Here is a 144,179-nt window from a genome sequence, read left to right on the forward strand (position 1 = left end):
AAACACGCACTTCTCAAACTACAGCTCTGTGATATATAGAGGCTCACACACCCATCCGTCAAGGATTACTCTTTTTATTCTCCTCCTTATGACACATATAGCAGAATCGACTATATTCTGGTGCAGCATCTTGCTTTATCATGGCTTCCAGAGACTGACATAGGAACTATGTTATGGTCTGATCACTCTCCTGTGTTTTGTTCTCTTGCTGTGCCTTCACTTTCCAAGTCAGGATGGACATGGAAATTAATCCATTTCCCCCCCAAACTACACAGACCCATATCACAATACTCCCTAAATCTGGTAGGGACCCCCTCCTTTGCTCAAATTACAGGCCTATTTCTTTGCTGAATGTCGACTTAAAAATATACGCAAAAATATTGGCAAATAGACTCCAGCCCCTACTCTCTAACCATATTCATTTGGATCAAGTTGGGTTCCTGGTCGGTAGAAAGGCCCGTGATAACACAATAAAAACAATAAACATACCTCTTTTAATACTGTCACTCGACGCTGAAAAAGCGTTTGACAGAAAATCATGGTCAGCCATCTATTACGCCCTCAAAAACTCAATATAGTAGAACGCTTCGCTTTATAGCTAAAATAAAGGCCCTCTATTGTAAACCTTCAGCGAGATTAAAGATAAATGGAACCCTGTCCGCATCATTCACAATCTCTAATGGAACAAGACAGGGGTGCCCTCTCACCCCTCTCCTGTATATCCTCGTGATGGAATATTTACTATCCTCTATTCGCGTTAACCCTGATATTAAAGGTATCACTATAGGGCAAACAGAATATAAATGCTCCGCCTTTGCGGATGATATCCTTCTATACATTACAAGCCCACATACGTCAATTACATCTATCATGGCAGAAGTGGATCTTTTTGGCACATGGTCCAATTTCAAAATAAGCACTTTATAATCTCAGGCTCTCAATGTTAACTTGCCAATTACCACTCAGGCTATCATCCAATCAAATTTTCTTTTTTCTTGGCTATCACAGGGAATAAAATACTTAGGGATACGCATACAGTACAGACCAAAAGTTTGGACACACCTTCTCATTTAAAGATTTTTCTTTATTTTCATGACTATGAAAATTGTACATTCACACTGAAGGCATCAAAACTATGAATTAACACATGTGGAATTATATACTTAACAAAAAAGTGTGAAACAACTGAAAATATGTCTTATATTCTAGGTTCTTCAAAGCAGCCACCTTTTGCTTTGATGACTGCTTTGCACACTCTTGGCATTGAACTCCAGGAATCCGATGCCTACCATCTTACATCAGACTGATGTCACCCATCCTTTTCTCTGGTGCGTTTCTTCTCTGTCCGGATTATGCTCCGTGTTGGTTTGCGCCTGGCTGCACTATGTATGGTTTCCAATGGATTTTAGTAACTGCATAATTGTAATACTGATGGCCTAAAATGTTCCCTTCCTTCCTTTTTTTCCTATAACTTGATGTTTTATTGGGCGTTATACTTATATTCTATGATATATTGATGCTGATATTGTCCTGGTTATTCTTTTTTTTTTTGTATTTTTGTAATTGAAAATTATTTAACCTTTCAATAAAAATTGAATTTTGAAAAAATGGGCAAGGTACGTGGCAAGGGACGGGAGAGTGGACGTGATGGTGATGGTGCATGCAGAAGCCGAGGACGTGACCGTGGGCAAGCTGAAATTGTGCCACAACAAACACCCACATCTTGTCGTTTGTCCTTCCTGTCCCAATTATTAGGGGACTGCAGAACACCACTATTGAACACAGAGCAGTGTCAAAAGGTTATTGGTTGGATAGCAGATAATGCTTCCAGTCACTTAGCCACCACTACCACCACCCTGTCTTCCACACGGTCAAGTCTCAGTAGCCGTGAGTCTGGACCGCATATTCCTCACCTTGATCCTCCTTCCTCCCACCATGCCGAGTGCCTGGAGACAACTGATCACACACTTGGACACTCAGAAGAGCTGTTCACTTTTCCATTTGTAGATTTGGGCCTCTCACCCGGCCAGCTTCAAGCGAGTCAAGAGGAGAACTCTTGTAGCAATGCCCAAATATTGGAGCAGCCACAGTCACATGACAGCAACAGTGGGAAAGTGCAATAACTGTTGCAAGAGGTGGATGCTGATGATGATGATGATGATGAGACACAATTGCGAAAAAGTCAGGAGGAGGACCAGGGTGCGGAAGTGGAAGACGTGGTGGTGGATGATATAGTAACTGACCCAACCTGGCAGGGGGACATACAGAGCGAGGACAGCAGCACACAGTGGGAGGGAGGCGTAGCACCACAACAGGCAGGAAGAAGCAGCAGCATGGTGGCCGCAGACACAAGGCGGGAAAGCGTTCCTCAAAACCCTAAAAAGGCCATTTTCACCACCTGCCAGGCCAGCATCAGCAGGGGTAGCAAAACTAGCAACCTGACCACCACCAGCATGATCAGGCACATGGCAGCAAAGTACCCGACTAAGTGGGCCGATCCCCAGGGTCCAGCAATAGTGTATGTAAGTGACACCACTGCTCGTTCTGCTGTTGTGCGTGCACGCCAATCCCCTGTTCATGGCGCATGCCAAGATGCCTCCCACCCTTCACCTGTCGTTGCACCCTCTCAACTAGCACCATCAGCAAGCACGTCCACGTCCTTGTCCCAGCGCAGCGTTCAGTTTTCCCTACCCCTGTCCTTGGAACGCAAGCGCAAATACGCAGCCAATGCCTCACAGGCCACACTGCTAAATTCACAAATTTTGCGAATGCTTACGCTCGAAATGTTGCTTTTAGGCTCATGGAGATGGAAGCATTCCACAACCTGTTGGCGGCATCCGTCCCTCGGTACTCGGTCTCCAGCCACCACTATTTCTCCCGGTGTGCCGTCTCCACATTATACGAGCACGTGTCCCACAACATTAGGCGTGCCCTCGACAACGCAGTTACTGGGAAAGTCCACCTAACCATAGACACATGGACAAGTGCTTGTGGGCAGGGAGGGATGGTACATCTCGCTGACGGCACACTGGGTTAATATAGTGGAAGCGTTTGCAGCTTCCAGCTCACCGACTGATCTGCGATGTCCCCACGCGTTGGAACTCTACATTGCAGATGTTGGGAAGGATTTGTGAACAGAAGAGGGCAGTTGTTGACTACCAGCATCAATAAGGCCGTCGGTATTAAGGTCAGACTTCACACATAAAACTTCAGGAGTGGACATGGATGTCAGACATTTGTACCATCCTCCAAAACTTTGAGGAGTCCACCAAGATGGTGAGCGGCGATGACGGCATAATTAGCGTCACCATCCCGCTTCTCTGTCTTCTGAAATGCTCTCTGCTCACAATTAAAGAGGATGCATAGCAGGTGGAGCACGATGAGATGGAGCAAGGAACCATACAGGGTGATTACACATAGCCCAGCCTCATCTCACCCCAACGTGGATTGGGTGACAATGAGGAAGAGGAGGAGGAAGAACAGGAGCTAGTTTCCTGTGCTATAGATGGTACTACCTGCACAACTGTCATACTGTCTGTTCAGCGTGGATGGCATGAGGACAGGGAGGAGGATGAGGAGGAAAGCATGGTCAGTCGTCCTCTTGGTGAGGACACGGAAGTCTTACCTCTTTGCAGTCTGGCACACTTGGCTGAGTTTATGTTATGCTGCCTTTCCCGTGACCCTCGCGTTGTCCAAATTTTGGGTGACAGTCATTACTGGTTGGTGACACGTCTAGACCCACGCTACAAGGAGAACTTTCTTTCTCTTATTTCCTTGCAGGACAGGCCTAATAAAATGGGGCAGTACAAGACGGCCCTTGTTGCGGAATTATTTAAAAATTTCCCATCTGAAAACGCTGGCGGCAGAGGTCATAGTTCGTTGGACAACCATGGAGTACAGGCAAGAGAGACACAAATGCAATCCAGCAGAGGCAGGGGAACACTGTCAAAGTACTGGGACAGTTTTCTCAGACTCTCCCATCGCACAAGCCCTGAGCTGCGGGGTATTCTCCCAAGGAAGGAAAAGTTTCGGAAGATGCTGAGGGAGTACCTTGCCGACCGTACCAACGTCCTCCGTGATTCCTCTGTGCTTTATAATTGTTGGGTATCCAAGCTGGACACGTGGCATGAACTGGCTCTCTACGCCTTGGAGGTCATGGCCTGCCCTGCCGCTAGCGTTTTGTCAGAGCGGGTTTTTAGTGCTGCTGGTGTAATAGGCAGCCGATAGGCGCATCCGCCTGTCAACTGAAAATGCTGACAGGCTGACTCTTATAAAAATGAACAAGGGCTGGAATGGGCCAGACTTCTAAACACCACAGAATGATAGCAGCATAACATAAACTCAAATACAGTGTCTTTTTTTTGGGAGGTCTAACTCTATTCCCATGCACCTCTGTCTTCACACCCAGACATGGGTATACGCTTCCTGATTTTGTCTATTTGCTCTTGTCCTCCTCCTTCTCCTCATCCTCATCCTCCAACACCATATCACCGCCATATGTACCATATCAACATATCTACGTCTCTCGCAAGGGACATTGGAGTTCCTCCAAATTTTTGGCAGCTGTTGCTTCACTGCATAGGCAAACAGTATAGGAGACACACTTCCTAATAATGGGAACATTGTTTTCCGGAGGCCCTCCGACCTCTACGTCTCTTGCAAGGGGCATTGGAGTTTCTCCAAATTTTTGCCAGCTTTTGCATTCACTGCATAGGCAAACACTATGGGAGACCCACTTCCTAATAATGGGAACATTGTTTTTAGGAGGCTCTCCGACCTCTACGTCTCTTCCACGGGGCATTGGAGTTCCTCCAAATTTTTGGCAGTTTTTGCATTCACTGCATAGGCAAACACTATGGGAGACCCACTTCATAATAATGGGAACATTGTTTTTAGGAGGCTCTCTGACCTCTACGTCTCTTGCAAGGGGCATTGGAGTGCGTCCAAATTTTTGGCAGCCCTTGCAGTCACTGCATACACAATAACAGTACAGGAGACTCACTCGTTAATAATGGGAACAACAAAGCATAGCTGGCTGATGGCTCTCCAACAATAGCGAGGGCCGACTGCTGGCCCTTTAAGAATAGTAAGAATAGTAAGGGCCGCTTGATGGCAATATAAAAATAGGCTTTGTGTCCCTCCATCATAAATTAAACAGGATGTGTTGGATGATGTGTCACACACCACATGGCCAGATAAGGTTGTAAAATGTTAAAATGACATTTACCAGTCAATGTATTTGTCTTGGTTGAATGCAATGCAAAAGTGCAAAAACGCATCAAAAACGCTAAGTGTGAACATAGCCCAAGGTATGGAGGAACATTTTTGTTTTTGGTTATTTATTTTGCCTTATATACAAGTCATTACCCTGGAAAGGACGTTCCTTAACATATTTAAAATCCATTTTGGTTTCGTTTTTGTATGTTTAATTGTCCGTAAAAGTGGCATCATACCTCTGACAACATTGTTAGCAGTGACCTGGGAGTGAGAAATGCTTCCAGGGGTCTTCCCTAAGCTCTTCCCATGTAATTTGAGTGCTGTTCCCATCGATTTGGGCAATTTTTAGGCCCTCTGCAGACCGACGGGGGAGCCGCTGGAAAAATGCTCAATTTTCCCTTAGACTTTGTACATTGGGCCCGTTGCTCGGGTCGAGCACCCGAGCATTCCAATTTGCTCAACCCGAGCATTTGTGGCGCCCCTGCGGGTTCAGTCGCCACGGAGGTACTGCATCCGTGGTGCCTCACTCTCTGGTAAGGAAAGGGTACAGCCCGGGACCCCAACAACTGCATCCAACACTACACTGCTCCAGGTCGGCTGGAAGGGCAAGATGCACTGTGTTCTGCTGAGCCCTGTTCCTGGCTGGAGTGGGGGGAACCAGAGTGAGGGGGAAGCAAGTAGTGGGTGTGGGTGGAGGAAGGAGATTAGGGGAGCATTTGTTAGGAGTATAAATAGGGGATCCATCTTAGTTAGAGAGAGTGTAAAGTAATGAGTCTGAGAGGAGCAGGTGCTCTGCTCCAGAGCGGGCCTGGTGAATGAGGCCCAGCAGAGGAGAGAGGAGGAGGGGAGCAGAGGAGGAAGGCTTCGGTAACTGAAGTGGTCCCAGGGGTATGGAAGGAGGAGAAAACCACCCGTACGCTCTAATCTGTCAAGTGTCACAGGGACCAGGCCGCAAGAAGGGAACCGGTCCCTGGGCTAGTCGTGTCACTTCAAGCCTCGGCTAGGAAACCGGAGGCTTCTGACTTTTATGGTGCAGTTGCCATACTCGCATCCGAGTAGCCAAGAAAGGTAGCCGTGTAGGATCAGGGAACTCCAGGTGACCCTGAGGGATCCGAGGACACCATCTGGGACTCAGTTTGTGAGGCGCAGGGCAGGAGGGAGAGACCCAGCGTGCAAAGTCGGCTGAGGAAAGGAACATATAGAAAGGGGGTCCCAAAAAGTACTCTCGAATTGCCGGAGGGACTTCTGAACCCCTACTTGGTGAACGCAGCGCGACGAGGGAAGCGGTAACCTGTACGGTGTACCTGAGGAATCTAAAAATAACTGTGAGTAAAATCGGACGACTGCACTCCACTGTCTCTGTCGGTTATTGCCGCTGCGCCATCATCCCTCCTATGTTACAACGCCCTGCATCCCATCTATGAACTCTGCCCCGGGGGCCCGCTCCGCCTGTGGGGAGCAGAAACATCCCAGCTGCCATCCCATCACCCCCGGAGGTCTGCAGCAGCGCTGGTAACTATTACCAGAAACCACAGGTGGCGTCACGAGACAAACTGTTAACAAAAACACTAAAACCCCTTTTAAAGAGTGATCCAGAGGACGGGCCCGGGAGCCGACTGCCGCGACATCCCAAGGAGGTAAAGGCCCGGGTACCGAGTTTCCCCCATATATCCCCCCTGGGCGAGTCACATTGAGCACCCGAGCATTTTAGTGCTCGCCGATCACTACTTAGATGGCCTGGTTGCCTCAATAAGGTGGACAGCTCATCCCTACCAAACACTAATTACACCATGGCCTGCAATTTTAATTTAAAAACATTTAGGCTACCTTCAGAAATATGGCGTAAGTCCAAATAGTATAGTGTGGGCGCAACACCTTTTATATCCACATGCTGAAAAAAGAAACCCCAAATTAACAACATGAATTGTTAATCAAATGATTATCTCTAGGGATGAGTGGACTCGAACATCCACGTTTCCGCTCATCCCTCGTTATCTCTCCTCCATATACTCTCTAAGAACCGCAAACCTGAGCACCGAAGCCAAAGTAAATTTTACTAACAAAGTATTCTGGAAAAAAAGATCATCACCTCAAGTAAGTCTTCATTCAGACATCCATGTCGCACTTACATATTCTATCTATTTTTTTTCATGGATACAACACGTACTCATTATAATCCATGATACTATTCACATGTCAAACAACAGCCAAAAAGGATGAGAACAGAGAAATGGTCTGTGGTCACCACCTGCAGAACCACTCCTTTATAGGGGGTATCTTGCTAATTGCTGATCATTTCTACCAGTTGTCGGTTCCATTTGCACAACAGCAGGAGAAATTGATTCACAATCAGTTTTGCTTCATAACTGGATAGGTAGATTTCACAGAAGTGTTATTGACTTGGAGTTACATTGTGTTGTTTAAGTGTTCCCTTTATTTTTTTGAGCAGTGTATATCTGTAATGCTTCCAGTTCTGTTCCATTTCCATGGTTGCAGTGTTGTGATGATGTTGCCTGGACACCAATGGCTACTTGATTCTTGGCCTTGCACAATTAAAGAATAATAAGTCACTGTTTCTCTGCTATAGATTTTCTGAGAATTCCACTGAAGCTCGCTGAGTGGCACATAAATGATCCCCTACATCGTTGATACCTGGATTATTTATTTTAGCTTCTCCTTAGTTTATTTCTATATGGTAAGTACACTCACATATTATGGAACAGACATTCTTTCCTTTTGATTGTTCCTCTCAGCATTTCTCACTTTTATGACCTATAAGACTGATCTGAAGCTCAATTATTTATAATTTCTTTGCTGAAGCTAAACCTTTTTACAACAATGTTCTGGAACTCTGGAACAGACTTGCTATCAGGCTGTGTTCACATGTATTCTTTTTTAAAGCAGAGAACAAAATTGGCATCCAAACAAAAAAAATAAATAAAAAGCTAATCCCATAATCAGTTAGCAATAGCTCCAAAGGATAGGGGATAACTTGCAGTTTAATGGATGCCTGAGCGCTGGAGCCTGCACCGATCCCAAGAACAGGATTACAAAATGCCCCATCAGAACAGAGTGACCATACATGCGAGCCAGTGCTCTATTCTCTATGGGACTGGTGGAAAAGTTGATTGCTGTACTGAGAATGAAAGAATTATAAGTAGTGATGAGCGAGCACTAAAATGCTCGGGTGCTGATTCCAATGTGCTCGACTCGAGCATTTGAGCATCCGAGCATTTTAGTGCTCACTCATCACTACTTATACAACCCCTGGCAAAAATTATGCAATCACCGGGCTCGGAGGATGTTCATTCAGTTGTTTAATGTTGTTGAAAAAAAGCAGATCACAGACATGGCACAAAACTAAAGTCATTTCAAATGGCAACTTTAGGGCTTTAAGAAACACTAAAAGAAATCAAGATAAAAAATGTGGCACTCAGTAAGGGTAATTTTTTGCAGACCAAGCAAAGGGAAAAAATTATGGAATCACTCAATTCTGAGGAAAACATTATGGAATTAACCTGTAAATTTTCATTTCCAAAACTAAAACCTGCATCAAATTAGATCTGCTCGTTAGTCTGCATCTAAAAAGGAGTGATCACACCTTGGAGAGCTGTTGCACCAAGTGGACTGACATGAATCATGGCTCCAACACGAGAGATGTCAATTGAAACAAAGGAGAGGATTATCAAACTCTTAAAAGATGGTAAATCATCACACAATGTTGCAAAATATGTTGGTTGTTCACAGTCAGCTGGGTCTAAAATCTGGACCAAATACAAACAACATGGGAAGGTTGTTAAAGGCAAACATACTAGTAGACCAAGGAAGACATCAAAGCATCAAGACCGGAAACTTAAAGCAATATGTCTCCAAAATAGGAAATGCACAACAACACAAATGAGGAACGAATGGGAGGAAACTGGAGTCAATATCTGTGACCGAACTGTAAGAAACCGCCTAAAGGAAATGGGATTAACATACAGAAAAGCTAAACATAAGCCATCATTAACACCTAAACAGAAAAAACAAGGTTACAATGGACTAAGGAAAAGCAATCGTGGACTGTGGATGACTGGATGAAAGTCATATTCAGTGATGAATCGCGAATCTGCATTGGGCAACGTGATGATGCTGGAACTTTCGTTTCGTGCCGTTCCAATGAGATTTATAAAGATGACTGCATGAAGAGAACATTTCCACAGTCATTGATGATATGGGGCTGCATGTCAGGTAAAGGCACTGGGGAAATGGCTGTCATTACATCTTCAATAAATGTCAAAGTTTATATTGATATTTTGGACAGTTTTCTTATCCCATGAATTGAAAGGATGTTTGGGGATGATGACATCATTTTTCAAGATGATAATACATCATGCCATAGAGCAAAAACTGTGAAAACATTCCTTGAAAGAAGACACATAAGGTCAATGTCATGGCCTGCAAATAGTCCGGATCTCAATCCAATTGGAAATCTTTGGTGGAAGTTGAAGAAAATGGTCCATGACAAGGCTCCAACCTGCAAAGCTGATCTGGCAACAGCAATCAGAGAAAGTTGGAGCCAGATTGATGAAGAGTACTGTTTGTCACTCATTAAGTCCATGCCTCAGAGATTGCAAGCTGTTATTAAAGCCAGAGGTGGTGCAACAAAATACTAGTGATGTATTGGAGTGTTCTTTTGTGTGTTTGTTTTTCATGATTCTATAATTTTTTCCTCAGAACTGAGTGATTCCATAATTTTTTCCCTCTGCTTGGTCTGAAAAAAATTACCTTTACTGAGTACCACATATTTAATCTTGATTTCTTTTAGTGTTTCTTAAAGCCCTAAAGTTGCCATTTGAAATTACTTTAGTTTTGTGCCATGTCTGTGTTCTGCTTTTTTTCAACAACAATAAACAACTGAATGAACATCCTCCGAGCCCGGTGATTCCATCATTTTTGCCAGGGGTTGTTTATAGTGATGAACGAGCACTAAAATGCTCGTGTACTCGTTGCTCGGGTCTTAAAAGGCCAGCAGTTGGCCGTAGCTATTGTTAGAGAGCCATCAGCCGGCTATGCTTTGTTGTTCCCATTATTAACAAGTGGGTCTCCTATACTGTTATTGTGTGTCCAGTGACTACAAGGGCTGCCAAAAATTTGAACGCAACCCAATACCCCTTTGAAGAGACATAGAGGAGGGTTTCAGTAAAAAAAATGTTCCCATTATAAAGGAGTGGGTCTCCTATAGTGGTAATGCCCATGCTGTGACTGCAAGGGCTGCCAAAATTTGGGAAAAACCCCACTAAGAATTTAAAGACACAGTAACAAGTACGACATGTTCCCATTAGAAAGGAGAGGGTCTGCTATACAGTTATAGGGTATGCAGTGAGTCCAACGGCTGACAAATTTTAGGAAAAACCCCACTAAGAATTTAAAGTCACACAGAGCAGGGCCACAGTAACAAGTACGACATGTTCCCATTAGAAAGGAGAGGGTCTGCTATACAGTTATAGGGTATGCAGTGAGTCCAACAGCTGACCAATTTTAGGAAAAACCGCAATAAGAATTTAAAGACACATAGAGCAGGGCCACAGTAACAAGTACGACATGTTCCCATTAGAAAGGAGAGGGTCTGCTATACAGATATAGGGTATGCAGTGAGTCCAACGGCTGAACAATTTTAGGAAAAGCCCCACTAAGAATTTAAAGACACATAGAGCAGGGCCACAGTAATGACAAATTCCCATTAGAAAGGAGAGAGTCTCCCATAGTGTTGGCCTATGCAGTGAATGCAAGGGCTGCCAAAAATTTGGAGGCACTTCAATGCCCCTTGGAAGAGACGTGGAGGAGGGCCTCATAAAAAAATGTTCCCATTAGAAAGGAGCGGGCCTCCTATACTTGTAATGCCCATGCACTAAGTGTATGGGCGGACAAACATTTACCCCTGGGGGGTATACATGAACATACTGTATAAAAAAAAAATTTCACGTGCATCATAAACACCCTTTAAAAAAATTATGTGGGTGTTGCATCACGGACCACGGTCACCCTGGTGATATGGTGGAGGATGAGGAAAAGGAGGAGGACAAGAGCAAATAGACAAAATCAGGAAGCGTATACCCATGTGTGGGTGTGAAAAGGTGCATGGGAATACACCTCCCAAGAAAAGACACTGGATTTGAGTTTATGTTATGCTGCTATCATTCGGTGGTGTTGAGAAGTCTGGCCCAATCCAGCCCTTGTTCATTTTTATAAGAGTCAGCCTGTGAGCATTTTCAGTTGACAGGCGGATGCGCTTATCAGTTATAATTCCACCAGCGGCACTAAAAACCCGCCCTGATAAAACGCTGGCGGCAGGGCAGGCCAGGACCTCCAAGGCATAGAGAGCCGGTTCATTCCACGTATCCAGCTTGGATACCCAATAATTATAAGGCACAGAGGAATCACAGAGGACATTAGTATGGTCGGCAAGGTACTCCCTCAGCATCTTCCCAAACTTTGTACTGCTTGCGAGAGTACCCTGCGCCTCAGGGCCTGTGCGATGGGAGGGTCTGAGAAAACTCTCCCAGAACTTTGACAGTGTTCCCCTGCCTCTGCTGAATTGAAGTTGTGTCTCTCTCGCCTGTACTCCTTGGTTGTCCAAAGAAGTGTGCCCTCTGCCGCCAGGGAATTTTTTTAATAGTTCCGCAACAAGGGCCTTCTGGTACTGCCCCATTTTTGTAGACCTGTCCACCTCAGGAATAAGAGATAGAAAGTTCTCCTTGTAGCGTGGGTCTAGAAGTGTCACCAACCAGTAATGACTGTCACCCAACATTTTGAGAACGCGAGGGTCATGGGAACGGCAGCGTAACATAAACTCAGCCATGCATGCCAGACTAGTAATAGGCAAGACTTCCGTGTCCTCACCAAGAGGATGGCTGACCATGCTCTCCTCCTCCTCCTCCTCTCTGTCTTCTGGCCATCCACGCTGAACAGAAGGTATGACAGCTGTGCAGGTAGTACCTTCTATAGTGCATGAAACTAGCTCCTGTCCTTCTTCCTCCTCTTCCTCATTGTCATCCAATCCATGTTGGGATGAGATGAGGCTTGGCTGTGTCTAATCACCCTGTATGGTTCTTTGCTCCATCTCATCGTGCTCCGCCTGCAATGCATCCTCTTTGATTGTGAGCAGAGAGCGTTTCAGTAGACAGAGAAGGGGGATGGTGACGCTAATTATGGCGTTATTGCCGCTCACCATCTAGGTGGAGTCCTCAAAGTTTTGGAGGATGGTACATATGTCTGACATCCATGTCCACTCCTGAGGTCTTATGTGTGGAGTCTGAACTGAATACCAACGGCCTGGTTGATGCTGGTACTCAACAACTGCCCTCTTCTGCTCACAAATCCTTGCCAACATCTGCAGTGTAGAATTCCAATGCGTGGGGACATCACACACCAGTCTGTGAGCCGGAAGCTGCAAACGCTGCTAAAACACTGCAAGGGCGGCGGAAGCTGTAGCTGACTTTCTAAAATGGGCACACAGGCAGCGAACTTTAACAAGCAGATTCGGCAGCTCCGGGTAGGATTTGAGAAACCAATGAACCACAAGGTTAAGCACATGGGCCAGGCATGGTACGTGTGTGAGCTCGCGTTGCCTCAGAGCCGCCACCAGGTTCCGGCCATTGTCACACACGACCATGCCTGGCTGTAGGTTCAGCGGTGTGAGCCACAGATCTGTCTGCTCTTTCAGAGCTGTCCACAACTTTTTAGCATTGTGCGGTTTTTCACCTAAGCATATTAGCTTCAGCACAGCCTGTTGCCGCTTGGCCGAGGCAGTGCTGCAGTGCTTCCAGCTTGAGACTGATGTGGTCATTTCGGAGATGGAGGCTGAAGAGGAGGAGGAGGCTGAGCAGGATGAGGTGCAGGAGCTGTAGACCGTGGGGGCAACCCTGATTGACCTAGGGCCCGCAATCCTTGGCGTCGGAAGGACGTGTTCTGTCCCAAGGTCCAACTGGGTCCCGGCTTCCACTATGTTAACTCAGTTTGCCGTCAGCGAGATGTACCATCCCTGCCCACATGCACTTGTCCACGTGTCCGTGGTTCGGTGGACTTTACCGGTAACTGCGTTGTTGAGAGCACGGCTAATGTTTTGGGACACGTGCTTGTGTAATGCGGGGACGGCACACAAGGAGAAATAGTGGCGGCGGGGGACCGAGTAATGAGGGACAGCCGTCGCCATCAGGTTGCAGAATGCTTCCGTCTCCACGAGCCTAAAAGGCAACATCTCGAGTGCAAGCAGTCGTGAAATGTGAGAATTTAGTAGTGTGGCCTGTGGGGCGTTGGCTGCATATTTGCACTTGCGTTCCAAGGACTGGGGTATGGACAACTGAAAGCTGCGCTGGGACAAGGACATGGACGTGCTTCCTGATGTTGCTACTTGAGAGTGTGCAACGACAGGTGCAGGGCAGGAGGCGTCTTCGCATGCACCATGGACATTGGATTGGCTTGCATGCACAACAGCAGAAGAAGCAATGGTGCCACTCGCAGACACTGTTCCTGGACCCTGGGGTTCGGCCCACAAAGTCGGGTGCTTTTCTGTCATGTGCCTGATCATGCTGGTGGTGGTCAGGCTGGTTGTTTTGCCACCCCTGCTGATGCTGGCCTGGCAGGTGGTGCAAATGGCCTTTTTGGGGTTATCGGCTGAGTCTTTAAAAAATAACCAACCTCGGGAAGACCTAACAGTTGTACTGGCAACTTCCTTCGTGTTGGTGTTACGGGGAATGGTTGCCTGCCTTCTGTCTGCGGCCACCACACTGCTTCTTCCTGCCTGTTGGGGAGCTCTGCCTCCCTCCACCTATGTGCTGCTGTCCTCGCTCTGCATGTCCTCCTTCCAGGTTGGGTCAGTTACTATGTCATCCACCACCTCGTCTTCCAATTCCGCACCCTGGTCCTCCTCCTGACTTTCTGGCAATTGTGTCTCATCATCGTCCACCTCTTGTGACACTTTCCCACCGTCGCCTTCGTGTGACCGTGGCTGCTCAAATATTTGGGCATCGCTACATGCGATCTCCTCTTGCGCCGCTTCAAGTGGACCGAGCGAGAGGCCCGAATCTATAAATGGAAAAGTGAACAGCTCTTCAGAGTGTCCAAGCGTGGGATCAGTTGTCTCTGGGTACTCGGCATGGTGGGAGGAAGGAGGATCAGGGTGAGGAATATGCGGTCCAGACTCACGGCTACTGAGAGTTGACCGTGTGGAAGACTGGGTGGTGGTGGTGGCTAAGTGACTGGAAGCATTATCCGCTATCCAACCAACAACCTTTTGACACTTCTCTGGGTTCAATAGTGGTGTGCTGCGGTCCCCTAGAAATTGGGACAGGAAGTTCAGGTGAGAAGATGTGGGTGTTTGTTGTGGCACAATTTCGGCTTGCCCACGGCCTTGTCCTCCGCCTCTGCATGCACCATTACCATCACGTCCAGTTCCCCGTCCCTTGCCACGTGCCTTGCCCATTTTAAATGGAGGACAGTATCTTCCACGCTCACTACAAATGACTGAGTTTGGAGAGAACTTATATGTGATTCGTGTGATAGAGAAAACAGAGCTTTAAATACCTGGCCTGTAGGTAAGTAGTTTGAACAGCAAACTGCGGTGAATTGCTTCAATGACACACTATAGGAAATTTTTAATGGAGGCCAGAAATGGCAGTATTTTCTGACAACGTATATGTGATCCGTTTGACGGAGAAAACAGAGTTTTAAATACCTGGCCTGTAGGTAAGTGTAACGGGTCTGGGAGGCGGAACCTCTGAGCAACTATACAAGGGGGCGGTCCTTGTAAGGAAGCGGGTGGCTCCCAGGGAAGACGGGCAGGTAGTCACGGCAAGTGACAGGGACAGTCTCTGGGTAGAAGGGCAGGTAGTCACGGCAAGTGACAGGGACTGTCTCTGGGTAGAAAGGCAGGTAGTCACGGCAAGTGACAGGGACAGTCTCTGGGTAGAAGGACGGGTACTCACGGCAAGTGACAGGGACAGTCTCTGGGTAGAAGGACAGCAGGCAGGTGACTGGTGAGCGCTCCCAGGTGAGCGGGCGAGAGTCTTTGGACAGGCAGGTGGTCACGGCAAGTGACGGCAGAGCCTCCAGGTAGGCTAGCAGGCAGGTAGCAGGTGAGCGCTCCCAGGTGAGCAGGCAAGAGTCTCTGGACAGGCAGGTGGTCACGGCAAGTGACGGCGGAGCCTCCAGGTAGGCTAGCAGGCAGGTAGCAGATGAGCACTCCCAGGTGAGCAGACAAGAGTCTCTGGACAGGCAGGTGGTCACGGCAAGTGACGGCGGAGCCTCCAGGTAGGCTAGCAGGCAGGTAGCAGATGAGCGCTCCCAGGTGAGCGGGCAGGCTGGTCCATAGACAGACTGACAGGTGTCAGAAGGCAGACCGTCGGACCGCAGGCTTGCAAGCAGGTAAACGGATATCAGGCAGGTATCAAGCAGGAATCTGACAGGTGACTGGCAGGTAACTGGTAACGGGACCTGAGGGCTGAAGCAGAGTGAAGGCTTTGCAACAACATTGCTCGGGCACCTCCATTTTGGAGGAGGTGCCTTATATATGGTGAAGTCCTCCGGCCATTGGCCGGGGACTCCTTAGGACGGCACGCGCGGCCCCTTTAAGAGAGGGGGAGCGCGCGCGCGAGCGCCCTAAGCACCGTGGCCGGGAAGCAGCGCGCGCTGCCAGCAGAGCGGGAGGAAGACGCCGGGCACGGAGCGGAGAGGTGAGGGGAACAGCGTCCCTGCCTAGCAGGAGGCAGGGACACCGACGCTACAGTACCCCCCCCCCTTTAGGCCCCCCCTTTTTTAGGCCAGAGAGAAATTTATCAAGGATGAGAGGGGCATGGATGTTCTCCCGGGGCTCCCACGTTCTCTCCTCAGGACCAAACCCTTTCCAATCTACCAGAAAAAAGGTTTTTCCTCTTACCCTTTTGGTGGCCAGAATGTTCTCTACCTCAAACTCGTTCTCAGCGGAAACCGGAGGAGGAGGCGTACCTGTAGACTTGGAAAAAAAGTTAAGTACCACGGGTTTGAGGAGAGATACATGGAAGTAGTTAGGGATCCGTAAGTTGGCCGGGAGTTTTAATTTATAGGCCACCGGGTTGATCTGTTTGATAACTTCCAGTGGGCCGATGAACCGAGGCCCTAACTTGTAGGAAGGAATCTTGAGCCGGACATATTTGGACGAGAGCCAGACTTTATCTCCAGGACGGAATTGTGGAGGATCCAGGCGTTTTTTGTCAGCGTGTTTTTTCATCCGCTCGGACGACTGAAGGAGTGCGGATCGGGTACTCTCCCAAATGGAGGAGAATTCGCTAACGAGAGATTCCGCAGCCGGATTGTCCACCGAGGTGAAGACGGGAAATGGGATCCGAGGATGCTGACCGAAGACTACAAAAAACGGGGATTTGGAGGAAGATTCGCTCTCGTGATTATTGTAAGAGAACTCGGCCCATAGTAGGAGATCCAACCAGTCCGAATGGTGGGCATTAACGAAGTGCCGGAGGTAACTGGTCAAGTTCTGATTGAACCGCTCCACTTGACCATTGGACTGTGGATGGTAAGCGGAGGAGAAGTCCAGAGTGACGTCAAGCAACTTACATGTGGCTCTCCAGAAGCGTGAGGTGAACTGAACCCCACGATCTGACACGATGTGGAGGGGCAGGCCATGGAGACGGAAGATGTGGCGGATAAAGTCTTTAGCCAGTACGGGTGCAGGCGGGAGACCCGGCAGGGGAATGAAGTGCGCCATCTTGGAGAAGCGATCAGCGACCACCCAAATGACCGTACAACCGGCAGAGACAGGAAGATCCGTTATAAAGTCCATAGCAATATGCTGCCACGGGGCAGCAGGTACTGGAAGAGGAAGAAGGCGACCGGCTGGCAGGTGTCTCGGAACTTTGTTGCGGGCGCAGGACACACAGGCAGAAACAAAGTCTATTACATCCTTGTGCAGGGTAGGCCACCAGTAATGCCGGGTAATGACCTGGAGGGTCTTTTTCTGACCGGCGTGGCCAGCTAGCTTAGACGAGTGACCCCAGTGTAGGACCTTCTTCCGATCAGGTACTGTTACGAACGTTTTACCGGGAGGGAGACGATTTAGATTCACGGGAGCCACTTGCATTACTCTGGCGGGATCAATGATGTGCTTAGGTTCCTCCTCTAGATCAGATACCAGGAAGGATCGGGACAAGGCGTCAGCTTTGATGTTTTTGTCTGCCGGGCGAAAATGAAGAACAAAATCAAAGCGGGCAAAAAACAAGGACCACCGGGCTTGGCGCGGGTTAAGTCTCTGGGCGCTCTGAAGGTAAGCCAAGTTCTTGTGGTCCGTGTAAATTATTACCGGGTGAAGAGCCCCCTCGAGCAGGTAACGCCACTCCTCCAGTGCCAGCTTAATGGCTAACAATTCTCAGTCTCCAATAGAATAGTTGCGCTCAGAAGAGGAGAAGAGTTTGGAGAAAAAAACGCAGGTTACCATTCTTCCGGAAGATGACTTTTGGGTAAGTACCGCCCCGGCTCCGGAGGAGGAAGCGTCAACTTCTAGGAAGAATTGTTTGTTGCCGTCCGGACGATGCAGCACCGGGGCGGAGGAGAAGGCCTGTTTTAAGGAAAGAAAGGCCTCCTCAGCTTCGGACGGCCATCTTCTGGGATTAGTACCCTTACGGGTGAGCGCAGAGATAGGGGCAGTCCGGGAAGAGAAGTGCGGTATGAAGAGGCGGTAATAGTTGGAGAAGCCCAGGAACCGCTGAATAGCCTTCAACCCCTCTGGTCGGGGCCACTTCTGGATGGCAGACAGTTTCTCTGGATCCATTTGTAGGCCGGTCTGAGAGATTATGTAGCCCAGATATGGAAGAGAGGTCTGCTCAAAGATGCACTTCTCATATTTAGCGTAGAGGTGGTTCTGCCTGAGCCTGAGCAGGACCTGACGAACATCCCTCCGGTGAGTAGGAAGGTCCGGAGAGAAGACCAAGATGTCGTCCAGGTACACCACCACGCAGGAGTAGAGAAGGTCACGGAAGATGTCATTGACCAACTCTTGAAAGATGGCAGGAGCGTTACAGAGACCGAAGGGCATTACAAGGTACTCATAGTGGCCGTCCCGGGTGTTGAATGCCGTCTTCCACTCATCCCCCTGACAGATACGGACCAGGTTATACGCCCCACGGAGATCCAGTTTGGTGAAGATTCTAGCCCCCCTCAGGCGGTCAAATAATTCAGGAATGAGCGGGAGGGGGTATTTATTCTTCACTGTAATCTGGTTAAGGCCTCTATAATCTATACATGGACGGAGTGAGCCGTCCTTCTTTTTGACGAAGAAGAAGCCTGCTCCCGCCGGGGAGGTAGATTTCCGGATAAATCCCCGGGCCAGATTCTCCTCAATATATTCTGACATGGACCAGGTCTCCGCTGCGGACAAAGGGTAGATACGCCCACGGGGAGGAGTAGAGCCGGGTATCAGGTCGATTGGACAATCGTATGGTCTATGAGGGGGTAATGTCTCTGCTTCTTTTTTATTGAAGACATCCGCATAAGACCAATAGGGAACCGGTAGACCGGGTAGATTGACTGGGGTAGGAGAAGGACGAGCAGGATGAACGGGAACTAGACAAGTCCTATGGCAGTCCTGTCCCCAGCGAAGGACTTCTCCGGTCTGCCAGTCAAGCACGGGTGCATGTTTCTGGAGCCAAGGTAGGCCTAACAAGAGTGCGTGAGAGAGTCCAGGCAGAACATGAAAGGAGATGCTCTCAGAATGCAGCACTCCCACCTGCAGAGTTATGGATTCGGTGATGAGTTGGATGGGATGTGGTAAGAGGCCCCCATCCACGGCGGCGACAGATAAAGGTACGGCCAGAGGTTTGGTGGGAATGCGGTATTTCTCTACCAGAGACTGAGAAATGAGATTTCCAGCAGCTCCTGAGTCAAGTTGAGCCAGTTCGAAATAGCGGTTCTCTCCGCAGGTGATAGAGACTGACAGCATCAGAGATGGAGAGGGTTTACTTTTGTCTAGGGCGACCTCTCTGAGCGATCCTAGACACAGGCGTTTCCCGACCTCTCTGGGCAGGAACGGATCCGGTGCTCCTTACTGCCACAGTAGAAGCAGCTCCCCTCGGCACGGCGTAAGTCTTGACGGGTTTTGACCATCTTGGTCTGGTCGACCTGCATAGGCTCAGGTGAGTGTGCCTGGGGAGTAACGGAGTGAGTGACGGGTTTCTGGAAGGTGGGGGCTAGACGAGGAAACCTTCTCTCACGGGTGACCTCTTTGGCGCGCTCCTGGAATCGGATGTCAATCCGGGTGGCAAGTGTTATTAAGTCGTCGAGAGTGGTAGGATTGTCCCGACCGGCGAGTTCATCTTTAATACGGCCGGACAGACCCTCCCAGAAGACAGACACCAGAGCGTCGTTATCCCAGGCCAGCTCCGAAGCAAGGGTACGGAACCGTATGGCATATTGGCCCACGGTGAGATCTCCTTGACGGAGGTGTAGCAGAGACGATGCGGATGAGGTCTTCCGTCTGGGTTCGTCGAAGACTTTCCGGAAAGCCGTGAGAAAGGCTGGCAGGTCGGACACCAGGGGATCTCCTCTCTCCCACAGAGGATTTAGCCAAGCCAGAGCCTCCCCCGTGAGGTGGGACATGATAAAGGCTACTTTGGACCGGTCGGAGATAAACTGGTGGGACAAGAGTTCAAAGTGCAGGGTGCACTGGTTTATGAAGCCCCGAGCTTGAGCGGAGTCACCTCCGAAACGAGGAGGTGCAGGATACCATGGTATTGGTGGGCAGCGGCGCTGCCGCGTTGCGAGTCATGACACTAGCGGTGGTTGCTGGTGGAGCAGACAGAGTGTCCAGGTGAGAGTTGACACTCCGCAGGTGACTCAGGATGGACTCCTGTTGGGACCTTTGACGGGACAGTTCATGACATAGGTCCGAGAGCGAGGGAGCTTGGGTGCCACCGGATTCCATGGCCCGAGCAAACTGTAACGGGTCTGGGAGGCGGAACCTCTGAGCAACTATACAAGGGGGCGGTCCTTGTAAGGAAGTGGGTGGCTCCCAGGGAAGACGGGCAGGTAGTCACGGCAAGTGACAGGGACAGTCTCTGGGTAGAAGGGCAGGTAGTCACGGCAAGTGACAGGGACAGTCTCTGGGTAGAAGGACGGGTACTCACGGCAAGTGACAGGGACAGTCTCTGCGTAGAAGGACAGCAGGCAGGTGACTGGTGAGCGCTCCCAGGTGAGCGGGCGAGAGTCTTTGGACAGGCAGGTGGTCACGGCAAGTGACGGCAGAGCCTCCAGGTAGGCTAGCAGGCAGGTAGCAGGTAAGCGCTCCCAGGTGAGCAGGCAAGAGTCTCTGGACAGGCAGGTGGTCACGGCAAGTGACGGCGGAGCCTCCAGGTAGGCTAGCAGGCAGGTAGCAGATGAGCGCTCCCAGGTGAGCAGACAAGAGTCTCTGGACAGGCAGGTGGTCACGGCAAGTGACGGCGGAGCCTCCAGGTAGGCTAGCAGGCAGGTAGCAGATGAGCGCTCCCAGGTGAGCGGGCAGGCTGGTTCATAGACAGACTGACAGGTGTCGGAAGGCAGAGCGTCGGACCGCAGGCTTGCAAGCAGGTAAACGGATATCAGGCAGGTATCAAGCAGGAATCTGACAGGTGACTGGCAGGTAACTGGTAACGGGACCTGAGGGCTGAAGCAGAGTGAAGGCTTTGGAACAACATTGCTCGGGCACCTCCATTTTGGAGGAGGTGCCTTATATATGGTGAAGTCCTCCGGCCATTGGCCGGGGACTCCTTAGGACGGCGCGCGCGGCCCCTTTAAGAGAGGGGGAGCGCGCGCGCGCGTGCCCTAAGCACGGAGCGGAGAGGTGAGGGGAACAGCGTCCCTGCCTAGCAGGAGGCAGGGATGCCGACGCTACAGTAAGTAGTTTGAACAGCAAACTGTGGTGAATTGCTTCAATGACACACTAAAGGAATTTTTTAATGGAGGCCAGAAATGGCAGTATTTTCTGACAACATATATGTGATCCGTTTGACGGAGAAAACACAGTTTTCAATAGCTGGATTTCTAGCGCTGTAATATGGAAAGGACCTGGCTGTATTCTGCAGTGCCAACAAGCAAATGGCGCAGAAAAAATAGTGTTCTCTGGATTGCTTTTTAAGCAAATAATGAGGATTAAGATCCAAAAAAAAGTATTCCTGGCCCCTGAGACCTGGGCCTTTGTATAGAAATATCTAACAGCAGCAGAAGGCAGAATTGGAATGGAGCCTCTTGTGCTATATGCACTGCAGTCTGCTATATACACTGCCTGCCTATACACCCTGCCTGCCTGATATCTCTGCAGATAGATTAGTCCTCAGAAGGACTGTTTGTTAAGATGGATATGTGCAATGTACGGTTTTTCTCCCTACACTACCTAATACACGATCAAATCTCTCCCCGACAGAGCAGCAGCTCTCCCTACACTGTCTGATCCGGAGTGACTGTGACGAGCATGGCGGCGCCAGGTCTGATATAGACCTGATGACACTGTGCGGCCAGCCAATCACTGTAATGCTCACAACCAACATGGCTACGGCATTACAGTGCATGGCAGGCAATCCCTGCATGTTCATTGGCTCTCTAAAGAGCGCCAAACATGCAGGGAGGGGACCCGAGTTCCCACCTGAGCAACCTGGAAATACTCGGGAGTGCCGAGCATCTCGAGCAGTGAGATGCTCGGGCGAGCACCGAGCAGTAGCGAGCATGCTCGCTCATCACTAGTTGTATATACACTGCTCAAAAAATAAAGGGAACACTTAAACAACAGAATATAACTCCAAGTAAATCAAAATTCTATGAAATCAAACTGTCCACTTAGGAAGCAACACTGATTGACAATCAATTTCACATGCTGTTGTGCAAATGGAATAGATGGAAATTATCAAGACACACTCAATAAAGGAGTGGTTCTGCAGGTGGGGACCACAGACTACATCTCAGTACCAATGCTTTCTGGCTGATGTTTTGGTCACTTTTGAATGTTGGTTGTGCTTTCACACTCGCGGTAGCATGTGACGGTCTCTACAACCCACAGAAGTTGCTCAGGTAGTGCAGCTCATTCAGGATGGCACATCAATGCGAGCTGTGGCAAGAAGGTTTGCTGTGTCTGTCAGCATAGTGTCCAGAGGCTGGAGGTGCTACCAGAACACGAGGAGACGTGGAGGGGGCAGTAGGAGGGCAACAACCCAGCAGCAGGACCGCTACCTCAGCGTTTGTGCAAGGAGGAACAAGAGAAGCACTGCCAGAGCCCTGCAAAATGACATCCAGCAGGCCCCGAATGTACATATGTCTGCACAAACGGTTAGAAACCGACTCCATGAGGGTGGTATGAGGGCCCGAAGTCCACAGATGGGGGTTGTGCTCACAGCCCAATACCTTGCAGGACGCTTGGCATTTGCCACAGAACACCAGGATTGACAAAGTCGCCACTGGCGCCCTGTGCTCTTCACAGATGAAAGCAGGTTCACACTGAGCACATGTGACAGACGTGACAGAGTCTGGAGACGCCATGGAGAGCGATCTGCTGCCTGCAACATCCTTCAGCATGACCGGTTTGGCAGTGGGTCAGTAATGGTGTGGGGTGGCTTTTCTTTGGAGGGCCGCAAAGCCCTCCATGTGCTTGCCAGAGGTAGCTAGACTGCCATTAGGTACCGAGATGAGATCCTCAGACCTCTTGTGAGACCATATGCTGGTGCAGTTGGCCCTGGGTTCCTCCTAATGAAGGATAATGCCAGACCTCATGTGGCTGGAGTGTGTCAGCAGTTCCTGCAAGATGAAGGCATTGAAGCTATGGACTGGCCCACCCGTTCCCCAGACCTGAATCCGATTGAGCACATCTGGGACATCATGTCTCGCTCCATCCACTAACGTCACGTTGCACCACAGACTGTCCAGGAGTTGACGGATGCTTTAGTCCAGGTCTGGGAGGAGATCCCACAGGAGACCATCCGCAACCTCATCAGGAGCATGCCCAGACATTGTAGGGAGCTCATACAGGCACGTGGGTGGAGGCCACACACAATACTGAGCCTCATTTTGACTTGTTTTAAGGACATTACATCAAAGTTGGATCAGCCTGTAGTGTTATTTCACTTTAATTTTGGGGGTGACTCCAAATCCAGGCCTACATTGGTTAATACTTTGGATTTCCATGGATGATTTTTGTGTGATTTTGTTGTCAGCACATTCAACTTTGTACAGAACAAAGTATTCAATGAGAATATTTTATTCATTCAGATCTAGGATGTGTTATTTGAGTGTTCCCTTTATTTTTTTGAGCAGCGTATATATACAGTACAGACCAAAAGTTTGGACACACCTTCTCATTTAAAGATTTTTCTTTTTTTTCATGACTACGACAATTGTACATTCACACTGAAGGCATCAAAACTATGAATTAACACGTGGAATTATATACTTAACAAAAAAGTGTGAAACAACTGAAATTATGTCTTATATTCTAGGTTCTTTAAAGTAGCCACCTTTTGCTTTGCTGACTGCTTTGCTCACTCTTGGCATTCTCTTTCGGACTGACTGACCTTCATTTCTTAAAGTAATGATGGCCACTCGTTTTTCTTTACTCAGAATTTGTATTATGGCAAGAAAAAAGCAGCTAACAGTCTATTCAGTAGGACTATCAGCTGTGTATCCACCTGACTTCTGCACACCACAACTGATGGTCCCAACCCCATTTATAAGGCAAGAAATCCCACTTATTAAACCTGACAGGGCACACCGGTGAAGTGAAAACCATTTCCGGTGACTACCTCTTGAAGCTCATCAAGAGAATGCCAAGAGTGTGCAAAGCAGTCATCAAAGCAAAAGGTGGCTACTTTGAAGAACCTAGAATATAAGACATATTTTCAGTGGTTTCACACTTTTTTGTTAAGTCTATAATTCCACATGTGTTAATTCATAGTTTTGATGCCTTCAGTGTGAATGTACAATTTTCATAGTCATGAAAATACAGAAAAATCTTTAAATGAGAAGGTGTGTCCAAACTTTTGGTCTGTACTGTATATATATATATATCACTTCAGAATTAGGGTCCCCATATATATAGAATTTTAGAGTTAGGGGCACCATGTATATGTGGTTTGTGTGTGTGTATATATACAGTGTAGACAAAAGTTTAGACACACCTTCTCATTTAAAGATTTTTCTGTATTTTCATGACTACGAAAATTGTAAATTCACACTGAAGGCATCAAAACTATGAATTAACTCATGTGGAATTATATACTTAACAAAAAAGTGTGAAACAACTGAAAATATGCCTTATATTCTAGGTTCTTCCGTCTTGTTAAGCTACTGCGACCTCCATGTCTCTTCCAAGGGGCATTAAAACTGTCTTGTTAAGCTACTGCGACCTACATGTCTCTTCCAAGGGGCATTAAAACTATCTTGTTAAGCAACTGCAACCTCCAATTCTCTTCCAAGGGGCATTAAAACCATCTTGTTAAGCTACTGCGACCTCCACGTCTCTTCCAAGGGGCGTTATAACCGTCTTGTTAAGCTACTGCGACCTCCACCACTTTTCCAAGGGGCATTGATATTGTCTTTTTATTCCACTGCGACCTCCACCATTCTTCCAAGGGGCATTGAAACCGTCTTCTTAAGCTACTGCGACCTCCACGTCTCTTCCAAGGGGCATTAAAACCGTCTTGTTAAGCTACTGCGACCTCCACCATTCTTCCAAGGGGCATTAAAAGCATTTTGTTAAGCAACTGCAACCTCCACGTTTCTTCCAAGGAGCATTAAAACCGTCTTGTTAAGCTACTGTGACCTCCACGTCTCTTCCAAGGGGCATTAAAACAGTCTTGTTAAGCTACTGCGACCTCCACGTCTCTTCCAAGGGGCATTAAAACCGTCTTGTTAAGCAACTGCAACCTCCACCACTTTTCCAAGGGGCATTAAAACCGTCTTGTTAAGCTACTGCGACCTCCACATCTCCTCCAAGGGGCATTAAAACTATCTTGTTAAGCCACTGCGACCTCCACGTCTCTTCCAAGGGGCATTAAAACTGTCTTGTTAAGCTACTGCAACCTCCACCATTCTTCCAAGGGGCATTAAAACCGTCTTGTTAAGCTACTGCGACTTCCACGTCTCTTCCAAGGGGCATTAAAACCATCTTGTTAAGCTACTGAGACCTCCACCATTTTTCCAAGGGGCATTAAAGCCGTCTTGTTAAGCTACTGTGACCTCCACCACTTTTCCAAGGGGCATTAAAACTGTCTTGTTAAGCTACTGCGACCTCCACGTCTCTTCCAAGGGGCATTAAAACCGTCTTGTTAAGCTACTGCAACCTCCACATCTCTTCCAAGGGGCATTAAAACCGTCTTGTTAAACCACTCTGAACTCCACAGCTCTTACAAGGGGCATTGAAATGTTGTTTTTAATTAACTCTAACCTCCATGACTCTACCAACGGTCATTGCATTTCCACCTAATTTTAGTCATCTTTTGCTATTCAATGCATAGGCGAACACTATGGGAGACCCACTCCCCAATAATGGGTAGAAGGATTTTAGTACGCTGTAATCCACGTCTGTTTCAAGGGGCATTGCTGTTCCTCATAATTTTTGGAAAGCCTTCCATTCACTGCTTAGGCCAACAGTGCACAGGAGACCCAGTTGCTATAAATTGAAAAAACGGTTCTGTTAAGGCCCTCTGACCTCCATGTCACTTCCAAGGGGCATTGGAGTGCCTCGAAATTTTTGGTAGGCATTGCACTCACTGTATGCCCTATAACTGTGTAGCCAAACAGCTCCTTTTGGTACAGAAACATATCCTACAAGATACAGTTAGGTCCATATATATTTGGACAGAGACAACATTTTTCTAATTTTGGTTCTAGACATTACCACAATGAATTTTAAACAAAACAATTAAGATGCAGTTGAAGTTAAGACTTTCAGCTTTCATTTGAGGGTATCCACATTAAAATTGGATAAAGGGTTTAGGAGTTTCAGCTCCTTAACATGTGCCACCCTGTTTTTAAAGGGACCAAAAGTAATTGGACAATTGACTCCAAGGCTATTTTATGGACAGGTGTGGGCAATCCCTTCGTTATGGCATTCTCAATTAAGCAGATAAAAGGCCTGGAGTTGATTTGAGGTGTGGTGCTTGCATTTGGAAGGTTTCGCTGTGAAGTAAACATGCGGTCAAAGGAGCTCTCCATGCAAGTGAAACAAGCCATCCTTAAGCTGCAAAAACAGAAAAAACCCATCCGAGAAATTACTACAATATTAGGAGTGGCAAAATCTACAGTTTGGTACATCCTGAGAAAAAAGAAAGCACTGGTGAACTCATCAATGCAAAAAGACCTGGGCGCCCACGGAAGACAACAGTGGTGGATGATCGCAGAATAATCTCCATGGTGAAGAGAAACCCCTTCACAATAGCCAACCAAGTGAACAACACTCTCCAGGAGGTACGCGTATCAATATCCAAATCTACCATAAAGAGAAGACTGCATGAAAGTAAATACAGAGGGTTCACTGCACGGTGCAAGCCACTCATAAGCATCAAGAAGAAAAAGACTAGACTGGACTTTGCTAAAAAACATCTAAAAAAGCCAGCACAGTTCTGGAAGAACATTCTTTGGACAGATGAAACCAAGATAAACCTCTACCAGAATGATGGAAAGAGAAAAGTATGGCGAAGGCGTGGTACAGCTCATGATCCAAAGCATACCACATCATCTGTAAAACACAGCGGAGGCAGTGTGATGGCTTGGGCATGCATGGCTGCCAGTGGCACTGGGTCACTAGTGTTTATTGATGATGTGACACAGGACAGAAGCAGCTGAATGAATTCTGATGTATTCAGAGCCATACTGTGTGCTCAGATCCAGCCAAATGCAGCCAAACTGATTGGTCATCGTTTCATACTACAGAAGGACAATGACCCAAAACATAAAGCCAAAGCAACCCAGGAGTTTATTAAAGCAAAGAAGTGGAATATTCTTGAATGGCCAAGTCAGTCACCTGATCTCAACCCAATTGAGCATGCATTTCACTTGTTAAAGACTAAACTTCAGACAGAAAGGCCCACAAACAAACAGCAACTGAAAACCACCGCAGTGAAGGCCTGGCAGAGCATCAAAAAGGTGGAAACCCAGCGTCTGGTGATGTCCATGAGTTCAAGACTTCAGGCAGTCATTGCCAACAAAGGGTTTTCAACCAAGTACTAGAAATGAACATTTTATTTACAATTATTTAATCTGTCCAATTACTTTTGGTCCCTTTAAAAACAGGGTGGCACATGTTATGGAGCTGAAACTCCTAAACCCTTCATCCAATTTTAATGTGGATACCCTCAAATAAAAGCTGAAAGTCTGAACTTCAACTGCATCTGAATTGTTTTGTTTAAAATTCATTGTGGCAATGTCTAGAACCAAAATTAGAAAAATGTTGTCTCTGTCCAAATACATATGGACCTAACTGTATGTGTGGTTGACTGGCCTGATATTGAGGTGAATGGTCCCTGTTCCTCCTGCTCTTTCTCCTTTGCCACCACCTCATCCATCATTCATCACCTGAAGCTTTGTTTTAACGGGAGTCATAGAACTGGGATAGTAGCAAGAAAACATCCAGCAATCCTCGGAGGAGGTAGGATATGCGCTAAAACGCTGACCACCTCAGGCCTAGCCGCTACTACATACATGCGCTTGCATTCCAAGAAAACAAAGCGGATGCTAACCTCTATCATCATCATCATGCTCCTCACCTTGGCACTCTCAACTCTCCTGGTGGAGAAGCCAGGGCCCACCGGAGGAGTCTGGTTCTCTGGTGGGCTCATCCAATGCTGCCCTAAAGCAGGCCAGGCTAAGGAAAGTGTGGGGGAAGTTCACAGGAGAAATAGGGGCGGCTGGGGACGATTTATGGACACCCGGCCGCCCCCAGGTGGCTGGGGACCGTGTGTGGACACCCGGCCGCAGGGCGGCTGGGAACCGAGTATGGACACCCGGACGCCCCCTGGCGGCTGGGGACCGAGCGTGGACACCCGACCGCCGGGCGCCTAGGGGCTGAGTATGGATACCAGCCATGACATGGTGGCCGGCGTCTGCCTCCACATGCCTAAAAGGCCCAATTTCAAGTGCAAGCAAGCTAGCAGTATGGTATTGCAGCCTGGGGGTGGGTGGGTGGCAGGCTGCAGACTTGCGCTTGCATTGCAAGGAATGGGGGAGGTACAATTGAACACTGCCCTGGGACAAGGACTTGCACGGGGATAGTTGCAAGTCTGCATCTTCTGATACGGCAAGGATCACTTCTGATGGGCACACTTTTAGGCAGTGACCTGGGTGTCAAAGATGCTTCTAGGGGTCTTCCCCATGCTGTTCCCATATCTTTTCAGCACTGTATGCATGTGTCACACAGCACATGGCCAGATAAGATTGTAAAATGTTAAAATTACATTTCCCGGTGAATGCATTTGTCATGGTTGAAAGCAATACAAAAGTGCAAAAACGCTTAAAAAATGCTACTTGTGAACATAGCCCAAGGTGTGGAGGAGTATTTTTAATTTTGGTTATTTATTTTACCTTATACACAAGTCTTTACCCTTGAAAGGATGCTCCTTAACATATTTCACAGGACAACCGTTTCAGTTTCGTTTTTGAACGTTTTATTTTGAGCCCGTAAAAGTGGTTTAATACCTCTGACCATGTTGTTGACCGCAGTGACCTGGGGGGCAGAAATGCTTCCTGGGGCGATCCCCATGCTGTCGCCATGCCATTTGAACACTGTCACTATCGATCTGGCCACTTTTTAGGCTTTCTACAGACTGCCGGGGGTGCCGCCGCAAAAATGCTCGGGTCTCCCATAGACTAACATTGGGCTCGTTGCTCGGGTCGAGCACCCGAGTATCACGGTGAGCTCGGCCCGAGCTTTGAGCACCCGAGTATTTTAGTGCTCGCTCAACACTAGTGGCCATTATAGTGTATGGAGGACTATGTGGGGCCATTATCCTGTATAGAGGACTATGTAGTGCCCATTATTCTGCATGGAGGACTATGTGGGGCCCATTATACTGTATGGAGGACTATGTGGGGCCCATTATACTATATAGAGGACTATGTAGTGCCCATAATACTGTATGGAGGACTATGTGGGGTCCATTATTCTGTATGGAGGACTATGTGGTGCCTATTATACTGTATAGAGGACTATGTGGGGCCCACTATACTGTATGGAGGACTATGTAGTGCCCATATACTGTATGGAGGACTATGTGAGGTCCATTATTCTGTATGGAGGACTATGTGGGGCCCATTATACTGTATAGAGGACTATGTGGGGCCCACTATACTGTATGGAGGACTATGTAGTGCCCATATACTGTATGCAGGACTATGTGGGGTCCATTATTCTGTATGGAGGACTATGTGCGGCCCATTATACTGTATGGAGGACTATGCGGTGCCCATAATACTGCATGAAGGACTATGTGGGGCCCATTATACGGTATGGAGGACTATGTGGTGCCCATAATACTGTATGGAGGACTATGTGGTGCCCATAATACTGTATGGAGGACTATGTGGTGACCATAATACTGTATGGAGGACTATGTGGGGCCCATTATTCTGTATGGAGGACTATGTGGGGCCCATTATTCTGTATTGAGGACTATGTGAGGCCCATTATACTGTATTGAGGACTATGTGGGGCCCATTATATTGTATGGATGACTATATGGTGCTCATAATACTGTATGGAGGACTATGTGGGGGCCATTATACTGTATGGTGGACTATGTGGTGCCCATAATACTGTATGGAGGACTATGCGGTGACCATAATACTGTATGGAAGACTTTGTGGGGCCCATTATTCTGTATGGAGGACTATGTGGGGCCTATTATTCTGTATGGAGGACTATGTGGGGCCCATTATTCTGTATTGAGGTCTATGTGGGGCCATTATATTGTATTGAGGACTATGTGGGGCCCATTATACTGTATGGAGGACTATATGGTGGCCATAATACTGTATGGAGGACTATGTGGGGCCATTATTCTGTATGGAGGACTATGTGGGGCCCATTATACTGTATGGAGGACTATGTCGTGCCCATAATACTGTATGGAGGACTATGTGGTGACCATAATACTGTATGGAGGACTATGTGGGGCCCATTATTCTGTATGGAAGACTATGCGGTGCCCATTATTCTGTATGGAAGACTATGCGGTGCCCATTATTCTGTATGGAGGACTATGCGGGGCTCATTATTCTGTATTGAGGACTATGTGAGGCCCATTATACTGTATTGAAGACTTTGTAGAGCCCATTATACTGTATGGAGGACTATGTGGGGCCATTATTCTGTATGGAGGACTTTATGGGGCACATTATACTGTTTGGAAGACTATGTGGGGCCCCTTATTCTGTATGGAGGACTATGTGAGGCCATTATTCTGTATGGAGGACTATTTGGGGCCCATTATAGTGTATGGAGGACTGTGGGGCCCATTATACTGTATGGAGGACTATGTTGGGCCCATTATTCTGTACGGAGGACTATGTGTAGCCCATTATACTGTATGGAGGACTATGTGGGGCCATTATTCCGTATGGAGGACTTTATGGGGCACATTATACTATTTGGAAGACTATGTGGGGCCCCTTATTCTGTATGGAGGACTATGAGGAGCCCATTATACTGTATACTGGTTGGCCCACAACTTTGTCCAAGTTTTTCATTTTGTCCCTCTGTGTGTTTGAGTTTGACATCCATGCAATAGACCTTTTAATTAGACCCTTAGGGGTTTATTCCACCTGTTTAACATACTGCTGCATATGTTGTTGCAGAAACAGAAGCATTGTAAAGGGTGACATACGCAGCACATATCGCCATGCCCTGAATGAGATCTGTGGTGCTGGTGTAACACGCAGAGGATTTTCTGCATGCGGATCCACAGTGTATTCAGCATGTTGAGATGTATCCTACATAATACTCATATATCTGTATTATCGGTGCGGGTACTGTCTGTAGAAAACCGGACCTTAGACGGACAGCACTCGGACCAACGTTATTCAGTAGGGCTGTTCAGACTTTCCTTTCTGACTTTCCGTGTGAAACAAATGGCAGCATGCACTGTTCTATTCCGTATTTCAGATGAGATTCACCTATAGAAGTCTACGGGAGCACAAAGCGCATCCCACACAAATCAACCGTATAGCATCTTTACGGATATATTCTTAACATAGGAAACTGTACTTGTTCCTGTATGTTTTTTTCACTGCTGATGTGTAAAACCGGATTACATTGTTTATTCTGGATGCTAATCAGATGATGTGTTCTAGCTTGTGTGAACATAGGCTAATCGCCCAGAATCGCCACAAGATGTCACCCCAGTGGGCACCCTCAGGGGCACCTGTGAGGAATGTCGGCTGTCACCTGACGTCAGCTGTGATGATGGATGCCTCCTCCTCTGGCGGCGCCGGGCCAGCAGGCAGCACTGCCCCGTCCACGCCTGTGACAGCCGATCGTTCCAGGTACGGCATTGGTAGCCGGGCGGCGGGGATGCGTCCTCCTCCAGGTGAGGGATGCTGCGGGGGAGTGAGGCAGACATGACCGATGCCAGCAGAGGCAGATCACTGCTGCATTGGCTCGCTCCCCCGGTAACAGGGCCAGGGATGGAGGATCCGTGTGTGAATGGCAGCAGTAACTGCTCGCCTGGCTGGCTGGCCCCGCTGGGCTCTGCAGAGGGCATCCCTCGGTACCTGGGGCTGCTGCTGATGCTGCTGCTGGACGTAGTGGCCGTGGCTGGCAATGTGGCCGTGGCGGCGGTCATCCTGAAGACCCCGAGGCTCCGGAAATTCCTCTTCGTGGTGCACCTGTGTATTATAGACGCCCTGGCTGCCATCACTGTGATGCCGCTGGGCATGGTGGCCAGCTGGGTGGCATTCGGTGAGTCCCTGTGCCAAGCCTACATCTCCCTGGAGGTGTGCCTGAGCAGCGCTTCCATCCTCACCGTGTCTGCCATCCACATCGAGCGCTACTACTACATCGTCCACCCCATGAGGTATGAAGTGAAGATGACCTTGGGCTTGGCCATCTCAGTGCTGGTGTTCATCTGGTTCCAGGCATCTCTCACCTCAACGGTGCCCTTCCTGACCCACCATGTGGGCAGTGCCAGCCTGGTGAATGCCACTCGCTGCTCACTGCAGAGGAATGCAGGAGGGCACAAGAAAGTGTTTGTCATCTTCTTTGTGCTGGTCTACTTCGTGCTGCCCCTTGTTATTATACTGACAGTCTATTGCAATGTCTTTAAAGTAGCCAGAATAGCTGCCATGCAACATGGACCCATACCCTCCTGGGCAGCAAGTCCTCGCCAGAGGTCCAACTCCACTGGCAGCCAAACCAACATTGTGCCAGGGAACCGGTCGCATCGGGGATCGCCAGACAGGACCCTGGGAGGCGCCAAAGCAGCCTTTACTCTCATGATCATAGGCGGACAGTTTATTATGTGCTGGTTCCCTTACTTTGTCTACCATGTTCACAATGCCCTAGGAAATAGTTCCTACAAAGGTCCAGGCAGCAAGTGGGAGAACATAGTGAAATGGCTGGCCTACACCTCATTTACAGTCAACCCCTTCTTTTATGGCTGTCTGAACAGGCAAATCCGAACCGAGCTCGCCCGGATCCCAAAATGTTTCCTAAAGCAGTCACTGGATGAGCAGCTAGGCCTGTCCAGCCATGAGGGGTCTGTAGAGGAGAACTTCCTCCAGTTTCTCCAAAGAACTAGCTGCGTGGTCGAGAGAAGAAACAGTTTTCCCACATCTTCTACTTCTAAGCTGCTTGTTAATCAAAGTACTTTGAGTTTTAGGATCCCGGGACAAATTTTGGAAGAAACCCCAGAGTTGTTGGAACATGACCCAAGTGAAGGGTTTAAGAGTATGCAGATGTGTCCCAGGCAGGGGAACAATTTAGGGACGACTAAATGAACTTTCCTCCTGCTAACACAACCTACTGTTGGGTTGTTATATGGGCGTGGGCCCCCCATCTTGTAAAATATCTGATTGATCTTGTCTTTTTTTGTAACCTGTGTAGACTAAATAATGTTATTGAGATGATTACGGAGTCCGCAATGTTTACTCTGAAGGCACAAGCACTTTTTCTATGAAGTAGGGTCAGTTGGCAGCCTATGCCACTTTAAGTCATGGACACAGCCATAGGAATATCAGTGGTGGGATTTGTCAATGGAAAATTCAGTATAATTTCCTAACTCTGACATACAGTGTAATGACACCTTATATATTGCTAGGATATAAATTTCCAACTTTTGTGCCAATGTTTATGTCATGCCCATGGGCTGTGATGCTCCTCTGCAAGCTCTGAATAGATACTAAGCACAAAAAAGCAATAAAAATTGCAACACAATAAAATGTATACAGTGTGAAATGTTGATTGGTAAAAAAAACAAACAAAAACAATATGGCAGGCGGATGTATGGCAAGCCCAGGCTTCACATTAGCATTAGAGTAGTAGAGCGAAGGGGTTAATAAGTTATGTGCATTAGGAAAATGGTGTCTTATGAAGACGTCTGTGATATGATGTGCAAATAATTTATAGGTGCACTTTAAATCACTCCGAGAATATCTTAAAGGAGCTTTAATAGGAACACAGAGCACTGAATGTAATAGATCTCGGCTAAATCTTAAGACTTACTAATAGCACTGCTACTTTTAATCACCATTTGATATTTTACATTTCCTAAATATTAAATTAAGACAAATGTTTTTGCCGAATATAGAAACATCTGATTAACAATACACTACTATGTTAAATTGAACAACTGAAGCATTTGAGATGGACTGGTTGCTAGGGATTAGCTACCTGACAACCAATATTTCTATGCGGTATGTTCCTAGCAACCAGTCTTACTTCAGTTAACTCAGGGCTGTTCTATGTCAAATTAGCAGAGAAATTGTCCATATTCTTACAATATTTGTCGTTAAATATTACTGTTATAATAATTCTATGTATTTTTTATATATTATGGTAAAAGATAACTTTTGAAACTTTCACATCATCATCATAAGAAAACTGTATTTGCTACTTTGCTTACACTGCATACTTACATATTGAAAGCAATGTATTAAAAGGGAATCTGTCACCAGGTTTTTGCCACTTGATCTGAGAACAGCATCATGTAGAGACAAAGACCCTGATTCCAGCGATGTGTCACTTACTGGGCTGTTTTCTGTAGTTTTGATAAAATCACTGTTTTATCATCAGGAGATTATCACTAAAGGACTAGTAAACCTGCCACCCAGTAGTCCTCCATATTAATGAGCTCTGTATAAACACTCCCCCACTACTGAGTGGCAGCTTCCTGACTGTACACAGAAAGCTATCAATCAGTGGTCTGGACGGGGTTATACTGAGATCAGAGAACTGCAGTAGGTAAAAAAAGTGATTTTATCAAAACTGCACCAAGAAGCCCCGTAAGTGTCACATAACTGGAATCAGGGTCTCTGCCCTTAAATCATGTGGCTCTCACCTGTTGACAAATTCCCTTTAATGGGAACATGTCAGGTGATTCATGCTGCCTAAACCACTGGTAGAGTGAATCATGGACAGGTTCCTTCATTGCAGACATCTACAGTGGTGTGAAAAAGTGTTTGCCCCCTTCCTAATTTCTTATTCTTTTGCATGTTTGTCACACTTAAATGTTTCAGATCACAAAACAAATGAAAATATTAGACAAAGATAACACAAGTAAACACAAAATTATGTTTTTAAATGAAGGTCTTTATTATTATGAGAAAAAGAAATCCAAACCTACAGGGCCCTGTGTGAAAAAGTGATTGCCCCTTAAACCTAATAACCGGTTGGGCCACCCTTAGCAGTAACAACTGCAATCAATCGTTTGCCATAACTGGCAATGAGTCTTTTACAATGCTCTGGAGGAATTTTTGCAAAATAATAAATCAGCCACATTGGACGGTTTCCGAGCATGAACCGCATTTTTAAGGTCATAGCATCTCAATTGGGTTAAGGTCAGGACTTTGACTAGGCCATTCCAAAGTCTTAATTTTGTTTTTCTTAAGCTATTCAGAGGTGGTTTGCTGATGTGTTTTGCATCATTGTCCTGCTGTATAACCCTAGTGTGCTTCAGCTTGAGGTCATGAACAGATGGCCGTACACTCTCTTTCAGAATTTTTTAGTAGACAACAGAATTCATGATTTGATTTACCACAGCAAGTCTTCCAGGTCCTGAAGCAGCAAAACAGCCCCAGACCATCACACTATCACCACCATATTTTACTGTTGGTATGATGTTCCTTTTCTGAAATGCTGTGTTACTTCTACGCCAGATGTAATGGGACATACACCTTCCAAAAAGTTAAACTTTTGGCTTGTTAGTCCACATTCTTCTAAAAGTCTTGACAATCATCAAGATGTTTTCTGGCAAAACTGAGACGAGCCTTTATGTTCTTTTTGCTCAGCAGTGGTTTTCGCCTTGGAACTCTGCCATGCATGCCATTTTTGCCCAGTCTCTTTCTTAAGGTTGAGTCTTGAATACTTACCTTAACTGTGGCAAGTGAGGTCTGCAGTTGTTTGGATGTTGTTGTGGGGTCTTTTGTGACCTCTAGGATGAGTCATCGCTGTGCTCTTGGGGTAATTTTGGTCGGCCGGTCACTCCTGGGAAGGTTCACCACTATTTCATGTTTTCGCAATTTGTGGATAATGGTTCGCTGGAGTCCCAAAGCTTTAGAAATGGTTTTATAAACTTTTCCAGACTGATATATCTCAATTTGTTTCTCATTTGTTCCTGATTTTTTTTTTGGATCGCAGCATGAGATCTAGCTTTTGAAGATTTTTTAGTCTACTTCACTTTGTCAGGCAGGTCCTATTTAAGTGATTTCTTGATTGAAAACAGGTGTGGCAGTAATCAGGCGTGTGTGGCAAGGGGAATTGAACTCAGCTTCCCAAAGCTGGGATAAGCCACAGTTAATTTATGTGTTAAGGAGGGAGTAATCACTTTTTCACACAGGACCCTGTAGGTTTGGATTTCTTTTCCCCTTAATATTAAAGACCTTCATTTAAAACCTACATTTTGTGTTTTCTTGTGTTCTCTTTGTCTAATATTTAAATTTGTTTTGTGATCTGAAACATTTAAGTGTGACAAACATGCAAAAGAATAAGAAATCAGGAAGGGGGCAAAGGGGATAGCTGCTCACGTGATGACTTTCTTTGTTCTCAGCTTCCTTTAAACCTGTGGCCCCTATTCACCAAACAGTTTTCGCAGTTATGTAAAAATGTAGCAATTTTTGGTGTTTTATTCTAGTACTGGTAAGCTCTGCCACCATTTTGAAAGAGGGTGGAGCTTAGCCAGAGGGGCAGTGGTCTAGCGAGAAAGTCATCATCATTTACACCACAAAAGTGGCATAGATCCCGACAGAAATGCACCCCAGTCCTTTTGCCTGAATTTTGCACATCTTATGCCAGCACACTCTTCATCAAGAGGGCATCACAGAACAAAGCCCAAGTGCCTGAACTCTCCCCTGCTCATGGAATCACCCGACAAGCTTCCCATTATTCCAATACAAGCCAATATGAATGGGAAGGCTTTTTTTAAAAAATGTTAATAAACAAGTTGTATTTGACGCATCAATATAAATTGTGCGGTTTTAAATAAGTTTACAAGAATACAATACATTTTCTTAATAGGCAATAGTGTCTGAGAGCTATAGATAAAGGGCAAGGCAGCTTTCCATAATGTTTCTAATGAAGCTACTCAGTGTTCCTCTTAGGTCTCATTCACACGTCCAAGTTACATGTACGTGTTGTATCGGTGTTTTCACAGATACAACTGGTACCCTTTATAATCTATGGGGCTGTTCACATCTCTGTTATTTTTCATGGACTGTGTGTCCTTGCGAAACTCACTTTGGAGATGTCCATTTTATTCCAACATCACAGAAGAAAAGTATCAAAAAAGTCTATGTATCTGGGATAAATATTTACAGCGCACGGAGTTCTGAACAAGGTCAGGAATCAGTCCAGAACTACACCGGAGGACCTGGTCAATGACCTGAAGAGAGCTGGGACCAGATTCTCAAATATTACCGTTAGTAATATACTATGCTGTCATGGATTAAAATCCTGCAGGGCACGCAAGGTCCCCCTACTCACGCCAGCACATGTCCAGGCCCATTTGAAGTTCGCCAATGACCATCTGGATGATCCAGAGGTGGAATGGGAGAAGGTCATATGGTCAGATGAGACCAAAATAGAACTTTTCCTCGGACCCACAGTCCGGTCAGGACTTGCAACCGTAATGTGGGCACCCAAATATTCCCATATGCTTGTTTGAAACTAGCCTAAGGCTAGGTTCATATCTCTTTGCCCCCGTTGGCCAATAAAGCGCCCAGATGCCTTTTTGCTACCTTGTCCATTTTCTGTGATTTTGTTACAAGCTCTTCTCGTCCACAGCAGTTTCCCAAGATGAGAACCTAACTCTCCCAGAATACATGGCACAGGCATTTTAGCGTACGATCAATGGATAATTGAAACTAAGCATGCATCCAGCAAGCTGACAAGTATGTGCTCAGTAGGGGTGGCATTGAGTCTGCCTTCTTGTTTGTGACAACAGAGATAATGTTCTGAACTTTCAGCCATAAAAGATCTTGGTTGTAATGTATGAAACGTTATGGGACATAGAGGGTAGCCTCACAGCCAGGGTCATGTAACCTCCCATCACATAAGCTAAGTGGTACACTTTTGGCTACATTAGTAAATTGGAAATTTTGGGGGGGGGGATTTTGATAAGCCCTGTAATTATGTGAGCCGTATAAATCCCCTTGGCTGTTCCCCCTTGTTCAGTAATTTAGTCAGCATAAAATAATTCAATGTACCCCACTACACCCCAGAGATAACATGCAAAAAAAATCTCTCTATTCGGTTCAAAATTGATGCATTGAATGTTTATTAATTTGGTGTAGGCTAAAAACCACAGCAGAAAAGTGCTCAAAAATGTTGATAAATAAGTTGAGCTCCGTTTAAACCCCAGCCATTTCTTTCAGGGCTGGTTCACATGATCTTATTTCTGTCCGAATGCTGTCCGGGAAAAAACAGACAGCACTCAGACCAGTGTTTTTCAATGAGGCAGTAAAGATGAGCAATTTTTTTCGCTGACCAAATCTGTGTGTGAAAAAAAAATAAAAAAAATCGCAGCATGCACTAGTTTCTTCCGTAAATCGGAGGAGACTCACCCATTCAAGTCTTTGTGAAAAAAAAAAATGGGATGCCATACGGACCGACAGTACAGCGTCCGATTTTTACGGATATATTGCAATTCTGTAACTTGGGAAACTGTAAAAGGTCCTGTACATGATTAATAGCTGCTGCAAAAAATATATTACCTGTAAATGGAAGGTCTGCCTTAAATAACCCGTGAAACAGTAAATTGGGCTTAAAAAGGCATTATATCACCTAAAGGTTCATCTATTAGCAGTTCATCTGATGTTAGTGAACAAAGAGATATCCTTATTCTAAAAGAAACGTTAGTCCCCCCCCCCCCCCCACCCCCCCACCCCAAGCACTGGAAAGATTATAGCTTCCAAAAATACTAGGATAATTATAAAATCATTAAAAAAAACATATACATATACGAAGGCAAAATTTATTTTGTACATGGTGTCAGTGAATTTTCCAGGTAGTTTGCATATGGTTTCCTCATAACACAAGATCGCTTGAAATGTCTATTTAATACATTTAGGTTTCTCCCAGTTTGTATTACGCTCAGAGGCCATATTTCTTCTTTAGTGTTGCATAAGTATCTTTTGTGATCTTTGCTTTTTCTATAAAGGCAAATAAGGAGCGGACATCTGTAAAGAAAAAATAAGAGGTGAATCAAAGAATTATTCTCAAATAGAAAACAAATTCTGCTGTGTCCATGATTTTTTTTTCAAGCTGGAGGTGCTTTTAAAGGCTATTTTGAATGTAATTCTCATCATTTTACAGTTGACACTAAATGCTGATGATACCCTCATGTCAATATTCAATACTGCATCAGTTGTCCAGAGAAAAAAAAAAAAAAAAGGTTGTAAACAAATGTATGACACATGGATAGTACTGCATTCACAGCATCATGTCCAAGTGGTAGGATAGAGAAGGAGAGCTCCCTTTGTAAACTCACCCGCACCCCTGCGCACTTCAAGGAATGTATCTAGAGGTGTGGCGAGCACCTTGAACCCCCAGGTGCTTCACAGAATTTTAGAACGTTGAGCTGTGAAAATGAAAAAATATATTTTTCCAGCAAAAGTGTTGCGTTAGCAACAAAATTTTTCATTTTCACAAGGGTAACAGGAGAAAATGGACCATACAATTTCTCCTGAGTATGCCGATACATCATATGTGGGAGAAAACGACTATTTGGGCACAAGGAAGGGCTCGGAAGGGAAGAAGCGTCAATTGAGTTGTGGAGTACAATTTTGGCTGGAATAGATTGCGAATGTCATGTCACATTTTAAGAGCCCCTGACATGCCAAAACAGTATTAACCCCCACAAGGGACTCCATTTTGGAAACTGCACCTCTTGAGGAATTCAACTAGAGGCATAGTGATCACTCAGGCAATTCACAGAATTGTTTAACATTGGACTGAGTTAATGGAAAATTAACATTTTTACACTAAAATGTTGATTTGGCCCCAAGTTTTCAATTTTGAAAAGGGTTAATAGGAGAAAATAAAGGCACCGTGCAAAGCTCAGAAAAGAAGGGCCCATATTATAGTGCAGATTTTGCTGGAATAGTTTGAGGGTGCCATGTCACATTGGCAGAGCCCCTGAAATGCCAGAACAGAACCACCCTCCCCCTACCAACAAGTGACTTCATTTGACAAACTACACCTCTCATTGAATTCATTTAGGGGTGCAGTGATCATATTGACACCATGTGTGTCACAGAATTTTATACCATTGGGCGGTGAAGAAACAATAATTACATTTTTGCTACTAAAACGGTTTTAGCCCCAGATCTTACATTTTCTTACAGGAAATGGGTAAAAATGGCACCAAAATCTGACTCTTGGAGAACAAATTATTGTAGAATAGTTTTGCGGACTCCATATACAGAGCCCCTAAGTGTCAGCCGATATGAATGGGAAGGCTTTTTTTAAAAAAAAAAAATGTTAACAAACAAGTTGTATTTGATACAATATAAATTGTGCGACTTTAAATACACTGTTCAAAAAAATAAAGAGAACACTCAAATAACACATCCTAGATCTGAATGAATGAAATACTCTCATTTAATACTTTGTTCTGTACAAAGTTGAATGTACTGACAACAAAATCACACAAAAATCATCAATGGAAATCAAATTTATTAACCAATGGAGGCCTGGATTTGGAGTCATCCCCAAAATTAAAGTGGAAAAGCACACTACAGGCTGATCCAACTTTGATGTAATATCCTTAAAACAAGTCAAAATGAGCTCAGTATTGTATGTGGCCTCCACGTGCCTGTATGATGAGTGTTGCGGATGGTCTCCTGTGGGATCTCCTCCCAGACCTGGACTAAAGCATCTGCCAACTCCTGGACAGTCTGTGGTGCAACGTGACGCTGGTGGATGGAGCGAGACATGATGTCCCAGATGTGCTCAATCGGATTCAGGTCTGGGGAACGGGTGGGCCAGTCCATAGCTTCAATGCCTTCATCTTGCAGGAACCGCTGACACACTCCAGCCACATGAGGTCTGCCATTGTCCTTCATTAGGAGGAACCCAGTGCCAACCGCACCAGCATATGGTCTCACAAGGGGTCTGAGGATCTCATCTCGGTACTTAATGGCAGTCAGGCTACCTCTGGCCCTCCAAAGAAATGCCACCCCACACCATTACTGACCCACTGCCAAACCGGTCATGCTGAAGGATGTTGCAGGCAGCAGATCGCTCTCCACAGCGTCTCCAGACTCTGTCACGTCTGTCACATGTGCTCAGTGTGAACCTGCTTTCATCTGTGAAGAGCACAGGGCGCCAGTGGCGACTTTGCCAATCCTGGTGTTCTGTGGCAAATGCAAAGCGTCCTGCACGGTGTTGGGCTGTGAGCACAACCCCCATCTGTGGACATCGGGCCCTCATACCACCCTCATGGAGTCGGTTTCTAACCGTTTGTGCAGACACATGCACATTTGTGGCCTGCTGGAGGTCATTTTGCAGGGCTCTGGCAGTACTCCTCCTGTTCCTCCTTGCACAAAGACGGAGGTAGCGGTCCTGCAGCTGGGTTGTTGCCCTCCTATGGCCCCCTCCACGTCTCCTGGTGTACTGGCCTGTCCGTCTCATGCTATCACGAGTGTGAAAGCACAACCAACATTCAAAAGTGACCAAAACATAAGCCAGAAAGCATTGGTACTGAGATGTGGTCTGTGGTCCCCACCTGCAGAACCACTCCTTTATTGAGGGTGTCTTGATAATTGCCAATAATTTCCATCTATTGTCTATTCCATGCACAACAGCATGTGAAATTGATTGTCAATCAGTGTTGCTTCCTAAGTGGACAGTTTGATTTCACAGAAGTTTGATTTACTTGGAGTTATATTCTGTTGTTTAAGTGTTCCCTTTATTTTTTTTGAGCAGTGTAAGTTTACAAGAATACAATACATTTTCTTAATAGGCAATATTGTCTGAGAGCTATAGATAAAGGGCAAGGCAGCTTTCCACAATGTTACTAATGAAGCTACTCAGTGTTCCTCTTAGGTCTCATTGGGTTAACTAGTGTCGGGTCAATCTGGACGTGGCGATACCAAATATGTGTACTTTATTTTTTTATTTTTGTTTTTACATAAAAATATGTATCAATTGGATTAATATTTTTTTCATTTTTTTTGTTCTTTATTTTATGATTTTTCTTATTTTTATCTTGTCTCAGAATGAGACGTCAACTTTGCCTGCCCTGATCGCTGATCTAATACTCTGCAAAACGTAAAAAACATCGACCCTAAATTTACCACTAACAAAGTACAATGTGTCACGAAAAAAATCTTAGAATCAGTGGGATCTGTTGAAGTGTTCCAGAGTTATCCCATAAAGTGACACTGGTCAGAATTGTAAAATTTGGCCTGGTCAGGAAGGCAAAAAACAGGCTTGGGGGTGAAGAAGGTAATTAAAGATTTAAAAAAAAAAAAGTGTCATCACGGCCCAATACTGATGCGTCGTATATAATCATCATAACTGTAGAAGTGAACAACAAAGGTACTATGGTAAAATCTAATTTTATTTGTCAAGCATCTAGAGTGGCAAGATTCAAGCTCGGAGGAAAATTAGAAACCCCAGTTGTCTCACTCCTTTTCCCTCCATCACGACCTAAACAAAGCTTCCGTGATAGCCTTATTTAGGCTGGGTAAAAGCTTTCTTAGCTTTGATCCTGAGGTACCTCTAATAAAAAGTAATCTGCAAGCAAACCAGGAAGCAAGTGTGCTATTTTTTTAGTCTCTATAGCACCATCACAGGAGAAATGAAGCAATTCGGTTATCAATTCAATCAATAGACTGCCCATGTAGCACACAAATATGGACTCTTTATAGTCACTTTCTGAACTTGGGTTTACCAAACCAGACAAGCCTTTTGAAGGGAATATGTCAGCGGGTTTGTGCTATGTAACCTTACAGCATACGTTATAGGAATAGAGACCCTGATTCCAGCGAAGTAGTTGTTCCTATCTTCAAAAAGGGGAAGAAGGTGGACCCAGGGAACTATAGGCCGGTGAGTCTGACTTCTATACCAGGAAAGATCTTTGAACAAATTATTAAACAACATGTATGTAAGTACATGGATAAGAATGAAGTGATTAACCAGAGTCAGCATGGGTTTGTAACTAACAAGTCATGTCAGACTAACTTAATTTCCTTCTATGACAGAATCACTGACTGGGTGGATCAGGGAAATGCTGTAGATATAGTATATCTTGACTTCAGCAAAGCATTTGACAAAGTATCTCACACCATCCTTATTGAAAAAATGACCAAGTATGCAATGGACCAGGCAACTGTTAGGTGGATTCATAACTGGCTTAGTGATCGGACTCAAAGGGTGGTTGTAAATGGCTTCACATCCAGCTGGATGAATGTCTCAAGTGGGGTACCACAGGGCTCCGTCCTGGGACCTGTATTGTTCAACATCTTTATCAATGATTTAGATAAAGGAATTGAGGGTAAACTGATTAAATTTGCTGATGACACAAAGCTAGGAGGGATAGCTAATACTAGAGAAGAGAGAGAGAGGATTCAAAAAGACCTAAATAAACTGGAGCAGTGGGCAGCAACCAACAGAATGGTTTTTAACAGGGAAAAATGCAAAGTACTACATCTGGGCAATAAAAATGAAAAAAGCATATACAGAATGGGAGGAATAGAGCTAAGCAACAGTACATGTGAAAAAGACTTAGGTATACTAATAGATCATAGACTGAACATGAGTCAACAGTGTGATGCAGCAGCAAAAAAGGCAAATACAATTCTGGGATGTATTAACAGAAGCATACAGTCTAGATCACGTGAAGTCATTATCGGTCTTTACTCCTCTTTGGTCAGACCTCATCTGGAATACTGTGTACAGTTTTGGGCACCACATTTTAAAAAAGACATAGACAAACTGGAGCAAGTTCAGAGAAGAGCGACCAGAATGGTGACTGGTCTGCAAACCATGTCCTATGAGGAACGGTTGCAGGATTTGGGAATGTTTAGCTTGCAAAAAAGAAGACTGAGAGGAGACTTAATAGCTGTCTACAAATATGTCAAGGGCTGTCACATTGTAGAAGGATCATCTTTATTCTCATTTGCACAAGGAAAGACTAGAAGCAATGAGATGAAACTAAATGGGAGGAGACACAGATTAGATATTAGAAAAAACTTTTTGACAGTTAGGGTGATTAATGAGTGGAACAGGCTGCCACGAGAGGTGGTGAGTTCCCCTTCAATGGACGTCTTCAAACAGAGGCTGGACAGACATCTGTCTGAGATGATCTAGTGAATCCTGCTTTGAGCAGGGGGTTGGACCAGATGACCCAGGAGGTCCCTTCCAACTCTACCATTCTATGATTCTATGATTCTACTGGCTGCAGCAGTTGTGATAGAATCACTGCTTTCTCTGCTGAAGATCTAGCAGAGTTCAGAATGTTGAGCCTTGTATAACCCCACCCCCAGCACTGACTGACATCTTTCTGTGTACAACATATATTGACTGAAAGCTACTAATCAGTGGTGGAGGCGGGGTTGGATAAATAAGCAGGAGAAACCTAGTCCTTTAGTGATAATCTCCTGCTGATAAAACACTGATTTTATCGAAACCGCAAAATGCAGCCTATTAAGTGACACATCACTGAAATCAGAGTCTCTGACTCTACATTCTGCTGCTCTCAGATTACAAAGCATAGCAAAAACCTGCTTATAGATTCCCTTTAAGACTGCAAACTGAGGTGTAAGACGTGGGACCCAAGGCAAATCAGCGGCATATTTTCATTTAACACCCCATGTCTGAACCCATTCTAATACTTATTCAGACTATTAATAATAGCTAGAAATAATCACATATATGTCCAGTCTTAGGTGGTTACTCTTTAGGCTACATCCAGAGGAATTGGGACTGAACAGGATATCCCTCTAATATTGTGGGTTGGGTATATTAGGAATAAGGTCACTACAATGCATATCTTTTCCTACTGGAAAGCTAGTAATCAGGTTTATAGCAACACTTTTAATCACTATACATTAGAAATATTACTATATACTTTCATTTTATAACAAGCATATGCTCTAACTATATGACAGTACCTTCTTTTTCCAATTCTGACAAAAACATTACTGCCATATCAAACCTCCTAAGCTCAGAAAAGGTTTGTAAAATTTCCAACACAACGCCTGCGTCTTCATTTCTAGGAGAAAGAAGGTAAAAAAACAACAATATATTAATAAGGCATCATTCCCCATTGTCAATAAACTGGCTGTAGACCTTGGTGATGATTATTTACCATGCTGTATGTTGAAATACTGGGGTGTAGAAGAACTTTCATTGTAGCGTAGCTAAAGGGAATGTCATGCTAATTATTGGTATCTAGTCAAAGTTAATGGAAAATCCACTAGTTGGTATTGGTGTAAGCCTGACATGGAGACCGTGTGCTGCTATGCGGATCAATAACCATGAGAACTCCTGCACTGTACTGTGCATATCATCAGCCCAGCCAAACCTTGTCCTGCTGCTCTACCAATCCACTTGTACAGGACGTAGAGATCTCTTCTAGGGTATGCTCACTTGGAGGGCTAGTACAGGGAGGGGTTAATGGTGCATTAGGTTTCCTAAATTAAACAGTTTTAGTAATAAATAATTGTATAATAACTAATCATTTGCACCATCAGGTCCACAATTCACCCCCTTCACACAACAGCTAATTATGATCTTTGCGCTTTCCTTTTTTCCGAGAGCCATATCTTTTTTTACTTTTCTGTCAACAGGGAGGGTTTATTTTTTTTGCGGGCCGAGTTGTAGCTTTGAATGACACCATTTACTGTACATGTAATGGAATTTTTTTCTGTTTTTCAATACAAGTGCAATGAAATAGTGAAAAGAAAAAGAAAAAAGTTGTGTTTTTCAGCATTGTGCTGTGAAAATGCTAGGCAACATTATATTTCTGGTCAGTACGATTACAGCGATATCAAACTAGCATTTTTTTTAAAATGGTGAAAAAAAAATTGAAAATTTGACAAAAATCCAATTTATTTATTCTTATCTCCATAACATTTTTATTCTTCTATCGATGGCCAATGTTGGAATTGATAGAATTTTTGGAATACATACAATGTTTTAAATGCATTTTTTTTTTTAGCACTCGTGACTGAATAATGACAATTCTAGCATTTCAATTTTCAAACTCTTTATGGTGTTTACAGCATGGGTTCATTTTATATTTTAATACTTTGGACTTTCATGGATTCGGCGATACCAAATATGATTATTTTTACGTTTAATGGAGGAAAAGTGAGGGGGTGGGTAATTAATTTTTAAAAACTATATTGTTTAGTCCCCTTAGCGGACTTGAACCTGCGAACATTTGTTCACTTGCTCTATCTACTACAAATGCCCCAGTATTGGAGTATATAGAGAAAAAGAAGTCCTCTTACAAAGTCCAGCTACAGGCCATGCTTCACAGGTAGGCTAAGATGACAGAGATGGGGACATTCCTCAGACCCAGGCTGCCATGACAGCCTATCAGCAGTGATCGACACAGTTTTTAAATGGTTAAACACGCTCCAATGCTATGGTCTCAAGCAGATAGCAGCTTTGTAAGAGCCGGTAACTGCTGGATTTGATGTGTGTTCAGCTCTTGAGCCCACTCTATTTCCTACCTGTCATGTGTGAAATCCAATTGTTATATAGTAGGCTTAAAAGGAAATCTGTGAAGAAGGTGAACCTGCCTAAACTATTTATATGGGCACACAAGGTCAGAGAAAGATAAACACATTGGTACCTTAATGTCCATTATCAGAATCCGAAGAAATCCACAATTTTTGCCATATGCAAGTGAGGCGTTAAGTGCTTCGTCAAGCCCAGAGCACTTACCGAAACTCTTTCCTTGGGATATTTCCATCCTTGGCGCCTCGCTCTCTGAGTGATAACTCAATGCGTCTGACATCAGGAGCTGGCCAGGAAATCTAGTGCCTGTGTAGACAACCGCTTTCTTTACTTCTGCACACTAGGGTGCCCTACTAAGGGAAAATAGCTTCATTGTTCTTTAAAGGGGTTTGTCAACTTCCAGGAAAGTGGGTCTCAAAGTCTGTATAATTCCTAAAACAAATTCAGTGAGTACTCACGTTCACTGGGTCCAGAGCCTGCTCCTTGCGTGTTTTGGCTGTTTCGGTGACGTCACGTCAACAGTACGCATCACTACTCTAGCCAATCACTGAGCTAAAAGGGTTGTGCACTGAGCTCAGCGTTACGTGCCGTCAACCTCTGTGATGCAGCAGTGATGCGTGCTGTTGACTTGACATCATTGCTACAGCCAAAAACTGAAACCAGAGCAGAGGCGGGGGCCGCCGCTGGACCCAGGTAAGGCAAGTGCTTGCTAGGTTTGTTACTTTAGCTATTTTACAGAGTTAGTGTCAAGTTTCCTGAACGTGGACAGATCCCTTTAACGCATTTTTTGCTCATAGTGAAAATAGTGGATTTCTCGGTATTCCAGCAATGGATAGCAAATGTAAGAACACTAACGCGTCTATCTTTCACTGACCTAGATGCCCATATAAATGGTTTAAGGGGGGATTGATCTTGCTGAAAGATGCCTTTAAAATCGGCAACAATCAAATATGTATCTAAAATGACAAACAATCACTGACATAACTGTCTAAATGTAGGGAAAAAAACTTCTGAGCATAAACCAATGACTTGCCACTTACTCAATGTATTTAAGTCGAAGAATCTTTACAATTTCATTGAAGACATCTGGATCTAAAGCTTTTTGAAACAGCTTACGGTATAGGGAAGGCTCAATTTGCTAAAAATGAAGGAAAAAAAGAACAAAGTTTAATAACAGGATTACATATTAAAAAGTATGGTCTAACTAGAAATAGCGTCCATTTCAGAGTACGTAGAAACAAAATAATCCCTATTGTTTTAATTTTGTGTAAAGTAGTAAAAAAATAGGACATAAACTTTTTAATACATCTTATTGGGAGAAAGTGATGAATCCCTTACTGTCCAACAGTCAACAATCTGTTAGTAAATGTTTAGAAACCTCCGTAGCATCCCTCCTATTACCTTCCTAATTTTTCTAAATAATAATAAAAAATCTAGTTTTATTGATGCAGTAAATAGTAATTGTAATGCATCTTATCAGAGAAATCTGCTGCTTTCCCCACCAGGACTGATCAGTCATTCTCAATTTATGGATAAAATGTCAGATAGATGTTTTACATTAGGAAATGACCGTAGCTACTGAGAAGAATCTTTGTAGAATCTCCTCAGTAGCAGCTGCCATCTCCTATCTCAGTAATGTAACAATCGGTCTCACCTTGTGTGAGCCAGCTAGTCTGATTTCAGGTCAGTAGGCCAGAAAAAGACCGATAGACAGCAATCAGTAAGAATATTAATACACTTACACACTATTGCATAAATCACTAGGACACTAGGACGGATTAAGAAATAACAATTTTGATGAGACTTCTTTGAGGAGTAGAATAGCAAATATACATAGGTGTGCTTACTTTTAGGTATGTGTATAACATATCTGGGTACCCTTTCAGTCTTCTTAGATCTGATTCAAGTTGAAATGAGTTTGCAGGAACTCCAGGAATGTCACCATCTAGTGATGCAGATAACGCAGGCTGATCCTTTCCCATATTTGCTGGTCTGGTGGGAGTTGGAATGCTGTTTTTTGTGTTATCCCTATATTAATGCAAACATTTTACATTAAAGAAAGGAAACTGACAGCGTTTCTACATAGAACTTATTTTAACCTTTTCCTCCTCCTTTTCGTTTTTTCCACCTCTTCTTCAAAGAGCCATTTTTTTCCATCAATATACAGTAGCTACATGAGGGGTTGTTTTGCAAGATGAGATGTAGTCTTGTATGACATCATTCATTTTACCATATAATGTACTACAAAAATTAGAAAAACATCAAAGTGGGGTTTAGTGTCGAAACTGTTTTTTTCAGATTGTGTTTTAAAGGAGTTAATTGTGTGGTAAAAATGACCTGCCAACATTAATGTTTAGCTCTGCACGATTGCAGGAATTCATAACTTAGGTATTTAAAAAATAAATACATTTTACACACATGTAAATTATAATATATACACACATATACACATATATATATATATATATATATACACACACATACATACATACATACATCCATCTACACACACGTGCAATTAGAATATAATCAAAAAGTTAATTTATTTCAGCTCTTCAATACAAAAAGTGAAACTCATATTATATAGGGTCATTACAGAGTGATCTATTTCACGTGTTTATTTCTGTTAATGATGATTATGGCTTACAGCCAATGAAAATACAAAAGTCATTATCTCAGTAAATTACAATAATTAAACAAAAAAAACACCTGGAAAGGCTTCCTAAGCGTTTAAAAAGATCCCTTAGTCTGTTTCAGTAGGCTCCACAGTAATGGGGAAGACTGCTGACTTGACAGATGTCCAGAAGGCAGTCATTGACACAGTCCACAAGGTCCTAGAGTTCCAATTTTCATTTGGAAATCAAGATCCCAAAGTCTGGAGGAAGAGTGGAGAGGCCACAATCAAAGCTGCTTGAGGTCTAATGTGAAGTTTCCACAATCAGTGATGGTTTGGGGAGCCATGTCATCTGCTGGTTTAGGTCCCCTGTGTTTTATCAAGACCAAAAAGTCAGCGCAGCCGTCTTCATGGCATAATTAATAAAATGTATGTGGAGGGAGGTGGAGGGCTTAATCCAGCAAGGTCCCAGGACACTGGTTTACGAGTTTCAGGGCTATATGTGCCCCTTAATCATAACCTAGCTGTATGGCTGTGACCTCCAAAAAATGTTGGCCTGTGTTTTTATACCTAAGAACTTTTTGGAATAAAGCTTTGGAACATATTGCTTTGGTGCCGGATTTCTTCATATTTCTATTGGACTCTTTGGGATTGCAGCCAGGCACAAAGGGAAAGCTGAGCGGAAAAAAAAAACTTTTTTACTTATGATCCTAACAGTGTATGTTACACATACAGTGGGGAAAAAAAAAGTATTTAGTCAGCCACCAATTGTGCAAGTTCTCCCACTTAAAAAGATGAGAGGCCTGTAATTGACATCATAGGTCGACCTCAACTATGAGAGACAAAATGAGAAAACAAATCCTAAAAATCACATTGTCTGATTTGGAAAGAAATTTTTTTCAAATTTTGGTGGAAAGTAAGTATTTGGTCAATTCCAAACAAGCAAGATTTCTGGCTCTCACAGACCTGTAACTTCTTCTTTAAGAGGCTCCTCTGTCCTCCACTTATTACCTGTAGTACTGGAACCTGTTTGAACTTGTTAGCAGTATAAAAGACACCTGTCCGCAACCTCAAACAGTCACACTCCAAACTCCACTATGGTGAAGACCAAAGAGCTGTCGAAGGACACCAGAAACAAAATTGTAGCCCTGCACCAGGCTGGGAAGACAATCTGCAATAATCAAGCAGCTTGGTGTGAAGAATTCAACTGTGGGAGCAATAATTAGAAAATGGAAGACATACAAGACCATTGATCATATCCCTCGATCTGGGGCTCCACACAAGATCTCACCCCGTGGGGTCAAAATTATCTCAAGAACGGTGAGCTAAAATCCCAGAACCATATGGGGGGACCTAGTGAATGACCTGCAGAGAGCTGGGACCAAGGTTACACAGGCTACCATCAGTAACACACTACGCCGCCAGGGACTCAGATCCTGCAGTGCCAGACGTGTCCCCCTGCTTAAGCCATTACATGTCAGGGCCCATCTGAAGTTTGCTAGAGAGCATTTGGATGATCCAGTAGAGTATTGGGAGAATGTCATATGGTTATATGAAACCAAAGTAGTACTGTTTGGTAGAAACACAACTCGGCGTGTTTGGTGGAGAAAGAATGCCGAGTTGCATCCAAGGAACACCGTACCTACTGTGAAGCATGGGGGTGGCAACATCATGCTTTGGGACTGTTTCTCTGCCAAGGGACCAGGATGACTGATCAGTGTACATGAAAGAATGAATAGGGCCATGTATCGTGAGATTTTGAGTGCAAACCTCCTTCCATCAGCAAGGGCATTGAAGATGAAACGTGGCTGGGTCTTTCAGCATGACAATGACCCCATGCACACCGCCAGGGCAACGAAGGAGTGGCTTCGTAAGAAGCATTTCAAGGTCCTGGAGTGGCCTAGCCAGTCTCCAGATCTAAACCCTATAGAAAACCTTTGGAGGGAGTTGAAAGTCTGTGCTGCCCAGCGACAGCCCCAAAACATCACTGCTCTAGAAGAGATCTGCATGGAGGAATGGGCCAACATACCAGCAACAGTGTGTGCCAACCTTGTGAAGACTTACAGAAAACGTTTGACCTCTGTCATTGCCAACAAAGGATATATAACAAAGTATTGAGATGAACTTTTGTAACTGACCAAATACTTATTTTCCACCAAAATTTGAAAAAAAATTATTTTCAAATCAGACAATGTGATTTTCAGGATTTGTTTTCTCATTTTGCCTCTCCTAGTTGAGGTCTACCTATGATGTCAATTACAGGACTCTCATCTTTTTAAGTGGGAGAACTTGCACAATTGGTGGCTGACTAAGTACTTTTTTCCCCACTGTAGCTAGGATTTGGCAAGCTGCACTGGATGCCAAAAATTTACTTGGGGTTATAACTCTTAATAATCAGCATTATAATGGCATTATTCTGTCACTGTGGTGGAATTACAAAGTCATAGTGTGGTGGTATTATTCAATCTTATATTGAGGTATTCTTGATCTTGCAGTGAATCGTGATTTCCTAAACATCAGGCAGGGCAATATGTGTAATAGAGACCCCTATCTTGGAAAGCAGGGAGTGGGGGGCATTATGGGCCTGAGTGACAGCTGTAGAGCTACAGTATAAGAAGAACTCACTCAAACCTGTAGGCTGTTTGAATTATGTATAAAGGCTACCAGAGTGGAAATTTGGGGTTGTGTTCTGGTAAATAAACTATGCTTTTCATCAGCTCCATTTATAATGTGTGTAAAGCAATAAGGAAATATTCCTTTATAAAAGTACAATCATACTACCCATCTTAGGTAAGATCTAAATGCAGCACTCGGGCCTGCAATTTCTATAGTCATTGTACCTAATAAAAGCGCAGTGGTTTTCATTAGAAAAGAGACATTCCTGAATTCCAAAGCAAAAATCACAGACTACACAGCAGCATAAATGGATTTAATTAAATGGATGATCCACATGAATGATTTTCAAGTTGCTCTACTGAGGCAATTAAGCAACACTACAACTTCAAAGCTAAATATAGTTGTCTAAAAATATTCCCATCTAATAAAATCTGACATAAATTAGAGCAATATTCTCTCTATGACCTATGTATAAAAATAAACCGCTATTCAGCACAATGGCGGCTTATTATAGTTATACATATTTCCAAGCAATGGATATTATTAGGCGGATTAAAATGGAGAATTGGCATGTGCATAATTATCTAAAGTTTACTAAAAATATATATGTAGCTAGTTTGCTTGAGATTCATCTCTGTGGAAAATCAGATTAATTTTCAAAAGATTTTTGTCATTTTTTTTGTAAATACTAATATATAATATGCGTTTCGGATCTTCCTTTTACAAGATATATTTGACCAGTGAATAGAAAGAGCTTCACTTACATCCAGAGGCTGGTGTATTTCCTTTGAGTCCATTTAAACATGGCTGTGCAATCCTTTTTGAGTTCCCTGCCTCCCTGCTCAAACTCCGTCACTATGTAACTGTACACTGAAGAATCATGACTATGTGAGGTGCACATGCTGTCAGGATTCCCTTGTCTTCCCAAGGCGAGCGAGCAGTCCACTGATCACATGTGCTATTCCTTAGACAGTGTACACTTAGACTGGACAGTCATAAAATGTGCTAGATTCATCATAGTGGTTCATTCGGTTTGATAAATCTGGTATATTTTAAGACCACCTAGTCAACGTTTTTGTCTTATAAGATTTTGGTGCATGGTGTCACATGTTAAGCCAATGTTCTTTAGCAACAAACCATAGCCCTTTCAGTGAAATAACACATGAATATGGTGCATATAGTAATGAATTTGGTGCATATCATGAAAAACAATTTTTGGTGCAAATTATACCAGACTTCTAATATATGACACTTTGTGGGGAGGCAATGGATTGCAGAGGCTGCTGGCGTTGGGCCTGATGGAGGCCCTCACAGCTGCAGTTTGAGTCCTGCAATTAGGTCCAGCCTGGCTGAGCTTCATGATAAACGTCAATCACACTATATACTGCAAAGCTTTAAAAAAATATATATGCAGCGGGTGAAATAAGTATTGAACACTTCACCAATTTTCTAAGTAAATATATTTCTAAAGGTGCTATTGACATGAAATTCTCACCAGATGTCGGTAACAAGCCATCCATTCCACACAGGCAAAGAAATCAAACCATAGATGTCCATAAATTAAGTTATGTGTAATATTGAGAAATGACACAGGAAAAAAAGTATTCAACATATGAAGAAAAAGGTGCAAAAAGCCATGGAAAGTCATAACACCAGCTGAAATCTATCAGTAATTAGAAAGCAATCCTGCCACTTATTGAAAAATAATATCAGCTGGTTCAAGTGATGGTCTATAAAAGGTGTCTCATTGCCAAGGTACCTCACAAGAAACATCTCATGATGGGTAACACCATTGAGCTGTCTCAAGATCTTTGCAACCTTATTGTTGCAAAACATACTGATGGCATTGGTGGCTCTGTGATAATCACTGCAGCCTTGCAGCACTGAGATCTTGGGTTCAAATCCCACCAAGGACAACATCTGGAAGGAGTTTGTATGTTCTCCCCGTGTTTGTGTGGGTTTCCTCCAGGTTCTCTAGTTTCCTCCCACACTCAAAAGACATACAGATCGGGAATCTTGATTGTGAGCCCCAATAGGGACAGTGCCGATAATGTCTGTAAAGCGCTGAGGAATTAATGGCGCTATATAAGTGAGTAAAATAAATAATATAATACAAGTGTATGGAGCGAGGGCGCAGCCGTCTAGTGGGCATGGCCTCGCTCAATACACTTGAAAGTAGCGAGGCCATGCCCACTAGACTGCTTCTGCCCAGGAGTATGCATATCGCATACATCACCGCCGTTCCAGACTCAGAAACCATTGAATCCTCACATTGCGTGCACTAGGGAGGAAATTCAAAAGTCTGCAGGCACACAGAGTGACTGCAGACTTTACATTTTAAACAGAACAACCCCTTTAATTTATGGCCATCTATGGTTTGATTTCTTTGCCTGTGTGTACTGGATCGGTTGTTACTGATATCTGGTGAAAATTTCATGTCAAAAGCACCTTTAGAAATATATTTACTTAGAAAATTGGTGACGTGTTTTGGGTTTGTGTTTTCACCATTTCACATTTTTTCCTGTTTTCAACACATTATATGGCAAAGTTATTGTAGTCATTCATAATCACAACTTGTCTTACATAAAACAAGCCCTGATATGGCTATGTTGAAGGAAAAATAAAATATATGGCTATTGAAAGAAGGGGAGGAGAAAATTAAAGAGCAAAGAAATGAAAAATCACTAGGTCTTTAAAAGGTTAAATGGATTATCCAACCCCTAAAAACTGCCTAATTAAAAAAAAAATACTTCTCAGACCACAGTTAACTGGATGCAAAGTCTTTCTGATCATATTACTAGCCAATAATATGTCCAATGCCAAAGCATTTTCTGATATTAATATTATTACTCCTACTCCACAATGGGATAGGATCTTGGAGATGGGAATACCCCTTTAATTAAGGATGACAAGTCACAACGATAGCTCATTGCTTTTATAGTGGACATGGATGACAAGTCTCAGAGATAGGTCATTGCACTTGTCCAGCCTACAATATATGGTTTTAGTTTTTCAAATGTGAATGACCACTCTGACATCTGTTATTTTTAAGTTCGTTCTTAACTAAGCATCGTGGTTTGGAAATGAAGAATTCAATACATGTAAGAAACCATTCTTTTTTTCACAACTGAAAACAGTTTTATAATGTATCAAATGGTTACTTAGGACTTACTGAAGTGTTGGCAAATTGCTGATTTCCTCAATCTTTAACATCTTTGCACTGGGAGCTTCTGGGTAAATGGAGATTGGTTCTTTAGAACTCAAGTCTTCGTTACTTTTTTCAGGCTCCTCAGGTTGGATTAAGACACTAACATTACCATCATTCTGAGATTTACGAATAACATCTGCTGGAGCTAGTAACAAACCTCCAATCTCTTCAATTTCCATCCTCCTCAAAGGTTTCTAAAATTATGAAATATTTAGAATCAGAGGTATATTTATACAGTGGGGAAAATAAGTATTTGATGCACTGCCGATTTTACAAGTTTTCCCACCTACAAAGAATGGAGAGGCCTGTAATTTTTATTGTAGGTACACTTCAACTGTGAGACACAGAATGAAAAAAAAATCCAGAAATCACATTGTATGATTTTTCCATAATTAATTTGCATTTTATTGCATGAAATAAGTATTTGATACAATAGAAAAACAGAACTTAATATTTCGTACATAAACCTTTGCTTGCAATTACAGAAGTTAGATGTTTCCTGTAGTTCTTGACCAAGTTTGCACACACTGCAGAGGGATTTTGGTCCACTCCTCCATACTGATCTTCTCCGGATGTTTCAAGTTTCGGGGCTATCGCTGGGCAACATTGAGTTTCAGCTCCCTTCAAAGATTTTCTATTGAGTTCAGGTCTGGCTAGGCCACTGCAGGACCTTGAAATGCTTTTAACGGAGCCAACTCCTTAGTTGCCCTGGCTGTGTGTTTCGAGTCATTGTCATGCTGAAAAACCCAGCTACGACCAATCTTCAATGCTGTTACTAAGGGAAGAAGGTTGTTGGCCAAAATCTTGCGATACATGACCCCATCCATCCTCCCTTCAATACGGTGCAGTCGTCCTGTCCCCGGTGCAGAAAAACACCCTCAAAGTATGATGTTTCCTTGACCATGCTTCACGGTTCTTCTTCTCCCTCTAAACACGGTGAGTGGAGTTGATGCCAAAAAGTTCTATTTTGGTCTTATCTGACCACATGACCTTCTCCCATGCCTCCTCAGGATCATACAGATGGTCATTGACAAACTTCAAATAGGCCTGGACATGTGCTGGCGTGAGTCGGGGGGGCCTTGCATGCCCTGCAGGATTTTAATACATGAAGACGTAGCGTGTTACTAATGGTAATGCTTGAGACTGTGATCACAGCTCTCTTCAGGTCATTGACCAGGTCCTTCCATGTAGTTCTGGGCTGATTTATGACCTCAGAATCATCCTTACCCCACAAGGCGAGATCTTGCATGGACCCCAGATAGAGGAAAATTAACAGTCATCTTGTGTTTCTTCTATTTTCTAATAATTGTGCCAACAGTTGTTGCGTTCTCACCAAGCTGCTTGCCTATTGTCCTTTAGCCCATCCCAACCTTGAGCAGGTCTACAATTTCGTCCCTAATGTCCTTAGACAGTTCTTTGGTCTTGGCCATGGTGGAGAGGTTGGAGCGTGATTGGTTGAGTGTGTAGATAGGTGTCTTTTATACAGGTAACAAGTTCAAACAGGTGCAATTAATACAGGTAATGAGTGCAGAGTAGGAGGGCTTCTTAAAGAAAAACTAACAGGTCTGTGAGAGCCAGAATTCTTGCTGGTTGGTAGGTGATCAAATAATTATTTCATGCAATAAAATGCAATTTAATTATTTAAAAATCATACAATGTTATTTTCTGTTTTTTATTTTTAGATTCTGTCTCACATTGAAGTGTACCTACGTTAAAAATTACATACCTCTCCATTCTTTATAGGTGGGAGAACTTGCAAAATCAGCAGTGTATCAAATATTTCTGACATACAGTGGGGAAAAGAACTTTCAAACAAGAAAAACAGTACATTTATGATCATCCAGAACTGTATTCAAAATTGTGCCAGTGGCTACGGGATATGGACAACAAGCTTGTTGACAGACAGATTTCTAACAAATTATTTGAGCAGCATTATGACAGAGATAGTTTCCTATTCTCAAGTGCTGCCTAAATCCTTTTTACAGGAACAGCATATTCAGCAGACTGCACCCCTAAGCTCTTGCACACACAGTCATGGGCATCTTTCAGTCTCACCGGGCTGTTTAATGCCAGTGGCACTTTGCATTAAAGCAAGTGCAGACTTTAGAGGAAGCTCTGCGGGTACACTTTGCCAGCTGAAAGATTTTAGCTCAGTAGCCTTAAAAACTGTGAATGATGTTTTGATCTTTTGTTTTGCTAAAATCCAATTGCATTTTAGGGTGTCAGAAAGAATAAAAGAGCATACAGTTTAGGCTGCCAACATCTTGTTTAAAAGGGGTTGTCTCCTGTTAAACAGGGAGAAAAAAATATGTCCAGCGCATTTCAGAGCTGGAATTTAAAACAGAAGATCTTGAAAACCGTTCCCGTAGTAATAATCTAAAAATAATTGGAGTGCCTGAAAAGGTAGAAGGGAACAACCCCACAGATTAGATCAAATCATGGCTGAAAACCAAAGTGGGAGGAGACAGCCTTACAAAATTGTTTGCAGTGGAGATGGCTCATCGAGTACCATCAAGACCCTTACCCCCAGGGTCGGCCCCAAGATCTATCCTGGCAAAAATCCTAAACTACTGGGATGGCGATCTCCTACTTAGATAGGTCAGAGACATGGTAGACTTAACTATTGATGTCAACGGGATATCTATATACCCGGACTATTCCGCGGCAGTTCAAAAGCTCAGAATGAAATTCGGAGAGGTCAAGAGGAGACTACGGGGACTAGGTTTGGCTTACTCAATGCTATATCCGGCCAAATTATGAGTGGTGGCTTTGGGAGGGGTACACTTTATTCAGACCCCTGAGGAGGCGACAATTTGGCTGGATCAGAATGGCAAACGTATCAGAGCAGATGGGGCCCGTTGAAGAAGGATCTGGTTGTTCGAGGGTTAATTGTTATAAAGATTATAAAATTTGAATGGCTATAGGATAATTGTCCTTTGGTACTGCGGGACGAAAATGTTTATAATGGTTGTGTTCGGTGGCGCAACAGGCATTTTATTCTGTCATCGGTGGGCGGGAGAGACAAAGAGGTGGAGAGTTAACTAGAAGAGTAGTAAAGTGTCCGAAATCTCAGACCCTAATAATTGCTAGGTTGTGGAAAGGCGTTCCCCCTTTCTCATATAGAGAGTGCGGTATAGGTATTAAAACAAAAAGGTTGATAAAGTTCCTGTGGGGAAGTTCGAGGGGTAGTTTAAGTTGAGTTTTAAAATGGGGAATCGGGGGGCGGTAGGTGTTAGAGAAGGGAGGGTACTGGGGGGGATGGAGACCAATTGGGGGGGGAGGAGGGAGAAGAAATACTGTTCTCACTGACTATGATGGGAGGAAGAGTTAAAATTTTGAGCTGGAATGTTAGAGGCCTATCTAACAACACGAGACAAACGGTGATATGCCTTCAGGAAACACACCTGGTTAGTGAAAACATAGCTGTGCTACAGAAGAGATGGGTGAGGAAGGTGTATCACTCGACATTCTCAGCCCACGCTAGAGGGGTGTCAATACTGGTACACTCAAGCACGCCATTTGTAGAGGTGTCGATAGACAAAGAAGGTCTATGTATTTGTAGTGTGTAAGATTTTCAATAGACTATTATGCATTGTGTCTGTATATATCCCTCCGCCATACTCGGGGGGGGGGGGGGGGGGGGGATGCAGGAAATTCTAGAAATATCGGCTAGATGGGTAGGGGTTCATATGCTTATAGTGGGTGATGTAAACAATATTGTCAATGACCACTGTGATAAGGGAAGACATGCCTTGTTGAGGAATGAGGGGAATGAGACAGCGTTTGGTAACTATTTAAAGGAAGTAGCCTTGACAGATCTATGGCGGGTACGAAATGTGGATAAGTACTGCTACTCCTGCTATTCGGCCACATATGGCTCTTTGTCCCGTATAGACGTAGCCCTGGGAAATGAATGGATGGATAATTTGGTACAGGAGGTGGAGTATTTACCAAGAGTGGTGTCGGACCACAGTCCGCTAGTGGTGCTACTACAAATTGAGGACCAGGGGAGTAAATCAGGGTTGGGATGGAAGATTCATCCTTTTTGGCTGCAACTCCTAGACATGGGGAAGATTGGTGATGAGATCGCTGAATTTTTTAAGCTTAACGAGGGTAGTGCAGAGCAACACATTGTTTGGGACACTATGAAGGCATATTTAAGGGGGATTTTGTTCAAAGACATATCAAGGCATAACACTACATCCAGAAACAAGGATATAGCGGTAATGGAAGAATTGAGGGCAGCGAAGGGAGTGATGAGTAACCAGAATTCACAGGACACGCAAAACGGCATGAAGGCTGCTCAGGAAGAGGTAAATAAACTACATTTGCACAAGGCAGAAAGGTTGAGGGCATTTCAAAAAGAAGCTTTCTATGCAGAGGGTGAAAAAGTAGGACATCTGCTCTCAGTGGTGGCTTCTGTGCAGCGGGACTCAGCACATGTAGATGCATTAAAACAAGAGAATGGCCGTGTAGTTACTCAGAGGGAGCAAATTTTGAAAGTCTTTAGAGGATTTTACAGGAAGTTATACTCCACGCAGTCGCAGCAGGTGGAAGGGGAGATTGATGCTTTCCTAAGGGAGGCTCACCTACCTAAGTTAAGCAACGAAGACAGAACAGCTAGACGAACCGCTTTCAGCGGAGGAATTGGGAGAGGCTTTGGCATCCATGGTGGGGGACAGGGCACTGGGGGCAGACGGCATCCCAGCTGAAGTATACAAAAACCTCAATGAGGGAATAATAACTAAACTATTAGGGGTATTTGATGAAGCGTTGGAGAGGGGAGTGTTACCCGCATCTATGAGGGAGGCCATTGTTGTGGTCATTCCCAAAGCTGAAAAAGATCCACAGCTGCCAGAGTCATATAGACCAATATCACTTTTGACGGCAGATATCAAAATACTGGCCAAGGCTCTGGCGAACAGACTAATCTGGGTAATAGACAAGGTAGTCCACTCGGACCAATCTGGCTTCATGCCAAATAAATCCACTGCTGTCAATTTAAGGAGGCTGTACTTAAACGTACAAATTCCAGCTGAAAATGTGGGTAAGAGAGTGGTGGTATCTCTAGATGCACATAAAGCCTTCGACAGTGTGGAATGGAACTACCTGTGGTCGGTGCTGAGTAGCTTTGGGTTCGGGCCAGTGTTTACCTCATGGGTAAAATTGCTGTACTCCTCTCCAACAGTCAGAATTAAAGTGAATAACAAACTGTCGGAAAGCTTCCCTCTGTTTAGAGGTACGAGACAGGGGTGTCCGTTGTCCCCGCTGCTATTTGCCCTAGCTGTCGAGCCATTAGCTGCCAAAATAAGGAGATCACAGGAGGTGAAGGGGTTTGTATATGGGAAAACAGAGGAGAAGATAGCTTTATATGCCAACGATATTCTACTATTTTTGGAAAGTCCTGGGGAAGCCTTGAGAAATGTAGTGACACTAATTGAGGGATTTGGACAGATATCGGGACTACTCATTAACTGGGATAAGTCGTGTGTTCTGCCGATAGATGGAAAGGGTGACTGTACCGGTGAGGTGGAACTATTCACCAAATTAAAAGGTGGTCCAACAATTTAAGTACTTAGCGATTCATATAGCTCTTCCATTGACGACATTTGAGGAGCTTAATATATGCCCTTTATTACAAAGACTGCGCACTAAAATCACAGCGTGGAATAAGTGTCATTTATCGGTGGTGGGCAGAGTGAACCTCCTCAAAATGATTGTGATTATTATTAATTTATATAGCGCCATTGATTCCATGGCGCTGTACATAAGGAGGGGTTACATACCAAATACAGATATCACTTACAGTAAACAAACTAACAATGATAGAATTGTACGGAGGGAAGAGGATGACACAACTGTTATCTGTGCTGCATAATTCCCCCATCTGGATCCCAATGAGCAGGTTCCGCGGGATAAAAATCACTATTTGGAGAATTAGTGTGGGGTAAGAAGAGTCCCAGACTTAAACAGGAAACACTGCAGAGAAAGAAAGACGAGGGAGGCCTAGCGCTCCCTAATCCCTGGTTATACTTTCTTTCTGCACAAAGCCAACACCTCAAGGGCTGGGGGGAGACTATGGGAAAGGGACAGGTACCTGTCAGTTTGGAGCACTTAATTAAGATTTCGCCTTTAAGTATGGGACTGGAGGCGGGAATCTTCAAGAAATGGGAATCGCATTACCATACCATAAATCTAATACATAAAATGTGGCAGAAAATCAAGCAGATTAGGGGGGTAACTCACTTCACTAAGTTTTCACCTAGCTGGGATAACATCTATTTTCAGGAGTTCAGTAATATGAAGGGGTTTGGTGAGTGGAAAGAAATGGGTATTGGCCTGATCTATCAGTTGATTTACAGAGGAAAGCTTAAATCATATGAAATGTTGCAGGAATAATTTCAATTCCCAAGGCTAAACCTCTTTCAATATTGACAGGTTCAGCATGCATTTCAGACCCAAAGCGGAAGAGGACCTATTGGAATACAAATAGATCTGATGTTGGATTTTATACTTAAAAACAGAGGAACGAAAGGGGCAATATCTGAAGTGTATAGAGACCTGCTGCACGCCTTTCTTGGAGGGCACCCCATCAAAGCTAGAAGGAAGTGTGAGACAGACTTGGGAGAGATAAACCTCGATAGGTGGGAGTCTATTCTAGAATATATACCCAAGTTATCCATGAGTGAGCCTGGGAGAATGTCACAGCTGTATGTGATCCACAGGGCGTATAGAACCCCTGATATGTTATTTAAAGCAGGGTTGAAGTCTAACTCCGACTGCCCAAGGTGCTCGCAATCTGAGGCAGACATACTGCATATGCTTTGGCATGGTCCTAGATTGTCCTCCTTTTGGATCGTAGTGTTGAACCGTATTGGAATGGTGTATAGGTGTGTTGTCCCTAGGGACCCACTGACATATATATTAGGGTACGTTGAGGAAATAAAAACAGACAACATGCCCAAAATAGCAATTGCGAGATTATGGTTTATTGCCAGAAAATTGATTGCAAAATATTGGATTAGAGAGGAGCCCCCGTCCAGACGCGAATTCATTGCGCAAACAAACTATATAATTCAACTTGAAAAAAGTATTTACACCAAGAGGAATAAGCAGGAATATTTCCATAAATTATGACAGCCATGGTTGGATAGGATTAATTAGAGCAACACCAATATATACTACTGTAGTTAAACTCTTGGTAACCTGTATGTCGGAGTGGAGAGGGAAGAAGGAAAGAAAAGGGGAAGAGAAGGAAAGGGAGTAGAGGAAGGAAAGAAAAGGAGTAAAGTAGGGAAGGAAAGGAAAGGGGGGGATAAAATTAAAAAAAAGAGACCGAAAGAAAGATCTCCATGGGTGGGGAGAGGGGGTAAGGGAAGGGGGGGGGGACTTACTATAATATTGTAAAACGAGTATTGCCATGTAATATCTGTTCCAAGTTTTGTTATGTTTAATAAAAATTTATCCGATTAAAAAAAAAGGGGGTTGTCTCACTATAGGACTGATCTATATAGTTCTGCACCATGAGAACAGCAGATCAGATAAGAAAATGTACATCTCATCTAAACCAGTAATAGAATTAACACAAACTGTATTAAAAAAAGTAAATAAAATACAATTTTATTGAAAAATGCTAATTAAAATATAAAGATACAAATTAGCCAGTAGATGGCACCACATAAATTAATAGGGAAAGGTATGAACATTTAATATGAACATTAATTTACCGTAATAACCCTGAGTGGAGTAGTCATCAAATGATAAGATCTACAATATCCAAAAGGAATTTTACCCAACATGTATATGAAATTGATGTGGTATCAATGCCTTTTGGAAATTGTAGGTCTTATCATTGGATGAAATATTTGTTATATTGTGCCATCTACTGGCTAATTGATATATTTATATTTTAATTAGAATTTTTCAATAAACTATATTTTATGTAAATGTTAATACATTTTCTTTTGGGGGTGTCTGCCTTCCTTGATGGAAGTCCCTGCTGTATTCTGAATTGAAAAAGACCTATTCACAAATGATGTACAGCCATAAATAAATTATAAAAGTATATCTTTATTACTTGTATCAAATAACATAAAAAAATGTAAAAAACAAGATAAGTACTTTATAATTTATTCATGGCTATACTTCATTTGTGAATACCGTAGATCTGTTTCACTTTTTTACATGTATACCGGCACAGTAACTGCCTGGACAGTTTTTAACGGATTCTGCTTTTCTTGGTGAATAGACATCCATCACTTACTGCGATAAATGTTGACTTTTTTTGTTCAAGAATAAATGTGGATTGTTGTTCATGGAAAAATATAAGCCATACACTGAAAATAAGTGCATCTTTCGGAGCAAAAAATAATATAAGAGCCTGTCTTGTTTTCGGGGAAACACAGTAGTAGCATGACTGTGTGGCTGGTCTGAACGGTGCATTATCCAATACAGCAAGCAGAGGGAGCAAATAATAATCTTTTTATTTATATAGCGCCAACATATTCCGCAGCGCTTTACAATTCAGACAATTTACAGACAATATTGGCACTGTCCCACTGGTCACAATCTACATTCTCTATCAGTATGACTTTGGAGCGTGGGAGGAAACCCACACAAACACGGGGAGAACATACAAACTCCTTGCAGATGTTGTCCTTGGTGGGATTTGAACCCAGTACTAATCACTGAGCCACCGTGCTGCCCTTTTCAATGCCCGAGCATTGCCTCTTCAGCATTGGAGAAGCACAGGTGCACTGAAGTCGGGAGCTAAGGCCACGGCCCCACTATCAGTATTTGGTCAGTATTTTTTTCTCAGGAGTGGGACCGCAGTGGCCAGATGTTACAGCATAGTGGATGGCATTTCTAGAAATCCCATGGCTGGCCACTATACGTCTCTGTGCTCCTGCGGATCTCCCGCAGAAACGGACATGCAGCGCGTCTTTCAGGACCGCAACATGTCAATTGATTTATACAGCTGACATGGTCCCGCAACAGCCGCGGGAGGAATCGCGATCCACCCACGGCTGTTAACCAGTTAAATGCCGCTGTCAATCTCTGACAGCGGCATGGAACTCGCGCTTCCGGGAAGCGTGTCCTAGGCCCCGCCCATTATTGACCCCATCACGTGATCGCGGGTTACCGATGGGTTGGCATGACAGCCCGGGGTCTGCAACAGACCCCTGTGGTTGTCATGTCTCGATTGCTATGCACCCAGTGGTCGGCGCTCATAGCAAGTGAGTATTTCTACTACATAGAAGCGATGAGCAGATCGCCTGTATGTAGCAGAGGCAATCAGGTAATTGCTGCTTCTAGTCTCCTATGGAGACTATTGAAGCAAGCAAAAGGTGTAAAAAAAAAAAAAATTTTAAAAATATAAAATGTTTAAAATCACCCATTAAGTTTAAATTGCCCCATTCAAAATAAAATAATAAAAAATAAATCCCACATAGACATATTTGGTATCGCCGCGTTCAGAATCGCCCGATCTATCGATATAAAAAAATAATTAATCTGATCGGTAAAACGGGTAACAAGAAAAAAAATTCCAAACGCCTGAATTACGTATTTTTTGGTCGCCGCAACATTGCAATAAAATGCAATAATGGACGATCAAAACATCGGATCTACCCCAAAATGGTATCAATAAAAACGTCAGCTTGGCGCGGAAAAAATAAGCCCTCACCCGGCCCCAGATCCCGAAAACTGGAGACTGGGTCTCGGAAAATGGCGCCATTTTTTTATTTAGCAAACTTTGGAATTTTTTTTTCCACCACTTAAATAAAAAAGAACCTATACATATTAAGTGTCTATGAACTCGTAATGACCTGGAGAATAATAATGGCAGGTCAGTTTTAGCATTCAGTGAACGTGGTAAAAAAAAAAAAAAAAACAACTATGGAATTGCATTTTTTTTTGCAATTTCATCGCACTTGGAATTTTTCCCGTTTTAGAGTACACGATAAGGTAAAATCAGTAATGTCGTTCAAAAGTACAACGCGTCCAGCAAAAAATAAGCCCTCACACTGCCATATTGAACAAAAAATAAAAAAGTTCTGGCTCTGGGAAGAAGGTGAGCAAAAAACAACAAAAAAAAAAAAAGTAAAATGCTCCGGTCATTAAGCGGTTAACACAGTTGGCTTTTACTTTTCTTAATGACATTAAAGGAAATGTTCTACAGAATTATACAAGTTATATAAAAAAAAAAAAGTTCATATTTGGGATTTTTTAGGATTCACGGATCTAGACAATTGAGTCGAGTAACCATTTAATCTACAAAATTCCATCTGAATACACTGTAGATGGAAAAAAAAAGTTCTCTCTTTTTGTAAAAATAAAATACCATATATTTCATCTCAGACAGCCCAAAAAGCATATTTTCTGCTCACCTATTTATGTTTCAATTCCACCTTTTTACTGTTGATTACCCGGCAATCCATATTTTATTGTACATATTGTATTTGATATATTTGTAAGTGTTTTACCAAGAATATCAACCTCCTTTCTTTTTGCAGCTCCTCAGCAAGAGTATGGTTGGTGGTGTGGCTTCCAAATAGCAGATTTATGGACATACCCTTTAAGACATTATTATATAATTTAAGTTTCAATCAGCTATACTAAAAAATAAGAGTAAAACAATCTGATAAACGAGCAATTGCAATGACATTGGATTGTTTTATGAGAAAGGTAAACTCATAGTACAGAAAGAAAACTGAAATTCTGTCCCGTATTACACCCATGGCTGGAAAGAACATTATATTTCCAAAGGAAATACCTTTAAATTTCACCTGCCTGGTCAGATCTTTGACAAGATAAGTCATCTAAGCTTCATTTTGTGCGATTGACTTCTTTTGCAGCTTATTTCATGAAAATACATAGCTCTGAAGTAGATTTTGTACATGATATTGAGAATTATTCTGTAACTTGTTTTCACCATGTTTTATCACAAAGCAAACTCCTTGTCTGTCCCGTACAAGTGCTAAAGCTGCTAAATCATGGGGGAACTATTCCTCTCATGGAGGAAGTTTTACGTTTCTCTCATTCAACATAACCAAAAGAGAATAGGCTGCACATAAGGAGGAGCTGATTTTTTCAAGATGATTGAATAATTGTAGATTGTATAAATGATACTATTTTCTGACAAACAAAAAAATACAGATTAATAGCAAGCAATTACAACAGCATATTTTACTACGCATGCACTTACATTTGACCTTAGATAGGGCGGTTTATCCATTGCTTTTACAATGCGTCTTTTGTCAAGTTCCTTACTCTCATCAGCAGACTGAAGATTTTCATTTTTTGATTCTTTATTAAGTTCCTAGACAAATAAAAAGAGGGGTAAATATGTAGCCTCACTCATAGAGGATATTAAAATGAGAGAATGAGAACTGTTATGACTTGGCAACAATTAAAGGTGTTGTCCAGCCTTAGGCAACAAGTCTGCAGTTACTCTGTGACTTCAGACTTGCGAATCGTCACAATGCGCTCACTGTGAAGATTCTCTGGTGCCGATGCTGGGCGCGTGACCGCAAGTATGTGATTTGCATACACGTGGTCACATGCCGACTAGATGGGTGCAGGGTGCAGCTCCGCTCAATACAAGTGTATTGAGCGAGACCAGACAGTCTAGTCAGAATGTGTCCGGAAGTACGCAAATTACATACTTGCGGTCACATGACCGCCAGCTTCCGGCGCCGGAACGCGATGTACGGATTCACAAGTCTGAAGTCACATAGAATGACCAGAGATGGACAACACCTTTAAGGAAATACCGCTTGTTATCCATTTTACTTAAAACCTTATTAACATTTGCTACCTGTTTAGCATCTTCTTTCCTTGTCTTGTTCCATGTTTTAAAGGGAACCTTTCATTAGATTAATGTTGCCCGAACCACAGGCAACATGAATCAGAGCTGAGCTGTGTGATTATAGCTAGATGTGTTTCAGAGTAAAACCTATCATTTCAAAGAAAACAGTTTGAAAAGCAAACTTGACAAGTCTGGTGTGGTTCCCAACGAGCTTCTACTCGCCATGCTCCCTTTGTCCGGCAGGTGTCTGCCACACGTGAGAGACCGGTCAACCAACTGGAGCAGAGCAGGGAGAAGCTGTTAGGGGACAGTACTGGACTAGTCAGGTCTCTTCCTATAGTTCCCTGCCGGCTCTTCAAACTAGGTTTTCTCTGAAACAACATTACATTTCAGAGAAAAACATATCTAGCTGTAATCACACAGATCGGCTCTGATTCATGTTGCCCGTAATTCAGTCAGCATGAATCTAATTATAGATTCTCTTAATAGAATATTAATTATGATTAGTTAAAATGTAAGTCAGTCCACACTAGCACTGCTTAGTTTTTTTCCCATATACATCATTTATCAATACTATTTCTTACTTTACACCAGGGCTGTGGAGTCTGTAAGCCAAACCTCCGACTCCTCAATTTCCCTGCTTCATGACTCCACAGCACGGCCTCACTACTGAGCGTGTACATAAAGTGCAGCACAGATTCATCTCAACTAAAAGCCCAGACCCTTAGCTCAGGAACAGAACAGACATTTCATAACTTATGAAAACATTTACAGCACATCCAGCATTGTACTACTGTACCCAATTTATTATATATTTTAAGAGTTGGCCCATTTTATACCGACTCCACCAAAATGGACACCGACTCTACTCTACAGCCCGGCTTTACACGGTCGCAAAAAGCTCCAGATTCATCCAGATTTTTAGACTGTCTAATCTAAATTTGCACCACCTGTTAGTAAGCTTACTTTATAGGCGCACAGTGTCACTTTTTAAACCATTCTCCTTCTCTGACAAACCACACTTCTTTTTGACCATGCCCCCAAAAATGGTGTAAGTCACAAAAGAAAGTTTTTTGAAGCTAATTACACCAAAGTCTGGTGCACTTAGCTTTATAAATATGCCTCATTATATCACTTAAAGAGATATCACCAATGACGTACTAGTGCATCCCTGTACACACCTGAGAAATTTTGGCCAGTTCTGTTATGGCCTGTTTATTTCCAGGTTCAAGTTTTAGAACCATCTCAAAATCTGCAAGAGAAAAAATATAAGTTACCTCCAGGTCAGAGCAGCGGTGCTTACAACTGCTACCACAATAAGGATGTATGGGGATTTTATAATATTACTGAATAACCATATAGCGTAATGGCCTTAAAACACTCCATCCAACTTCACCTTCTCTTGCTTCTTTCAGGTTCCCAAGCATTACTCTCGCAGTCCCTCTTCTGGCAAAGGCTTTTCCATATGAAGTATCTAAAGCTATTGCTTGTGTGCAGTCCTCCTCTGCTTCCTTGTATCTGAATGAAATAAACAGATGAATGCTTTCTGTAGATTGAGTATCAGTATGTCATCCATACATTTAGTCAGGTCTTCTGACAAGTTTAAGGCTCATAAATGAAATAATGACATTCCCTATAAACCGGGAACAGAGAAGAAACTACCTATATTTAGCACAAAATGAGAAGACTATCGATTCCCCGAGCATTAACCTTCTTCTGACCTCTCTCTTGTACATTCACATTCTGAAATGTCACTCTCTTCACACAAAGGTCTCTAAAGGAATTACATAAGGACTATCTGGCTAGAAGAAAGTGACCTTGACTTTAGAAAACACAACAAAGTGAAAGACATCAAACATCCACAAAACTTCAAATACATGAGCATCAGAAGTGTATTGAGGATTCTTCTCGACAGCAGCCGCAGAGTCAATTTCATCTAATCGTATACACAGTTATAAGCCCTATAGTGTCCAATAAGTAAAAAAAAAAAATATATATATCAAGGTCAGTCAAAAATGACAAGTTAGATGCCTTCTCCAAATGCTTTATAGCCCCTGCATTCATATAGCCAGTTACAAAAGGGAAACCAAAAAATGACATGAGAGCAAATTAAAAGGGTTTGCACACTACTTGGGACAATCCCTTCTTAAATAGTATAATCTCCCTTGCAAAATAAAAACACTTTATATTCAAAAGGGGTATTCCCATATCCAAGATTCTATCCCAATATGTAGTGGGTGTAGTAATAACAATAATATTAGCAAATACCTCCAAATAGAAATGTAGTATAGTTCTCCTGATTTAGCTATGTTGCTTACCCCATGTGCAGGGCATTGTAGTAGCTTAGGTATCCATGATTATGACCACTAACAGCTGTATATGAGTGATTGTAACCATGGATACCCAAGTTACGGCAATGCCCTGCACATGGGGTAAGTGACATAACTAAATCAGAAGAGCTATTCTACATATCTAATTGGAGGTATTTTCTAATTTTATTAAATTAGTATTACACATACTACATATTGTGATAGGATTTTGGAGATGGGAATACCCCTTTAACCCTGAGGGTAGTTTGCTCGTTAATGACCGGGCCAATTTTTACAAATCTGACCACTGCCACTTTATGAGATAATAACTCTGGAACGCTACAATGGATTCCGCTGATTCTGAGAACGTTTTTTCGGGACATATTGTACTTCATTATTGTAGTAAAATTTCTTCGATATCACTTGCGTTTATTTGTGGGGAAAAAAAAAATTCAGAAAATTTTGAACATTTTGCAATTTTCAAAATTTTAATTTTTATGCCCTTAAATCAGAGAGATATGTCACACAAAATAGTTAAATAACATTTCCCACATGTCTACGATGTCTTGAGTTTGCATTGGGTACTCAGGTATGCACCATGTATCACAAGTGCCCGAGTGACATGTTCGAATCCCCGCCCGCATGTTTCACGGTTGTTAGACACCCAAAAAAAAACATGCGGGGATTGCTCGTGCATGGCAGGCGATCCCAGGAACGTTTTTTTTGGCCGCGAAGCATATGGGGCGGAGACTTGAGCACCCGCGATACTCAGTGCATACCCGAGTACCCGATGCAAGCTCAATTAGCAAGCACTTGCGCTCAACACTCATCGCAATATCGTCATCATTTTTTTTTCTTTATTTTTGTAAAAATCCCAACCCTAACCCCCAACCCAAATACAACCCTAACACTAACCCTAACCCTAATACAACCCCAACCCTAACCCTAATACAACCCCAACCCTAACCCTAATACAACCCCAACCCTAACCCTAATACAACCCCAACCCTAACCCTAATACAACCCCAACCCTAGAGTTTGTTTTTTTTACGCCGTTCCTCGTGCGGTATAAGTGATTAGACGATTTTATTCTTCAAGTCGGCGCGACTACAGAGATACCAGAATGATATCGGGTTTTTATGATCGACAGCTGACACACACTAAAAGACGCTTTTTTGCAAAGACTAGTTTTTGCATCGCCATATTTTGAGAGCTATAACTTTTCCATATTTTGTCATGTAAGGGCTTGTTTTTTTGCAGGACAAGTTGACGTTTTTATTGGTACCATTTTCGAGCTTGTGACATTTTTTTTGATCGCTTTCTATTCCGATTTTTCGGTGGCAGAATAAACAAAAACCAACAATTCAGGAATTGTTTTTCTGTTTTTTTTTTTTTTATGCTGCTCCGGGTGTGGTAAAATTGATATGGCAGCTTTATTCTTCGGGGCAGTAAGTTTACAGCGGTACCGCATTTATATAGTTTTGTTATGTTTTGGCGCTTTTACACAATAAAAACAATTTTCTAGAAAAAAATATTTTTTTGTATAACTTTTATTTTTCGGATGATAGCGCTGTATGGCGGCTTTTATTTGCGGGGCAAGATGACGTTTTCAGAGGTTTGTATTTACATTGGTCTTTTTGATCGCGTGTTATTCCATTTTTTGTTTGGCGGTATGATGATAAACCATTGCTTTTGCTTCGCTTTTTATTTGTTTTACCGTGTTCACTAAAGGGGTTAACTAGTGGGACAGTTTTATAGGTCAGGTCGTTCCGGACGTGGCAATACCAAATATGTGTACTTTTATTGTTTTGTTTTTTTCCATAAAAAATAAAATATTATGGGTACAATATATTTTCTTCATTTTTTTTTATATATATTTACAATGTTTTTTTTTTCTCTCTCCACTTTTTTTTTTTTACTTTTACACATTGTCCCACTATGGGACTTTCACTTTTTGCAGCCTGATCAGCTGCATATCAGAGAGAGCAGCAGCTCCCTATGCCATGCAGCCTGTCAGCGCTGCACACAGGGACAAGTTACTTTGGTCATGCACTGCACATGACCAAGGTAACTTCCTGCCTCCTGGTGACCCGGATGTTGTCATGAAGACATCGGGTCGTTATGACAACATCCGGGAGCCGCCGCAGACATCGCTGGACGCCGGAGAGGAGGTAAGTATCGGCGCTTACATCCCCCCTTGCCCCCACAATGCTGCAATCGACTTCGATCGCAGCATTTCGGAGGTTAATGCGCTGGGAGCAGTGCAGGACCGCTTCCGGCAGATAGCACCGGGTATTAGCTGTGATAATCAGGTAACACCCGGCGGCGTAATAGTACGTAGCTGGCCCAATAGGCCCAGGGCGCAGATACGCACTATTACTGACGCTGTCAGAAAGGGGTTAGTTTACCTCCCATATCGGCGCCATACCAGTGACGTTGGTACCGGGTCTCCCAAGACTCACTGGACATTGTAATGCCACGTGAGCCTTGCAGCGCTCACACCTCCCCTGCACATTCAAAATTTGTCTGAAGGAAGTGAGAGCACAGTAACTCATTAGCATCCGCTGATTGGCTGCAGGGCTCGCGTGGTATAACAATGTTACATGAGCTTCAGGAAACCTGGAGCAGTCATTGCTGGAATGGCACCGATACAGGGGGGGGGGGGTATAGTATTTAAGAAGGGCTTGTCCTAGTAGTGAACAACCCCTTTAAAATCCACATTGAAGTCAGCGTGGACAGAACCTCAAAGGGAACCTGTCAGCATGATCATCCATGTTAAACTAAAGGTATGGGCAGAATGGCGCTGATATACTGATTTAATACATACTTTAATGTAAAAATCTGCAGCATTTTGATTTCCTTGGTGAAGGACTGTGGGTAGGGTCTTCGGTTCAGAGGGCTCAGCCACAGCCCCTCCGCTGCCTCTGTTGCATTCATCATAATGCATTCACATAAATGTTGGGCTTGCGCTGTCTTAGCTGTGGACAGCACTCGCGCTGGTGGCGGTCTTCATGAAAATGGCACCAGCACATGTACAGATCTTCCTCTGCCGCTCTTCAGGAAAATGGTGCCGGGGGTGGCACATGCGCAGAATGAGATCTCAGCTCATCATTGACCCTACCCCCAGTCCTGCCAACAAATCCCGCCCCAAGCACGGAGCACCAAGGAAAACAAAATTTATCATGATTTAACAAAAACCGGGCTGCAGATTTTTACTCTAAAGGTATGTATTAAATCAGTATGACAGCACCATTCTGCCCATACCCATTGGTGATCCCGATGACAGGTTCTCTTTAAAGGGTTTGTCTCATGAAGATCTTATTAGGTCGCACACAATCATAATTATTAACCTCTATTATTGAGAAAGGAGTGCTGCTCTGTACACAATCATTCTTCTGGGGGTCACATTTTAAGAAAAAAGTTTGTCTCTCATAATTCAACCCCTTTAAAAGTGATTTGTCCAAGCCTTGAACATCATTTTATTTTGCTTTTATTCACTAAAGTAGTGCCCATTGCGGTCTTAGTAAATCTATGTAATAGGTAGTTTAGATAAAGAATGCTAAATCTCTTCCATAGTGGTAAAAGGTGAAACGCTGCAGACATCACTGGAGGGGCATTACGAGTTCATATGGCTGCTGGCTATTTTATGTGTATGGCCAACATCAGACTCAAGTGACTGGAACATTGGCCCTTCTCTAAACACAGCTAAGCTTACAGTCTGGCATATGCCATCCAATAAAGTCAAAGGGTGTATCACATCTAGATAGAAAATAACCCTTACTTCTGTATTTTTAGGTAGGCCATAGCTCGATTTGCTGGCAACAGTGCATTTGAACTATCGGCTGCGATTCCTTGTGTGTAGCACTCAATGGCAAGTTCATACTTTCCTTCTTTAAAGTAAGCGTTTCCCTGTAGTAATAAAACAAACATAATTTTGTTAGACATTTTGATAGGGTGGAAATGTCTCTATGGAAGAAAAAAAATGAAGACAACTAAATTTAGCAATAAGAGCATTGCAAAATAACTGTACACTCATGGCTACATTTTACAGTACTGGCTCCAATTACCTTCAGAACAGGGGGAATTCCTTGTTGTATGGGCAAGATACTAGAAACACTGATCGGAGAAATGGCCACCGATTAACATGAGAGCATTACATACCTGCTGCAGAGTTCACAGGGGTACAGTTCTGATGCAAATCTCTCAGCAAATGCCAGAATGTGCTCATATGTAATACCATTCCCAGCCCCACTATACCATCACCAGACTGAACCACTGGCAGCAGTCTTGACAATTTGGGGCAGTCTTCTGTTGCTCTGGCCATCCACTTAGAAGTGTAGTGTTCAGCCATTCAATGGAAACCCTAATGATGATTATGACGTTTTAAAGGGAATCTGTTATTAGAATCAACCCACCTAAACTGTCTATATGGGCACACAGGTCATAGGAAGCCGAATAAGATGATGCCTTGATATCTGCTATTCGGAGAAATCCATGTTTTTCTTATATGTAAATGAGCTGTACAGGACTATGGGCCAGACATTGATCTGCATGGGAATCTGCCTCCAGAGATTATTTTAATTAAAATGAAGCGTTACCAGTGTGAGACAACACAATACAGTAGAACTGCACTTTGTCTCATAACAAAAAAGTTAGCAACTGCAGCTCTCACAGCTCTGCTGTATTACAACAATATTACATCCCTGTCTGCCTGTGAGATAGAAGCTGAGAGGACCCTGCAGATGTGTCAGGTATAATCACACACAGCTCTGCAGTGAGATCAGTAGAGCAGAGAGAAGCCATTACACATCACACTGGTTATGTCCCCTTTTATTTAATAATAAAAAAAAAAAAAAAAAAAAAAAAAAGGATTAGATCAGTGTCTGGCCCATAGCCCTGAACAGCTCATTTACATACAAGAAAAACGAAAACGTGGAATTCTCAGGAATAAGACATCAGATCGCAGATATCAAGGTATCATGTTATTCAGCTTCCTATGACCTACATGCCCATATAGACGGCTTAGGAGAGTTGATCCCACTGACAGATTCCCTTTAAAGAGGTTATAGTCTGTGTGTGTTACTTAAACAATTACTTCTAGGTCAAAGTTACTCAAAAGACATGTCTTCTCTTCTAAATTTTTCACAACCATTTTGGCATAATTCAATCACTATAATTGATGAATAGATATGTTCATGAATAAGCTAATATATACACAAGAGTACCTAATAAAATGGTCACTGCGTATAGTTTGCAGAGATAACCTGTCACTGGAAGGGCTTGTTCACACGTTGCAGATTTGGTGCTGATTTTTTTGTCTGAATTTGTGGACAGAAAACCCAAAGATGATAACAGTTGCAGCAAAATACATCCAGCAGCTACGGATTTTTAAATCTGTGACATGTCAATTTTTTCTATGGATTTCATTCTTTGAAATGCAAGGGATGAAAACTGCAGAAAATTCAAGAAAAATTCTGTCACATGTGGACAAAACCTTACAGATCTACTATAATGAGGACATCGATATTGTACCCTAATAGACATTCACTAGTGGTTACAATTACACCCATAACACAAAGACCCAAATAGTGGGGCAGAAAATAATCACTAAATCCTAAGGGTACGTCACATGTGTCAGATACGAAGTTGATTTCAAAACGGAAATTTGCTGACTGCTTTGTGGAACAGATTTTTTTTTTTTTTTTTTTTCAATTTAATCCACATCCTGTATTTCAAATGTACTGAGGCTGAGGATTCAACCTTTGCAGCCTTTCGATTTTGGCGGCAGTATTGCAGTGGAAACTTCAGCAATGTCTGCCCAATTTAGTACCAATATTGATGCGGCATCTGTGACTCTAAAAGGAATCCTAGGATACATTATGTAACTGCAAAGAATCAGGAAGCAGATTTTTATTCCCACACTTGGAGGTTGATTAGTTGATAAAATTACATATTGAGGAGTTTTCTGTGTTAATAACAATAGTGATACAGGAAAATATATATCTATGTACCGTGTTAGCCAGTAGATAGAAAAATAATAAAATTTGAGGATTCTCAAATTTACCGCCACAAGGTGTCCGTCACCTGTCTTATTTACTGCATTATTGTGCCCTGTTGTGTATAAATGTGTTTCTTTTCAGATTTTATGCTATTCTGTGCCTGATAAAGAGATCTGAGCTTCTATTTGTTACCTTTTAATGGCTAACAAAAGATGGTATCACTGAGGACTGTCTAATAGTGCTAAAACTTACCAGATCTTTCTGTACAATGGCTTTTTGCTTCAATTGTTGAGCTTCTATATGACTCCTTTCTTCCTCACAGACTTCTGAACTTTTCTTCTGAATCTTTTCACTAATTTTTTCCTCTTCCTGTAATGTACTAGAGGATGACCGAAGCTCCTAAAACATATACACAAATGGTTGACCAAAGCCAGTGGATACAAATTGGCTTCTTTGACGTGTGAACAGAAGCTCAGCTAATGATGGGCATACTGCTAATGATTCTATGCACAATTCAAATGCTGCTTGTAAACACTCTTTATACATTATTCACAGCCATCATTATGATCAGGTAGCAGGTAGTTCAAATTCAATGAGTTGCGCACGCCAGTCTTAATGGAGGGCTCGCTAGAGTACAATACTCAAAATTCATTAGGAGGCTCATGGCATTTAATAAATTCGGAGCTTCTTCGTGTGCCTCACCAGAAATGCTACTCCAGTCAGCGATTGGAGTTGCATTTCTAGCATGAAAAAATGCGGTCAGTTTTAATTAATTTGACGGGCACATAGCCACACCCTTTTCCACCCGCGGCTCTGACCCAGCTCCAACCATTTTAGTGGCGCTGGCAGAATCTGACGGGAAAATGCCAAAAGTTGCACATTTTCTGAGCAGCTCTGCATTGCACGAAAATGTTGCAAATTTTAAAACTGTTTTAGACCAGAAAACTGTTGTAAATACTTCGATGAACTGACCCCAATATGTATTACTATATGCAACAGTGAAAAATAAATATATTACATTAAAAGCCAACTGAAGTGAATTCAATTGAGAAAACTCACCAAGGCTATTTTCTTTAGCTCATTTGTGGCATCAAAATTGTTTGGATCCAATTCTAAAACCTTTTCATAATCTTTGGCAAAAACAGAACAATTACACACATGAAATAAATACTTTGTATATAAATAAGATTTATCATTGCAACACTAAGGTTATGTGAGCACGATCAGGAATTGCTTGCAAAAATTTCTTCAGCATTTCTGCAAGATTCTGCACCTCTTGGCAGCAAAAACTCAGCGCGTTTTTTTTTTTTTTTTTTGCATTTTCATGTATTTTTTGTGCGTTTTTGCCATACGTTTTTTCCAATGCATTCTATAGGTCAAACGCAGGCAAATCCACACAAAGAATGGACATGCGGCTTCTTTTTCCACACATGAAATCCTGTCAGGAAAATTCCTGATCATGTGTACAGATCTTCCAAAATCCTATAGAAAATACTGGACAAGGTTTGCTATGCATTTTAGGGGCCAAATCCGCGCGCATTTGCAGCAGTAAAAACGCATAAAGAACGCACCGTGTGCACATACTCTAAAATAGGGGTCCCCAACCTGTAGCTCGATTCACTGGTAAATACAAGTCACTAAGTTGCTTAAAATTGTACTACTTTTCATCAATCCTTGTATCTCAGAAAGCTGGTTGATGACCAGAACTGTTTTCGCAAACAATTTCCAATGTCTCAAATAGCAAATAAAGTAGCAATAAATACTCATAGAAACCTTCTGTGGGAATTTGTAAAAAAAAACATTAGACAACCTTCCTTTGCTCCTTGGAAGTTCTTCAATGCCAGGCGACAGGCTCCTCTGCGAGCATAAGCCTTCCAGTAATTACGGTTTAAAGCAATGGCCAGATTGCAGTCTGATTCAGCAACAGCATACCTAAAAATAACAAAAAAAGAAACATATGGAAAGAAAATGAAGTCATAGTCAGCTTGTTCAGGAAAAACACCACCAAGGCAAAACACTTACTTTCTTAGTCTAAAGAAAGCAGATGCTCGATTTGTGGGCAGGACCGCATTGTATGGATCAGCATTCATGCTTCTTGTATAGCACTCGATAGCTTCATCATAATTCCCAGCTTTAAAATAATTATTTCCCTGAGTAAAAATTGAAAATGTACATAATTATTATTTAAGATATCATTGTTTCAAATTTGTCTGCATTACCAAGTTTCTACAGTTATAAAGTTAACACCTTATATAGCCAAGGCCTGATTCCACAAAAAAAATGTACAGTACAGACCAAAAGTTTGGACACACATTCTCATTTAAAGATATTTCTGTATTTTCATGACTATGAAAATTGTACATTCACACTGAAGGCATCAAAACTATGAATTAACACATGTGGAATTATATACTTAACAAAAAAGTGTGAAACAACTGAAAATATGTCTTATATTCTAGGTTCTTCAAAGTAGCCACCTTTTGCTTTGATGACTGCTTTGCACACTCTTGGCATTCTCTTGATGAGGTTCAAGAGGTAGTCACCGGAAATGGTTTTCACTTCACAGGTGTGCCCTGTCAGGTTTAATAAGTGGGATTTCTTGCCTTATAAATGGGGTTGGGACCATCAGTTGTGTTGTTCAGAAGTCAGGTGGATACACAGCTGATAGTCCTACTGAATAGACTGTTAGAATTTGTATTATGGCAAGAAAAAAGCAGCTAAGTAAAGAAAAACGAGTGGCCATCATTACTTTAAGAAATGAAGGTCAGTCAGTCCGAAAAATTGGGCAAACTTTGAAAGTGTCCCCAAGTGCAGTTGCAAAAACCATCAAGCGCTACAAAGAAACTGGCTCACATGAGGACCGCCCCAGCAAAGGAAGACCAAGAGTCACCACTGCTTCTGAGGATAAGTTTATCCGAGTGACCAGCCTCAGAAATCGCAGGTTAACAGCAGCTCAGATTAGAGACCAGGTCAATGCCACACAGAGTTCTAGCAGCAGACACATCTCTTCAACAACTGTTAAGAGGAGACTTTGTGCAGCAGGCCTTCATGGTAAAATAGCTGCTAGGAAACCACTGCTAAGGACAGGCAACAAGCAGAAGAGACTTGTTTGGGCTAAAGAACACAAGGAATGGACATTGGACCAGTGGAAATCTGTGCTTTGGTCTGATTAGTCCAAATTTGAGATCTTTGGTTCCAACCACTGTGTCTTTGTGCGACGCAGAAAAGGTGAACGGATGGACTCTACATGCCTGGTTCCCACCGTGAAGCATGGAGGAGGAGGTGTGATGGTGTGGGGGTGCTTTGCTGGTGACACTGTTGGGGATCTATTCAAAATTGAAGGCATACTGAACCAGCAGTGGCTACCACAGCATCTTGCAGCGGCATGCTGTTCCATCCAGTTTGCGTTTAGTTTGGACCATCATTTATTTTTCAACAGGACAATGACCCCAAACATACCTCCAGGCTGTGTAAGGGCTATTTGACCAAGAAGGAGAGTGATGGTGTGCTACGCCAGATGACCTGGCCTCCACAGTCACCAGACCTGAACCCAATCGAGATGGTTTGGGGTGAGCTGGACTGCAGAGTGAAGGCAAAAGGGCCAACAAGTGCTAAGAATCTCTGGGAACTCCTTCAAGATTGTTGGAAGACCATTTCCGGTGACTACCTCTTGAAGCTCATCAAGAGAATGCCAAGAGTGTGCAAAGCAGTCATCAAAGCAAAAGGTGGCTACTTTGAAGAACCTAGAATATAAGACATATTTTCAGTTGTTTCACACTTTTTTGTTAAGTATATAATTCCACATGTGTTAATTCATAGTTTTGATGCCTTCAGTGTGAATGTACAATTTTCAAAGTCATGAAAATACAGAAAAATCTTTAAATGAGAATGTGTGTCCAAACTTTTGGTCTGTACTGTATATATATTTATTTTGTAGGGATTGACACTCAGCAATAGGTGGCATTCACACAGGCAATGCGATTTGGTCCAACCATGGAGTTTTATGAAAGCAGGAAAACCGCACAAGCGATTCATAACCAAAACAGCCTCCTCTGGGCAGAAAGGTATAACAGCAAATTAACAGTTCATTGAGCAGGCACATATAGGTCAGTGGGGAATCACCCAAACAGATTACAGTCCTTTCTCCCAGAGCAAACTTTATACACAGAAGAGGTACGGTCCCACCAGTCTCAGTATCACCTTCAGCCTGAGCTCCAGCAGTTTCCAGCACCAAACAGAAGTGCTCAACGCTGTGCACAGTTCACACTGAACAAGCTGCAGCTTTCACACACTTCTGTGCAGCTCCAACACACAGACTGCTCAGCTTTCCTAGCTGACCAATGCGCTCTGCATTCAGAGCGAGACTATGGCTTGTCTCTTTCTCAGCTACAGCTCAAATTTTAGCTTGTCACTCCCCACTCTACTCAACATCCCCAGCAAACAGAGCTTCCAAGTGAACACATGCCATGGTTCTTAGTGAAAGCTAGTAAGGTGCATCTAATGAATACCTGCAGTTGTAGGATTTAACCCAGACCTACCTGGCTTTTCTACAAAATATATAAGGTTTATTTTTTGCTATGAAAATGAACAACCTTTTTTCAATTAACAACAAAAGCTCTAAAATGTTTCAAATGAAACTGAATGCTATACCCTATAAAAGGTATTCCCATGTCTGCCATTCATAGCTGAGGTAAGATTATTCAACTCAATGCAGCAGCCTCAAGAGCAGAGGACTATGAAGAAGTCAATCGAGTGGGATTACACTGGGAGATACAAAAATAGTGTAGTGCAGCACACTTGATCAAGTCCGGATTCCTGGTCTCCTGGAGCTGCCATCAGTCTGCGTATTCCAACCACACCTTTGCCGTGTTCAGGAGTAATTTCAAATGATGTACCGCTAATTAACAACTATGCACAGTAAGTTCTGAGCTCACAGCACTCTGCTGACGCTGCACCAAATAAACTATGAATTCATGAATGTTACACCATAGTCACAAGTGACACATCGCTAAAATCCATGTCTATTACTACTTTATTCTGCTCGATCTAAGTTGCATAGACCTGGTGAATAATTTGCTTTAAAGTTATAAACAACTTAAAAAGTAAATTCATAAGGCCAAATTAACCCAAAAGTCAGTGCAAAGTATGGACACTTCAGCAGTCAGAGCGCCTGTATTCCTTAGAAAAGAGTGGAGATTTTTGTATTTATGGATCTATCAGTAGAACCACCATGTCCATCTCAGGGCTCATTGAGACAAGTGTATTGTACAGACATGTTGTCAGAGTTAAAATAGGACAGAACACTGACCAATGTTATTGGATAGGGCTGTTTAGATGACGGTGTCCTTTTAAAAAAAAGAAAATGCAGCATACGCTATTCTTTTCCAAATATCAGAGGAGACTCATCTATTCAAGTCTATAGGTGTGCAAAAAAAAAAATTGGCGTCCATCCAGAAGGTCCATATTGCAACTGACTTTTAAAGATGCATTTATCATTATTAAAATAGGAATCTACTTGATATTTAGACTGATGATCTATAAATATGGATGTGACTCGGATGTAAAAACGGACACACAAATGGCACACAGATGAAATATGAATGACAACAAGACAAATGAAAATTGTCTAAATTTTCTGATTTAAAAAAAAAATCAGACAATTGTTCATACAATCTTCAGCACCTGCCCTAGTGTTCATTAAACAATACTCACATTGCTTACTAGTATTCTCTAGAAGACATTTACTCCTCATTTCCCAGCAAATATGTAAATCCTATTAAAGGGGAGTTCAGTAGGCCTGTGCTTCATCAGGATTCAATTTTATCTCCTCTCTCCTGCCACCAGCAATGAGAAACAGTCAAAACCTTCCTGAAATCTGGGAAAATCTACCATGTGTAACCACAGACATATTGTCCACATAGCATTCACATATTATCAACTTGCAGGTGTTGCAGATGAAAGTGCTGCTGGAAGATGGGTTCTTTCTAACAGTAGTACTATGGACACAACAACTTCTAAGCACGGGGCGGATTTCATCAACAGGAGCAGTGAGAAGAGCTAGTCAGTCAAGCTAGGTGGGTGTCGGAGTTTGCAGCCAGAATACACCTGGAATCTGGCAGTGCATAGCTGGAGCCATAAAATGCTAAGCGCTCAGGAAGGATTAGAGAGTCATTCTGGGATGGATTTGTAACGCAAGTACATCATCGTCACCATGTCTAGGTGATTTATGTCATGATATACATTGTTAGACCTGGCGACAGATCCTCTTTAAAAGGGTTGTCTGTTCTAAAATATTTACGTAACAGTCACAGGAATTGCCAGAAATGTTCAGAAACTGCGGGTCTCAGTGCTGGAATCTGCATGTATCTCTAGAATAGGGCTTTGTCGCACGCCACAGGGATCGAAGTGGTGGAATCGCATGCGTGGCTATCTCCACTCATTTGTGGGACTGTGCTAAAATGTCCCATATGGGAATAACTATTTAGTAACTAAAACTAGAGAAATAAAAAATATCCACCAGACATTACCCAAATTCTAGCAATTTCAAATTTTTTAAGAGTTTGTATACCTTTTCTTTTTCTGCTAAAGCTTTTACTGTATCAATTTGAATGCCATCTTCACCCTCAGAGTCAGATTCGGCAGACATTGATTCATTAGTGTTGTCCTCTTTATCAAGTTCCTGTAAGGCTTTGTCCTAAAATGATAAGATATACAACTTACACTGGAAAATCTATCATGCGTATGATAAAATGAATACAGATGTGTCTACTACAAAGACAACACATAACAAGCTATTCAATTACCAAAATTACTCCTGTACAGTTATAGTCATTACCTTACACCAAGACAAGCCATTTTTTTTTTAATTAAGTTGAACCGGAGATCAGCTTATCACTTATTAGCTTCTCTAGACCCTGTCAGCAGGTCTCTGCTATTTAATTTTACAGTGGCACAATGTAGGGCCAGAGATCCTGATTCCAGTGATATATCAGTTAGTTGACTGGGTGCAGCAGCTGTGATATATAATGCAGATTTAGCAGTGCACTAAATGCTGAGCCCCATGGTGTGGGCAAGTTTGACAAGGAGGCAGGAGATACCTACTCCTCTAGTGAGCATGTCCTGCTGATAAAGCACCGCCTTTATTGAAACAGCAAAACACAGCCCAGTAAGTGACACACCACTGGAATCAGGGTCTCTGCCCCTACATCATGTTGCTTTCAGCAAAAACCTCCTGACAGACTTCCTTTACTCACCAGGACTGAGAGAAGCTGTGTCCGGTGGGCAAGCACGAATGCTACAGGGGGAAAAGTAGCATTACATTCTGGCTTTTGAAAAGTTAAGGTGCTCTTACAGAACAGCTCTATGACAACCTTAAGTGCGAAAAGTCCATATGGAATAGAGATGTCTTAAAGGATTTGTCCACTTTTAAAAGGTTACTTTTACATGTATTCATAATCTGATTATAAAGAAGATATGAATCCACTTATATTGTCAGTTAGCCCTGATCTTCAGCCATCAGCCTCGATCATGGGTCAGAAGGTCCACAGGAGAGAACTTCTTATGTTAGCACATATCTAGTGCTGTCTATGAAGGGGCCAGGCTTATGGCTCATTTCAGGCTGTAAATATAATTATGTACAAAAATTTTTTTTTTCGGATCTTCTGATAAGAAGTGTATTACTACAGATTACAATTACCACATCCAGCTTGTCCCAGTACTCATAGTCATGTAATTTTCCTTTCGGGTTTTGGTTATTTTCATTTTTCTTAGTTTCAGTAGATACTTTACTTCTGTTCTTTTTCTTTTTTCTATAGTCTTTGTTTCTAATTGGTGGTAGCGTCTATAAGAATAAGTATGTACATATTAATATAGGGTACAAAATGTTCCAGTTCTTACACCAGTAATATATTCACTGATATTTCTAAAGCTACGTACGTTAAAGGCACAATCTGTCGCTAAGATTAAGATGCTCTGGGAGCAGCAAAAAATACTGACCACTACCATCTTATTGAAGCCCATCGAGAGATCAATCTGCGCAAGCAACGCCTGTGGCTAGGATGGCGCGGAATTTAAATAACAATGAAGACAGACAGCAGCGGCAGCAGAGGGACCATGGCAGAGGGAAAGACACCTTCACGACCTTTGACGTAAGTTTACGTCACGGTCGGGAAGGGGTTCATGACCTATGACGTAAACTTACATCATGGAGATGCTCCTGTGCTGCATTATCTCCATGATGTAAGTTTACGTCATAGGTCATGAACCCCTTCCCGATCGTGGCGTAAACTTACATCATGGAGATAATGCAGCACAGGAGCTGTGCACGCATGATTGCCGCCAAGAGTTTGGTGTAAGTGATAGCCGAGCTCCGGCTGTCACGGCCAGGAGAAGTGAACGCACTGCCCAGGGCTGTTTAACCCCCTAAATGCCGCGATCAATAGTGATAGCAGCATTTAGGAGGCTATGAGAGGGAGAGGTCTCCCTCTCCCATCCGATCGGCATTATCGAGAGGGCCCGATCGTTGCTAAGACGTCCTCCGCGTTTGCCAGCTACAGTAGCCTGTTTACACCATTCCAGGAGCATGCTCTAAAAGGCTTCCATCAGTGTCACACAGAGGGGTAATGCATTGCAATGCTGGTATACCAGCAATCAGAGTAATAAAAGTTAAAGTCCCATAGAGGGACTAAGTGAAAAAGTAAAAAAAAAAAAATTTATATATATCAGAATAAATAAAAATATTATACCAATAAATAGGTATATTTATGAAAATATAAAAAATAATCAAAAATAGTACACATATTTGGTATTTATGAGTCTGGAACGACTTGATCTAAAAAAAATAGCATTGCAAAAACAATTATTTTTTTTATAAAATAGTTTTTACTGTGCAAAAATCTCAAAACATAAAAAAATTATATAAATTTGGTATTGCTGTAATCGTACGGACCCGAAGAGTAAAGTTATCTAATCACTTATACCTCACGAGGAACGGTGTAAAAAAATGAATAAAACCAATTCTTCGGCTAACATTTATCCTGCGCTCTGCGCTGACACAGTCATTTCTGTGGTTTCTGAAAGACGTGATTCAGACGGAACCCCTGAATGATTCCCTGTAATGAGGCAGATGGAGACACTGTCGACACTTTCTGGCCTGTGATAAGGTGGCGTCTGTCGTTTAAGCATGCATAAAAGTGCGGTCGACCACAGTTTTGTGCACTTCTGAAAAGAAGAACGCCGCTGAACAGAGGCCAGACGAAATTCAGAGTAACATTGCTGCCTCATTATACTGATTGGATCTCTCAGGGGTTTCATCTGAATCACGTCACTAGGAGATTTAGGTGGAAACCCTGATGTAAGCGCTCAGCGTAGAGCACAGGATAAACATGATCCCAAATGTTATGTAAAATGTTCCCAATAAAAGCTTCAACTCAATCCATAAAAAGAAAAACAAGTCCCCACTCAGGTCATCTGTCAATGGAAATACAGGGGGCTCCATGTTACTGGTAGTACAAAGGCTCTGGAAAAGCGCTATGGCTCTTCGTCCCCCAAAAGAAATCCAGTGAATTCTGCGCTCCGAAATCCAAATACCCCTTCCGTTCTGAGCCCCAGTGTGCCTAAACCGCAGCTAGCGTCAACATGTTTGGCATTTCTGTAGTAATTTACAGAGTCCATTTCTTCAGAAGCATGGGCTGGGCACAATGTACTGGGCACTACAATGGTAGATTTGCAATTTTCACTTAGCAACATCCATTGCTGCTCATTTCTGGAAAACACCCATGGAGTCAAATCGTCACTACAGCAATAAATACCCAGAGGATGTAATTTCCAAAATGGGGTCACTTGAAAGTAGGGATTCTACTCTTCTGGCACTTAGGAGATCTGTATATGGACTTCCTGTTGATGTTCAATTCGTCCTAAGGCAGGGAAAGTGACGCCAGCGCTGATTGGGTTCAGAGCTCAGGGCCCAGGGCCCACACTGGAAGAGCAAGTGTCGACATCGCTGGAATGGGAGGTGAGTATAAGTGTTTTTATTTTATCGGCACCAAAGAAACATTCAGATCAAGAAGGGGTTATCATAGTAGTGGACAACCCCTTTTAGGCAGATCTGTCGGCATAATATGCTGCCTCACGTAAGGGCTGGATATTACAGCTGCAGGCAAGTCATCCTAGTAGTCAAAACAGAACAGAAATTGGTATGGGCAGAAATAATACACCTGACTCATGGTTTATAATGCCAGTGTATTTATAACAGGAACACTTCCCTACCCCCCTCTGTAGTTTATTGAGTATGTTACCATAGTCCCTTGAACAATAATTTATGAATATGAGCACCAAGCAATGTATCGAGGCCATAACGGGAAGTACATCTTTTGTTTTATTTATTCTATTTAGGACTCTATTTTCTTTGTTCCTGTCCTTTGATTTAATTTAATTTATCATTTGGAAACATTATCTGCATTATGAGCACTAACTGCTTTGATACGATCACTGTTCCTTTGTATAGTGATGCACTAGTCTCCTGCTTGGCACGTTTGTTGAGAACATATGTGTTATGCATTACCAGGCGAGTGCAAATTATTTTTTGATGTCATTGCATTGGTGCTCGTATCCATACATTATTGTTAAGGGACTATGGTGACATACAAAAAACAACAGTAATATGATGTATTCTGTGTGTCTTCTACGTGTCTTGTGGTGTAATACACATGTTTAGAGAAATTCATCCCTTTTAGCCTTTGGGGGTTAACATGGGATAATAGGGTTAGGCGACGAGGAGCGGGGGAACCATGTCATGCGTTGCGTTGTTTTTTACAGTGTTAACCTCTGTGGTCAGGTAGGGTGGATATCTAGGGTCTTCCAGGGATATCATAGTGGACATCCAATTGCCCTCTTGTCACCATATTTACTTTTCCTTGAACATTTTAATTAGCAGCACTGAGTGGCTGCAGGGGACACTGGAGGTCCATGTAAGGTGTTTAACCCCTTAACAACATCTGACATACTAATACGCGTCTGTGCCCTGGGAGCTCCCCCACAAGTGACCCCATTTTGGAAAATAGACCCCCCAAGGCACCTATCTAGATGCATAGTGAGCACTTGGAACCCCTAGGTGCTTCACAAATTGATTCGTAAAAATTAAAAAGTGAAAAAAAAAAACACTTTTTCATTTTTACAAATCAATTTGTGAAGCACCTGGGGGTTCCAAGTGCTCACTATGCATCTAGATAGGTGCCTTGGGGGGGTCTAGTTTCCAAAATGGGGTCATTTGTGGGGGAGCTCCAATGTTTGGGCACACAGGGGCTCTCCAAACACAACATGGCGTCCGCTAATTATTCAAGCAAATTTTACAATCAAAAAGTCAAATGGCGCTCCTTCCCTTCCGAGCCCTGCCGTGCGCCCAAACAGTGTTTTTTCCCCAAATATTGGGTATCTGCGTGCCCAGGGGAAATTGCACAACAAATTTTGGGGTCCATTTTTTCTTGTTACCCCTGTGAAAATAAAAAAAATTGGGTCTAAAGTAACATTTTTGTGAAAAAAGTTAAATGTTAATTTTTTTCTTCCACATTCAAAAAATTCCTGTGAAGCACCTGAAGGGTTTTTAGAATGGTGTCACTTTTGGGTATTTTCTGTCATAAAGACCTCTCAAAGTGACTTCAAATGTGATGTGGTCCCTAAAAAAATGGTTTTGTAAATTTTGTTGGAAAAATGAGAAATCGCTGGTCAACTTTTAACCCTTATAGCTCCCTAATAAAAAAAAATGTAGGTTCCAAAATTGTGCTGATGTAAAGTAGACATGTGGGAAATGTTATTTATTAACTCTTTTGTGTGACATATCTCTCTGATTTAAGGGCATAAAAATTCAAATTTTGAAAATTGCAAAATTTTCAAAATTTTTGCCAAATTTCCGTTTTTTTCACAAATAAATGCAAGTGATATTGAAGAAATTTTACCACAATCATGAAGTACAATATGTCACGAAAAAACAATCTCAGAATCAGGGGGATCCGTTGAAGCGTTTCAGAGTAATTACCTCATAAAGTGACAGTGGTCTGAATTGTAAAAATTGGCCTGGTCATTAACGTGCAAACCACCCTCGGGGCTTAAGGGGTTAAGTATGTCTGCGCATATGGGATTGGCTAAAAAGCTGCAAGTAACAAGAACAGAATGATTCTTCTTTTGTATCTACATTGCAGACATGCGTACCTCCTCACCCACGACTGTCTGATTACTCAGCTTAGCATCCTTCTGTTTTATATCCGTTTCCCAGCTTTCTAGCTCTCTCATAAAGTCTTGCAGCTCCTCGGCATTCTGCTTCATTTGTAACTGCAACTCAAGAGCTTTGTTTGAAGAAGACATGGTGGTGATGTGCCTTGAAAAAAATAGTATATATGTTACACATATCCATATGTACCTCCTCACAGCACCAAATAGAAAGCAAAAATATCAGTACAATAAGTGGTAGAGCTCAGCTACTGAGTAATAGCTAGAGAGCAAAGCATTAGGCTATGTTCACATGTTGGGATTTTGCAGCGTTTTTTTATGCAAATTTTCAGCTTCGTACAGTACCAGCAAAGTTTATGAGATTTCAGAAATCTCATACACACGTCTTGTTTTTTTTCCTGACTGTTTAGTCAAAGAGGTTTTGCAAAATACAACATGTCACTTCTTTCAGCGGTTTTTCACCCATTGAAAGCAGCAAGTAGTGCAAAAAAAGCAGCAAAAAGTGCAGGTATCAGGTTTTGCTGCATTTCTGGTATCAAAACCTGAGGAAGATAAATCGGGTTATTTACTTATGCACTAAACTTCATTAGCATGCACAAGAGACAAATATACCGACAAAAACGCAGTAAAAAAAAATGCAACAAAAACTCAGCAAAACCTGCTATTTTGACATTGCCTCTTACTGCCAAGAGATCAGGATTTGCCTGCAGAAAAAAAGGTCTTCAGTTATTCTATGTGACTGCTGAATCATGACAGCATGTGGTGCCCATATATAATAATAATATAATACATTCATATCACTGATTAGGAGGGTAGACATGGAAGGTAAAGAAGTGGCTCAGGAGGAGCAAGCAACTAGCAGGGTAAATGTAGTAAGGGACAGTTCAAAGAGGTCTAAGAAAAGGAAAGCAGCACCAGTTTCTGTACTTCTAACCAAAATTGACAAGCTGGGTGATGATGCAAGGGTGTCATTGTCTGATCTGGCAACCTTAGGGGATATTGCTCTCAATAACAGCTGGAAGGATGGTAATGGAAGGGGAACACCGTTGGTGGTTATAAGGAATTCTATAATCAAGAAGATGGATAAAATCAATTATTGCGAAGACCGCCTCAACTGTCCTCCTCGTGCCAATGTTCAGCATGTGGAGGAACTGGTTGATAAATTACTGGCGGGGGGAGGGTGGAGGGCTTGTGATCCATGTGGGAACCAATAAGAGAATAAGTGGTAAGTGAATGATCCTTAAAGGGTTAGTCCGAAACCCAAAAGGAAATTTCAATTAATAAATCTTAAATTACAGAAGTTAGTTTTGCAAGTCATGATAAAATTCCCGACAATTCACTCTGTACTGTAACTTCAGGTTCTGTCTATATTACCCACTTAATAAGACGATTCGTTTGAAAATCCCAGTGCATGATGGGATACTCAAACAAATCGTTATCTGCTGGCAGAAACTGCTGTCACTCCCCTTTCCGCCCTGAAACGAAGCATCATGGGGGGCTGGGGCATCCCGACACTCCAGTTGCTTTGTTTGCTGCATTGAATCAAAGTTGGCGCATGTTTCAGGGCTAGCCCTGTGGGGCCCCCCCATGTGCAGGGCACCCCCATGTGCGCGGCCCCCCACAGCGCCTTGTGCGATGAGCTCAGCGTCTGGTCTGCTATCTGCTTAGATTTATAGTAATAAGTCGGCAGCAGAGCCGAGTCACAATTCGTTTTATGGGGACAATAAAATAAAGTTATTGCTCTTGGAAGAAAGAAAGCACAGGAATGGTAAAGTGCAGTTATATTGGGGAGATGCCTGGTATGGTGTATAAAGCACATGGCGGCTTTCCTCAGGGCTTGTGTGTAAGCCTGCTGTGAAGTCCTGCCATAATACCTGACACAACCATGGACAGGTGTGGCGCTGTGTCTGACAGGAAGGAGGCAAGCTTTTCTTATTGCTAAGAACAACAGGAGTATGAATAATCCGTGTTTTGTGCACCATATAGAGTCACCCAGCATTATGTCAGAGGTACAGAGCGTCCGGTCTGCACAATGCCACACTCCCCACCGAGCAGCACACGTGACAGGTATGGCATACTACACCCTGCAGCCGTAAAGCAGACCCGTGACAGTAACCGTGAGCACACATGGCTGTCACCTACCTCCAGCTTCTCCCTCAGCCGCTTGTCTACTATCACTTCCCAATCACTCCCGGCATGCTCTGCGCACATACGGTAGCCATAGAGACCAACGTCGCCAAATCCCCTATAAGCGAATTATGCAGCAGCACAACCTGGCGGCGCGTCCGGTGTACTGCTGCTTATCTGATACGTACAAAGCGCATGTGGAAGTTGGAGATTTTAGTTTGCCCCAAATAAAAATGGCTGCACGTGTTCCGCGTGCTTAGAAACGTCACGGGGTCACGTGCGCACAATCCAAGATGGCAGCTTCCTGTGCGGTTTCGGAGGGGTTCATAAGAGAGTTGTAAAGGTGAAAGACAGATGGAGGGAGACAGGTCAGCCCATAGAGACCAAGGCTACCCTCCGTCCGCGGAAAGGAGAAGATGGGAGAGCAGAGGCGGAGCTCACCAGAAATGCCACAGGATGCTGCAGATGGCCATGGAGACCAGTGAGTGACAAGCAGCCTGCACTCATGTCATATGTGTATAATGATCCAGCCCGTGTGTGTGTGTGTGTGTATATATATATATATATATATATATATACTGTATGTATATTTTAAAAATTGTACATTCACACTGAAGGCATCAAAACTATGAATTAACACATGTGGAATTATATACTTAACAAAAAAGTGTGAAACAACTGAAGATATGTCTTATATTCTAGGTTCTTCAAAGTAGCTACCTTTTGCTTTGATGACTGCTTTGCACACTCTTGGCATTCTCTTGATGAGCTTCAAGAGGTAATCACCGGAAATGGTCTTCCAACAATCTTGAAGGAGTTCCCAGAGATGCTTAGCACTTGTTGGTCCTTTTGCCTTCACTCTGTGGTCCAGCTCACCCCAAACCATCTCGATTGGGTTCAGGTCTGGTGACTGTGTAGGCCAGCTCATCTGGCGTAGCACCCCATCACTCTCCTACTTGGTCAAATAGCCATCACACAGCTTGGAGGAGTGTTTGGGGTCATTGTCCTGTTGAAAAATAAATGATGGTCCAACTAAACGCAAACAGGATGGAATAGAATGCTGCTGCAAGATGCTGTGGTAGCCATGCTGGTTCAGTATGCCTTCAATTTTGAATAAATCCCCAACATTGTCACCAGCAAAGCACCCCCACACCATCACACCTCCTCCTCCATGCTTCACGGTGGGAACCAGGCATATAGAGTCCATCCATTCACCTTTTCTGCGTCGCACAAAGACATGGTGGTTGGAACCCAAGATCTCAAATTTGGACTCATCAGACCAAAGCACAGATTTCCACTGGTCTAATGTCCATTCCTTGTGTTCTTTAGCCCAAGCAAGTCTCTTCTGCTTGTTGCCTGTCCTTAGCAGTGGTTTCCTAGCAGCTATTTTACCATGAAGGCCTGCTGCACAAAGTCTCCTCTTAACAGTTGTTGAAGAGATGTGTCAGCTGCTAGAACTCTGTGTGGCATTGACCTGGTCTCTAATCTGAGCTGCTGTTAACCTGCGATTACTGAGGCTGGTGACTCGGATAAACTTATCCTCAGAAGCAGAGGTGACTCTTGGTCTTCCTTTCCTGGGGCGGTCCTCATGTGAGCCAGTTTCTTTGTAGCGCTTGATGGTTTTTGCAACTGCACTTGGGGACACTTTCAAAGTTTTCCCAAGTTTTCGGACTGACTGACCTTCATTTCTTAAAATAATGATGGCCACTCGTTTTTCTTTACTTAGCTGCTTTTTTCTTGCCATAGAATTTGTATTATTGTCTATTCAGTAGGACTATCAGCTGTGTATCCACCAGACTTCTGCACAACACAACTGATGGTTACAACCCAATTTATAAGGCAAGAAATCCCACTTATTAAACCTGACAGGGCACACCTGTGAAGTGAAAACCATTTCCAGTGAATACCTCTTGAAGCTCATCAAGAGAATGCCAAGAGTGCGCAAAGCAGTCATCAAAGCAAAAGGTGGCTACTTTGAAGAATCTAGACTATAAGACATGTTTTCAGTTGTTTCACACTTTTTTGTTATGTATATAATTCCACATGTGTTAATTCATAGTTTTGATGCCTTCAGTGTGAATGTACAATTTTCATAGTCATGAAAATACAGAAAAATCTTTAAATGGGAAGGTGTGTCCAAACTTTTGGTCTGTACTGTGTCTGTCTATCTATCAAGCTGACTCCCATCACTTTCTGTCCCTCAGATCCATACACCAGGCTCCTTTTAGATGCCATGAAGAGATCTGGTTGGTAAGTGTCACTCATGGATCAGTAGAATCCCTCCTTTTTCCACTACAGAATGCAGTTGTCTCTATGAAATGTAAATGAAGGAAGATTCCGGGGATCCCATGTCATTGTGGCCATAGACAGGCAGCTTTAGAAGGAAACCTATGTGTACAATGTCCTATTTTAGTGTCTGTTTGGGCACGAAGACTCTTTCCTCTCCTTAGTTACTCTTTTAGAAACAAAAAAAGTCTTGTATTTATTAGATTTTACTCACTATTATTAACACCATTAATTCCACATCATCATCACTGTCCCCATTGGGGCTCACAATGTGAATCAGTATGTCTTTGATGTGTGAGCGGAAACCTGGGTACCTGCAGGAAACCCAGGAAAGTGTGCCATGTACCCATCACTGTTCCGTTGTATGTCTGGGAGGGTTCTCTCAGAGATGGGATGTATACACATGGGTCTTTCCTTATCTTTTCTCCTGAGATACGTCCTTAACCGATTTGATGAATAGATAATGACGGTAGTATTGATAGAGAAGCTGTTCTACCACAAGGACATTGATGTGCCCAGGAGAAGGACTTCTGTCGCTTTATTGATAATATGTACAACTCTGGCACTGACATATGACAAGACTTTGTTGCTTCACATATAGTGTCCATCCCACATTTCGACCTTTGAGAAGGTTACCTGTACCTGTGTGAGGTCGGCAAGGAGCTTCAGAATGTCACAGATACTCACTGCGACACTGTCCGCATTCTGAGCCTCCATGCCGACCTCTCACAGGTACTGATCACCTTCACAGGATCAAGTGGTCAAAGCCTTGGATGTACAGTATCTGTTTATTCACTTGTCAGATTCATTAAAATACTCTTGAAACAAATATCTAAGTCTTGTCATACTCAGTGCCGGCTATGCATATTATTTGTATAATAATGGGCCCTTACCATGTTTCATTCCTTAATTGGCACAGGAGTCTATTTAGAGGACAGAATGACCCCCAATAATGGCAGGTACGCTGAAAACCTCACTCGCATATCAGCATCTGTATATTCATAGTGACAAAGCTGCTGCAGCACATTGAATAAAAAAAGCAATGCCAAGTGGGCTGACTAGTTAAGGTACACTCTTGTCCCCTTTATTGGGATTGAAGACGGCTGAGTCGGTAAGCCAAACCACCAACTCAAACTCCTCAATTTCCCTGACTCCCGACTCCACAGCACGGCCTCACTACTGAGCGTGTACATAAAGTGCAGCACAGATTCATCTCCACTAAAAGCTCAGATCCTTCGATCAGGAACAGAACAGAACAGACATTTATAGGACATTTCATAACATTCCCAAATTCTTATGAAAACATTTACAGCACATCCTGCATTGTACTACTGTACCCAATTTATTATATATTTTAGGAATCGGTCCATTTTATACTGACTCCAACTCCACAGCCCTTATTGAAGGGAGTATTTAGTGGACAGCAATAGAGGGAGATCTGGGTGTTCGCAAGTGCTAGATCAGGATTGTCTTGTCTCACCAGGTAACGGAGCATCTTGGTGACAACCTCACTTTATTGGCCATAATAACACACTTGAAATGTTCTCTGCTTTCTTGAATGGACAAAATATAACAGTTGTGACATGACAATAAAGCATTGATGTCAATGTGTTGCAGCTCTCCAGAAATGTATTTAAGTGTCTGCATCTTTTTTTTTTTTTCAGCACAGTTTCCCGAGACCGACATTTTTCCTGTGAGGATTGTGATGGATCAGTAAGCGGAGGCTTTGATGCAGATACGTCTGAAGTAAGTGAGCATCTTAAAAAGATTATCTTGAGGCTGGGGGCTACACAGTGACATTGGCAGCGACACCTGTTGTGCGACCAAGATTCACTCGGAGCTGCTGCTACATCACAGCTTGCAACAAGCAAGTCGCAAAAAATCTGATGAGGTTGGACTTCTTTTGACTTTCTTGTCGCAGGACCATTCAATGTGCCTCATTCACTTGTATCACGCTGCGATGTAACAGCAGCACTGAGCGAACCTTGGTCGTACAACAAGTGTTGTGGCCAAAGTGACCGTGTAACCCTAGCCTTAATATATTCCACATGTCTAGTCCCCCCTAGGTCATCAGTATCAGTTCAGTGTGAGTGACACAGAGCACTCCCACCGATCAGCTGACAGCCCTCAGAGGCCGACTGACAGCTATGTGTTCAGCAGACTACAACAGTTCCATATACCAATGACTGACCGCTGCTGAGTACTGCGTCTATTTTCCATTCCCATCCAGCTTCTGCCAGTGCAGCCATCAGCTGATCGGTGAGGGTACCGGACGTCGGACCCCTGCCGATGAACTATCCTATGGATATTGGATAGGTATTGGTAGTTTTAGTCCTGGACAACCATAAGGATTTCCTGTAAAACAGTAGAAATACAGTCCGATGTCTGAACAACCTTTCCCTCCTTTCAGATTGTGTTGTGTCAGAATAACATCCACAATCAGTCACACATGGACCGCGTGGTGACACACGAGCTGATCCACGCATTTGACCACTGCCGTGCACACGTAGATTGGTTTAATAACATTCGCCACTTGGCATGCTCTGAGGTAAGCGGATCACTTACGTGCATTATTATTATTATTATTTATATAGCGCCATTGATACCATGGTGCTGTACATAAGAAAGGGTTATATACCGAATACAGATATCACTTACAAACTAATGATGATAGACTGAAGATGGCTTTCTATACGTGCCCATTGTCAACTGATCTCTTGGTGATCTAGTAGCAAATTAAGCTGGATTACTAGCATTCTAAAAGATCTGGTCCAACTGTTGCATCCTTAAAGCAGTTAAAGGGATATGCACCCAAAACATAAAGCGCAAAGGTGGCAAACAAGATGGCCGAACCGTCTGTCGACACGTATTAAACGGAAGTAACTGCCACAACAAAACAGAAAAACCTTTGTCTCTGCTACTTCTTCGCCTTCTGTTACAAGACCAGTTTTACAATGTGGGTGCAAATTATTATTTTTTTTTTTTGATGATTGTTTCCTTTATTCGCATGTAATGGAAATGTAAATGTACAATATTTTTCATAATCCATATTTATTACAAGTAAAATGTTAGACATCACGAGAAGTGTCCATATGTGTATATGGCTTTGTGATTGGAGTACAGATAAAGTACCACTGCAGCGGGTATTTTTATTTCCCTTCTGTATGCTATCAGTATTTTATATTCACAGTATGCATTAAAATACTCACCGATCCCTGTCTTCTTCCATTTCAGCGTTGCTCTGGTCTCTCTTCTGCAGTTGTGACCAGCCAGCTCCCACAGCCTTTCTAGGTGGACTTTCAGTCACCTTCTCAGGCCACATTCACACGTTCAGTATTTGGTCAGTTTTTTACCTCAGTATTTGTAAGCCAAAACCAGGAGTGGGTGATAAATACAGAAGTGGTGACGTGTTTCTATTATACTTTTCCTCTGATTGTTCCACTCCTGGTTTTGGCTTACAAAGACTGATGTAAAAAACTCACCAAATAGTGAATGTGGCTTAGAAGAACATGTGTTTCTCAGTAGTGACCAGTAAAGATGGCGGTTTGAAGAGCCGATGCTCCGCTTCGATATTCTTGTGATTTACATTTTGTCATTTTCTATAGATCAGAGCTGCCAATCTCAGTGGAGACTGCTCACTTAGTAATGAAATTAGCCGCTTTAACTTTGGCTTGAAACAACATCATCAGGTATGTTCCGAAATGTGGGTATCTGTAGTGCCCCGAAACATTTTATTGATGGATCCATTCAAATAGCATAATAAGGGGACACCAGATCTAGAAGTGAATAATAAGTGAGCGGCAGATAAATGATTCTTTCTTTGAGGTAAAAAATTGTTTAAAAACAGGCAGGGAAATGTTTTACCTCACAAAAAGAATAAGCTGCGGTCCTGTCTGTATACTCTTTTGCGTCCTCTCCTTCCCAGGAGCTATAGTATGATCAGACCGTGTTCCTGTATGATCAGACACAGCCATTACACAGTACACAGCAGGGGAACATTTATAAGATTATCTCAGCACAGGAACATTTTATTTAAACACATCCAGTTGTGGAATGTATTATTATTATTATTATTATTATTATTATTATTCCAAGATCTATTGATTAAAATGTACTTTGCTCATGGCAAACCCCTTTAAGTCTTGTAGATATCTTGCACAGGACCCTTGCACAGTCGGTGAATCTTTTGGTGGCATAACAAGGAAAATTGAACTGTGACTATAGCGCACTTCTAGGTTTTACACCACTGAAAAGTAATTAATTCTAATTAAATGTTCGCTGTCTCTTCAGATGACTGAAGTGAACAAACTCCGAGTCCAGTGCTGTGTGATATGGAGATTTGTGCTAATTGCAGTCAGATAGTGGGTCGGAGTTCCTGGGACATAATTGAATAACTATCACCAAGCAAAATATTAAAAATATAAAACAAAATTTGTCATTAATATCAAACCTTTATTACAAACAACTATACAAAAGCCAAAAATCCTTTAAAAAAAAACATAAAACCCACATAAAAGGAGAAATTGGGCAGTGTGGACTCAAAAGTATTAGTATATTAAGAGTCCATATATCCAGAATATAAAGGCATAGGACTTTAATATAATACAGCACATAAGGACTTTAATACAACCAGGCCAATGAGAACATATGAACCCCCTGCACCACCAACACTCCTTCAATCAATAGAAATTACCTATACCCACCATATGCCATTATGAGTCCAACCATACTTCCTAGTACCCTGACTCACGTTTCGCGTGCAGCTTTGTCAGGGGGTCCTCTTCTTGGGACAACACTCATGGAGAGGAGAAGTTAAAATGTGTTATAATTTTGTAAAAAGACCTTGGAGGGATTGTATGGAATGGAGAGGTGAAAGGTTCATAAATCCTTGTTGTGGAATGGTCTTTACTCCAGGCCAGTCCTCTGGTGCACTGTATTGAACAGCATTTCAATAAAGGAATCCAAATGTTTCTCTTAATGTTTCCCATAGTGGATAGGATGTTGGTAGATTAGACAGTAGGCTCTGTTCACATCAGAGGCTGCACCGCATGTTCCTTCCTTCTTACTGTAAGACGTAGGCTGTGCTATTTCTTAAAGGACAGTGAGAGACCCCATCAGCCAGGTGATGCATCCATCTGCTGCACAAATTCTTTTTTTCTGTTGGTTTTCCAGTTTTGTTTTTTTCATACAGAGAAACCAAATTCCTAACACACATGAACTAAGCCTTGAATAAAAGAACGTAGTGGGCATTCTGTTGTATTAATGCATGCTCTGTTCATGTCTTAATCGTAATAAGAAACCAATGATATTGATTTAATGCTGCGTGCAAATAAAACATGTTATTGGACATGCATGATATGAAAATGATCTCTGGTATAACCTAACCTGTTCCTTCTTTCCCTACCAGGCCTGTGTAAGAGACCGCGCTCTCCGCTCCATATTGGCAGTCAGGCAGATCAGTCGGGAGGCAGCAGAAAAAGCCGTCAATGACGTGTTTGAATCCTGCTTTAATGACCATGAACCATTTGGTCGAATTCCTCATTGTCCACGGGATGCCGATATGGCACACAGAGATTTTAAAAACCGCGGAAGACATTATGCAAACCTTTGAACTGCCAAAAATCCCCTATAAATCAGGTTTCAGATGGATTCTTATATGATCTAGTAATCGTGAATGAGGAATTGCTCCCTTCTAGCAGATTTTCTCAGAGATGATGGAATGTATTAGGATATGCCTCAATTTCTGTTTGTCTGTTTATTGTATGTCCTTTTTAATTTTATATTTAATTCTGTGATTTTTAAAATTGATTTATGTTTTGTGAGTAATAAAAAAGTTTATATGACAATGTTCTCTTTGGTCACTGTAAGCAAAACAAGGTATTATGTACTTTCTCATCTGTGGATTCACTCGACTCAAACTTTTACAGTGGAATTTACAGTTCTGCCCTCCACACCCAATAAGTACTGAGAGCACAATACACTTAATATCCTATAGGGGTTGTCTCAAGATTCTATCTTCAGAGTGCATCGCTTCTCTGCTTGCGCTTCTGATGATTGACAGTTTGTGTCCGCAACATGGTTGAAATGCTGGATGCGACTGTTCACTCTTCCAGGCTGCTGGCAGAGGAAGCGTTACCTCTGCAGCATCGCAGGGGAGCTGAGGTTGGTCAGATCCAGCAATCTAGCCAGCATTAGAACAGCACTTTCAAGCTGTATAGCAAACCGCTTACAAGCACGCTCTCCTTTCCTAGGAGACCATCAGCCTCCGGCTTATTTTGCATCAATATTTTGTGTTATTTTGGGTCCATTTTGGCAGACTGTTATATTGAAGTCATTCTCCCTTTGCAGGTCAACACCTCTGCTTGTCCCAGTGTTGAGCAAGTTAAAAAAAAAAAAAAAAAAAAAAAAAACATTTTTGTAATGCACGCTACAGAATTGTAATTCCCTTTTACTTGAATTGTACTATAGTGGAATTTTAGTAATTCTGAAAATATTCTACAAGTACTTCACTGTATTAACCAACTTATGAGACACTTTGTGAGTGTGACCTTTCTTGGTGATACAGGACAGAGTGCATGAGAGGAAGACTATGTTAGAAGACCAGTTTGGAGCTTACCGTATTTCTTGGAGGGCAGCCCAAGATATGCAGTCTGCCCCAAAGTTATGCTGTTCCAGCTGACTGGATCTCCAGCTGATATCCGTCCTCCTTAGTGTAAAAATTGAAAGAGAACTGATTAGCACGCCAATAACGCAGTATAAGGTGGAGCTGCTGTTCTGCTGTGGTATAGGAAGTGTGGAGACACTGGCACCTCCCCTGGGCATAATACTACTCAGACAACACAGGGTGAAGGTAAAACAGTGTGGCAATAAGTTATTGAACCACAAAGCGGACAATAACATCTAGAAGAGTCCCAGCAATACACAAAATGGTGAAAAATTACAGAGACTCACCCATCCGCTGGCTCGCCAGGATTTGAGCAGCTGCAAATTTGAGGCTTCCAGGGCCAACTACCACAACAAGTGGCCCTGCGCTTTGGGTGGGCACCCACAGAGAGGAGGTAGTGGCAAACTTAGGAAGCTAACGGTCCAGCGAGGTACAGTTGAAACCAGAAGATTATATAATAAGACACATATGCATGTTTCAATATCTGACATGAAATCAGAATAAACCTTTCCCGTTTTAAGTCAATTAGGATTACCATAATTTTTAACATTTGCCAAATACCAGAATAATGAGAGAGAGAGAGAATGTTTTAAGGTATTTTATTAATTACTGCAAAGTCAAAAGTTTACATACATTTCATTAGTATTTGGTACCATTGCACTTAAACTGAATGACTTTGGTCAAACGTTTGGTATAGCCTTCCACAAGCATCTCACAATAGTTGGTTGGAATTTGGGCCAATTCCTCCTGACAAAACTGGTGTAACTGATCTAGGTTCATAGGTCGCCTTGCTCGCACCTGCCTTTTCAGCTTTGTCCATACATTTTCAATAGGATTGAGATCAGGGCTTTGTGATGGCCATTCCAAAACATAGACTTTGTTATCCTTAAGCCATTTTGTTACTATTTTGGCAGTATGCTGCCGGTCATTGTCCATTTAGAAGACCCATTAACATATATCCGCTGCAATAATCAGATGTGGACTATATAGAAGCACCAGATAGCGGCTACACAGCACCCTTTGATGAAGGAGATCGACAAAATATCCGAAACGTGTAAGGTCAGGACGGAGCACTGAGACTTCCGTCCCTGTGCTGAGCTGTGATGTCACACACCGCTGCTGGATCTTCACACGCGATCTGCTGAGCGGCAGGAAAGCCACCGGCCGGGGCTCCCTGCGTGCAGGCACCGCCAATACGCTTGCACACATACTGGACTTATTCGTCAGGTATTTCACCTGGGACTTTGCATAGACCTTGGATTGAGTGAGTGGTCTGAGAACCCCCCCCCCTTCTCTTTCTTCATCCCTCTGTCTGCGAAGACTTGGGTAATGTGTCATTTTTATGCAGTTTTATAGGACATTGTGCAAAACTAATTTATCAGTCTGGGAGCTGTGTGTGTCTGAATACTGGCAGCATTTGGTATTGTAATTTAACAATGCCTTTGGACACTGACCATTGGGAGACCAGGTACTGATGAGGTTCGATTTTGTTTTTGTCTACACCTGTAAGCCATACTGGTTATATATACACTGCTCAAAAAATAAAAGGGAACACTTAAACAACAGAATATAACTCCAAGTAAATCAAACTTCTGTGAAATCAAACTGTCCACTTAGGAAGCAACACTGATTGACAATCAATTTCACATGCTGTTGTGCAAATGGAATAGACAATAGATGGAAATTATTGGCAATTATCAAGACACACTCAATAAAGGAGTGGTTCTGCAGATGGGGACCACAGACCACATCTCAGTACCAATGCTTTCTGGCTGATGTTTTGGTCACTTTTGAATGTTGGTTGTGCTTTTACACTCGTGGTAGCATAAGACGGACTCTACAACCCACAGAAGTTGCTCAGGTAGTGCAGCTCATCAGGATGGCACATCAATGCGAGCTGTGGCAAGAAGGTTTGCTGTGTCTGTCAGCGTGGTGTCCAGAGGCTGGAGGCGCTACCAGGAGACGTGGAGGGGCCGTAGGAAGGCAACAACCCAGCAGCAGGACCGCTACCTCCGCCTTTGTGCAAGGAGGAACAGGAGGAGCTCTGCCAGAGCCCTGCAAAATGACCTCCATCAGGCCACAAATGTGCATGTGTATGCACAAACGGTTAGAAACCGACTCCATGAGGGTGGTATGAGGGCCCAACGTCCACAGATGGGGGTTGTGCTCACAGCCCAACACCGTGCAGGACTCTTGGCATTTGCCACAGAACACAAGGATTGGCAAAGTTGCCACTGGCGCCCTGTGCTCTTCACAGATGAAAGCAGGTTCACACTGAGCACATGTGACAGACGTGACAGAGTCTGGAGACGCCGTGGAGAGCGATCTGCTGCCTGCAACATGCTTCAGCATGACCGGTTTGGCAGTGGGTCAGTAATGGTGTGGGGTGGCATTTCTTTGGGGGGCCGCACAGCCCTCCATGTGCTCGCCAGAGGTAGCCTGACTGCCATTAGGTACCGAGATGAGATCCTCAGACCCCTTGTGAGATCATATGCTGGTGCGGTTGGCCCTGGGTTCCTCCTAATGCAGGACAATGCCAGACCTCATGTGGCTGGAGTGTGTCAGCAGTTCCTGCAAGATGAAGGCATTGAAGCTATGGACTGGCCCGCCCGTTCCCCAGACCTGAATCCGATTGAGCACATCTGTAACATCATGTCTCGCTCCATCCACCAATGTCACGTTGCACCACAGACTGTCCAGGAGTTGGCAGATGCTTTAGTACAGGTCTGGGAGGAGATCCCACAGGAGACCATCCGCAACCTCATCAGGAGCATGCCCAGGCATTGTAGGGAGGTCATACAGGCACGTGGAGGCCACACACAATACTGAGCTTCATTTTGACTTGTTTTAAGGACATTACATCAAAGTTGGATCAGCCTGTAGTGTGTTTTTCCACTATAATTTTGGGGGTTGACTCCAAATCCAGGCCTCCATTGGTTAATAAATTTGATTTCCATTGATGATTTTTGTGTGATTTTGCTGTCAGCACACTCAACTTTGTACAGAACAAAGTATTCAATGAGAATATTTCATTCATTCAGATCTAGGATGTGTTATTTGAGTGTTCCCTTTATTTTTTTGAGCAATGTATTAATATATAGATTATATTAAGCTCTACCATAAAAACATCTAAACAACTTTTTATCTCACTACGAAACCCCTTTAATTACTGGTTCTGGTGTCTGATATAGTGAATTTAAAGGGGTTGTCCGGGACTAACACACTGAGGACCTATCTGTAGGAAGGTCATTAATTTAAATCAGTAGGGGTCCGATATCCGTATGATCATCTGCAGTGTCATCAGTGGCCGGATGTATGGAGCAACACACCGCAGCCCTGTAGATTGTTTAGTGGCAGCTGCAAATACTGCAGACTACCTTCCATTCAATGCCTTGTAGAAAATGCCATTCATTTCATCCATTTTTATTTAGCTGTATTTTTTTCATGCATTTTCCTGGTCTGTGGCATGGAGTATGCTGTATAATGGGTAGTCCAACTACTTTGCTGCCACTATGTCTGTCCTTACACACTAGTATCCATTATATGGTTAGTAAGATGATGGGATACATAGCCTATAATGTTAGATTCATACACACAGGGGCTTCCTAGGGCAGAGAAACCTACTTGTTGTCATAGCAACCTGTGTCCCTACCCACAACATGCCCAACTGTGACCTCCTCTGTATAACATGGCAGCATTATGTGCACCCGCCCCCTCCAGCTATCAGTAATCAGAGCACCTCTGCCCTCATCAAATATGGCCGCCGCTGCTCCCAAGCCCCTGACGTCATCTTCCAGCGCTTGAAGGTCAGGTACCTGCTCTGACAGCTGCATGTGCTTGTGTAGCACCAGGGTCAGACTCTCGGTATGGGTGACGGGCAGGACGGAAGACATGAGCACGGGTACCACCTGTTCCCTGAGAGGGACCCCCGCAATCCGAAGCAAGAACCGTTTTTATCCAGGCTGTACGGGCTGAAGATCAGATGTAAAGCGAGGCTGAAGATCGCAATGGACACCAGTAGGTGTGATGGCTCCGGCTCTGAGTACATACATTGCGTTATGTTACACTATGCTGTAGTTTGTGTGCTGGAGATAGCCTTATTGTCTCTTTGTGGGGGGGAAGGAGCCCATCTTTAAAGGGGCCGTTTTTTTTCTCCCTACTTGAATACGTGTATTTAGGACTAAAAATAATTTTTGCAATTGGATTCCATTAAAAATGTTGCACCGTTTGCTTTCTATGGCCTCTGTGTGTACTGTCTATTGCTGGCTGCAGAGTGAGTTAACTGTTCATCCAACAGAGCTCATTCTGATTGAATGACATGGGAGCTGGTAACTGTTGTACGCCTTTTCCTGAGCTCCTCTCTGCTGATTTATGATGACAAGCCACATCAAAGTTGGATGTACAGGGAAACAAGAGCCTGGAAAAACCAAATGGTGCAAATGTTTTAATGAAACCCAATTGCAAAAATGATTTTCAGCCCCAAACACATGCATTTAGGTTAAAAAATAAATTAGTGACTGGCTTCCTCCTTACTGCCCTCTGTGGTTGCACCCATGTTGGTGATTACTAATATTCCTATTATATAGTAGAGGTTTACATTATCCCATATATAAAATTAGTGTTATAAAAAACAGCAGTCCTATGTCACTGTATTCATATATTGTGTCCCTCATTAGGTCCACATGTCAAGTTACTTCTAGATGCCATGAATCAGGCTGGCTGGTGAGTTTTTTAACTTCATCAGTTTTATACATTAAAAAAAATTACAGACCAGAAAAAGTTGCTTGTTGGATGCTTGTAGCCATGAGATATGAACACCATCATCCTTTGCACTGACTTATTATTTATAGCCCTCATTGATACACCTTTAAAAGGATTGGTAGAATTTTTAAAGGGGTTTTCTAGTTTCAGAAAACCTCTGTTCCCCCTGGCTGCAGTCACTCTTAAAGAAGCACTCCTCCCATCAAAGTTTTTATCCTCTTAATATATTGCAATCATCATATTATATAGCACTGTGTATTTACAATTGCTCATTTTGCCTTATAGCCAGTTAATTCTTCTCGTTTCTCTTCTCTGTGTAGAAACAGGAAGTCTCTTGTCCCTGCATTTATCATTTCCCTCTTCATCTCCTGACCCAGCTGCCTCGCTTTCCACACTCAGCATCAGCTGATCGGTCATGAGACCGATCAGCTGATAATAGGCTTCAGCAATCAGCTGATGGTCACGTGACCATCAGCTGATTGCTGCAGCACTGATCACCTGATGGTTGCGTGACCATCAGGTGATCAGTGACGTCACTGCAGGTCCTGGAAGTACACTGCGGGGCGCGAGCTCGCCGCCGGACAGACAGCATCGCCGAGGAGGAAACCGGGGGCCGCCGGAGAGGTGAGTATGAAGGTTTTTTTTTTTTTTTTTTTTTTTAACTGGCACATGGGCTGGGAGAAGCAGGCTGCTGCACCTCCCATCCACGCTGCTCTCACTGTTATCAGCCAGAGCAGCGTCGGATGAGAGTAGTAGCATTCTTCTCTCCCGACCCGGGTACGAGCCGTGGTGTGATTTTGCGCCTATTGATTTACATTGAAACGCAGCAAATCCGCATGTATAGATATTATACATGCAGGTTTGCTGCAATTCAATGCAAGTCAATTTACCGTGGAATCACGCCTGAATTGGTAGTGCTGCGGTTTGTGCCACAATGATAATCCGCAGCGTAAATTTCCGCATCATGTGCAGAGCACATGCAGATTATCATTGGAATACATGGCAGACTTCTTACCAAGCGGTTTTAATGCGTTTCCGCGGCAGAATAACCACCGCGCCAATACATTAAAACCGCATCGTATGCACACAGCCTTAACTGGGTAGGAAGGCAAAATGAGCAATTGTAAGTACACAGTGCTATATAATATGATGATTGTTATATATTAAGAGTATACAAAATGTGATGGCAGGGCTTCTTTAAAAACAAACAAACTGTGCTTCACTCACCCTCCCCGGGTCCAGTGCTGAATCTCTGCCGCTACCCCAGTGTCTGTTATTGTCTGCAGAGCTGTGGATCTCGGTCTTTGGCTTCAGTGCTGTGCGACATGACTTCAGGGCTGCAGAATATAACACTCTGGGAGCAGCAACAGAGACTCATCGCTGGACCGAGGAAGAGTGAGTACAGAACAATTTATTCTAAAACAAACTCCAGCCGGGGGGACAGGGGTTTTCTAAAACTAAAGACCCCTTTAATGCTGACTATTGATTACAGTTTATATTTTCACACTTTATTATTCATATTTTTGTTTCAATATAACAAGATCTGCCCTGAAATGTGATCTTGCATGTATTTGTTGTTCCTCAGCACCGCATACAGAGAGAGACATTTTTCGTGTGAAGAATGCGATGGAAAAGTAGGAGGAGGATTTGATTCTTCTACCTCCGAGGTAATTCCAGCAAGTATTGCCTGTCAGTAAAGCTCTATTTGCGGAGGTCCAGTCAGTAGGAAAGCAGTAGCAGACTTCTCTTTCCTATACACTAGTCATCTGCTTTATCATTCGTGTATTTGTCAACCCCCATTCACCCAGCAAAATTTCCTATGGCTTATAGCAGGCTGGAATGTCTTTTTTTTTTTCTTTCATTTTTTATTGTATGGAAAAGCATAGTCTGCTGCAATATGTCAGGCTGAGACATCTCTAAAATATATATTATACCCCTCCTATGGGCTCGTATGTATGCGGAGATGGTGGCATACACTAACGTTATGTCAATATTATAGCTAAGTTCACAATTGATAATTTTTCATCTGTTTTGTCAATTTTTGATATGTTTCTATACATTAATTAAGAAATTATACAAGGTAAAATACAGTTTCTTATGTTATTAGTTGCATTTGAGCCATTAAAATAGATGCCATATGGGTGGTGTCCACATGGAATCCATTTTTTTTTTTTTTTCTTCTTGCTTATTCATTTAAAAATATAGGCGCGTCTCATTCATAAATGGGAACAGACCTGCACATGCTATGTTTTTTTGTTTTTTTTTCTTTTTCTCCAGAACATTGGTCCATGTATCAAAATGTTCATGTGAGCCTAACCATTCACTAATATTTCTCTGTATGTGGCTCGTTTTCCACATGGCCAGCACTTGGATTGAATGTGAACGTTCCCTTATGTGTGTGGTGTTTGAAGAGTTGGGATGACTTTATATTAAGATGTGCTTAAGAGGTCATATGCTGTAAGAAAAGTTAGAAGTTATCTAGTATAAAGTGGACAGTATCTGTTTATTCTCCTTTAGGGGCACATTTATACAGTGGCATGTAAAAGTTTGGGCACCCCTGGTCAAAATTAATGTTATTGTGAACAGATAAGCAGGTTGAAGAATAAATGATCTCTAAAATGGCTTAAGTTAAAGATGACACATTTCGTTTGTATTTTAGCAAAATAAAAAATATATTTAAATTTTTTTTTTACATTTTAAAAATTACTAAAAGAAAAATGGACAGCTGCAAAAGTTTGGGCACCCTTGGAGATTTGTGTGCTCAGATAACTTTTGACCAAGGTTTCAGACCTTAATTAGCCTGCTAAGGTCATGGCTTGTTCACTATCATCTTTAGGAAAGGCCAGGTGATGCAAATTTCCCAGCTTTATAAAAACTCAGCCTCCTCTAACCATGTGCCAAAAAACTGCAGCCATGGGTTCTTCTAAGCAGCTGCCTAGCACTCTGAAAATGGTGGATGCCCACACTATAGGAGAAGACTATAAGAACATAGCAAAGTGTTTTCAAGTTGCCCTTTCCTCAGTTCTAAATATAATTAAGAAATGGCAGTTAACAGGAACAGTGGAGGTCAAGATAAGGTCTGGAAGACTAAGCAAAATTTCAGTGAGAGCTGGTCGTAGGATTGCTAGAGAGGCAAATCAGAATGCTTGCTTGACTGCAAAAGACCTTCAGAAAGATTTAGCAGACTCTGGAGTTGTGGTACATTGTTCTACTGTTCAGAGACTCCTGCACAAATATGGCCCACATGGAAGAGTCATGAGAAGAAAACCTCTCCTGCGTCCTCACCATAAAATTCAGCGTCAGAAGTATGCAAAAGAGCATCTAACCAAGCCTGGTGCATTTTGGAAACAAGTCCTGTGGACCGATGAGGCTAGAATATAACTCTTTGGCCACAATGATCAAAGATATGTGTGGAGAATAAAAGAGCACATAATTTCAGGAAAAGAACATCTCGCCAACAATTAAGCATGAGGTAGATCAATCATCCTTTGGGGTTGTGTTGCAGCCAATGGCACAGCGAACATTTCACGGGTAGAGGGAAGAATGGATGTAATGAAATTTCAACAAATTCTTGATGCAAACATAACACCATCTGTAAAAAAGCTGAAGTTGAAAAGAGGATGGCTTCTACAAATGGATAATGATCCTAAACACACGTCAAAATCCACAATAGACAAGCTCAAAAGCGCAAGCTGAAGGTTTTACAATGGCCCTCAGTCTCCTGATCTGAACATCATTGAAAATCTGTGGCTAGACCTCAGAATAGTAGTGCATGCAAGACGACCCAGTAATCTCACAGAACTGGAAGAATTTTCCAAGGTAGAATGGATGAAAATCCCTCAAATAAGAATTGAAAGCCTCTTGTCTGGCTACAAAAAGCATTTACTAGCTGTTATACTTGCAAAAGGGGGTGCTACTAGGTACTAACCATGCAGGGTTCACAATAATAGTAATTTTGACCAGGGGTGCCCAAACTTTTACATGCCACTGTACATACAGGCAAAACTGGTATAAAATAAAAGGGACTAAATGCAGATACATCTTGCAAATTGGATCCGTGAGAGCTTCCGGTGGAGAAGAATACTGCTGGAAATAGGGACAGATTTGTGTTACACATTGCATCTCCTGGGGTCTTACACATTTGTTAATGAAATGTTATAAAGGGTCTCACCAAACCAATCACCCCCTCCACTGAGGTCAGACGGGGACGGCAGATTAGATTAGATTCTAATCCTCATTTCTGCTCTGGGTCATATTTTCCCCCAGGAGCCTCCTAGAAAAGCAATATGACAGTTATCTTATTGAACATCCTTCAAGCATACCACACATGAATATGATATATCCATATTTCAGGGATATATGGTGCTCCTTTGGATTGCCAGCTACCAGAACTTTTTTAATTTTACCGACAAATGCAAATATGCTCCCCATTCATGGATATATCCATGAATTTTATAAAACTAAACTTCTAATACAAAAAGCCTTAATATTGCTTGACTTTGTTCTCATTATGAAGTACAGACAAAACGGTTGCATAATGTGAAAGCATTGATGCCCCTGCATTTAACACCTATGTGCCAGTGGAGGTGTACAGGGACACATCTGCTGGCCTAAATGGTTATCCAATATTGACAGCTACCTGTTAATTTCTCTGTGTATGCAATCCATGTCTGTTCTTCATCAGATAACCTACTTCAATTACCTGTTCACATCGGGGGGTGCAGGCAGTGATCCAGTTCCGCTAGCCTTTGATCAGTATAACTCATAACTCCACTTCTGAAACTCTCATTATATTTGTCTTTTTTCTAGATTGTTATATGTCAGAATAATATTAATGATCAAAGAACCATGAACAGAATGCTTACACATGAGTTGATTCATGCTTATGATCACTGCCGCGCCCAAGTTGACTTTTTAAGTAACATTCGGCATTTGGCCTGCACTGAGGTATGTTCATTTTCACATTCTAGTATTTTAGTAACTTTTTAGAAAAAAAAATATTCTTTTTATTTTAAGCCAATGACTGTTGACGTAAAGCAACTAAATTAAGAGCATCGCTTAAAGGGTTTGCACCAAAAATGCAAATCGTATAATCATAGGATGGGCGATAACTTGCTGATTACTTGGGGTCCAATCACTGAGGTCCCCTCTGATCGTTAGATCAGGGCTCTGGAGCTGTAGTGTGCATGCAGGACCATAGCATTACTCAAACTAGTCATTTCAAAGTCTCCTGTTGTTGATCTCTGGGGTCAGGCCAAAAGCGATCGGCAAATTATCACTTGCAGTTGAGGATAAAAGTTTACATACAGCTTAGCCATTTTCATTAAAACTTTTTTTTTTTTCTTGAAATTTTTAATCCTAGTACACAATTTCCTCTCAGGGTCTATATTTCAAGAATGTGATTTGTTAGAATAATACTAGACACTTATTTTTTCCGCCTTTATTTCTGTCATCACATTTCCAGTGGCTCAAAAGTTTACATGCACGTGGTTCTTATTTAGTAATATTGTCTTCCTTGGGTCACAGGGTTTGGACAGCCTCCCACAAGCTTCTCACAATAAGTTGCTGGAGTTTTGGCCCATTCCTCCTGACAGAACTGGGGTTACTGGGTTAGGTTTATAGGTCTCCTTGCTTGCACATGATTTTTCATTTCTGCCCATATACTTTTTTTTTTGTAGGATTAACATCAGGGCTTTGTGGTGGACTCTCCATTGTCTTCCCTTTTTGTTCTACTTTTGATTCCACGTTGGACGTCTAATTGATAGCCTTTTCCATTTATTGAAGATCCATCCAAATCTGATGTCTTGAGCTATTGTTACAGTATCTCCACATATTTCACCCTTCCATTAAATTTTTTTGCCTAAACATGTTAGTATACTCGCTTACTGCCACTTTCTCCGAGATCCAGCGCTGTTCTGCTCCTCTTCTCAGTGACGTGACCACTCTTCAGACTGTCCAGCTCGATCTATGCTCTGTGTGAGCTGGAAGTCTTTTACAATGAAAGCCTTCTTCTGACTCACCATAGGCTTACATTGTAAAAGCCACTTCCAGGTCACGCAGAGCTCAGCGTGGCCCGGAGAGTTGTAAGAGCGGTGATGTCACTGAGAAGAGGGGAAGAACCGGCGCTGGATGCCGGAGAAGGCGGCAGTAGGTCCATTTATTAACACACGAACACTATACATCACACAGATATACACAGGTTTAGGCAAAAAAAAGTTAATGGGAGGCTTCTTCAATAAAATTATTATACAACTTTTAGATAGCATTTATCCTCAATCCATAATTAATTGCCTAAAATCCCACTGTAATATAGTAGATAGGATCATATTAAAATATTTAATACCTTATAACAATTCCATTCTAAAGGGCCTTGGCAGTCACGTGATGCAAAACCACCAATAGATCGCAAGAATGAGAAGTGGTTTCATTCACGCTGGGAAAAAAAAAAAAACGCCTACCCAATATAATTCTTTATACATAAATCCCATATAACAATTAAAAAAATACATAAAATAAGAAATTATACTATTCAAAATTTTATAGATATCGTTGTTAGATATATAATTATTGAGAACTATATTGATGAATCGCATACTATACAAAAAAATTTTTTTTACTACAATACTATATCAAATTTATTCCATTAGTTCTTTTAAATTGGTTCTCCCCTATTAAATGTATTTATTCAATTTACTAATATCAAGCTGAAATATGATTATCCCATTATGTTCTATCATATGTAAATTATCTTATTTAAACAAAAAAAATATATATATATTTTTTTTTAATTGTTATATGGGATTTATGTATAAAGAATTATATTGGGTAGGCTTTTTTTTCTGTTTTGCATATGATGTCACTTCTAAGGTGTAACCCTTTATAAACTAGGGATTGTATGTTAACTACATTTTTGAAAAAAGCCTTGGACAGGCTGAAACGTCCACTGGAATTGGCAATGTAATTAAAGAGCAATTATTGACTGAACACGTGAGTGCCAGGAATTGCTTCCATCCATGTGGTTGAAGCTGCTCACTAATTTTCGCTTGTGAAACCAATAATGCAACTTGGCCTTTGTTGCCTCCTATATGTGGAGCGCACAATGCACAAATTTAAAACCCCTATAAGGAGCTTATTTACCATATAGTGATCCTTTAAGATGGCGTACACCTCCAAAATAAAGGCCGATCAGCACACAGTGACCACATTTACCTCGTTATAGGGAATGGTACCACCGGGGATTCTGTTCGAATCCAGTTTTTCAGGGATTTAGACAGAAACCTTGATGGAGCCACAAATGTTCGGCCATGACTTTATTTTCTGGAATTTTCTAAGCTACTTAAAAGCACAGTCACCTTGGAGTATGTAAACTTCTGTCCCATCTGAATTTTTATATAGCGAATGATTAATGAAAAGATCTATTTGTAGGAAAATGTGTGTCTTGTGTCCATTTTGACCATATTACAGTTCAACTGGACTCTGCTTAGAAAATCATTCAGTAAAGATAAGGGTGGGTTACAGGCTCTGCTGTCAGAACAAGCTCACTGATAGATTCACTGTTCACTCATCCTGCAGTCTGTTATGCATGGAAGCTGTAAGATCCATACTGTCAAAGCTTATTGAAATGTCTACTTTTGAATTGCTTTAGATCCGAGCTGCCAGCCTTAGCGGAGATTGCTCCCTTGGCAATGAAATGTCACGGTTCAAATTTGGTGTAAAGCAGCATCATCAGGTATGTAAAGAGAATATCCCCCATGGAAACTCTGCTGCTCCTCCATCCAGACATCATTCTGATATAAGCCTCTTCATTGGTTACTGATCAGCAACCAAAACATATTTTGGGGATGCCTGGCAGCTGTGTTCATGAATCCTATTCATTCATAGCAAATTTCAGCAGAGTTTTCTTGTAATGGTATCTGCTATAGAATAGACCGTTGAATTTTTTTTAATATATAGTATACTTATACTTCTTATACTACTGTAATCTTGTAAGTTAAAATGATATTGTGCATAGATTATTCCTGTGTAGTGTATCCTGCCAAAAGTGTCCAGTTTTGCTTTTATTTTCACTGTATCCCATGGTATTGCATTGTATACTGAAAATTTAAGGTCTCCTTGGCTTCACGAGTGTGCTAAGATGGGGGTGATAGGGCACTCCATGATCACCTACCCCCCCCCCCAAAAAGGAGACCATGGGTCCTGGGATTGCACCACTTAAACACCAGAGTGGAATTTAAGGGGTTAAATTGTTAGGAGGATGCTGGCTTTATACAGATAGCGGGGAACTAAAAAATAATGTAAGGAAAAATTAAAATAGGTTTTGCAAAAAATAAAGGTATAAAAATTTGGATCGTCACCCTTTTCCCAGTTTATAAATAAAGAAATTTAAAAGCAAACCTATTCAATATCAACACGTCAATTAACATCTACTCTATGAAATTAATGAACCCATATGATGAGCACCATAAAGAGTGAAAAACATTGAAACGCCAGAATTGCTGTTTTCCAGCAGCTCTACCACTATCTAAAGGAAAAAAAAAAAGATACAATCGTATGCCGCACACATCGAAACCCATAAAAAAGACAGCTCAATGCTTGAAAAACACTCCGCTTCATCAATGGAAAAATAAAAAGTTAGGAATCTTCCAAACCCCCTGCCCCTTCTACTCCCCAATGAAAACCTACAGGTTTAGTATACCCATAATCGTATTGACCTGAAGAACTTTACTGCCAGGTCACTTTTAGTGCTCAATGAAAACCATAAAAACAAAACCCAAAAAATGTATTTATTTTTTTTTCTTTCCCCCATTTCAAACTACTTGGATTTTTTTTTTCCTGTTTTTTCAGTACATTATCCGGTACAATGAATGTTGTCTTTCAAAACTACATCTCGTCCTGCAAAAAAAGCAAGCCTCCATACGGCTATGTCAATGGAAAAATAAAACTGGTTATCGCTCTTGGAAAAAGTGTAGGGAAAAATGAAAGGACAAAAAAATTGCCAGGAGAGCAAGGGTTAATGTTCCCACAAATTAAAAGTTTTGTTACTAGGACTCCTGGGTGCTGGACAGGATTTACTCCCTGGTTGTAAGGTCTGGGCAACCTTATCCAAGTCATGTTATAAGGTCTAGCTGGTCCTTCCACCTCTTGCACTGAGAAATAAAGCAGGTGAGTTGAGTACTGGCTCTGCTCATTGGAAGCCATGCTCTAGGCTTTAAGGGTATGTGCACACAGAGGGGTTTTTTTTCAGTTGATTTGGGAGCAAGAAGTCCTCCCAAAACTTGGAGGTTCTGCTCTAAAACCTCTACATAAAGTCTCTGTGTGCACATACCCTGCCTTTACTTACAGTGCTGCAGAACATGAAGAACCCAGGAGACGACAGCCTTTACTATTGTGGTTGGTATCTGCTATTCCCAGCTTGTCTGCCATATTACTGCTCCAAGATATTGCTACCAGTTAAAGAAAACTGTAGAAGAGCATGTTGGTTTTGTGTTTAGCTTTTCTGCCTTGTATTAATATTTCATGCACGGCCGAGTAACATAAGACTTGTTTGTATTTATTTCCCCAATAGACTTGTGTGCGAGACCGAGCCGTTCGCTCTATTGTGGCTGCAAGGAAGTTTAGTCAAGAGACTGCAGAGAAGGCTGTGGATGAAGTGTTTGATTCATGTTTTAATGACCGAGAACCATTTGGTCGCATTCCTCATAACACAGCTGAAGCAAATATGGCATACAAGGAGTTTAGAAATCGTGGAAGATATTATGCGAATATATGAAATAAATAACATATTAAACCTCCAGAAGTCGAGTGCTACGCTGTAGAACCTGTGGCTGAGGACACGGCTTTCTACGTTCTCTCACTGTAAGGGTCTGTGTGCACACTTTTTTTTTTTTTTTCTTTTGGTGAAGATTTTAGTTTTGTCTTTTTCTTTTTTTTTATGCATTTCTTTTTTTGTAGTCTTCTGATTACAGTACCTAGTTTTAGAGCGTTTTCCATCAGGAGACTCTTCAGAGAAAAGGAGACATGCACTTCCTTTTTTTTACCACCTGCCATTTTTCGAGACCTAAAGTGGAAGAAAAGCGCTCAAAAGACTGAACATATGAACGGCAAATTAAGATTTGTATCCTGTATTTTTTTCTTTAGCTCTCTTATTTTCAGTTGTCTCAGAACTAGTGGGTGGAAACTAGCTGCTCTAATGTCTTCCATATGCTGCACTTATATATATATCACACATATACAAGGGATTCCTGCTCTTCTTTGACAATCAGAAGCAGCATGGAGAACACTATGCAGATATGAATCCAGCTCTGGGAATAGCAAAAGCAGCTGACTCAAGGCTGCAGCACGATCTGCCTGTCTCTCTGCCTCTGATGGTTTTCTGACTTCTCCTCCCTCGTCTTGGCAGTCCATCTAGAGCAAGATGATGAGTTAAGGGAGGAAGTCATAAAGTGGATCAAAAATGGAGAAATAAGGATTTTTCTTGGATAAGATGTTAATAGGATTAACAAAAAACAACCCCATACAATTTAACCTTTAGTAGATCATACTAAAAAGGGGTCTCATCAGAGACTGACTAGGTGCTGTTAACGGAACGAAACAATATTGATTTATGTTTTATCTGTTGGAGATCCATTGTCTATCTTTATAAGGCGACCATGCACCCCTGCAGTGGATGAGGGTTTTTTCAGAGCTACTTGGAGGTAAAAATAGTCAATGAAGTCACTTGAATTTGGTATATCATACATCTGACTCTTACCTCGTGTTTTTACTCATACAGTACATTGTATGTATTCATTTCGTTACCTTGCTATCCTGTCTGTTTTATATCTTAGTGGTGACCTCCAATTAAGCATCTAGTCTCTACAGTCAAGATATATATAATTATACAGTACAGACCTAAAGATTTTTCTGTATTTTCATGACTATGAAAATTGTACATTCACACTGAAGGCATCAAAACTATGAATTAACACATGTGGAATTATATACTTAACAAAAAAGTGTGAAACCACTGAAAATATGTCTGATATTCTAGGTTCTTCAAAGTAGCCACCTTTTGCTTTGATGACTGCTTTGCACACTCTTGGCATTCTCTTGATGACCAAACTTTTGGTCTGTACTGTATTTCTATAGTGATGGTGGTTTTGGTGATGTATTTCTGTACTGACAGTGGTTCTGGTGCTGGATTCATTTGCACTGGGTAAAACTGGCGCTGAAAAAGATTTGGGTGTTTGGGTGGACCGCAAAACCCACTTTAGTGATCATTGTAAGGTAGCTGATGCCAATTCAAATGCAATAATGGGATGCATTAAAAGAGGCATAGATACTCATGAGGAGAACATAATTTTACCTCTATACAAGTCACTTAGAATACTGTGTACAGTTCTGGTCTCCGGTGTATAAGAAAGACATAGCTGAACTAGAGAGGGTACAGAGAAGAGCGACCAAGGTTATTAGAAGACTGGCGGGTCTGCAATACCAAGACAGGTTATTACACTTGGGGTTTTTTATTATGGAAAAACTAAGGCTTAGGGCTGATCTTATTACTATGTACAAGTATATGAGGGGACAGTACAAAGACCTTTCTACTGATCTTTTTATTCTGAGGCCTGAGACAGGGACAAGGGGGCATCTTCTACGTCTGGAGGAAAGAAGGTTTAATCATAATCACAGACGCGGATTCTTTACTGTAAGAGCAGTGAGACTATGGAACTCTCTGCCGCATGATGTAAAAATTCAAGAAGGGTCTGGATGCCTTTATTGATATAATATTACAGGTTATGGACACTAGATTCTGACGGAGTACTCCTCCCATCAGCCTAAGACGTTTTTAAATAGCTCTTGATCCTACTTGTCCATATAATTATAACTTATACTTGGATATAGACTCCAAAAAACTACTTGCAATCATATAAAACAATATATTTTATTGAAAGATTCTTTAAAACACCAAAAAATACAGCAATTAAACAGAAGTGAATAAGGGGAGGTTCAAGAAAATGTGGATACATGTGGTCCAGAGTATTATCCAATATTAAATAAAATATAATTGATATAAATTAATTTGGGATCACAGCCAAGAGGGCCATGCAATATGATAGCCTGGTATCCAACCCCTGAAAAGAAGAGGGGGGGGGGGGGGGGGGCTGAAGACATCAACAAGAAAGAACACCTGTACTGTTTCAGCTCATTTTATGTTAATTATGTAAACTTTAATGCAGCTCACCTAAATAGGCAAAGTAATGGAGGACCATATGTTCTCAGATCTTAAGGTATGCATGCAAGTGCACAAATAGTCCTACATAGTGAAATAGTAAGATCATCATGAGCTGTCAGGCGTTTCGCACTGTAGGCTTTCTCAAGGGGAGTGTGTGAATAGTCAGACCTCATCCTGTTTATACCTATCCCAATCGTGTTTGTGCCAATAGAGGCTCCGCATGTTTGCACCGTCCCAGCGGCACAAACACGATTGGGATAGGTATATGGGATAGGTGGCAATCCATAAAGTGCTTCATGTTAAAACTGAAAGACCCTCAAAACTTAGTTTTGACTTTATAAGGAGGATTTTGTTGCGTTTCTGTTCAAAAACCGTGTTCACACTGATTGTTTTGGAAGAGAAACTGAGCAGAAACTCTCCTAATCCTTCTCAAATACTCCATTTGGTTCTGATGTATTAATGTACTGACTGTGGTTCTGGTGCTGTATTTATTTAAGTACCCCTTTCAAATTATTGGTGACCCTTTGTATTGGTTCAATATGACAATGTGGCCTTTGGACCAAAAAAAATGTTGTACGTCGCTGGCCTAGGCAGTAACTTTTTCATACGTTGTGCAGTGGCTCAGGAAAGATTAATGTATTAGTATATAGAGGATTTGAGTGCTTCTACTGTATACTGCAATACAATAGCATTGCAGTGTATAGTGAATTTCTTGGTCTCCGAGGCTGAGCTTCACAGAAGTACCAAGATGACTGCTATGGGGATCTTCAACAAACCCCTGGCGGTCATAGTAACCCATCGATTCCCCCAGCGCTCTTGTCTCGGGAAGGGTGGGGGGTGATGGGAACAAGTGCACATCCATTCAAATGCCGCTATTGGAGATTGACAGCAGCGTTTAAATGGTTGACAGGTGTGGTCGGAAGCTATCTCCGACCACGGCTGTTAGAGACTGATGCCAGCATCAGCCATGTGTGAAGGGAGCTCTGCTCCTGAGTCCCCTCCCCACATATGGACTCCTTCCCAAGATGTTAATTCATGTCCTAATGCAGAAAAAGGTTAAAAAAGGGGTGGTGTGGTCTAGGGTCACATCAAAGAAAGATACAAATTGGTATGGCTGGTGGATACACTTGAATTGGCTAGTTTGTGGCTTAGTATCTCAATTGTATAAGTATATTCTATATTGCAGTAATGCAGTGTAAAATTCACATATTCAAAGTTTGCCTTCATCTCGGCACACAATGTGCAGCTGTATTCTTGGTTTTATATATTTAGCAATATCTAGACACTCAAGCATTTTTTTTAATGATTTCCATAGACAAAATGTTTTGTATGATCTGACAGTAAATTACTATTTCTTGGATAACCCCTTTTAATGTTACAGTATATACCGATATAGTATTGACACTCGTATGCCTCCAAAATTGCACAACTATGCTCCTGTGCCCAAGGCGATTTCCAAAAAGATACGGTTACATGGGTCTGGTTTGCACCCCTTCAGCCCAATAAAACACCTTGAAGATTAACCCTCCGTCACATAGAACCGATATTGTAACGAGTTCACATACAATGTGACTGTCAGGCGCAGGCTAGAAAAATACCTATAATATCTAATGTTTGCAATTTCAGTGCTCTAAAAGTGATCAGTGACCTTCATAGGGATGTAATAAAAGAGACTACACATACTCAGGTGCAAAAAAAAAAAAAAAACATTTACTTAACATAAAACTAATAACTCTGAAATACAAACATTTCAAAACTCCCGCCAAATAGTCCCCAGTTCGACTCTGTCCAAAAACTCTACAAAGAAAATTTATGGAAACAAACTTAATTTTAAGGTACCTTAAGTACTATTAAACACATATTCAATCAGAATTAGATCCTGAAGTTTCCCCAGAAAAATTACACTTGCAGAGCAAAGAGCAAGAATTACACATCATTTTTGCATGTGTCAGGCAGATTGCATTGTGACATTTGTGACATTCATAATTAGAAAGCCTTCTGATTCCGCTTTCCGTGGTGCAGGTGGTGCATCTCCTTCTTTTGGGAGGTGGTGCAGGTGGTGAATTTTCACTATCATCTTCTGGGCGGAATCTTTTGAGCTGAACTTGAAGGCGAGAGGAGATACCGATTGTTTTCATACTTCTCCTGCGTAGATCTCCAAGCACTAGTTCATGGGCCAATTTTTTCAGATAGAATCGTCTACGGAGTGGTTCAAGCTTGTTTTCAAGGTAAATGACTTGTGAATTTATACCACCCAAATTCAACATAGCAAAAAATATGACCATTGGCCAGCGTTTGGTGTTTCTGCTGACGTTGAAAGTTGAGCACATCTGATCAGCTGTATCAACACCCCCTTTGGTTGCATTATAAAATGTAATTATCTCCCGGTTTTTTTTTGCCTCAGTCTCAGGATCGATGGCATCATCATCATGAAGTGTTGATAGAAGAAGTACAAATTTTTTTTGCTTGTGGTACATAGGAAACCAAAACCTTTCCATTATGGAATGCAAACATACTGCTGTACTGTTGTCTCCCTTTCACACTTACAAACTGTGTAGGCAATTCTTTTTTATTTTTTCTTACAGTTCCGACATATGAAAGCTTCTGCATTTTCAGATAATCAATCAGATCACAATTTGAAAACCAATTGTCAGCTGTTGTATTGCGACCCGATCCAAATAAGGGCTCAGCCAGTCTTTTTACAACATCACTGGGTTTGTTGCTGACACAGTAAGGACCTTCTGGTTCTTTTCCTGCATAAACTTCCAGGTTGTAAGTGTAGGTCTTACTGGCATCAACAAGGGCATACATTTTTATTCCATAGTTGTTAGGCTTTGATGGAATATATTGACGAAAGGCACATTTACCACGAAAACCAGGGAGCATTTCGTCAATAGTGAGATTCTGCCCAGGGCAATAGCTTTTTTTACAGTTTTCAACAAATTTTTGGAATATATCACGAATTGGAGCAAGTCGGTCATGTGTTTTACGTTCGGTTCGGGTAGTTCTGTCGTCAAACCGAAGGCAAAGAATTAGAAGCTTGAATCTGTTTATGGACATAACCAGGCCAAATTTTTCAACTCCATCCCCATCTTTACTCCAAAGTTCCTCCAAACGTTGTCTATTTGCCCTATAAGCTCCTGCAAGGTATAATAATCTAAAAAAAGCACGCAGTTCTATTTCATCTGTGGCCGTGATGGTTCTGTTGCAGATGAACTTGTCCTTTATAATGTCTATATATTGGTTGGTATATGTGACAATAGAGTCCAGAATGTCATCTGTGAATAAACTATTCCAGCATTCAACTGCAGTTTTTGCATTACTTGCAGTTCCTATAACTGCAGGAAGGTGAGTAATAATGTTTTGAGGTTCCCTACGTTTTTTCTGGAGTGGCTTCTTGTTCCATTGTTTTTTTTATCTTTTCCCATATAATAAGATTCTACATCTTCATCCTCATCACTGTCACCATCTTGCTCTGTTTCAGAATCCACTTCACATACTTCCACCTCATCATGAGAATCAATCTCACTTTCCTCTCCTAAATCCTCATTCAGTGTGGGGTCTGCATCATCTAACAGCATGTTTGTTACTTCTTCAACATCAAGGTTTTTTGATAAATTGTACATTTTCCTCTCCATTTCAGCAGATAATCTGAAGCAAGAGAAGGAATATGTGTTAGGGAACTACTGTATATGCCTGAGCAGCACACTTTCTTTTTTAATCTGCCTTATTTCTATGAAATATCCTCACACTTTGTGCTATACATTCATAAAACAAGCTAAATAAACAATTGTGATGAATAAAAACATAAAATACCAACCTTATTGAGTGTGACGTGTTCACATACAATGAGCCTGAGAGATTAGCGCAGTTATATCTGTCCTCCTGAAGCTCTGCAATCCAACTGTGGTATGAGGTTTCACAGAGCTGCTAGAGACAGGAGACTACCTGGAGGGAGGGGATTTCCTCACAAGTGAGGAAGGAGAAATGAAAGTAAAAGAGATGTGCCTGTCAGGCCTATTGTATGTGACGGAGGGTTAATTAAAATTTCAATTGCCAGCCAGGCCTCCGCATGGTCATCATGTATGCTTTTCTGGCTGCGCACAATTTTCCCTTGACACATTTCGCACACTGAAAATTACCATCGGAGACATGGGATGGTGTCCGCATTCAATTGATTTTCTCAATTCCTTGTATAGCTCTCTGATAAAATTTCTACTTTTTGATGAACTGCTTCCATATTTCATAGATTCTTTATTTAGAAATAGAAAAGGTTGCCAGTCAGATTTTACAAGCAGAGTGACTGATACATGACATATACATTTCATTTGCTGAAACTGGAATACTCATTTAACAAAGTTATAAAATGTTTAATAAGTAATGCTCATTATGCTGAATTTTATTGTGGACCCTTAAGTCTTAAATTCTATTTAGCAGTGCAAAAGTTTGGATTTCTCTCTTCTAAATGGAGCATTTTAGGTTTTGCGTTAATTTTATGATGCCAAACAGCAGAGGGCGCCACAAGGCAAAAAATAACATAGTAATGCAAGGAAAGCAGTGCTGGTAAATCTGCTTATGTTCTAGTTAACATGTTCTTACTGTGCTGGTTGTTAGAAGACTTCTCTCTGTCTCATCCTTTCATGCTGTTGCTCCTTCAATAGCCATAAGTTATAGTGGTTACAACGCCCCTACGGACTGGAGCAGTAAATGGGTTGACATGAGCATTGATGAATTCAGTTATTGTTGCCCTGTCATCTCCAGCTCCGAGCAGCTTATCCTATGGATTCAACAATACTTGAGTAACAAGGCTGGGACAAAAAGCAGCCAGAGTGTGCAGTCGCCTAGGGCGCTATTGAGGAGGGAAGCGTAATTTATGGACTACAAAGGCCACACCATGCTCTACTTTAAAGGGGTTATCTGGGAGCTTAATATTTATAACCTATCCTTTGGGTAGGTCACCGACATGGAATCTGACTTTTGGGACCCCCACTGACCGGCTGATCACCTGGACTGGGGGTGGTATGGCTCTGTACATTGTGTAATGGCCTTGCCATGAATGGTACTGCAAGCTTACTCCTAGATAAGTGAATATCATGACCAGTACAGATTGTATGAAGCTGTTTTCAATAGATTCACTTTCATTCAGTTAATTGGTGAGGGTGCCAGGTGAAGACCCCTACCGATTTAATATTGACGACTATATTAAAATCCTGGAATATGCTTTTATATTTCATTGCACAATAATTTTAAAGGAACTCTTTTTCACCAAGTTTTTTACTACCCTATTTGAGTGTAGCAAGATGTAGGGGCAGAGACTCTGATTCCAGCGATCTGTTACTTATCGGGCTCCTTACTGCAGTTTTAGTAAAATCACCATTTTATCTGCTGCAGATCTACCAGTTCTCTGGATGCTGGGCTCTGTATAACTAGAGTTCTAGTCCTCTTCCTCTCTGAAGAATCAATTTGCAAAATTAATTTCCCAGGGGAGTATGCATGGTGTATAAGTCTCCTCACTCTGACATGCCAGGCCTGGCTTGTCACTCTCCACAAGGAGAAATGTAACCCCTTAAACCCCAGTCTTAAGCCTCTTACCCAGTCAAATCAGATCTCATACTTGGCACTGACGAGAGGCAAAACCCCTAAACACTGTGTCTGCTGAGAAAGCAAAGCAGTATATAATTCATGAATATATACAATCTGGAAAAGTCCATAATACTGCCAGGGGAAAGGACCTTTTTAGAGGACGGATCATCAGATAATAATGGGGGATGTCTGCAGAGCAGAAAAAAAGTGACATTCACTACAGTTCATAATATAAAATATACAAATGTTATTAATACATATAAATACAGAAAAAAAGGGACAAAGAATTGCCGAGGACAATATTATATACAGTGCATTGTGAAAGTCCCACTTGTTGATTCTTCCTAAAAAAAATTAGAATTTTATATCTTTTATGTTTGAAGCCAGAAATGTGGCAAAAGGTAGAAAAGTTAAAGGGGGCCAAATACTTTCACAAGGCACTGTATATAAAATCATCAAAGACAGCACGGGGGTGCAACTAGCCAGATAAAGATTATTATATATAGGAAGTAATTATAAAGAGATCCGTTGATGTGTATATCAAACACTCCTGGTCATATCCTAAAATGCTATGACAATGTTAAATCCATATTATTGTAATCCAGGTACTAATATCCAACACAACAATATTTGAAGGTGCACAAGGCACATGGAATATTCGGGGAAACAATAATTACCTGGATACACAGCGGGCAGTTGAACACCGCTGCGCATTTGTATATTTTATATGATGGACTGTAGTGATTGTCACTTTTTTCTGCTCTGCAGACACCCCACATTATAAACTGAGATTCTGGTTTGGATTTTATCCTAAGTCATATGGCAAGGCTCATTGAAGGGTCGATATTGACTTTTAGGATTGCTACTTCCAATAGGTGGCACTAGAGTTCAAGTCCTCTTCCTCACTGAAGAGGCAATTTACATATTTAATTTCCCAGAGGAGCATGCATGGTGTATAAGTCTCCTCACTCTGACATGCCAGCCTAAGCATGTCACTCTCCACAAGGAGAAACGTTACCCCTTAGATTTTAGTCGTAAGCCTCTCACCTAGTGAAATCAGATTTCAGAGATCTCTGATGAGGCGATTTGCATATTTAAAACTCTATTTACATGATGGCTTAAAATCCAATCTTTATTTCCGCCGCTGATACTGAGATTACAACCTTTGATACATAAGGATAGGAGTAATTTTCTGCATTCTGTGTGAAAAAGTGAACATGTTACTGAGTTCTGTACCAAATATTTTAGACTATGCATACACAAATCCACATGTCATTTTCCCCTTGCAGGTCAAGGACACGAATGTAATGTAGATTGTCTTCAGATGTGACACCGAATCCAAACCAAAATCTTCGACTAATCTGACATTTGTGTATGAGACACAAACTCCCTCCAGTGTTCACACAGTTCTTGTTGAAATTGGATCTGCTTAAAAAAACCTCAGTGTGAACATACCCTAAGGATTTTGTATACAGCCACCCAACCTTTGACAGTGTAGTTAGCATGGCTGCCTAGTGTCTATATGTCATGGGTAGTGTTGAGCATTCCGATACCGCGAATATCGGCCGATACCAGATATTACAGTATCGGAATTCCGATACTTTTACAATATCGAATACCGGAATCGGAAGTTCCCATAATGCCTGCGCTCTGCAGTGTCTCTGAAGTATGACAAGCTGGATGGCAGCGCTGAGCTGAGATCCAGCCTGTCATCAGAATGCCATCCCAGCGTGAGAGAATTCTCCTGATTGTTTAAAAGCCGGCGGACGGTAAAAAGCCGCAGGCTTTTAAACAATCACACAGCCCCATACTGCTCCCCCGCAGCCTCCCACCCCGATCCTCTGCTCCCCTCGCCACCTCCCATCCCGATCGTAAGTTAGGACCGGGCGGGGAGCACAGCACCAAGGAGCGGGAAGCGAAGGACCCGGGCAGGGAAGCCGGCAGTGAAAAGACTTCACCGCCAGCTTTCCCGTTCTGTGCTGCGCTTTCCCGCCGGTTATTTCAAATGAACAGCTGAGGTATCAGGTGATGCTGATCAGCTGTTCATTTGAAGTCGCCGCGGTGCCCTCAGAGGGTTCATGTGAGTTCATGCTTGACTGCATTGCATGAACTCACATGAACTTTCCCACGGCCGCACAGGTCAGCCTCACCTCCCAGACGATCAGACCCATCATGATTGGTGTGTGTGGGTGTCTGTGCGATGTGTGCGAGTGTGCGCGGTGTCTGTGCGATGTCTGCGGGTGTGCGCGGTGTCTGTGCGATGTCTGCGGGTGTGTGCGTGCAGGCAAACATAGGCCGATGTGACACTACTACTCCTATCGGCCTATGTCTGTCCCCCGTCCACTCGTGCCAGCAGGATCAGCTCGATGGGAGCAGTAGTTCCCATCAGCCTGATCCTGCTATTTAAATTGCCCTACTGTGTCCCCAATAAATTTTAAATACATGTCATTGGTGGCCAGTGGTTACCTAAAAGAAATTAGTTCATACATTACCTGTCCCCGCCGATCGCCACCTAAAATAAAGTAAAAAATAAAAAACTACATCTATACTCACCTAGACACCTAATTCCCCGAAGCCATCGATCTCCTGTAATAAAATATAAAATAATAAACCACAACCTTATCCTTACCCCTCCGTAGTAGTCCACGAGTGTCCCACGAAGATCTCCAGTTTAGAGCAGCCACATAGAATGTGACCGCTCTGAACCGCTGCCGCCGCTAGAATGATGGGGCCGTAAAGCAGCCCTGTCATTGCATAAGCGGGTTCGCCGGAGTTCAGGCAGCGCTGCTCCGGTTAGCTGCTTTACGGCCCTGCTGTTCCGTGAGAAATTCCCACGGTACAGCAGTGCCGTAAAGGAGGTCTCCGGAGCAGCGCTGCCTGAATGCACTCCGGTGACCTCAGTCAGTGGCTCCCGCTGCCGGGAGCGGACGTGTTCCCGGCAGTGTGAGCTTACAGCAGCCATGCACAGCTGTCACCATCTCCAGATGTGACAGCTGTGCATGGGAGATCAGCGCAGGAACGTGGACAGGTAACTATTTTTTTTTTTAGTAAACTAAGAATTAAATAAAATGGTGTGTTTTATTTCAAATAAATTATTTTTTTCTGGGTGTAGTGTGTTTTTTATTTTTAACACTTTGTAGGTAAGTAATGGGGGTGTCTTATAGACGCCCATCATTACTAACCTGGGCTTTATGGCAGCTGGCGCTGACATGAACCCCACCACTATTACCCCACTGCCACCGCACCAGGGCAGCGTGGAAGAGCGAGGCTAAGTGCCAGAATGGCCGCATCCTATGGATGCGCCATTTCTGGGGCGGCTGACGGCTGGTGTTTCTAGCCTGGGAGGGGGCCAATATTCATGGCACCCTTCCTGGGCTATTAATGTCAGCCCCCAGCTGTCTGCCTAGCCTTTGCTAGCTATTAAATTAGGGGGGGACCCCACGTCATTTTTTGGGGGGGTCCCCCATTTTAACAGCTAGTAAAGGCTAGGTATTCAGCTGGAGGCTGATATTAGTAGCTTGGGAAGCTCCGTGGGTATTACCCCCTTCCCAGGCTTCAAACATCTGCCCCAGCCGTCTGCTTAACCTCCGCTAGAGCCTAAAATTACGGGGAACCCCACGCCAATTTTTTTTTAAATAAATCCTTTATTTTAACACTAAATGACAAGTACAGTAATCAACACTGTCACTGTACTTCATATATATGTGACTGACATGTTTCTATTTATCTAATCTATGTGTGATTCTCTATTCCTTCTATTCTAAATTGTCGGGTACCGCTGCTGAATTGCCGGCCGGCTTTTTTAAAGAGACTGTGCATGAAAACACTATTATTTTTTTTAATAAATCCTTTACACTAAATGACAAGTACAGTAAGCAACACTGTCACTGTACTTCATATATATGTGACTGACATGTTTCTATCTATCTAATCTATGTGTGAAGCTCTATTCTTTCTGTTCTAAATTGTCGGGTACCGGTGTATGCCGCTGCTGAATTGCCGGCTTTTCATGTAATACATTCTACTTTATTCTTAGTTGTTTTACTTCATGTAGAATTAACCTACAAGGAAAGAAAGGGTTTATTTTCATTTCGATATTTGTGTCCCATTGACTTGCATTGGTTTCCGGTATCAGAATCGGCGATATCCGATACTTTTTGGGTATCGGTCCGATCCAATCCGATACGATATTTCCTGATATCGGAAGGTATCGCTCAACACTAGTCATGGGTTATGTTGACACTTGCGATGGATCTCATATTTCTGTGTATACCTAGATGTGCACATGGTCATAAAAAGCTAAACTACTATACCATTAAAGAATGCTCCACCCGATAAATGTGTTTATCTGCCCCTGATCTGGGACATATGCTGCTATCACCTCTAGTTTCTGGTGACCATTGAACCTCAGCTTGCTTTTCATCTGATTCTGAGCCGCTCGCAGTTTAGCAGACTTCAGATTCCCATTAGCATCGCTATTCACCTGGCCTCACACCATCACCTCTTTCCAGTCTTCTAGAGCACCTTCAGCTTTGCTGTCAGCTATTTCTCCGCTTGCCTTCATGGTAAATTTTTCTATAATCAGTGAATTTTCCCAGGACACAGCACTATGCAAACTCCTGCCTGCACAAGAAACTTGTTTTATTTTATTCTAATGTTAGAACTTTGTTAATTTTTATTTGTATTTTGTCTTTTCCATGGAGTTGAAGTTTCCTTCCTTTTCTCCTTTATACCAGGTGTCTCATGGAAGTTTTTAAATGGCTATGCATTAAGTCCGCTTTAGCTTTCTAATACGTTCATTTTGGCATTATTTTACTTATATATATTTATTTATTGAATACAGCTACAAAGAAAACAGTAAGCCACAAAAAAATTTACAGTAATATAAGTTGTAGTATCGGCGTCTCTGCCCCCTGACAGGCAGAGACGCCGTCCCCCTTACCGCCGCGCTCCCGGCCCGGCGTCTTCCGGCTCTCCTGCTGCTGCCGGCGCGTGCAGCTTCCCGGGCACTGTGCTTAGGGCACGCGCTCCCTCCCTCTTAAAGGGGCCGTGCGCGCCGTCCTAAGGAGTCCCCGGCCAATGGCCAGAGGACCTCTCATATAAAAGGCACCTCCTCCAAAATGGAGGTGCCCGTGCAAGGTTGTAGCTTTGTGTCCTAACTCTGCTCCAGCCCTCAGTTCCCGGAATAGAAAAAAATACTCGGGAGCAGTGGGAACAAAATAAGAGCAAGACCTGGCCACTTTCACCTGGTGACAGGTGCACTTTAAGTAAATGTTTGCATTTGTATAAAATATCTACAGCTCTTCAGATAAGTTGTGATGCTCTGTGCACCAAGATGGCACTTGGCATTAATATTTTAGAATGTTATATTAAAAATCCGATTTATGTTTAGCATCTTATATTCTGAATGTTTTAATATTGCTATACTCAGCATTTTTTCTTACATTCCTTGAGTTTATGTGATGAGTTTTAGAAGACACAGATGATGTTGTGGGATTTAGATACTTATGTTGTAAATACTCTGTGGCTTTGACTACTCTGCAGGTAGCGAGTTGATAAATTAGAGTGTTAGAACCCGGACTAAAGACCCCCCCACCTTGTAGTGAGAAGTCGAGGGCCAGCAAGTACTTAATAATAAATTACCAAGTTCTGCAGTTTAGAGATTAGGAAACATTCTAAAAGTATAGGATTGGCCGAACATGTACTTCATGCATTGATAACTACCCCCTTCCTGACATCTGCTGTACATGTACGATTCATCTTGGGTGCCGGTGCACAAAGTGAGCTCATGACCTGAGCATGCGTCACGCAAGGCAGGTGGCGGCGTTCTTTACTACTTAAAAGGAATTTGTCATCAGGTTTGTGCTATGTAATCTGAGAGCAGCATATGTAGGGGAAGAGACCCTGATTCCAGTGATGTCACTTATTGGGCTGTGTTTGGCTATTCAAAACAAGCAGTGTTTTATCAGCAAGAGATTATCACTACAGAACAAGCTGCCTTTGTGCCTTCTAGTCCAACCCCGCCCTCAGCACTGATTAGCAGCTCTCTGTACATTGTACACAGAAAGCTGCAGGACTCAACTGTCATGGGTGTGTCAGAAGTGACACAGTCGCCCTGCAGATGGTTGCAGGAGATCTCTACATTTAGCATTACAGACATCTTCTTAGAGGCAGTCTATAGGACCCAGTGGCTACCTTCCTCTGGCTAATTAACACCCTGGCCTGGGTGTATAAATACCTGTTGTGTTTCAGAGTGAGGTGCTGACGATATTCAATACTACTTCTGAAGGCATTAGCAAGAGCAGTACTTCATCCTCTCTGGAGCTTGAGGACATGTGCACATTTGTCTGGAGTCGTCTAAAGCTAAGCAATTTCCCCTTGTTTGTTCACCCTTGTTGTCTATAGTGTTTAGTGGAGATCGACTAGTGCTTATCTACTCTCTTCCTTAGCCTTTATAAAACAATGAATGAACTTCTAGCGTTTTGTTTTTTTTAATAGGAAGAACCCTTCAAGCTTTTTCTACGTGATTTTTTTCCAGGGAAAACCCACTCAAAAAAACACCAGGGGAAAAATAGAAAAATATAGTGTGAACACACTCATACATAAGCCAGTGCTGAGGTAGATGGTCAGATGCATACATGTATGTAAGTATGCTTTTATGCATCAGTTTACTGAAAGCTAGCCATTGTTAGCATAAAGTTCAGCCATTATTCTGTATGGAGTACTATGTGGGGCCCATTATTCTGTATGGAGCACTATGTGGGGCCCATTATTCTGTATGGAGGACTATGTGGGGCTATTATTCTGTATGGAGGACAATGTGGTGCACATAATATTGTATTGAGGACTATATGGGGCTCGTTATACTGTATGGAGGACCATGTGGGGCCCATTATTCTGTATGGAGCACCATGTGGGGCCCATTATTCTGTATGGAGGACCATGTGGGGCCCATTATTCTGTATGGAGGACCATGTGGGGCCCATTATTCTGTATGGAGGACCATGTAGGGCTCATTATTCTGTATGGAGGACCATGTGGGGCCCATTATTCTGTATGGAGGACCATGTGGGGCCCATTATTCTGTATGGAGGACCATGTGGGGCCCCTTATTCTGTATGGAGGACCATGTGGGGCCCCTTATTCTGTATGGAGGACCATGTGGGGCCCCTTATTCTGTATGGAGGACCATGTGGGGCCCCTTATTCTGTATGGAGGACCACGTGGGGCCCCTTATTCTGTATGGAGGACCACGTGGGGCCCTTTATTCTGTATGGAGGACCACGTGGGGCCCCTTATTCTGTATGGAGGACCACGTGGGGCCCCTTATTCTGTATGGAGGACCACGTGGGGCCCCTTATTCTGTATGGAGGACCACGTGGGGCCCCTTATTCTGTATGGAGGACCACGTGGGGCCCCTTATTCTGTATGGAGGACCACGTGGGGCCCCTTATTCTGTATGGAGGACCACGTGGGGCCCCTTATTCTGTATGGAGGACTATGTGGGGCTCATTATACTGTATACTGGTTGGCCCTCAACTTTGTCCAAGTTTTTAATTTTGGCCCTCTGTGTGTTTGAGGTTGACATCCCTGCTCTAAAGTGCCGGGTGTATTGCAGCAAATATAGCACTTCAATCTCTGTGACATAGGAACTCCCTAATAGTTCAGACATATTGCTGTAACACATTCTGTTTTATTTCACCACGAAGTGCTAACTATAATGGCCAGCAATAGAGAAAGACATTTGGAATAGTGACATTCCTTCTACTCCTACCTTACTAACATTACACGTAAAGCAATTTGTGGAAAAAAGGGTGAAAACTCATGGGGGAGTTAAAATAGCTATATAACCGAGAAGAACAGATTTAGACAAGATACTGTATAACAGGGCAGGCTTTTTAACATTTCTAAATTCAATGTTATGTATTCACAATATAAATAACAACACAGTAAACTAGTGTGAAGGACTGAAAATGAAAATCTATCAATTTCAGCCTATTTTTCCTGTAATGTTAGTCCAGAGAAAGGGAAGATCCTTAGGTGGAAGTCATTTTTTTCTCATCTTAGGTAAAATCCCTTTATTGATTCCAAATATGATCCATGGATCAATAACCAATCAGCATTGTTTGCAGAATAATTAGACAATATTTATTTCTGATGATTAACTTTATTATTGAATAACTACAGAGCTGTTGGTCAATCCAAAAGTTTAATAAACCTGAATATTTAAGAAAGTAAAAGTGAGGGTTTGTCTTTCTTAGGAGAATATGGGTGCAGAATTATTGGACAACTATTAGTGGGCAGAATTATTATGCAACCAAATGAAAAACGTACATTTTCCCATTTCAGATGTTTATTTTCACCTGTAAAGTGACACCTTGCTGGTGTCTGAGTCGAAGTGGAGGTTTGTGCCAATTACTGACTCAGTCACAAGCCCATCCATCTGTTTCATCAAGAGTCACTCTCATCTCATCTGTCCATACATTCTTAGAAAAATCTGTCTTCAGATATTTATGGTCCCAGTCTTGACATTTCACCTTCTTTGTCTTGTTCAATGGTGGTCGGGTTTCAGCTTCCCCCACCTTGGCCATGTCTCTGAGCACTGAGCACCTTGTACTTCTGGGCCCTCCAGGGAGGTTGCATTTCTGGAATATGACAGCACTGGAGGATAATGGGGTCCTAATCACTTCATGTTTGATTCTTTTCAGTCTTTGGCAATTAATGTGCGTCTTTTTTTTCTCAACACATTGTTTGCGACTCTGTTGACTATTGCAATAAAACTTTTTTCAATAGTGCTGCATTAATCTGTAAGACTTTTAGCAATTTGGGGCTTTTCAGAACCATCTAAATCTCTTTTTTGGCCTATTTTGCCTGAGGAAAACAAGCTGCCTAATAATTCTGTACACCTTTTAATAAAGGGTGTTGATATCTTTAGGCCTCACCCTTCCTCATTACACAGATACACATCACCTGATCTGCTTCATCTAATAAGCATTCAAGTTTATATAGCTTGGAATTGGAAAATCTGTATAAAAATGATGATATGGTGAAAATACCAATTTGCCTAATAATTGTGCACAGTGTAAATTATACAGTCAAATTAAAGATTTCACTCATACACACATGTATAGAGACACAGGAATGTACAGTGTAGGATTTTATCGCCTCTATGGTAGACTTATTATGGCTTGGTACAAAACAATTGTATGTATGAGTCTTGATACCCAAAATTTAAATTTCAGTAAATTCTTACTAAATTGAAATGTGTTTTCTTTATTTTGTGCATTAATTTCTGCCTTATTGTGGCATCCAATATGTATTAATTTGTATAGAGCTTCTATCTATTGCTGAAATAATAGAGAAAGTGATCATTTTTAATGCATTAGTGGAGAGAAATTAAACAGTGTGCTGCCTGCATTTAACCACAATTGATATGCAGAGAACAGGCTAAAGTTGGGTAACTGCTGTACTGGCAATAATAAAATCCCTCATTTGACATAAAATATTTGCTATGTTCAGAAATTCTAATTAGAGAGGGTTTAATCAGTCTTAAAATCACATATGCACTAAATCAAAGGAATTAATCCTAGCTGCTTAACTATTATGTGGCTCTATAAAGACTGCATTCCTGCTCAGTTCAATGCCTGAAATTTGCCAAATATTAATCCATCAAGTGTCCATATAATCCTAAAATTTTGATGTGGATATTAAACAGCTCTTAATAGCTACTGGGTCATAGTAAGTCAAGATGGAACAATATTCCAAAAATGAGAAACAATACATAATTTTATTCTATTCAAAACAGGATAAGTATGTTTGGATTTACTAAATTGTAGCAATAGTACAATCAGCTAAAGAATTGCCCCCACATGATTGGATTTTCAATTCAAGTCTGCTGTGTATATTGAAGGCAGTGGTTTGATTGCTGATTACTTTTAATTACACATTTACAATTCTTCAAATCAGGCTAACATGGCGATAACTTGATGAAGGATTATATGTGAGAAAGAGCCGAAATAATTGCATCCTTGTTACCAGGTCCCCAAATTCAGAAGAAACACTCTTCTCCTTTTTCTTAACCCCCCCTCCGAAAAAAAAAAAAAAAAGCCAACCATACACCTCCCAGCCTATAAACACATTTATCATGCATCCAACCTAAAGTCAATACCCTATGCAGAATTCCATGTACCATTCGACAATGTGCCCTCATCATGCAGAATGCAAATTTTCCAAACCCCAAAAAACTCTAATCATTAGTAGAGTTGACTGACTGACCCAAAATTCTATTCAGGCAGTTTTGCTCAATTCTGGGGGAGGTATGATTTGCATTGAATAAACTCTGTGCAAATCAAACCTGCTGGGCTTTAAAAAAAAATAAATAAAAACTATAAAATCTTATATTCGCCCTTCATCTCCTCTTCAAGATCTCTTGAGCTATTGTAATAGTGGGGAAGGGCGTAGCCTTCCCTTGGCACTGAGATAGTTAAAAGAAGTGTTCCTGTAGTCAGACCTCTCTGAACTTTGGTAGGCCAAGCTAAGGGGTTAGCTTCAGTGGTCCAGTCAGCAGAGTAAAGGGGGAACTTAGTGCCCTGATCAAGCCTTGAGTGATATAGCGCTTGTTCCTGGCATAATTCCTTGTGGGCTGCAGTACCTGTAAACAGCCACAAGATGCCACTGTCCTGGGTGCAGATGTCAGGTTGAGTCTGCTAGCAGTGTTACAGACAGTGATGGGTTAATACTGAGTGATGACAGCTCACAGAGGGTGGGCACCTTAAGAAAATCCCTGTTTAGTTTCCTGAGGCAGGGAGAGATGATCAGTTAGAGATAGGACAGTGAACCGTGCGGGCAGCCTGAATATATGGTGGCTGCTAGAGTAGACGTAAGCTCCATACCCTCAGACAGTGGGATCACTAGTGTGAAAGTCTCCCTACGCAAGAGCAAGAGTCCTGTTAGCCGGCCGGAGAAACTCAAAGGAAGTGTTGAGGACCCGGGGCACTAATAGTCTGCAGGAAGCAGAGGAAGATAAATAGGACTCCAGGCTAAGACGTGGGGGAGAGATCGGATCCAGATCACTGTTGGTATTGCAGAAGAGCCTCTTGGGCTAGAGAGAGAGTCACAGAGATGCTTCACTCAAAGAGGGAACCAGGGCTGAAGATGTTGCCAGCGCCTGTGAGAGAGATAATAACCTGTCGGGCCTTATCCATTATATCTGCCTGTAAATACTGTACATATTCCTCTTCCCCAAGTAAAGTCCAAGTTCTGGTTAAGAACCTCGTGTCCTCTGAATTTATTGCTGCCTTGGTCCCAGAAGAGAAATGCCTGGAGACAGCCGCGATCGGATGGTTTGAAGTAAGTGGAGAGCACCACATACACAACCACACTTCAGAGGGAGGACACGAATTGTCTGTAGGGTGCCAGAGCGAGGGGGGGCTACAGCTCGCCCACGACTACCTCGCTGGGGCACCTTACACTACCACTCCTTTTCCTTTTTCCAATCTGCTCCTCTTCTTCTTTCCAGTATTCCGTCGGGCACCTCTGCTGACTAGGCTCCACGCCGTCATGTGGTGAATGACATTATTGCTCTGGGGTCTAAAAGGTGGCAGCACCCCTCCAAAAACCGGAAGGAAAAAAGGGGGAAGAGGAGCTCATCTGAAGAGGAGTGGAAGTGGGACAAATATAGGAGGTCCCAGGATAGTTGAGTATAAGAGTTTGTTTTTTCTTTAATCTCTTCCAGACCCTCAAAATACAGCAAAATTACATCTGGCTTGCTGCCATTTTGCTACGTTCATGGAACTTGAATCCCCCAAAATTTAAATTTGTTAGATTTTGAATTTGGGGGAAATTTGTAGCAAACTAGATCTGCTCATGTCTATTCATTACCCTACATTTTGTTTATTGTCCCTCTCTGCTCTTACACCTAACCAAACCAAATTCTCCAGCTACTCTATGCTCATGTATGGATGTCCTAAGCCCATCCGGGAGATGGGCTTAAAAACATACTAGCCACCATTGATCTGTACCAAAATCTCAAAGAGCATAAACTATATGCCCCTTATAAGAAATTTTTTGGTATACCATGTATATTGATAATGTTATGTTGCACTGATAAAATGTTTTATTGTGCCCTGTGTTGCCGATGTATTTGTGTCACTGTGACTGGACAAGTAATTAGAGTCTTTTTATTGGCAGGCACAGGGTAGGTACAGAGGACTGGCTATGTCCAGGAAGAGTCTAGTGCTTACTAGGGACTGACCATGGTGTTGCCGATACTTTGCTCACTTCTCTGTCAGAATGGGGCAGTAGGGCACCAATGGAAGGTGGAGGTAGAATTGCTGAGGAGCTAGACCTGAGTTTTGTGAATCTTTGCAAGAGATAGTCCAGAAGTGCCGTGGGAGAGAGATTGTCCTAATGTATTGATCAGAGGAGACTCCAGGCTGAAACTGCAGAGGTGGTCAACAGGAGGTCAGGAGTTGTAGTGTGGGACTGGAACCTTAAAAGAAAGTAGTCTGCTTGGTCTAGCAAAGGTAAATTTGTTGAAATCACTTAGTTCACTTATCTTTTGAAGGTCAATTTTGAGGTGTTTTATCTAAAGTCTTGACCTATTCTGAATTTGTACATAGACACAGGCATTAGGCAAACTGTGTATTGTAGTGCAGCGGTGTTCACACTGTGCGGTAATGAGGCAGTGACCCAAGGAACGTTCAACTTAAATGTCTTTATTTGCAGAAACTCACAACTTAAATGCAAATGGTGTCCTCCAGATCGCAGCCGTGCGCTCCAAACTGTCCGTATAAACTGGTTGCCGTCAGCAACTGCCACGCTGTCTTGCTCTGAGGTGCGTCAGATGCTTTTCCTTCACAGGCCTGTGTTATGCCTTCACACAAGCTTGCCGTGCACTGAGCCTCCTGTTCTGCAGCTTGCAAGCAAACCGCTGACACACCCAAACCTTTGCTGCAGGTTCTTAAATGAAAACTGTGAACATGAGCTACATACAAGACCCGGGTTGGAGGGAGTAGACCTCCCCACTGCCATCCTGTAGTCCACTCCAAGAATAAAAGCCCATGCCGAGTTTTACTAAATCTGCTTTGGTCAAATAGCTTTACCAAATCCAAACTTACATTTATTCTGCACTGCAATCACAGCTGTGTCTGTGATAGCAATGCACACCAGCGGGTTCAATATGCTTCTATGCGTATTCTGGGGGATACGTACCGTCCCTCGCATATAATTCCCCTGACTGCCTCACATATCCCCCCCCCTATGTTCAAACTTGTGGGGTTGAACACTTGTCACCATACAGGTTGCCCGTGACAGGGCATCCACATTCCCTGCGACTTCCCAGCCAGATGTTCCATCGAAAAACTAAAGTTTTGTAGGGACAGGAACCATCTGATAACCCGAGCAAGCCTCTCCTTTGCATTTCTCATCCAGATGAGGGGCGAAGGCGAATGGTCCATTACCAAACAAAACTGTTGCCCGAGCAAATAATAGCGTAGAGACTCCAAGGCCCACTTAATAGCCAAGCACTCCTCCACTACGCTATATTTTTTTCTGCCGGGGTAAGTTTCCTGCTCAAGTAGGTGACTGGATGTTCCTCTCCGTTCACCTCTTGCGACAGTACTGCTCCTAGGCCTACCTCAGAGGCATCCATTTGCATGGTGAAGCCTTTCTTGAAGTTGGGGCTGGTGAGGACAGGCTGTCCACACGACGCCGACTTCATGAACTGGAACGCTTCCTCCGCTTGAGGGTTCCACCGAACCATAACCGACTTCTTACCCTTTAACACATAGGTCAGGGGCGCCGTTCTCGCAGCAAAGTTAGGTATAAATCGTCGGTAGTACCAGACGATGCCGAGGAATGCTCTCACTTGTTTAGTAGTCACAGGCTTGTGCCAGTTTTGAATGGCTTCGATCTTGTTTGGCCGTGGGGTTATCAAACCACAAATAATCACGTACCCCAAGTACCAGGCTTCCTTGAGACCTATCACACTTTTTTGGGGTTCGCTGTCAGGTCTGCTACTCTGAGCGAATCCACTACTGCTTGTACCTGGGACAAGTGGGTCTGCCAATCGGTACTAAAGATGATTCATCCAAATATGCGGACGCGTACTTCTGATGGGGCTCCAAAACTATGTCCATCAGCCTCTGGATTGTAGCCGGGGCCCCATGTAACCTGGTGTTATAAAGGCGGTCTTCTCCTTTGCCGATTCTGTCAGAGGCACCTTCCAGTAACCCTTGGTCAGATCGACCATGGTGAAGTACTGGGCCTGTCCCAATCTCTCAATCAGCTCGTCCACCCGGGGCATTGGATAAAGGTCAAACTTTGACACCTCATTCAATTTTCGGAAGTCGTTACAGAATCGTAACGATCCGTCCAGCTTCGGAATCAGCACAATGGGGCTAGCCCACTCACTCCAGGATTCCTCGATTACTAGTTTGAGCATTTGTTTTACTTCCACCGCAATGGCTTGCCTCTGGGCTTCTGGTACACAGTAAGGTTTCATTCGCACCCTCACCCGAGGCTCGGTGACAATGTCATGTTGGATGACAAAGGTGCGGCTGGGCAGTTCGGAGAATACATCCGTATTCCTCTGCAATAATCTCCGAGCCTCCTGCCGCTGCTGCTTAGTGAGGGCATCACTTATCTTTACCTCTCCTCCGGCCTCGTTCCTGGCCAGTGACAGAGGGTTCCCAGACGGTACGACCGGAGTCGCATCCGCAATCAAACATTCCCGATCTTTCCAGGCTTTTCGCAGGTTCACATGATACAGTTGTTCCGGTTTTCTCTTTCCAGCGGGTTGGTACACTCTCTGTAATTTACCTCCCCAACCTTCTCCCGGACTTCATATGGCCCTTGCCACTTGGCCAAGTGCTTACTCTCTGTAGTGGGCACTAATACTAATACCCGATCCCCTTCTTTAAAGGACCTGACTGTGGCCCTTTTATTATACGTGCGACTCTGCGCTGCCTGGGCATCTATTAGATGCTCTTTTACAATAGGCATGACCGCTGCGATCCAATCCTGCATATTTGCTACGTCCAGCAACCCCCTGGGATGCCTGCCGTACAATGGCTCAAAGGGTGAGAACCCCGTGGAAGTCTGTGGTACCTCGCTGACAGCGAACATCAAATAAGGCAGTAACAGGTCCCAATCCCTCCCATCCTTGGAAACCACATTTTTAACATGGATTTGAGGGTTTTATTGAACCGTTCGACTAAACCGTCGGTCTGTGCGTGGTACACCAATGTGTGCAACTGTTTTATTTTCAGCAGCTTGCACAATTCCTTAGTCACCTTGGACATAAAAGGAGTCCCCTGATCTGTAAGAATCTCCTTAGGCAGCCCAAGGCGACAGAACATGGCAAACAGCTCCCGTGCCATAAGTTTAGCCTAGGTGTGGCGTAGCGGAATCTGGGTAACTGGTGGCATAATCAACGGCCACAAGTATGTGTTGGTGGCCACGAGCGGACTTTACAATGGGCCCCACCAAATCCATCGCCATCCGTTCAAAATGTACCTCTATAACCGGCAGAGGTACCAATGGGCTACGGAAACTTGCGGTGGGTGTGGTCAGCTGACATTCCGGGCAAGATTCACAATACCTCTATACCTCAGCATAAATCCCAGGCCAAAAGAACCTCTGCAAGAGGCGCTCTTGCATCTTTTTAACCTCCTAGATGCCCCCCCAGCAGGTGTGTGTTGGCCATCTCGAGTACTGCCCAATGGTTTGACTGAGGCACTACTAGCTGTTCCACGACTTTGTTCGGGATCTTGTCAACCCTATAGAGTACATCTTGGTTGACCGCCATGCATGGAAAAACTGTCTCTGCACCTGGTTGCTGAGTCACCCTATTTACCTCTATTACCCTTTCCCGTGCCCGGGTCAGGGTGGGATCCTGTAGCTGAGCTGTCCCAAACGCTCCCCGGGACACTTCCAGCTCTGTGATCGATGGGGTCTCCTCGACCTCTCCTGCTAATACCTCTAGGGGAAACGTATCGGGCTCACACTCTGTCCCTAGGTTGGCGACGCCCTACGGCTGATATCCCTGACTCGGGATCTTCGGGTTCCTCACCCGGACACCTCTTTATTCTGAGAGGGTTAATCTTACTCTCCCACAAGGACCATATCAGTGGTAAATCTCTTCCCAGCACAGTCCCATAAGGAAGAGTCTTTACCACTCTCACCACATGTTTAACCTCTCCACACGGAGTGGAAAAGGTAACCTCTGCCGTCGGATACTCGCAGAGTTCACCATGTATGCACACGACCCCGACTTTACCCCCAGTGAGTTCTAACCCAGAGATCAATGACCCATGGACAAGGTTCACTAGGCTCCCTGAGTTCAAGAGAACCTCAGCTTGATGTCCACTGACGCGCACCTGGCACAGATGGGGTTAACTCGCACCGACGAGGTCCGCGGCATAGACACCCGGCGGGTAAACCCGCAGTCCATAGGTTCAGCAGTTAGGAGGCAGTTGGCAGCCACATGTCCTGGCCATTGGCATCGCCAGCACCTAATAGCGGTGGCACCGCCAGTCCTCGAGATCGATTTAGGGGAACTGATCTTTTGCCACCCTCACTCCAGGGATACCCCTTCAGTGTGGGCTTGGTTTTGACTGTCCCCAGCAGAGGGACGTGACCCCCTTCCAGGCTCCTGAGCTTGCAGGGGCCGGCGGGTTACCCGCAGTGGGGCAGAGTCCCGAACAAAGTCCTGGGTGGCTGTATACCGCTCGATCAGGCTAACCACCTGGTCTAGGTTACCTGGGTCCCCTTGCCCCACCCAGCGCTGCATGGCTGCTGGCAGAGTTCGCTCCAGGCTGTCCACCACCACCCTCTCTACCATTTCAAGGTCTCTAGCTGGAGCCACTTATTTACCAACTGTAACAAGTCATATGCCTGAGACCTAGCGGGTCTGGACTCCGCAAAGGACCACTGGTACATGCGTTGTGCCCGCACATAAGGGTTAACCCCCAGTTGGGCAAGGATCTCACCTTTCAGCTTCCTGTAGTTCAAGGCATCCTCCCAGGTGAGGTCAAAGTACTCCTTCTGGGCATCACCCATCAGGAACGGGGCTCCAACCTCAGCCCACTGAGCAATTGGCAAGCTCTCTCGCTCCACTGTGCGTTCAAACACTGTGAGTAAAGCTTCCAAGTGATCCTCAGGACTCATCTTCCTCAGTGCTGACCTGACTCTGTCCCGTGCCTCAGAACTAATCGGGGTTGGTGCTGGAGGCATCTCTCTCGCAGAGCAGCAATCTGTTGCAAAATCAGTTCATTAGTTTTCTGCTGTTGTTGATGCAGTAGCTGCTGCTGCTGATTATGCTGTTGTTGCAGCTGCTGCTGGCTGAGTACCAACTGCTTTAGTAGCTCCTCCATGTTGCCAGCCGGCCAAAGCTGTAGCTTTGCAGGCTTGACCATGGACATGCAGCTTTTGGGGTATGCCACAGTTCACACTGCCCGCATTCTCCACCATATTGTAGTGCGGCGGTGTTCACTCTGTGTGGTAATGAGGGAGTGACCCAAGGAAAGTTCAACTTAAATGTCTTGGCAAAAACTCACAACTTAAATGCAAATGGTGTCCTCCAGATCGCAGCCGGGTGCTCCAAACAGTCCGTATAAACTGGGTGCCGTGGGCGACGGCCACACCGTCTTGCTCTGAGGTGCATCAGATGCTTTTCCTTCACAGGCCTGTGTTATCCCTTCACACAAGCTTGACATGCACAGAGCCTCCTGCTCTGCAGCTTGCAAACAAACTACTGACACACCCAAACCTTTGCTGCAGGATTTTAAATGAAAACTGTGGACATGAGCCACATGCAAGACCCGGGCTGGAGGGAGTAGACCGCCCCACTGCCATCCTGAAGTCCACTCCAAGAATAAAAGCCCATGCCAGGTTTTACTAAATCTGCCTTGGTCAAATAGCTTTACCAAGTCCAAACTTACTTGCAATGCACTCCAGCGGGTTCAATATGCTTCTATGCACATTCTGGGGGATACATACCATCCCTCGCATATAATTCCCCTCACTGCCACACAGTATCTATATCAAGAACCAATATGTTGGTTTCCTGTCAAAAAATCATGTGTTACAGTGTAAAGGTATTCAGGAGTATATAGCACTTTATTTGTGATCCAGAAACCTTAAATTTTATAACCACTAAATTCATAGTCGTCGACTGTATGCAAGATTTTCTAGACTGTAATGCACTAGCATACAAACATATGCTATCAGCACCTGCAGCTCACTAAGAATTATGCCAACAAATTTGAAGTTTATAGCTCAGATTTTGATTAATTTGTGTGGGCTCATCTCCCATCTCCCATAGTGTAACCTTTTTAGATGACTATCCTATACTGGGCATATGCCTACAAAATAAAGGGTAAGTAGGATCCAGGTAGTTCAATTGTAAATAGCCATTTACAGATGGGAAAAGGGCATGACCAAGATGGAAGTAGTCACCTTATGAAATATACAGCTAATGTAAGAAGCAAAATAAATCAGCACCTCTGAGCAATTAAATGTACAAGTTGCTCTGACTGTAATGCAGTAGCATACAAATCAACAGATGCCACAGCACTTTGAGCATGCAAAAGTATGGTATAAATAAATTTGTAGCACTGTAAATTTGGAAATGGAGACTACCTCCACCTTGGTTGTACACACCAGACATCAGTTAACAGATATTTTTAATTACAGCAGAGTATACCCATCTTTAAAATCACAGGCATAAACCCAGGAGAGGAATGTCTGTTAGAAGAGAGTCCCATCTGAAGAGGTCACCATGTTGTTGGCAGATGGGCTCACACAAGTAAATCACAATGTGCACGAAGAACAGCAAATTAATTAGGTATAGTCTATATAGCAGCAACTAGTGATGAGCGAGCGTGCTTGTTTAACCCTTTAATCGAGCACGCTCGGATGCTCGCCAAGTATTTGCGGCTTGCTCGGCATCTATGTTTGATCAGCACGCTCATTCATCACTAGCCGCAACGCAACTCAAAATTCAATGTTTGCAAAAATAATAGCTCAAATTGTATGCTAAAAACTTCAAATTTATAGATTTACTGTATATAACAGCAATGCAAATTAAAATGTATATATTCAATGATAGCATAAAACATAAGAGATTTAGGCCCAGCTTAATAAGTGTATTAAAATATCTTCAACAGCTTATTTGTAAATCATTAAAAATGGTTAGAGCAAATCCAGGGTGTCTGTTACCACCTTTGCGTTTGTGACACATTACATGCCCTTTATCATGGGCATGTAAAGTGATACTATGAGTAAGGGAAGGTAATGTGCCTGAAACGGCTTGGTGGTACAGGCACTCTTTGGGTTTACAGTACCACTTTTTAATTATATATAAAAAAAATCTTCATACTTTATTTGTATATGTTTTACATATGTTTCTAAGCTGGACCTACCTTTTCGTGGCTTCTCTGAAGTTACACTCACATCGTAGTGTGGTCTTGAGCCCCATTCATATTTTCTGATTGTTGGTGAGCTGACATCTTTTGCTTTAATTATGTTGCATAACTTATAGTTCGCTTAGATTGGTGTGTTGCATATGTTTGTTTGTATACTACTTGTAAAAACGCATGAAGGTAATGCGAGAAAAAAAAAAGCCCCACAAAAACTTTGTGAAGGGAGCCTAAGTTTGAAATGAGCCCCCCATCTGTTAATTTGAGCAAAAAATAAATAACAAGTAAAGCAGACAGGATTTATAGGAGAATTCTCTGGAATTACCAATTAAATTAACTTAACTTATATTAACATATTTATTCTGCATCTGTCAGGTTGATGACATTTAGGTCACTTGTACAGCTGGTATATTTAACAGAATTACTATCGGCAACACTTAGGAATTCTAAGCTGATGCCAAACATGATCTTTCATCTGTTTTTGTCTCTGACCCATTGAGACAAATGCTAAGGCCACACGTCCTTTTTCCTAACAATAAAATCAGACTATTACTTATTAATGTGTTGCATATGTTACCAGAGATTTTGTAGACCACATTCAGCCTAATTTATATTTTTCATATTAACACAGACATGTGTAAGGAGATGGACATACTGCCTACGTTCCCCCTTGAAGATACGAGAACTCTTATGGTGTAGAATGTGAATTGTGATATGCGTTATTATTGTTGGTGTTGTATTTTGCCTGACAGTAGGGAGAGTTAGGGTTAATGTTTGGGACTAGCCCAGAATGGGAGGAGTTAAAATGAAGGGACAGGGACAGTTTCCTGTCAGCATGCCACAGACGCAGTCGACGGAGCTGCGTAACGTGGGTGTCCCTGACATGTGTAGAGACAGAGTCGGTGGATAGCGTGATCCTGACTAGAGAACTAGAGAGAAATGACCAAAGGACAGAGTGATCAACTGGAGAAGGGTCCTGGGACAGGACACTTAACAGTATGGTCCCGAGTTTATAACTCTCAGAGAGGTAATGGGTCAGAAATCAGGAAGGAACAGAGGACATGAGACGAAGAGAGTGCCCCGGGCAGGAATTTTAAGATGTCAGAAGCAGAGAAGCTAAGTACAGGCCATATTGGCAAACTAGTTCCTTTTAAGAGGGAAGAGGATGCAGAACCGTGGGTTGAGAAAAGGACTTTCACTTACTGGACTGTAGTACTGTGCTGGGTGGTGGTGAAGATATAGGATGGAGTGAGATAGAATTGAATCATTCTGAGAAGGACTGAGAATGTATGTGAAGATGTTGAAGATGCTCCATGTGTTAAAGGAAACGTTCATGAAGTACTGCACCCGCTATCTACTGTACATATTTCCCACCAAGTTGCTGTTTAGTAAAAGACTGTTTGTTTATTTTTGAATGGTAGTCTCCGTCATTGAACTGCTCAACATCCGGTCCTGGCCAGTCTAAGTCACCAGCATTATGCGGCCTGCAAGGGTGTAGCGCCTCCATAGCACAAGTCCACACACCCGGGCAGGACCCCCACTTTCAAGTAACAATCTGGAGTGTAAGAGACGAGTAATTCACCCATGGCTACTGTCCCGCGCCACGTTACACATGGTACACAAAGAGATCCTGTCATCAGGATTTTATACCCCAAACTGATGGCATGTATGTAAAGGTGCTTTAATTATCCTCCTGCCCTCTTTCCCTCTAACCCGCCCCAATGCACTTGAGAATAAAACTTGAAAAATAGATTTCTCAAAAATGCACCAACAAAATTGTACTAGAAATGTATGAATGTAATAAGATGTGACGAAGTCACTGGTAGTGTGTCGGTAGCGCGATATGTGGCACTGAGAGTCTTTGCCTCAGTGATGTAAAAACATGGAAGTTTTTCCTGCACATTCGGTGCAGAGAGAGTTAATAGGACCACATTTACAAGAGAATGTTTGTTTTTAGTGGATAACAAAGTGCAGGGCGGGACATTATCCACCCTCTCTCCAATCCAGGGAGTGCTTTAAATAGCCAGCCATGACACTCAGGTGTGGTCAGTACCTGGGGAAACCTGCTATAGAGTGGAGCTAGCACATGCTGTGCTGAACTTGTGTGTGGCTAATCATGAGTGGCCAGACCTTGGCCCGAGATACGGACTGTGCTGCAAGTTTTGTATTTAGTTTTTGTCTCTTTAGCTGAATGGGCTGTTTGTTTGTTTTTTTCTTTATGGACTATCGGGTAGTTTATGCCTGCTGAATAAACTAACCCAAAAATTTAAAGAGGCAGTATCCCGTGTTTACTTCCGTCTACCGCCAAGCTTGTCACTATACCACAAAGAATTAAAGGGACTTTACACTCATATCTTTAGTTAAGGGTCATATAACCTGCTGACAGGTCCTCTAAGACAACAGTATTTTTAATAAGTGATTTGCCGTTTGTTTAGGTGTCATATTATTAACTGAGGTCAAATTTTCCATATTTCCTATAGAAATGATACACTGTTTCCATATCAGCCATTGTATTCTAAAGCTGTGCTATACTGTTTTCGTAACACCCATCCATTTTCAAAGTTATGCCACGCTGTTTCCATATCTCCAATTTTAGTCTCTCCGGCTGTATCCGTAGTTTCATTTTCAATGGTTGGAGACAAGACGTAGTTGTTTTTCTTTCTAGTAGGCGTTCTGCATCCATTTCTCAAACCTTCCGCTTGTTATTATTCAACAGGAACCTTCATTGTTTACTTGTAGTGGATAAAAATCTCTCCTGGCCATGTGATGAACACAAGGGTGCAGGATTGATTCAATTACATCATGGCCCCGATTCATCATTCCCTTTGCGCCTGTTTCTTTGTCTAGTTTTCTGTGTTTTTGCCTTTTTTCATTCACACCCAAATTATTATTCTATTAGCGCCTTTTTTGAAGTCTATTGTATATATTCTCAACTGTTTCTTTTTTGTTAGTTTTTTTGCTTTCTGGGAGGAGTTTAGCAATTCCAAATGTTTTAGTCTGATTCATCAATTGGGACTTTCGAAAAAGTTTCAAAATTTAGCGCAACTCCACTCCAGTTCCCCCTGGTGTATTTTTCCTTGCAACAAAATTTTGACTCAATTTTTGTGACGTTTGGCACTGATGTGCAAAGTTTGGTGTCATAAGTTCAAACAGGAAGAATATCCATTTTTGACTTTGCATTAAATTCATGAATCGCATGCACCATTCAAGTCTTCAGTGCCAAACGGCAACTAATACCACAAGACAAAAAAAGCAAAGTGACTTAAAAAAAAAACGCAAATTATGAATCAGGGCCTATGTGTTAAACTAAAAAAATGAACTGGCGTATTAGTTGGTATGCATGTTCACACTGGCCATAAAACAGACAAAACCCAAGACAGAAACAAACTAAACACATACCCTGCTGTAAGTAAATAAGTAAAAGAAATCTAATAATAATATAAATAACATTGGGTACTTGATAAACACCGCTTTTGATCAAAAAAAGCATAAAGGCCATCCCACAAACTTAAAGGTTTACCCAAAATCGGGATGGTCCTAACCTCTAGTATTACAACATTACCATGCGAAATAGTGACGTCTGTGTGAATAAGGGCTGAGCAGGACCAGGTCCCAAACATGGACACACAGCAAATGGGAAGCTATTTAAATGAAATGTCCAGCTCCAAGGAAGGGGGGCCGCACCCTTACCTGCACTAAATGCAGAAACCTGAAACGAAACTGAATAAAATGTACTGGAGTATAAGTTGGTATGC

At 42.8% G+C, this 144,179-nt stretch overlaps 4 protein-coding genes across 6 annotated transcripts; 3 read left to right on the forward strand and 1 right to left on the reverse strand.

Moving 5' to 3' along the window:
- The first annotated feature begins 31,593 nt into the window (after positions 1–31,593).
- On the forward strand, positions 31,594–37,229 carry LOC141165864 (G-protein coupled receptor 61-like). The gene has a single exon (XM_073651853.1). The coding sequence runs from the start codon at positions 31,786–31,788 to the stop codon at positions 33,184–33,186; it is 1,401 nt and encodes a 466-aa protein (XP_073507954.1). The 5' UTR covers positions 31,594–31,785; the 3' UTR covers positions 33,187–37,229.
- Positions 37,230–38,897: 1,668 nt separating this feature from the next.
- RPAP3 (RNA polymerase II associated protein 3) lies at positions 38,898–89,703 on the reverse strand. The gene is made up of 17 exons (XM_073651854.1): positions 89,514–89,703; positions 87,354–87,519; positions 82,846–82,989; positions 81,718–81,843; positions 77,172–77,299; positions 76,960–77,081; positions 76,209–76,279; positions 75,402–75,548; positions 72,932–73,059; positions 68,238–68,359; positions 68,023–68,093; positions 66,239–66,352; positions 54,997–55,226; positions 48,442–48,622; positions 47,635–47,732; positions 45,019–45,119; positions 38,898–39,078 (listed from the first exon to the last, which is right to left on the reverse strand). The coding sequence occupies exons 2-17, from the start codon at positions 87,504–87,506 to the stop codon at positions 38,993–38,995; spliced, it is 2,022 nt and encodes a 673-aa protein (XP_073507955.1). The 5' UTR covers positions 87,507–87,519; positions 89,514–89,703; the 3' UTR covers positions 38,898–38,992.
- Positions 89,704–89,736: 33 nt separating this feature from the next.
- ATP23 (ATP23 metallopeptidase and ATP synthase assembly factor homolog) lies at positions 89,737–97,630 on the forward strand. The gene is made up of 6 exons (XM_073651856.1): positions 89,737–89,979; positions 91,703–91,748; positions 93,449–93,530; positions 94,195–94,332; positions 95,390–95,473; positions 97,192–97,630. Exons 1-6 carry the CDS (start codon positions 89,853–89,855, stop codon positions 97,393–97,395), a joined length of 681 nt encoding a protein of 226 aa, XP_073507957.1. The 5' UTR covers positions 89,737–89,852; the 3' UTR covers positions 97,396–97,630.
- A 4,567-nt stretch (positions 97,631–102,197) lies between these two features.
- LOC141165867 (mitochondrial inner membrane protease ATP23 homolog) lies at positions 102,198–117,146 on the forward strand. 3 transcript variants are annotated; one of them, XM_073651857.1, is made up of 6 exons: positions 102,198–102,465; positions 104,496–104,604; positions 104,795–104,876; positions 108,019–108,156; positions 110,855–110,938; positions 112,775–117,146. In XM_073651857.1, exons 1-6 carry the CDS (start codon positions 102,315–102,317, stop codon positions 112,976–112,978), a joined length of 768 nt encoding a protein of 255 aa, XP_073507958.1. In that variant the 5' UTR covers positions 102,198–102,314; the 3' UTR covers positions 112,979–117,146. The 3 variants fall into 3 exon arrangements, with proteins under 3 accessions (XP_073507958.1, XP_073507960.1, XP_073507959.1); XM_073651858.1 differs by lacking the exon at positions 104,496–104,604 and adding an exon at positions 103,125–103,170 and having other exon boundaries at positions 102,206–102,465; XM_073651859.1 differs by lacking the exon at positions 104,496–104,604 and having other exon boundaries at positions 102,202–102,469.
- Positions 117,147–144,179: the final 27,033 nt, after the last annotated feature.

This window comes from Phyllobates terribilis, unplaced genomic scaffold (genome assembly GCF_046119375.1).
Source record: "Phyllobates terribilis strain yellow unplaced genomic scaffold, ASM4611937v1 Scaffold_11__3_contigs__length_659146591, whole genome shotgun sequence".
NCBI classification, from domain to species: domain Eukaryota; kingdom Metazoa; phylum Chordata; class Amphibia; order Anura; family Dendrobatidae; genus Phyllobates; species Phyllobates terribilis.

Excerpts from the sequence above, each read along its gene's own strand:
- ATP23 (XM_073651856.1), top strand. The coding sequence starts at position 89,853 with ATGGAGGGAGACAGGTCAGCCCATAGAGACCAAGGCTACCCTCCGTCC. Across the intron at positions 93,531-94,194 it reads TTGATGCAGATACGTCTGAA|ATTGTGTTGTGTCAGAATAA; the intron begins GTAAGTGAGCAT and ends CCCTCCTTTCAG. Across the intron at positions 95,474-97,191 it reads GCTTGAAACAACATCATCAG|GCCTGTGTAAGAGACCGCGC; the intron begins GTATGTTCCGAA and ends TTTCCCTACCAG.
- RPAP3 (XM_073651854.1), bottom strand. The coding sequence starts at position 87,506 with ATGTCTTCTTCAAACAAAGCTCTTGAGTTGCAGTTACAAATGAAGCAG. Across the intron at positions 75,549-76,208 it reads AGCTAAAGAAAATAGCCTTG|GAGCTTCGGTCATCCTCTAG; the intron begins GTGAGTTTTCTC and ends TATATGTTTTAG. Across the intron at positions 39,079-45,018 it reads GTCAGAATTGGAAAAAGAAG|ATGTCCGCTCCTTATTTGCC; the intron begins GTACTGTCATAT and ends TTTTCTTTACAG.
- LOC141165867 (XM_073651857.1), top strand. The coding sequence starts at position 102,315 with ATGGGTGACGGGCAGGACGGAAGACATGAGCACGGGTACCACCTGTTC. Across the intron at positions 108,157-110,854 it reads GGCATTTGGCCTGCACTGAG|ATCCGAGCTGCCAGCCTTAG; the intron begins GTATGTTCATTT and ends GAATTGCTTTAG. Across the intron at positions 110,939-112,774 it reads GTGTAAAGCAGCATCATCAG|ACTTGTGTGCGAGACCGAGC; the intron begins GTATGTAAAGAG and ends TTTCCCCAATAG.
- LOC141165864 (XM_073651853.1), top strand. The coding sequence starts at position 31,786 with ATGCTGCGGGGGAGTGAGGCAGACATGACCGATGCCAGCAGAGGCAGA.